This window comes from Schistocerca serialis, chromosome 11 (genome assembly GCF_023864345.2).
Source record: "Schistocerca serialis cubense isolate TAMUIC-IGC-003099 chromosome 11, iqSchSeri2.2, whole genome shotgun sequence".
Taxonomy (NCBI): Eukaryota; Metazoa; Arthropoda; class Insecta; order Orthoptera; family Acrididae; genus Schistocerca; species Schistocerca serialis.
In genome coordinates this window covers 100403275-100547453 of record NC_064648.1, presented here as the reverse complement: position 1 = coordinate 100547453, position 144179 = coordinate 100403275, and the positions used below count along the sequence as shown (strand labels likewise).

The window sequence follows — 144179 nt, the reverse complement described above, 5'->3', positions numbered from 1 at the left end:
TACAGGTCCCTTCTGTGTTTACATAATACATTTCATTAACTATATAATCTTATTAATTGACTGCTATTGGAATGACGTGTCGCAGCATACGAGAGGCCCTCTGGTGCTTCAGTTCCTCTGGCCACTTATCGCCTTAGCATCATTCTGGTGAACACACAATACAGGGCCCTGATTGCTTACTATGGTCTGTCGTTTCATGCAACTGGATTTTTCCCCTATTTATTTAATCATTTCTATATCACTTTGTTCCTAAGTGTTCTTATGCATGCCAGTATATTTTTATATAAAATCACCATAAGAGCATACCAGAATTGCATATTGTCTCTTAACTATATCCTTTTAAACAATCTAAATATAACTTCACTTACATTTTAATTTATCATATTTTTTCAGTGTAATAATTTATATATTTCTTAAGCCAACTAAAGACTTTTACCTACTATATCCTTCTTTTATTGCATATTGTACTGTTATATAAATGACGAATATGGATAGTCCTACAATTTATTTATTTATTTATTTTGCATTCGATATGCCAGATGCCTTACAGTAATATACACATTCAGCATGGGAAACTTAATTAACATGCAAATGTAACAAAACATTATTCATCATAAATTTAGTTATTCGTATTATAGTAGTTATAAACCTATAGTGCATACATGTTGTAATCTGTCAAGAAAATTAACAATCAAACTGAAACACTTAAATTACGAAGCCAGGAAATGGCACAGTCTGTGAGCCTATGCAGATCCTCTAGTGAACCGTCCTGAAAACCACGAATTTCACACTCGATTATGTGCTGCATCATCTGTATTTCGCCATAGTCACAGTGAGGATCGTCGACATAGCTCCACTTGGCCATGAGCTCGTTGCACCGTCCAACACCAGTTCTCATTCTGTTTAGTGCCACCCAGGTTCTTCGAGGGATGTTGAGGCCAGGAACACGATCACCAGGGTTCTTAATGAGGTGTCCATTGTTAACATTTGCTTGTTGCTAAAGGTGTTTCCGCTCTGCTATGGTGTCCCGATTGTTCGAGGAGTGGTTCCAGAAGGGATTTCTTGACTTTAATCGTGTCGGGTCATGCAGATCAGCGTGTATTGGGAGTGTGGTGTCAGCAGCAATTTTTACATTTCTGTTTGAATTGCGTGTTGTCTGTAGAGTGAGGGAGATTCAGTGTTTGCCAGCACAGAGAGCCATGGTGTTGGGGTAGGTCTCACTGTTCCAGTTATTGTTCGCAAGGTGTCATTTAGGCGAACATCTATTTTATTGACGTGTGAAGTGTTGGTCCACACAGGCGCACAGTATTCTGCAACGCTGTAGACAGTCCTACAATAATGACATCTAATGAGCTTGCGACACAAACATTTTGTGCTTACTGTACACAGTTTGTTGTGAATAGTAGCGCTGATGAAAAGTTTACTCTGCCGACACTGTGGCCTTGTATGTACCATATTTTAAACATGTGCAATGATGCTAAGCTGATGTGTTTATCTTTCGATGATGCCACTGTGGGTTCATTACATTATGATGTGTTTTAAAACAGGTGCGCTTTACTTGCAGTTGCGTTTCTCGCACGTTTTGCTGCAGGACTAAAGATGGTCATCACTGACCAAAACTGGTAGTCTAAGGACTTAACAATTTTGTGACCAAAGACGGAAATAGAAGAAATTTAAACACTCATCTTTTCAAACGAGTTCCAGCATTAAGGACAAAAATGTCATGTACCCATACGTTGCGATATTTCGGAGGAGATAAAGTGGGACACGCTTTTAATCCAGCAGTAGCGTTGTTTCTCACCCTCAGAGATTAATAACAAATCTGCATCTGTTGTACGGCCACCAGCGAGTTTCGTGAATTAAAGGGCACCAGCCACATTGTGTGTAACAATGTCGTCAGCTGTCTAGCGTTGCTTCAGGCTATGTACATATTTAGATACATGGCGATTCTGCTTCTCAAATTTATTGATGTGCTGAAGTCTCATGGGAAATTCAGTACCATCATGTTTAAAATATCCACTGATACCCACATGGTATTTCTGCAGTCACTCTGTGTATTTCTGATAATATCTTTCACAGATCTGAGGTGACCACGGAAAGTAGTACTTGTTATTTTTGACGTTAACAACACCCTGTTTTTTTATAAGTAGCCATACCCATCTGTACGACAGATATGCAAGGACCCCCACATATCAGAACAGACACATGTAGATGAATGTCCAAATACAGGACACTACAGTGAGATTTACCTCAATCCATTTGCGGGAATTCAGAGAGCCAGGTCTATATGAGTTTCAGGATGAATTAATTAACCCACTTAAAAACTGAGATACACCGTGATATCTCGTACTGTTACACTGCACTTAATGGCAGAATACCGCAGATCATTTAAAGTCTTGGAAACTTCCTTTCCCATATCGGATAGACACCTGTTAACGAAAAGGATGGGATCATGATATCCGACGCACATTACATGTAAATCACCAGTACACTCAAAATGAATTATATGCCATACTACGTGACCCGGAACAGTGGACTGAACTAAACACACTGACTGGATGCCCATGGGGTGGAAGACACGTTTGACACCACCAGTGCCGAAGAAGAAGTAGACACTGACCCAGGCACTGACACAGATATTGAGGCGGCTAACGTGGATGACCTATAGTGGCAACCAAAGTGACTTCAAAATGTTCCAGAATAGCTGATAAAAGGTGCAAATGTTCACACACACTCCAAAAACCAACTGCACCACAAATGTTAACATGCATATAGTTAATAGTACCTCCATGTCCAATAAGAGACAACATCCTTTGAGCAGGAGCTTATAGCAAGGCACTTCTTCAAGGGACCTACGCCTCCTGGTAAGAGGCAGTACATGGCCCTAACAGAAGGATCTTAATTGTGGTTCCTTGTACCAGAGCCCAACCCGATGGATGGAATTTGTAGATCGGAGAAAACCACTGTTCGGATTGGGTTGTCGATGGGGCCAGGAGGTGCTAACTGCTGAATTGCTTGTCACAAAGAGCTTTGTAGACCAGACATGGAGTGTTAGTTTTAATTTACCTTTAATAGTCATGTTTAGTTAATAGGATGTTAGATATAAAAAGGAATAGTGGGCGACGGCCAGCGACTTGAGGAGTTTGTAAGACCATGGCCACCACCCACAACCAGGTGACGGGAACCTACTATACTAGACTCTTACCTATCTTCTGATTCTTCTTTAATTTTCCTACTTATCAAAATTTTGTATTTAGTCTTCCCACTTCCTTTATATTTATTACAATGTTATTAAAATGCTGCATAAAAAACAAATCAAATAGATATCAAATAAATAGAGCCCGCCTCCAAGTGACAGGACACAGGTAACAGTGTGAGTGAGGATGGGAGTCGGGGTGGTGTCATTGTCAGCCACTCCGGGCCCTGGACCCAGTCACAGCGGCCAAGTGGCTACATAAGACCCACCATAAGAAATTAGTCGGTGGGTCATAAAAAGAAAGCGGCAAGTGAAAACAAAAAGGAGTATCTGACCTTACTGCAGATGTAGGTAAGCAACATCTTGTCTCCAAGTGCGACTTGAATCAATTCTTCTTGTGTGTTCTCAAGCTTAGTGATTAAAGCAGGTGATGGGTCTTTGGTGTTAACACATAGTACTTTGATTGCAAAAGAAAGTGCTGTTGGTTGTGTGTGCTAGTTTTACACCATATGCCCAACCAGATTCCTGCACCATGAAAATCGAAGAGACGATCGCTCTGGTCCACGGTCTCCAACTCAAGATGGAGTAATGTCTGAGCAGTCAGTGGGAGGTAAGTCTCATTGCTTGGTGTCTCCACAATTTTTATATCAGACTGACTGTAGGGAAAGATTTGTGGATTGTATGGATCATTTTTCTGTTAAGAAATGAATTCATATTAATATTGCAGTCGGATAGACTTGTGCCAACCTTGTAGTATATCCACTGAATGAGCTGACTCGTCAAATTCATTCCAGTCGTTCTGCAGAACGTTATCCTTTGAAAAACCTTGTAGCAATCCTATTGGCTTTTTCTTTGTAAAGTCCATTATGTGCTCAGTCATTCTTATTTCCATTTTAAGCATGTTGACATTTGCACGTAAGTCTACCAATTTTAAATGTTCATTTAAATCATCAATATCATATTTGCTGTGAGGTACTTCCACAACTTTCCCACTTCTTAGACGTCGATTTCAGTTTGATGTTTTGATATTAAAAATGGTGCTCTACAGTTCCAAGCCTATCACTGCAATACTCCAGTCCCCTTTGCTTAATTCGAATGGTGGGAAGTAATTCACGTTTAATAGCGATGATTCTATAGTTTAAACTCATGGAGTGTGATATCACTCCTCAAGGTCAACTGAGGAACAGGTGTGCATGATTTACTGTTTTTATATCCTCATTGTAGCTGTCTGGATGACAATGAGGCGTAATTGTCCACAGAGATAAGTACAAAATTTTTGGTAGCATTGAAAATTGCAAAATATACGGTTACCAGCAAAGTGGAAGCGTAATTCTTCTTGAGGCTGTAAATCGCCGAATGAGTCTAAGTAACAGACACTATTGTGTGTTCTTCTAATATACAACAAAAAGTGAGATCCAGGTCCTCTGAGAGAATCGATATTTACAGTTCCAAAATGGTTCAAATGGCTCTGAGCTCTATGGGACTTAACATCTGAGGTCATCAGTCCCCTATAACTTAGAAATACTAAAACCTAACTAACCTAAGGACATCACACTCATCCATGCCCGAGGCAGGATTCGAAGCTGCGACCGTAGTGTTACAGTTCCATATTCACTAGATTTCCACATAGTCTTGAGTAGTGTTTCCCATATCAACACTCGATGAAGTCTTGGGGTAATCGAACTTTTTGACGAATTCAAGCGTGTCGACATTTGTAAGTGATCTATTATGCAGTACAGCTAATAACTTTCTCTTTACGAATAATTCAAGACCTTTTCTGTAAGGTTTTAAACGTAGTTGTTTCCCAATGGTCATAGATTCCATCATTGTGTTATGCCTTTTCGTCCGTTAAGCCGCTCTTGCGCATTGTCCGCATTGTTCTCTGTTCTCATTGCTGCCACCCTGCTGGCGCAAGGCAGCAATATGAACACAAAGATACCAACTATTGTGCTTGGCAGTGGTAATACGCAAGACATTTTAAATAGTTTTCGCTTTTGGCTCTTTCAGCTACCACAAATCATAACTGAATGCAATTCTTGTTCTTCTTAAATTCCTTATTCTACAGCAGATGATGAAACGCATTCATAACTCAACTGAAATTGAACTTCATACCCAATTTAAGTTTAGCTCGCATTGCTTCGTCTATTAATAGTGCAGCGAAATGTTGACCAATACCAATACCCCTTCTTGAACATATTTCCTTGACTTGATTGGCTAACATACCATCTGCAATGCGGCATCCTAAAAGTTCCTTATTTGAAACGTCGTGTTGTCACGATATACGCAGACGTGATCTATGTGATTTATTCTCTTGTTACCATGCACAAATTATTTTTCAAGCTTGTTTCCAAGTCAACAGTAGTTGCTCGGGGGTTGCGAGTTCTTTTATGTAGCAAATCAGTTGCAGCCACCCAACTGCTTAGCGATGAAAGGGCACTAAGCAGTTTTCCAAGAGCCACTTTCCTCTGTCGCCTTATGACATTTTCTATGAGGAAGACATAATGCTTTTGTGGAAAAACTACCAGCAATTTTACTACCAGTGCAATACTTTAGTACGTTCTATGATTTCTTCATTGCATCACAGAAATTGTAAATATCTCCAGTTGACCAGTTTGTGTTTTGAAACATGTACAAAATCATCTATATTAAATTTGTTTGCATGGCTCTAGCATTTTAATACTACTGTAAATGTTATTTAGAAGTCCATAATCATGTACATCAGTTGACCTCATTTTTATCATCTTTTAGAGAGGCTGGTTATACATGTCAGTGATTTGTGTGAGGATATCAAACCATTTATAAGAAACACAGTGCTTAAAATGCATCACCTTCCGCGCTTTTATCACCTGTTTCAAACATTCCACAATATATGATTTCGTCTCAGAGAACGTCAAGTACCAGTAGTGTTGTATTACATTTGATTCCATTGCAGTCTTGAAATACCTACTACGGAACGCTACTGTTAGCTGTTTCAAGATTATGGAGGATGTGGTTGGCTACTATCTGCAGTAATAGGTCAAGCATCTGCATAACCGCCTCCCCCACCTTCGTCTTCACAGGTAGGTCCAAGACAAATTTCGAGTACATATCAATAACCATTAAAATGCATTTGAAACATTTATCCTCCCATGAATACTGCCTCATATCTACAAGATCCACTTACCATAAATCGTTCAAATCTCGAAGTATAATTTGCGAACCCTGTAGTCTCTTGCATGCTGATTTATGGAGCTCCTGAACAATTGTATCTATAACTACTGGATAGTATATCTTTCTCTAAGCTATTAAATTACGAAACGATTTCATTCGAATGTGCAGTATTCCCGGTTACAGGCGATTCTGTGAGCAGCCACTATCATTGAATTATTTCTTTGGGGTCGATGTGATAGAGGTACTGGGGAGAATTGTCGTTAATTTTGTTATTCTGAAAGTTGATAATGCCACTGTCACGTACGTTCACTAAGGAATGTTTAATCATATTTTTATATTTCGAAATGTCTATGCACTATACTCCTAGTTCATTCGTATTCTTCTACATTTCCGTCATACATAATATCTGACCATAATTTTTGATATCTTTGCTTGAATAGCTGTCTAGTTTCGTAGCTCTTAAGAGTATTAGATTCAGTAAACAAGGTGTTCTTTCGAATTCGCTATCACTGTTCTGTGTTGTGTGCATGATTAACCTTATAGGTTGAGTACCCACCATATACGTTTTCCATTTGATTACCCCATAAGTTCCATCTCTCCCGCTGCTGCTGCGATGTTTAATGAAATTACCAATAGCAACTTCTTTTTCCTTTTCTTTAGCATCCTTCAATCGCTCAAGAGATTCTATGACAGGCCTAAACTTGTCTTTAATTGACTGGTCTCTTTCCAGATGTCCTAACCTCAGCATCGCAGTTTCTCTCAGATAACCTTACATGGTTTAACGACCTTTGAAGTTAACTCACTGATTAATCTTAGAATGGTCAGAGAATATGAATTTAATTCCTTGTTACTTTTTTCGAGTGCATAAAATCCAGTAGTATGACGTTTAATACAGTTGTTGACCATCTGGATTTATGTGTCAATGTACGTATGAATGTTCTGCCTTCCCCTCTCAGATTCATTGTGAGTGAATGATTACACAAAGCTGTCCATAGCATAAAGAATATTGATTTAATTACCTAGTTCAAAAAATGGTTCAAATGGCTCTGAGCACTACGGGACTTAACATCTGAGGTCATCAGTCCCCTAGAACTTAGAACTACTTAAACCAAAGAACATCACACACATCCATGCCCGAGGCAGGATTCGAACCTGCTACTGTATCGGTCGCGCGGTTCCAGACTGTAGCGCCTAGAACCGCTCGGCCGGCAATTACCTAGTAGTTTCACTATATATACACATGCCATACTCTTTCAAAAAATTTTAAAATTTCTGGAGGTACTGACTACCATTCAAATGCCTCATTTTACTTATAACTAGAAGGCTGTACTGTGAATGGTTCCAGATATCCCTGTATAAAGTTGTAATTTTATTGAATGTCATTTAACTTCCTACATCTGCCTCATAAATAAGTTTCAAATCCATATTATCCTGTTTGAAGGCAACAGTAAGATTAACATTATATCTTGCCAGTTGCAGTAACTGGTATTTTTGCTGGGAAAGTGTTTCCGAAAATATAGACACATTCTCGAAGTGAACACCAAGTGGACATGAGATAGTCCACAGTGCACAGTCAGAAGGTCCAACAGTAAGTGATCTGATACTGCTGGGCGGTAGTTCCCCCATTCTTGTTATTCTATTTTTTTGAAGAGGTACCAGACAAGTCAGTTACAGTGGAGTCCTTGTGAAGAGGATGTTTCGTCCATCCCCTCACACTGGACGCTATATGTCTGCACTAGCATACAGGGAGTCTTATACCGAAAAGAACACAGGTGCCATACACATGCCTCATTTATTTCTACAGATAGACTGACATATTTAATTAAGAATTCAGGTCTATGACTAAGTCAAGGGCTTAAGGTCGTTCATAGCTTCGCTCGTTGACGTGAAAATCACATCGTAATAAAGAGCTACATCTTCTTCCATGGCCATCAGAGTTTGCCATAAAATTTACTGTGAATTGGTCCACAGTGTGTCGTAGATGCTATACACATAAATCTGTCAGGTCAATCTATGGTAGGATGAATGCTGCGTAAAGAAACTGCTATACACTAAAGTTCTGAAGGTCTGTACATAAATGTGTGTCGATTCCGTTTCGTTACAAACTTTAAGCGTTCATCGGAAGCTGACAGAACTGATCATGTGGTGACCCAGGTGCGCTGTAGGTGTTGTTTGCGTAGTTCATGTAAACATGCCTGCAGCCACTGTTAAGTTGTCATACAGCCTACACAACTCTGCAGGGAGACAAATTACTTCTGTACCACAATAATTTCGGGTTTCAAGAAAATAAAATGAGTCGAACCATATGAGTACATCCATAGCACACTACACACATACATGTACAGGAAGAGATCGAAGATCCTAACATGTTTTGACTGTTTGATGGAGCCTGTCGTTCTATGAAGGCAATGTTATTTCGCTGAACGCGTGTTGCAAACTGAAATCATTAGTTATCAGCAATATATAGGCTATATTACTTTTACAGTGCGTGAAGGAAAAGCGTTTGGTCGATGTATTGCAGCTGTATGTGGGGGAGAATCTAATGTTATAGTCTTTGCTGCATTGACACACAACTTAAATCACTTTTTTGGCGGATGAAAGTCTAACAAGCTGTCTGTTAAGGTAAGAAAATCATGTTCAAGTTTTGAATCAATGTGATTACCACATCTGAATGTCCATTAATTGTAATTATTTGACGAATTGCCTTGCTCTGATGTAGTCAAACTTGATCTGTTATGAAGAGTAACTTGAAAATCTAAATTTCTGATGAGTGAATTTTCGTCGCTCTGCTATAAACAGCCCCTGTAGCCCCTGTTCTTTGTGAACGAATAACGGGGAGACGAAAAACATTTTAAGTGGTTTTTCATGTTCGACAAAAGTAGATTACATATATACATCCAGGTGTCTCCCCTAAGAGTCGTGAGCCACATTTTCTCTCGTGTTTCGGCAGACGTTTGAAATTTTGTTGTTGCACAGTGTAGCTAGAGGCTGCTCATCACGTCTTTTGTGCGACGCCCAGCATCGACGGAAAGCGTCGGTTTCTTTCTCATTACAGAAAACTGATATTTAAAGCGGAATCTCAAATGCCCATCGGATAGAGTAGTCCTAGATTAGTCTGGCGAGATATCCGTTTTATCAGTATGTATTAACAGGGAGAGTAAAAGTCGAAGAACAGCCACTACTCGAGTAGCGACAGCACTGCCCTGGCCGTGCTGGTTGCTACCACGAGGCATACAGGGTTACTGAGTCGCTGCCGGGCTGCTGTTTACACTTTGCTGACATAAGTCACTCGATACCTCCAAATATCGGGTCGTCGTAGCGCAGCGACTCGACATGGCAGGGACTCAAAAGGTCGTTGAAAGTCCCATGCAGAAACATTGAGCCATTCTGTCCCTATAGCCGTCCATAATTGCGAAAGTGTTGCGTGTGTAGGATTTTGTGCAAAACTGACCTCTCGATTATGTCCCATCACTGTTCGATGTGACTGATGTCGGGTGATCTGAGTGTCCAAATCTTTAGCTCGAGTTGTCCACAATGTTCTTCAAACCAATTGGGAACAATTGTGGCCTACAGACATGTCACACTGTTATCCAAAAACATTCCATCGTTGTTTGGGGACATTCAAACAACTGCAAATGGTCTCCAAGCAGCTGAACCTAACCATTTCCAGTCAGTGTAAACACAGCTCACACCATTGGCTTACACACGGTCTTGTTGACAACTTGGGTCCATGGCTTCCTGGGGTCTCTGCCGCACTCGAACCCTACCATCGGCTCTCACCCACTGAAATCGGGACACGTTTGCCCAGGTCACAGTTTTTCAGTTGTCTAGAATCCAGTCGATGTGCTCACAAGTCCAGGAGAGGCACTGTAGGCAATGACATGCCGTTAACAAAGGCACTCCTGTGGGTCATCTGCTACTGTAGACCATTAACGCCAGGTTTCGCTGCACTGTTCTAATGCATACGTTATTAGTGCGTCCCACATTGATTTCTGCGGTTATTTCACTCAGTGTTGCTTGTCTATTAGCACTGACAACGCTGCTGCTATCTGACGCTAAGTGAAAACCGTTGCGCAGTGTGTTCTCCATGCTGAAAGGTAACGCCTGAAATTGGGTATTCTCGGTACACTCTTGACAGTGTGGATCTCGGAATTTTGGATTCCCAAACGATTTCCGAAATGGAATGTCAAATGGGTCTAGCTCCAGTTATCATTCCGCGTTCAAAATCTGCAAAACCCATTGTGCGGCCATAATCACGTCGAAAACCTTTTCACACGAATCACCTGAGTACTAATGACAGCTCCACCAACGAACTACTCTTTTATGCCTTCTGTATGCGGTACTACCGCCATCTGTATATGTACATCTCGCTATTCCATGACATCTGTAATCGCAGTGTGTGCTTAGATTTTTACTGGCCCTGTTAATGTTGTTGTTGTAGTCTTCAGCCCAAAGACTGGTTTGATGCAGCTCTCCATGCTACTCTGTCCTATGCAAGCCTCTTCATCTCCCAGTACCTACTGCAGCCTACATCCTTCTGAATCTGCTTAGTGTATTCATCTCTTGGTCTCCCTCTACGACTTTTACTCCCATGCTTCCCTCCAGTACTAAATTTGTGATCCCTTGAGGCCTCAGAACATGTCCTCCCAACCGATTCCTTCTTCTAGTCAAGTTGTGCCACGAATTTCTCTTCTCCCCAATTCTATTCAGTACCTCATTAGTTATGTGACCTACCTATCTAATCTGCAGCTTGCTTCTCTAGCATCACATTTCAAAAGCTTCTATTCTCTTCTTGTCTAAACTATTTATCGTCCATGTTTCACTTCCATACATGGCCACACTTCATACAAATACTTTCAGAAAAGACTTCCTGATACTTGAATCTGTACTTGATGTTAACAAATTTCTCTTCCTCAGAAATGCTTTTCTTGCCATTGCCAGTCTACAGTTTATCCTCCCTACTTCGGCCATCATCAGTTATTTTGCTCCCCAAATAGCAAAACTCCTTTACTACTTTAAGTGTCTCATTTTCTAATCTAATTTTCTCTGAATGACGTGATTTAATTCAACTACATTCCATTAACTTTGTTTTGCTTTTGTTGATGTTCATATTATATGCTCCTTTCAAGACACTGTCCATTCGGTTCGACTGTTTTGCAAGTCCTTTGCTGTCTCTGACAGAATTACAATGTCATGGACAAACCACAAAGTTTCTATTTTCTTCCTGGACTTTAATTCCTACTCCAAGTTTTGTTTCCTTTACTGCTTGCTCAATGTACAGACTGAATAGCATTGCGGATAGCCTACAACCCTGTCTCTTCTCAACCAGTCCTTCTCTTTCTTGCTCCTCGACTCTTATAACAGTTATCTGCTTTCGATACAAACTGAAAATTGCCATTGGCTCCCTGTATTTCACCCCTACCACCTTTAGAGTTTGAAAGAGGGTATTCCAGTCAACTATGTCAAAAGTTTTCTCTAAGTCTACAAATGCTATAAATGCAGGTTTGCCCTTCTTTAAACCATCTTCTACGAGAAGTCGTAGGGTCAGTATTGCCTCGCATATTCCTGCATATCTTTGGAATCCAAATCGATATTATCCGAGGTTCATTGCTACAAGTTTTTCCATTCTTCTGTAAAGCATTCGTGTTAGTATTCTGTAACCATGACTTATTAAACTGATAATTCGGTAGTTTTCACGCCTGTCAGCATGTGCATTCTTTGGAATTTGTATTATTATGTTCATCTTGAAGTCTGTCTCTGTATGATATCCCTTCCCATCATCATCTGCGTCCTCTTCCATTTCCCTAATATTGCCTTCAAACACATCTTTGTTGTATACATCCTCTGTGTACTCCTTCCACCTTTCTGCTTTCCCTTCTTTGCTTACGACTGGTTTTCCATCTAAGCTCTTGATATTCATAGAGGTTGTTCCTTTTTTTCCAAAGGTCTTTTTAATTTTCCTGTAGGCAGCATCTATCTTAACTCGAGTGATATATGCTTCTACATCATCTCTTTAATTTCCTGTTTTTTGCAGTTTCTTCAGTTTTAGTCTGCAGTTCATAACGAATAAACTGTGATCAGAATCTACGTCTGCCTCTGGAAATGTCTTACAATTTAAAACCTGATTCCAGAACCTCTGTCTCACCATTATATAATCAATATGAAACCTTCCAGAGTCTCCAGGTCTCTTCCACGAAAGCAGCCCCCTTTCATCATTCTTAAACCAAGTGTTAGTCATGATTAAATTATGCTCTGTGCAAATTTCTACCAGGCAGCAACCTCTTTCATTTCTTTCCCCCAGTCCACTTTCACCTACTATTTTTTCTTCTCTTCCTTATCCTGCTATCGAATTCCAGTACCCATGACTATTAAATTTTCGTCTCCCTTAACTATGTGGATACTTTCTTTTATCTCATCATACATTTCCCCAATCTCCTCATCATCTGTGGAACTAGTCGGCATATAAACTTGTACTACTGTGGTGGATGTGAGCTTCTTGTCTATCTTGGCTATGATAATGCGTTCACAATGCTGTCCATAGTAACATATCCGAATTCCTATTTTCTCCTGCATTATCCCTAATTGCTTTTGTGTTTATAACCCTATATTCACCTGATCAGAAATCCTTTTTCTCCTGCCACCAAACTTCATCAATTCCCACCATATCTAACTTCAACCTATCGATATTCCTTTTTAAATATTTTAACCTATTTGCCTGATTAAAGGGTCTGACATTCCACACTATGATCTGTAGAAACCCAGTTTTGTTTCTCCTGATAACGACATCCTCCTGTGTAGTCCTGACCCAATGATCTGAATGGGGAACTATTTTATCTCCGGAACATTTTATCCAAGAGGATGCCTTTATCGTTTAACCATACAGTAGAGCTTCGTGTCCTCGGGAAAAATTATGGTTGTAGTTTATCCTTCCTTTCAGCTGTCCACAGTACAACAAAGCAAGGTCGTGTTTGTTGATGTTACAAGGTCAGATTAGTCAATCATCCAGACTATTGCCCCTGTAACAACTGAAAAGGCTGCTGTCCTCTTCAGGAACCACATATTTGTCTGACCTCTCAACAGACACCACTCCATTATGGTTGTACCTACAGTGCAGCTGTCTGTACTGCCGAGGCATGCAAGCCTCTCCAAGAACAGCAAGGTACATGGTTCATTGGCGGGGTCTCTTAATATAAATCGATGAAACGAATATCGACTAGTGTAATATGGGGCCACTGTACTGATTGAACACACAAAATTATTTTGTTTGTAATGGGAAGCACACCGACGTTTTCCATCGACAATGGGCGTCACATGGAAAGTGTGATGAGCACTATTTGTTTGAATTTACTCCAGCTATACAATACTAAATCGATCTTTCAAATATCTGCTGAAACATGAGAGAAAATGCATATGATAATCTTGGGAGAGATTGAGTGATGATGTCTAGTAGACTCTCGGCTCTGGAGGGCCACAGGAAGAATGGAAACAGGACAGTCGCAAACTGACCAGCGCCGACCACGTGTGACAACAGGATGAAAGGTCCCTTATTTGGTTGTATGGGGCCGACAGTAGCACCTTCTTACTGTATGTGCAACTGGCATCTGACCCTGCAGCACCCACTGGACGTGGTGTATCGAGGCAAGCGGTATACAGAAGGCTTCTGCTAGGGTGGCCTTTATTGTCAGAGACCTGCTGTGTGTGTACATCTGACGCGACTTCAGAGAAGGTAACGTTTAGCGTAGAACCATGAATAAGCCACCTAGATAGTCGATCAGTGGACCGATTTTCTTTTCACAGATGAGTCCTGATTTTGTTTGGAGAGTGATTCTTGACGGGTTCGCATCTGGGAAGGAAAAGTGGTACACGATTTCGGTACACAAACACTGTGGAAAGAGACTGATATCGAGGAGCGTTCATAACAGTGTGAACAGGGATTATTTTGACCTCTTCATGGACTTGTACGGTTGAATCGGCCAGGTTAAACGGACACAAATGTTGTGGAAAGAGACTGATATCGAGGAGCGTTCCTAAGAGTGTGGACAGGGATTATGTTCATCTCCTCATGAACTTGTATGGTTGAGTTGGCCAGATTTAGCTGCTGTCAGGTATGATGACAAGATCTTGGGGTCCCAAGTGGGGTTGTTGCGAGGTGCTGTGGGCCCAGACTTCGTATTCATTAGCGATAATCCCCGACCTCATAGAGCATGGGTGGTTGTTACCTTCTTGGAAACCAAAGTATTTGCATGCATGGCGTGGCATGCTCGCTTGAATCCCATAGAGTAAGTCTGGGAAGCACTAAGGACACAAGTTGCATCATGTCAGCATCCAACAACCACTCTCCCAGACTTGCAAGCAGGTATGCAGAAAGAATGGGCGTTATTGCCTCAACATGATACTGATGACAGAATTTACAGCCTACCCCATCTTTGTCAGGCCTGTACTGCTGTCAGAGGTGGTCACAGCCCATTATCAGAATGTATATTTAAATCTGTTAAGTTGGAGAAAAACGAACAACATTTTTGTCTACCATTATGCATGTTGAAGTCGTTTATGTTCTGTATTCTTTACATTGTTTCTTACTTTACTGTCACCTGTAGATACTGTTTATATATATATATATATATATATATATATATATATATATATATATATATATATCCCCCACACCTGTCTCATGTTCCAACATGTGAACATAAACCACACTTAGAATCCCTACTATCTGTAGTTAACGCAAATAATATGTGTTCCCAGTACCTGCTGTTTATTTACACATATTTTCACCTTCTCAGTCCAATATATATATATATATATATATATATATATATATATATAGAGTTTATTTACACATATTTTAACCTTCCCAGTCCAATATATATATATATATATATATATATATATATATATATATATATATATATATATATATATATATATATACACTCCTGGAAATGGAAAAAAGAACACATTGACACCGGTGTGTCAGACCCACCATACTTGCTCCGGACACTGCGAGAGGGCTGTACAAGCAATGATCACACGCACGGCACAGCGGACACACCAGGAACCGAGTGTTGGCCGTCGAATGGCGCTAGCTGCGCAGCATTTGTGCACCGCCGCCGTCAGTGTCAGCCAGTTTGCCGTGGCATACGGAGCTCCATCGCAGTCTTTAACACTGGTAGCATGCCGCGACAGCGTGGACGTGAACCGTATGTGCAGTTGACGGACTTTGAGCGAGGGCGTATAGTGGGCATGCGGGAGGCCGGGTGGACGTACCGCCGAATTGCTCAACACGTGGGGCGTGAGGTCTCCACAGTACATCGATGTTGTCGCCAGTGGTCGGCGGAAGGTGCACGTGCCCGTCGACCTGGGACCGGACCGCAGCGACGCACGGATGCACGCCAAGACCGTAGGATCCTACGCAGTGCCGTAGGGGACCGCACCGCCACTTCCCAGCAAATTAGGGACACTGTTGCTCCTGGGGTATCGGCGAGGACCATTCGCAACCGTCTCCATGAAGCTGGGCTACGGTCCCGCACACCGTTAGGCCGTCTTCCGCTCACGCCCCAACATCGTGCAGCCCGCCTCCAGTGGTGTCGCGACAGGCGTGAATGGAGGGACGAATGGAGACGTGTCGTCGTCAGCGATGAGAGTCGCTTCTGCCTTGGTGCCAATGATGGTCGTATGCGTGTTTGGCGCCGTGCAGGTGAGCGCCACAATCAGGACTGCATACGACTGAGGCACACAGGGCTAACACCCGGCATCATGGTGTGGGGAGCGATCTCCTACACTGGCCGTACACCACTGGTGATCGTCGAGGGGACACTGAATAGTGCACGGTACATCCAAACCGTCATCGAACCCATCGTTCTACTATTCCTAGACCGGCAAGGGAACTTGCTGTTCCAACAGGACAATGCACGTCCGCATGTATCCCGTGCCACCCAACGTGCTCTAGAAGGTGTAAGTCAACTACCCTGGCCAGCAAGATCTCCGGATCTGTCCCCCATTGAGCATGTTTGGGACTGGATGAAGCGTCGTCTCATGCGGTCTGCACGTCCAGCACGAACGCTGGTCCAACTGAGGCGCCAGGTGGAAATGGCATGGCAAGCCGTTCCACAGGACTACATCCAGCATCTCTACGATCGTCTCCATGGGAGAATAGCAGCCTGCATTGCTGCGAAAGGTGGATATACACTGTACTAGTGCCGACATTGTGCATGCTCTGTTGCCTGTGTCTATGTGCCTGTGGTTCTGTCAGTGTGATCATGTGATGTATCTGACCCCAGGAATGTGTCAATAAAGTTTCCCCTTCCTGGGACAATGAATTCACGGTGTTCTTATTTCAATTTCCAGGAGTGTATATATATGTGTGTGTGTGTGTGTGTGTGTGTGTGTGTGTGTGTGTGTGTGTGTGTGTGTGTGTGTGTGTCATGTGTAAATAAACAGCAGGTACTGGGAACACACATTATTTGCGTTAACTACAGTCTGGAACCGCGCGACCACTATGGTTGCAGGTTCGAATCCTGCCTCGGGCATGGGTGTGTGTGATGTCCTTAGGTTAGTTAGGTTAAAGTAGTTCTAAGTTGTAGGGACTGATGACCTCAGCAGTTAAGTCCGATAGTGCTCAGAGCCATTTCAGCCATTTGCGTTAACTACAAATAGTAGCCATTCTAAGTGTGGTTTACATTTTTTCATGTTGGAACGTGAGACAGGTATGGGGGAAACAAAAATCTCAGGTTCACACTAGAAGACACCTTTACATAACAGGTAGGCTTTGACATGTATGGGAAAAAAGCATCTTTAGTTCTGTCTGTGCAGAATGCGCTGTTTAACTGTGAACAGAATACATCATATCTAGTTCCATTGGTGGTCACACTGAGCCTGTATGCAGTTTTGGGCGCTCTGGATCTGGTGGAACAGTGAGCAGGATGTGGGGAAACGGCAGCTGTCGGCCAGTGGTGGTTGAGGTTACCAGACAATGCTGTACTGTTACACAATGCTCCAGTACTGGGCAGCCAAATCTGAGCAGGGACACATCACTGCTGCTGTCAATGCAGGGGCTGTAGTTTGACTCCACCTGCCCGAGTTTGCTTCAAACTGAGCAGCATAAACAGACCAGCTGCTGCGACTGCCATTTCTGTCCATCACTGACTGGCACACAACAACTGGCATCAGCACTTTTCCTACTGTGCTGACCACACCATTCCTCCAGACGTTGCCATCGCCTGCACTCTCTGTGTGATGGGCAACTGGTGATACCGGAAAACCTATGCAGGCCACAGAAAGCCTATGTTGTGAAGGGCAGTTTCCACTTCTTTGGCACTGTATCTACTGTAATAGCTTGTTATGAAATGTGCAGATTATTCAAACAGTACTATGTCCATGAGGAACTGCCAAGTGATACCCACCACCATCTCACTGCAACCAAGCCCAGGGTGGTGAATTGCAGAGATTGTGATCTGTCACAATAGCTACACAACCACCATAGCAGTCACGCTTCCCAGTTGCTACAGTTTCGCGTTGCGTATATACCTGAGTGCTGTTTGTTCTATTGGACATGCCCAGAAGAATGGACAGCACTCAAATGTATACTTTACTGTAAGAGCACGGTGGCTCCTTGACATCTGCATCAGTGCGAATGCACTAATACCGTCCGAATTTCTATGGGAATCAATAATTTACGAGTAGCTGGTTAATGAAAGCATTGTAGCAAGAAAAAATCGAAAACTTGAGTCAGTCAGGGACCGTGTCCAAATGGCTGAAGAGGTTAAGCAGCCAATCATAAGAAGTGGTAAATCTGGTTTCGAGTCCCAATCCAACACAAATTTTCAACATTTACTACTGCACTACCATAATGCCCTATGTGGATGAAAGTGATAAATTCCCACCAACCCCTTCCCTTTCCTTCACCATTCTTTGTTTCATATAAAAGTTTCCAGTTATTTAATTAACAGCTAAAATATTTGTGCCTATGCCTACAAACCATTTATTTTTTAGCTTACTTTTACAGGACTATTTTATGCATGTAGACTTTGAACTTTATAGTGCAAATACTATTTTGTTTATTTAGTAGCCTTGATATTCCATTTCTCATGTAAAAGAATCCGTTAGTTTATTCTGTTTCAAGATATTTTTAAGAAGTGAACCTATTTTCAGATTCGATTTGTCTAACGTCTGCAATGGTGATGAAAAAAGAGCTCTTGTATTTTGGTCATGCAGGAGAAGTTGATGGTTGTGCATTTTGTAAAGTAGATTTTATTGCAACTAGAGAAGCAGTGGCTTTGTCTACTTTTAGAGCCATTGGAAGTCACGACTGGTTAGTGCCTGTTAGATGTGCACAGTGTAACATTGAGGGTCACTCAGCCCCATGTACTAAATCACTTCCAGTAGAATGTTATATGTGTAATCGTTATACACAAATGGCTAGGCAATGCTGGGAGTCAAAATGGCTCGTGATTAGATGTAAGTACTAAGTTAATGTATTTTGATTTCTTGGCCGAAGCAGAGACGCAAGATGTGACAGAGCTGGAAACAGTATACATATTGTTAGAAAAGGTAGCAAAATTAACAGCAGATGATAGAGAACTTCGTGGGCTGATAGACTTGCAGTAATCACAATGGGATGTAGATTTGTCAGTCGCAAGGTTAATTGGTCCTTTTACTGATAAGGCAACTGAGGTTGTGCAGGCCATTGTGGGACGCCTTGGAAATCTGACTCAGCTGGAAGGTTAGTCTGATAAGGAATTATAGAGAGTTGCACTACTGAGACTAACAGGGAAAGCGAAAACTTATTTAGGGTATACAGAAGCTCTCAACAGAGCCACAACATTCAAAGAATTTAAAGAAAAGTTAATTCAGAGATATACGAAATGAAATAGCGCCAAACAATATAGGGAACAATTAGGGGTGATAACTGAGAAATATACAGAAACTGTGGAATAATTTGCAGATAGTATAAGGAAAATTAGCGGATGTACCTATGAATCAGGACAGGATGCTGCAGTTACTGAAATTATTCTGCAAGAATCTGAGCAGTCAGTTGTATGAGGATAGCATGAGGAAATATCAAAACTTATGCGGACAGGTGGTCCAACGGATTTGTACACAGCAGTGCAGTTGACTATGGAATTTGAAGTGATGATCTGTCCACTGGAATCCAGGATAAACGGACAGTGGTCACAGCTAATATAAAATGTTTCAGGTGTGGACGAATGGAGCATATAAGGAGTCACTGTCACCATCCTCAGGGTGATGTGAATAAGGTAAGAGGAAGTAATAGTTTTAGAAGTAGACGACTCAGAAGGAATAAGATGTTAAACACCAACAGATACCTCGGGTCCACCTATGGTCCTTTCCAGTAATCCTGGATGCTATGAAATCGTATACAGAGATGGATTGTGCGATAAGAGGAATAGTAGGAAGAAAGGATTGCATGATATTATTGGACACTGGGGTGCATGCGGCAGTCGCGAGTAGTGATCTGATGAAACATAAGCAATGGAATCCACCATAGTACAGATTGCGTACATTAAACAATGTATAGAGATTGTGCCACATACGAGTGATAGCTTCGACACATTTCTGCAGTTAGATTTCTTACATCAGCATTGTGCTATAATCGATCTTTGGCAACATAGGGTGGAAATTAACGGAAAAATGTGTCAGTTAAGTCAAGCCATTATTAACATAGCGATGTTGTGAGGGGAATCTGTCACATAAGATGAACCAATTAAACTGCAAACGACCACACTAAGACTTGATTCGCACGATTGTGTACCTGAGGGTATTGGGAAAGGACTTTGGGTCATTGTTGAGTCTAACTTGCCAGTATGAACTTTGTATGTGGTGGAACTGTTAGAAGAGAATGAAGGACTAGATCAGATGGGTTCCTTAAATAAAAGAGGTAATGCATGGGTACAAAAAATGAAGCGTGAAAAGAAGATATCTGTTTCTTTAGATAATCTTGTTGCAGAGGACGTAGGATTTAGAAAGCCAATGTTAATAGCTAATACAGATATCTTGGAGGAAGAAGAATGGGACATGAGGGCTGTCAGCCATGGACAAGCACTGGACGTTGTTGAAACTGCATTATGGGAAAAAAATCAAGTACCTAGAGGGGAGCAATGGACAATGGATAGAAAAATTAGTTTTGGAATTTATGGTTTACTTTTTCCAAAAGGGCCATTACCAGCTACGTATATTACACAGCACCACATACCAACAGAAAATGAATCATCAGTAAACCGCAAACCATTCAGAATACCTAGGTACTTGTAGCCAATTTTCAAGGAATTTATCCATCAGCTCCCCATGATGGAATAAGTGAAGAAAGTAATAGTCCAGGGGAGGGGGGGGGGGGGCAGGGATAGTCGTCGTGACAAAACGTTCAATGAATGGAACATGAAAACAGGTTTTGTTCTGATTACAGACACCTAAATGTGAAAACCAAAATGGATGCCTACACTTTGCCAAACATCACAGAAACCTTGATCATATACGTCAATGCAAATATTTTTCAACAAAATAGAGTTGAAGGGTGGTTTTCACCAGACACAGGATCGAAACAAAACAGTATTTTTTGTACCCTGAGGGTACCACCAATTCAGAAAGATAACACTCGGATTAAAAAGCGCAACTGCAGTGTTTCAGAGGTTGCTGGATGGAAACTCAGAGGTTTTAAACAACGCCAATGCTTAGTGTATCAAGATGACATAACCGTCTATGGGAGTGATATGCAACAACATATGCATCGATTAAGGGTAGTATTCCTAAGGTTAAATGCAACAAAGGTTACAATGAGTACAGAAAAGTGTAATTTTGTGATGAAAGAGGTAGTATACTTAGGTCATAACATAAGTAAAGATAGGATTAAGACAGACCCAAGATTAAAGAGATTGGTATGTGAATCTCCTGGCCCAGAAACTGTAAAGGAATTGCAATCGTTTTTGGGACTCATAATATGTTACTGACACTTCATAAAATAATCTGTGGATATTGCTAGGCCGTTGACACAATATTAAAAAAGGATACTACTTTAGTGTGGCCAGGAGAGTGTCAGCATGCTTTTGAGGAGCTAAAAGAAGCTTTAACATCGAGTCCAGTATTGATATTTGCGGATTTTAATAGAGAACTTATTTTATAGTGTGATACAACGGACCATGCACTTGGATGTGTGTTGTCACAAGATATAGAAGGCATAGAACATCCAGTAGCTTCTGCATCAAGGCAACAAAATTCTCTGAAAGAAATTATTCCACAATGGAGAATGAGATGTTATGCCTTATTTATCACATATTTCAAGTGTTATAAGTACAGTAAAAATTTTAGGGTTATAAGAGGTCATGCAACATTAAAATTGTTATTGTGCTAAAAGGACCCTTCCAGTAGGTTGTCACGGTGGGCAGTAAGACTAAATGAATTTGGTTTTGAAGTTATGCATAAACATGGGAAGAAGCACAGAAATGCAGATGCCTGAAGTGCAAAAGTAGCAATGCTAGATATTTCGGGTAATGGACATAAGGAATGGTAAGCTACACAAAGAGCAGATGACGAATGTAAGCAGTATTTTAAGCAGTCACAGTTCTGTATGCAGAACAGGTTGCTATGCAAAGGAATCAAGCTGGGACCATGGGTATTGGTACCAGCAAAGCTACGGAACAGATTGCTACAAGAAGAACATGATCACATATTAGTGAGTCATGGAGGTGGCAGATCTACCAACAGAAGAGGAACAGAAAAGTATTCGTGGAGGAACAGGCAGACAGACATTAACCACTATGTGTAGAATCACACACAGTGTGCACAGAGAACAGATTGTTTTCGAACAAGAGTACCATTGTAGAGGTTACCTGAAGAATTTGCACCATTCGAATTTCTGAGGACTGATGGTCGCAATGTGGCAAAAGTGGCACAAGCACTTGGGAATATTTCGATACTGAAGTTTGGAGTGTCTGAAACAATAGTAACAAACCATGAACGAACTTCATGAGGGATCTATTCAAGGAATTGTGTAAGTTATTGAATGTGAAGAAGTTAAGGACGAGTCCTCTCCATCCACAAGCCATTGGAAGAAGTGAAAGAGTGCATAGGACGATCGAGAAGATGCTTGGATACTATGATTCATATCACACCAACTGGGACATCTGTTTCAAATACGTTGTCTCTGCCTGCAACTCAAAGCAGCATAGGAACACAGGACCATCGCCATATGAAGTTGTATATGGTCATTAAGCACTATCATTGTTCGACTTAATGCAAACAAAGGAAGGGAAGACAGGAGATTCTATTAAGAAATTTGCCAGAGTGATTAGGTAAATTTGGAACAGAATACAGAGTGCAAACACACGGTCATCAGAGAAAGAGGAAGATACAATGGTCCATACGGCAAGAGTGCCACAATATAAGGTTGGTCAGTGGGTGATGCTATCAACGTTTTATACTCCTAAGGGAAAGGCATATCAGGGGCCATACCATGTGGTAGAGACCACGTCGATAGTAAATGTAAGATTTAGTTGCCCGCGAGAACGATAATCGTGCGTGTAGTGCGGCTGTAACCTTTTCTAGGGGGGGGGGGGGGGCGGGAAGTTATTCCAAGGATAGGAGATGCAGACCAGAAAGGGAGAGTGAGGAGAAAGGTTTCGGAAGGTAAATATAGGTTGTGAATGAAATGATAACGAGGAACTGTGTTGATTGAGGCCTAGGATATAGTCGTTTAACATTTTTTATCTTTAGGAATAAAGTTAGTGTAATTAGTGTAAGCACTGAGGAGCAGGAACGAATTTAAGGGGGAGAAAAGTAATAGGTATTCCTCCCTCTAGGCGGGGTTTAGAGAAGTATGTATTGAATACCTCATGAGAACTATGATAACTGATTGCACAAATAATGCTATATGCCAGAGCTACAGAAGAGGCAGTTAATCGGAAGCAAAAGTCTTAGATAGGCAAGTAGTAATCACACAGTGTTTGCAGTCCGCAGAACATAGTGTCTGGGAAGCACGGGAGAAAGTAAAGGAACTATAGAAGACTATGCAGCAGACTGTAAGAGATCTGAGGTAAACTTTTTGTCGCCAGAGCAGTATTTAGAGGGTATAAGGAAAGTACAGAAGGAGCTACCGCTGAAGTTGAGGTTGGCATTAGAACCAGAGCACAAATCTTTACCTTCTTGCTTCAATGTAGCCACAGTATTGGTCAGACTGATGGAGTGAAAGTTTATTGTTTTCTTTTCTATACCAGTAGCAGGGAGAAAAGCACATTAGCAGTGCTACATAGTTCATGAATATCCCATAAAGTGGGGGATACCGAACAAATTTGTAAGAGTAAAAACACAGCAACTGTTCCTAATGGCAAAAGACAAGGAATGCAGGTAGAAATGGAGAAGGCGAAGTTACAAAAATGACACCAAGGAGATATCACAGTCCGTCCGAACATGGTAATAAGAGAGCGGCAGGATTCCTGCGCAATGAAATTGCTAATGGAACAAAAGGAAGTAAGAAAACGCAATAACGCAATGTTAGCCTGTTGAAAAACACCCCTTGGAATGCTGTTCATGATTGGCAGTACAACAGGCCGACTCAGCAGACTGAGGTACAAATTTGCAATCACACTGCATGGGATAATCAAGAGAATGTCCCTTCTGTCATATGAATGTACACCCTAGAACATAACTCCAGCCGGCTGGTGTGGCCGTGCGGTTCTAGGCGCTTCAGTCTGGAACAGCGTGACCGCTACGGCCACAGGTTCGAATCCTGCCTCTGACATGGATGTGTGTGATGTCCTTAGGTTAGTTAGGTTTAAGTAGTTCTAAGTTCTAGGCGACTGATGACCTCAGAAGTTAAGTCGCATAGTGCTCAGAGCCATTTGAACATAACTCCAGGTGCAAGTCCAGTGTGTCTAACAAGCAGACAGGTTGGTTGTAGGTCCTCAATTGGCCACCTTCTAACCAACACACAGACATCATTGGCGCCAAAATAGACCCAGCCTTCATCAGAAAACACAACAGTCCTTCATCCTGCGCTCCAATAAGCTCTCACTTGACACCACTGAAGTCGCAATTGGCGGTGATTTGGGGTCAGTGGAATGTGCACTGCAGTGAATATGACTCAGAGCTGTTCTTGAAGTAACCGATTTGTAACAGTTCGTTGTGCCACTCTGGTGCTAACTGGTGCTCGAGTTGTAGCTGCTGATGCAGTATGATGCTCCAGAGCCATACGCCATACACAATCGTCTTTTCTCTCATTAGTGCCACAAGGCAGTCTGAAGCCTGTCTACTTGTGACTGTACATTCCCATGTCCAAATATGCCAGCAATGACGCGCAATTGGTACATTCCTGTCAAGTCTTTCAGCAATATCGCATAAGGAACATTCAGCTTCTCGTAACCCTATCACATGGCCTTGTTCAAACTCAGTGAGGTATTGATAATTGCGTCTTTGTCGCTTCAAAGGCATTCTTGACTATCATCAACTCACCACGGCCAATTTCAAAGGTAACTAACACTCACGACCGTTACTGCGTGTATTTAAAAGAAATCTGATTTGCACCCTCATTGTGGCTCTACTATCGCCACTCCTTATGACTGGCCGGAAAGATGAATAGAAACCATCTTTCAGATGTAGAACCTCGTCTACCGACTTCCATTTATTTCTCAGAATCCCTTCTTGGTGTTGCGATTTCTTTCCATCGATGTACTATCAAACTCTAAGAAAACCAATAAAATTTGAAGTAACATACTGAAAAGGACGCCTTCATACATTATGGAATATACATGCTAACTCATCTAAAAGAGGGCAATTATTAATTCTCTAGTACACGTCAAGTAAGCCGAGAATACATCTCATATATTTCGTGGCGGCACAGAAAACCATTCAAAGGACTAGATCTATATATGATAGAGTGTCATTGAAATCATAAAATTAACCAATCACAGCCAAACAACCCATAAAACCAATAAAAACCCACATTGTCATGGGGTAAGCTTGTCACTAACATGTGCTAGCATAAAGTGAGGAAATCAGACTTCCACAAACTGAAATTATAGAAAAAGAGACACCAGTTCATACATGATATGTTGCCTTAATGAAAAGGCGGATGTTTAAGAGATCCTAGATATGCAGAAGAACATCGTATGAAATTTTCTTTTGTGGTGTGCATATGACAAATATTGAATCGAAGTTTTCTTCATTCAGGAAGATGTTTAAACCCAAGTAGGGTGGATTGTCTCCCTGTGATAACTCAATGGTAAATTTAATATAAGGACGTTAGCTATTAAGTGCCTTACCATTTCATCTATGTGATATGTATTACCATGAGAATCACACATGTATCGTCAGTATAACTCTTATAGGCTAAGATCTTGGTCTTAAACTGTGGCTGTGTATTAAAGTATTTTTGTTCAAAATACGCAGTGTAAGTCAGTGGCTGTAGAGGAGGCCAAGGCCAACCCCATGTTTTATTTGTAAATAGTACTGCAGCTTACATCCTTCTGAATCTGCTTACTGTATTCATCTCTTGGTTTTCCTCGACGATTTTTACCCTCCACACTGCCCTCCAATACTAAATTGGTGATCCCTTGATGCCTCAGAACATGTCCTACCAACCGATCCCCACTTCTAGTCAAGTCGTGCCACAAATTTCTCTTCTCTCCAATTCTATTCAATACTTCCTCATTAGTTACATAATATACCCATCTAATCTGCAGCTTTCTTCTGTAGCATCACATTTCAAAAGCTTCTATTATCTTCTTGTCTAAACTATTTATCATCCATGTTTCACTTCGTTACATGGCTACACTCCATACAAATACTTTCAGAAAAGACTTCCTGACACTTAAATCTATACTCGGTGTTAACAAATTTCTCTTCTTCAGAACTGATTTCCTTGCCATTGTCAGTCTACATTTTATATCCTCTCTGCTTTGAGCATCATCTGTTATTTTGCTCCCCAAATAGAAAAACTCATCTATTACTTTAAGTGTCCCACTTCCTAATCTATTCCCACAGCATGACCCGATTTAATTCGACTACATTCCATTATCCTCATTTTGCTTTTGTTGATGTTCATCTTATATCCTCCTTTCAAGACACTGTTCATTCCATTCAACTGCTCTTCTAAGTCCTTTGCTGTCCTTGGCAGAATTACAGTGTCATCAACGAACCTCAAAGTTTTTATTTCTCCTCAATGGATTTTAATTCCTACTACAAATTTTTCTTTTGTTTCCGTTACTGCTTGCTCAATATACAGATTGAACAACATTGGGGATAGGCAACAATAACAAGAAAGCACGACTTTATGTATATTGGGTACCACGTCAGATGATAACCATGCAAATGTAGTCTCCATTCCTTTTTATAGGTAAAGCTTCATACAGAATAGGGCGAATTATAAAGAACCATGGTTATAGAGAACATTTTCTACCAATAAGAGCCTTAAGAAAAATTTAATCCACTCCTTAAAAATAGCTAAGGACAAACTGTCTATCTCTGGTGTGTATAAAATCACATGCGGTGAGTGCCCTAGCTTTTACATCGGCCAAACAGGGAGAGCGTTGTCAGCAAGATATAAAGAGCATATTCCAACAAGAAGTGGCGATGGCACATGGGGTTCGACTTTCGACAAGCACCTCGTCCAAATGGCCCATGCACCCAATCCTTCAACTAATACTGAACTGTTGCACTGTGAGGTAAAAGGAACAAGGCTAGCTATTCTAGAGGAGATGCAAATTTTTAAACACTTGCTATTCGATAAAAAAAACCTGAACGACAGATGCTGCTGAGATTTAAAAACTTTTTCGAAGGTTTCCAATCTTTGTTACGTTTGGTTTAATTTATCCCTATTACATCGACCACCATATTTCTCTCTTGATCGCCGCATACCATATTCAGACATCAAGCCTTGGACTTCCCTTTAAATTTAAGTTTGGCCCACTTCTCGTTCACGAGAGGTTGGACTCCATTATAGTTGAATTTAACAATTATGCAGCACAGTAAAGAAAAACTTAGCTGTTTTAAATACTTCCCCTTTCAACGATAACGATAACGCTACACGCATATCGTGTTACTTACAATGTTACCTGTGGAAGATTATTGCCATCAAAGGTACATTGTAGATTATATGTTAGTACACTTGACCTATGTCGGTCAATAGCATGTAAGCCTGATGACGGAGACATTGTACCCTCCATCACATTTTAATTAATATGCTTGACCTATGTCAGTCAATAGCAGTTAAGTGTGATGACAGAGACATTGTATGCCTAGTTACACCCTAATTAAATTATAGATCATGATTAAGGTTTCAAATAAGTGAGACAAGTAAGGTGCTCGCTATTAGTCATGTTTGGTGGGGATACTTTACACGAGGACCATATGTGCATAAAGTTGTAAAGACAATCTTTAAACTTTATACACGCAACCAAGTAAATTTCCTACCATTTAATACCATTTGCGTATAGTTAATACACATAGGGACTTCATCTACATAATGCTTAGTTTGCTTACAATTAGGTTATCAGCTCCCAACATGTTATGTACAGACAGGCAATGATATACAGCCTTGACTCTCCATATGTGCATGCACACGAGTTTCTATGTGCTCAGTGGACTTCTGTGTGCAACAGTCAGTGCCAACGTAGTTGCCACTGCCATCCGACCACGTGGTGAAGTGATGCCGAGGCTGGACTTCAGTTAAGTAGTTTTAAAGTACCACGGTAGTATAGGTTTTAATTTTTAATGCTGACTGTGCCTTACTCTGGCATGTTATAGTAATTTTATGCTTCTGAAGAACGCTATATTATTCTAGCCGATACATGGGTAAAGACCAGAAAATTCTCGCAACTGAGGCGGATCCTTCACTATAATAGGCTACAGCCCTGTCTCACCCCCTTCCCAACCACTGTTTTTCTTTCTTGTCCCTCGACTCTTATAAGTGCTATCCAGTTACTGTACTAACTGTAAATAGCGTTTCGCTCCCTGTATTTGACCCCTGCCAACTTCATAATTTGAAAGAGAGTATTCCAGTTAACATTGCCAAAAGCTTTCTCTAAGTCTACAAATGCTGGAAACGTAGGTTTGAGTTTCCTTAATCTATCTTCTAAGATAAGTCATAGGGTCAGTATTGCCTCACATGTTCCAACATTTGTATGGAATCCAAACTGATTTTCCCCGAGTTGGCTTCCACCAATTTTCTCCATTCATCCGTAAAGAATTAGTATCAGTATTCTGCAGCTGTGACTTATTAAACTGATAGTTCTGAAATTTTCACATCTGTCAACACCTGCTTTCTTTGGAATTGGAATTATTATATTCTTCTTGAAGTCTGAGGGTATTTCGCCTGTCTAATACATCTTGCTCATCAGATGGTAGAGTTTTGTCAGGTCTGGCTCTCCCATGGCTATCAGTAGTTCTAATGGAATGTTGTCTAATCCCAGGGCCTTGTTACGACTTAGGGCTTTCAGTGCTGTGTCAAACTCTGGACGTAGTATCATATCTCCCATTTCATCTTCGTCTACATTCTCTTCCATTTTCATAATATTGTTCTCAAGTACATCGCCTTTGTATAGATCCTCTATGTACTACTTCCTCCTTTCTGCTTTCCCTTCTTTGCTTAGAACTGGATTTCCATCTGAGCTCTTGATATTCATGCAAGTGGTTCTCTTTTCTCCAAAGGTCTCTTTAAGTTTCCTGTAGCCAGTATCTATCTTACCTCTAGTGATATATGCCTCTACATCTTTACATTTGTCCTCTAGCCATCCCTGCTTAGCCATTTTGCACTTCCTGTTGATTTCATTTTTGAGACCTTTGTATTTCTTTTTGCCTGCTTAATTTATTACATCTTTATATTTTCTCCTTTCATCAATTAAATTCAATATTTCTCCTGTTACCCAAGTATTTCTAATACTCCTTGTCTTTTTACCTACTTGATCCTCTGCTCCCTTCACTATTTCATCTCTCAAAGCTACCAATTCTTCTTCTACTGTATTTCTTTCCCCAATTCTTGTCAATCGTTCCCTAATGCTCTCCCTGAAACTCTCTACAACCTCTGGTTCTGTAAGTTTATCCAGGTCCCATCTCCTTAAATTCCCACCTTTTTGCTGTTTCTTCAGTTTTAATCTATACTTCATAAGCAATAGATTGTGGTCAGAGTCCACATCTGCCCCTGGAAATGTCTTACAATTTAAAACATGGTTCCTAAATCTCTTTCTTACCATTACATAATTTATCTGAAACCTTCCGGTATCTCCAGACCTCTTCCATGCATACAACTTTATTTCATGGTTTTTGAACCATGAATTAAGTTATGCTCTCTGAAAAATTCTACCAGGCAGCTTCTTCTTTCATTCCTTACTCCCATTCCATATTCACCCAATATGTATCCTTCTCTTCCTTTTCCTAATATCGAATTCTAGTCACCCATGACTTAAATTATCGTCTCCCCTCTCTACCTGAATAATTTCTGTTATCTCATCATACATTTCAACAATCTCTTTGTCATCTGTGGAGCTAGTTGGCATATAAACTTGTGCTACAGTGGTAGGTGTGGGCTTTGTGTCTGCCTTGACCACAATAATGCATTCACTATGCTGTTTGCAGTAGCTTACCTGCACTCCTATTTTTATTCATTATCAAACCCTGTATTCACCTGGCCAGACGTCTTGTTCCTCCTGCCACCAAAATTCACTATTTCCCAATATACCTATCTTTAACCTATCCATTTCCCTTTTTAAATTATCTAACTTACCTGCCCGATTAAGGGATCTGACATTACACACTCCGATCTGTAGAACGCCAGTTTTCTTTTTCCTGATGACGACATCCTCCTGAATAGTCCCCAGCCAGAAATCCAAAGGGAGCACTATTTTACCTCTGGGATATTTTACCCAAGACGACCCCATCATCATTTAACCATACAGTAAAGCTGCACGCCCTTGGGAAAATTTATAGCTGTAGTTTCCCCTTGCTTTCAGCCATTTGCAGTACCAGCACAGTAAGGCCATTTTGGTTAACATTACAAGGCCAGATCAGTCAATCATTCAGACTGTTGCCCCTGCAACTACTGAAAATACTGCAGCCCCTCTTCAGGAACCACGCATTTATCTGGCCCCTCAACAGATACCCCTTCATTGTGGTTGCACCTACAGTACAGCTCTCTGTATCGCTGGGGCATGCAAGCCTCCCCACCAATGGCAAGGCCCATTGTTCATGGGGGTTCCCCATATCTCTACTAAATTTCATCCTCAATTTCGTATTTCTGAACTTTTTGTTAATGTCTTTTGATATAAATCATCCTTTGATTCTCGATTTTTGTTGTTAATCGTTTCAGTTTAATAACCTATTTTATAACCATGACAAAAACAGCCATGGTATTGATAAACAGTATTGGTTTCTTTATAAAAACCATCAACTTTATAGCTCCAGCTATACTTATTTCACCACAGTTAAGAGAAGATTGAATATTATTATTGTTTAAACTATTTACCCAAGCTATAGATGCTTTACTATAACATTATTTTGCTCTTTACACATTAAGGAAAGTCTTCTATTAGGTAAATATTTAGATCTGTATGTAGTGATAATGTGTCGAGCAATTATTAAATAACAGACAGGATCTATACTAGATATTTTTAAGACTTATTTTCTTAGTTCTAAGGAACCTCTTCTTAATGTAACTATATCAGAAATACAGTATTCATTAATTTATTATTTCATATTGAACACATGATTTTCTCTAACTTTTTGACCATGCCATTTGAGAAATATTTCCCTATCGTTTTGTTTCATAGTACCAGCACAATAATATTCCATATGAAGAGTTATAACTACGCATGTTTCATTCTCGTTTGTATTGAACAAATGTGGGAAATATCCTTTGTTTAGCTCTTTCAAATCAAATGTTTTTGGAAAACTACTAAGTGATCCTTGTACAAAACTGCTGCTCTCTATAATTTTTAAACCTATTTTATCTCCAACAACATTAATTTAGTTCCTGTGTAGATAACCTTCATAGTATTTTCAGACCAATACTTCAAAAAAAATTGTGAATCTACCCTTTAGGTTAATGAGCTATAAATATGTAATCATTATGTTTACTGATATCATCTACCTACTCATTTCGTCATTTGTTTCAAATTTGTACACAGTGGTAACATTAAAACTATTACAAAATTTGGAATATGAATTACTGTTTCAGTTTAGGTACAAGAAATTCTCTTTCGGGAGCCTTTATTACAATACTTAAACCATTTTCCTGTAACTATATTACTGCATTCCAAACCTTCCAAAATACAATAATTTTTTAATTCTCTGTTAATATCACAACCATTTTACCACATTTTTCAAAACCTTTGACTATGTATTCTTCACAAATTTTTTTACACACGCCACTATTTTGTATTTTGTATTGCATGTAACATTTAGGATTTTTAATTTCTTTTTTCTACATTTTTCAAAGCCATAATTGTGTACATTTGATTTCAAACAAACCATTTAACGAACTTCATGTTCATAAACTATACCACAAACTCATTGGTGATTGTCTAACCAATCTTTATTATAACAATATCTATTACAATTTTTACACTATATCTTATTTTCCAGAGTATGATACCATTTAATTTAAAATCTCGATAAAATCTGCTGCTAGATATTGGCTTAGGATATCCTGGTATTAATTTATTGTATACAGATTTACCATATATAATTATATTATTGTAAACAAATAAAAGAATATCAGTACCTGGTCTCTCATGTATTTCATCCTTTTTTTGGAAATCTAGTAATAAAAATGTTAACCAATTGATTAGTATCTGTCATTATGTATCACTATCTATGTACACTCACTTCTGATTAAAAATATGTAAAATTCCATTGATAAATAATTAATAAGTGATCGAACTTCTTAATTTGACATAAAGAATCAATTGGTTCAGATGAAACAACTGGAATTGTGTTCAGTGTAGTTGATGTTACCATACAAGCCTTGAATACGATTGACATCATCTTGATATAATTCTACATCTGAACCATTATAATGTACATACATTATTGATTCATCAATATCCATGTGTTCTAAATCTAGTGCATGACCAATTTCATGAAACATATCTTAAAGCAGAAGACGTGGCTAAATTTTTGGAATTAAGAAATACAAGAAAGGCAATATCAGGTCATTTTAGAGAAAAATATAGAAAAAAGTATAAGGATCTGAGGGGCAATTATTCCTTCCTCTTGCATCCACACACATATTTACTAATTACCTTGGTCCACATTCATTAATTATGAAAAAATGATATTAAGAAGATGGTCAAAACTGATTTCATGAAGACGTTTGTCAATCAATTCGTAAACATGGAGAATATTCAACTAAAGAGATGTAGTATGGTCAAATAACTCAAATGGAAAGTATAAAAGGATTAAGGATGAACAAAAAAATATTTAAATGGAATATGTGATAATGCTATGGGAATAATACAAGAATGAAACAGAGAAATAGATGCTTTATCACCTTACAGTGTTCCTGAAACATTCGAACAGAAATTAAAATCAACTTTAGTTGTTTTAAAATTATTTGATGATAATATTGAACATGATTCTTATGTCATTAGAACACAAAAAAATATTTCCAAAGGCAATCGTATGGAATCGAAGACAGACTTCCAAATTGTGAAGAAATGTTAAGATTTAACTATAGTGTTAATTCAGTAAATTTATTCTAAAGAATGAATGAAACTTTAAGTACTGTTTGTCAGCGCAGTTACTTCAATATTTTAAATGACTAAACACAAAAGCAATTGATTCATGATATAATTATTCATCAAAATTCATCAGTCCTCCAACGATTTAACAACACTTCTACACACTGAACAAGAAGAATGATCAACTAACCATTGATGGACAAGGAGCATGATCTATTAACCATTGATCAAAACATTCTTTATGAAAGATATGTTTACATTCTGTATTTACAAATTGATGATTTTGATCAATTAAACATATAGAACAATCAGTACCTTCAGACTGATCCATTATCTCTTAAGGTTGTAATTTTTTTTTAATGTAAGATTCAGATAAATTTCGACATCTTAAAATTGCTTCGCAATTAACTTTGCCTTTAAATTCCATTATAAAATCTTCAGACAATGATCACTTGATATACTATCCCAACATACATTATCTTGAAATTCTGTCATAAAATCTTCAGATAAATTCTGAAACAGTGATAAGTCCCCCAATTTATTTTGAAATTCTCCCATAAAATTTTCAGACAGTGTTGTCTGCCTGATACACTAATCCAATCGACTTTATCTTGAGGTTCTGTGACAAAATCTACAGATAATTTATGATTACATTATACATTAATGCAATCTAATTTAGTTTGAAATTATCTCATAAAATCCACAGATAATTTTTTATGCTATATATATATATATATATATATATATATATATATATATATATATATATATATATATATATATATACATAACCAGTCTAATTTATCCTTAAATTCTCTTACGAAGTTTTCAGGTATGTTTTGTGATATGATATACCAAACCAATATACATTATCCTGAAATTCTCTGACAAAATTTTCAGGTAAGTATTGTTGCAATGTAATTTCTTTCTAATAAACTTCATTTTCAAATCCTGGAATAAAATCTCTTGACAACATCAGATAGACTCATATATTATTCCAGTCCTGTTTATCTTTACATTCTTTCATAAAATTTTCAGGTTATTTTTCTTTCTTTGATACATCTACTGAATCAAAGTCAATAAATGGCTTTTCCTTTCAATATAATCAACATGGACAGTTCTGTAGGTTTCACTTTTACTAAATGGTAACTAAACTAATTTTGCTATCAATTCGAAAACTTGGAGTATACAAACTACAATCAACAGGCGAAAATTTTCAGGAATAACTTGAAGATTTAGAAATTGATAAGGAAATACTATGTCTGTGAGAAGAAAAGACGAAAAGAAATTCAAAACTTAAGAAGATGAGAATTAGTTTTTGCTGAAGAAATAAATATATTGCAATCACATGTCGTTGTACAAACTGAAAATACTGATTTCAGAAAAAAGTTTCTTATTCTATGATAATTTCAAAATGAATTTGCATATGATTACTATGTGATTGCAGATACCCATCCAAATCGTGAAGCAATAGCAAGAATAGAATATATTCCAGACTCAATGAACTTTTACAGTAAAATGAAAGAAGAATTGAATCAGAATAGTAATGTTTACAGAAATTACATTTCATTAATTAATCAATACACTGAACAACAACAGTTACAAGATGTAAAAATATTTATTTATCCACTTAATATGTGAATTATTAAATCCTAACTATTTAACAATTACTTTATCTCCTTTCTTTCTTAAAACTTTCTCAACTAGATAAACATCTGGTTATCTTGTCTTCTGTAGTTCATACTCATAAAAATATCCATTGATTTTTTCTACAGCCAAGCATTTAATTTTTATGTGGCTGGATTAGAATTAATAAAATATTCAATTTAAAAAATTTCTGTTCACTAACCAGGTGTATAACATTTTTTCAAAAATTCCTTTAAGTGGGTACACCTGCTTAGCTGGGTGGTAACGTGCTCATCTCCCATGCAAGTGGGCACAGGTTCAATTCCCAACTAGGCTGGAGATTTTCCTCACTCGCGGACTGAGTGTTGCGTTTTCCTCATCATAATTTAATGATATTCACTGGCACTCAATGTGGCGACTCAAATTAGACTTGCACTTGGCAGCCAAACTACCCCAGATGGGGCCTCCTGGCCAACGATGCCATATGCTCAGTTCCATTTTTTTACTATTGAAGTGTACTTATTGAAACTTTATCGCTAACTTTATATGTGGGTTTCTGCATTACACACAGACAGCTGATTTATAATTTTGGTTATTAACTTGTATTGGCTCCATTTTTAATGTTGAATATTTTGAATTATTATTGTTGACAACCAAACTTTCAAGTACTTCAGTTCATTTATTATTAATTTCCTTGTAAGTGAGTTTTTTCCACATCTTTCCTTTAAGCATTCTATTAAATCTTTCTACTACACATATTTTTAATTCACTAAATGTTGACTAATGATTAATATAATATTTTTTCATAAGGTCTAGAAATTCTTTATTATACCATTTCTTACTACAGTCTGTTTGTAAGTTTCTCGGAGTTTTGTCTCGAAATGTTTTATGAAAAGCAACATATTTACTAGTTTTGCCTGTAAGTGGAATAGCCCAAGACTATTTTGGAAACTTCGAAGAATATTTATATCCTTTACTTATTTTTTAAATTCCTTTCAATTTAGCAGACTCAACTTCTACTATATTAGCTTGTAATAAGTCATTTAGACCAAAAGAAACCACATGTCTTCTTTTAAAAAATTATCTCATCAGTTTATGTAATTCATTAATAGTTTCAGATCTGGGTGATCCACCCATACCTTCACCTACAAAAATTTTTAACAGATTTAATCTTTTTAGTTTTTTATACTGTGCAAAGACCTACAGTTCTTTGTCTTGCATTTTTTGTCATTATTGTGTGAGGATTATGTGTTTCAGTAAATTTTCTGCACTTTGAGCACCAGATTTGGTTACCCAGTGACGTAGATTAAAAGTTTATTAGATTTTAAATTATTTCACGAAATATAATTAATTAACTCTACATCTACCGATAGACTTGTAACTGTATCTTTTATCATTGCAGTTACAAAATTTGATTTGTGTAACATTACTGATTGATTACTATTATTTACTTCATAAAGATTATCAGATACATTAACTGTAACATGAAAATCATCAAATTTCAGATCTTTCTTTATATTCTTACCAGCAACAATAATACTTTAAGGCCTGAAATCGTATTCGAAATTGGAGATTTTTTGTTCATCTCCAGCAATCAAAATAAATTCAATTAGTTGTTTATTATCTGAAATATTTTGTAATATATTTACTAATATATTTTTATTGAACCTATCAAAAGCAAATGTAAGAGCTATATGCATGCTTTTCACCATTTTGTTGAGATGTGTTACAGTGGTATGAATCTGCATAACTTTTCATTAAGACAGTCTGTAGTGACATAATTACTGAATTGTGTTAAAATACTTGAGTGTTGAGCCTTGGTAACAAGAATGGCTAGTTTCTTTAACTATTGTTTAGTAACTGCATTATAACCATGTGCAGGATCTTTTATATCTACTAATCTTCTACCCTCAAAATCAATAAAACTTTTTAGTACCTTTAAAAGCGTTCATTAACTCTTTGGGAATTGTTTAATTAAGTTCTCTATTTTTGGATCGAAATTACCTAATTCATAAAGTAATTTTTCTATATTTGATTCAAAACATTCGAGTTACTCAGATTTTATATTAATTTTTTAGTTTATTTTTAGTATTCTTCATGTTTAAATTATTTCCAAACATGTCAAATTACTAGTTTCAAAATTTCATTAAACTTATAATTACATGACATCAATCTTATAACAAATATGCACATATGGCCACAAATTTCTTCATTAAAAGTGTGAATTCGTTGTCTATTATGGTACAGCTCACCATAGCCAAGACCATGTTTAATCATGTCTTTAGCAATATTTCATCCAAATGAATCAAACACAAATTTTTTTAACAGGCCCTTTGTGGGCCAGCATGATATGATATATGTAAATTAACTATTCTAGATTCACATTTTCTAAGATGATCAGGTAACTCATCAATCATAAAATACCACAGAAGTATTTGATTTTTAATTGTTCATTAGGTTTTTGTGTATCAGATTTACTTAATAGATAAGGATGCATACGGATTATTTTTTGCACTCTTTTATTCCAGGACCAGCTTTCTTCCCCATTGCTAAATTCTGTCTTTTTTCTTCTCCTAATTCTGCATCACCTTCCTCCACATCCATTACTGCTTTTGGAATACCAGCTGCCTCACCTGCTAGTGAACCAATAATTGCTAATTATGGTAACACTGCGAAAATAAAGGAAGAAATCCTCCTCATGATTTGTTCCCCCTGAGCCTTCTTCCCTTTTCCTCCTTTTCCTTAGGTATTTAATAATTTTTTCACAGTACCTAATGTTATGAGTAAATTACCACTAGTTTTTATCTCTCTTTCCTTTTCGTGTATCAGTTAAAAAATAATAAATACGAATTAATTTTTCATTATTGAGTTTAATTTTAATTGAGTTTGATTTGGTTTTGCCATTAGGTGGAAAAGTACAATGAATGCTGAAGTTCTTCATTTATACAATTTATTGTGAAGATTAATAATTTTTATAGTCCCCAACCATTATCATTGAGACACAGTCTAAACGCTGCTTCAGCTGGAATCATATCTAAAACCATACCCATTTTTCTCTTCTCATTTATTATTCTTCTAACTGGCACGGCAGCTAATGTTTCTCCAGTTCTTGCATCAGAAGCCTGCTTCTCTAATTCGCAGCTGGTTGAAGTTCTTTATCTGCTTTGTGTTTTTCTTCTAAATCCTTATAATCTCTATATACAGTATCATCTGTTTTGCAAACTTCATCTAGTGGATTTACTTCATCTAGTGGATTTACTTCATCTCGTAGATTTATTCCTTGATCTCCTATAGCTAATCTTTCAACTAATTTGGTCCCTGTGTCACAAAAACAGTAGCCTGGTAACTGCATTTCAAAAGGTAATGAATTAATTAGTTTTAACTAATCCTTCCCCATATTTTTCATTTTTTAAACCATGTGGCAAGTTATTCAAAAATCTAATCAAATATGGATTTCCTTTTGAACTGTTGACAATAAAATCACTAAATTTATTTGTTAACATTTGTGTTATTCCCATTTTTTCATTATGATAATTTCGATTTCCAGTTAATTCTTCTCCCTGAATAACTGCTAGTCTGTCAAATAAATCTCTAATATCATTCATCCAAATATATTCAATTGGTTCCTCTGCATTTTTTTACTAAACCTTCACCTTGTTTCTCATCCTCATTCGAGTTTAAATCTACTTCTGTTCTGGGAAAATCATCTGCTTCTGAATGATCTGTATTTGATTGTAATTGTCATAATGTTTGGAAGGAGACATGTACAATTTGTTTTATCGATCTGTTGTATTTAATACCCCTACTTGATTTTACTTCATTTGGATTCTGTTCAGAATACAATGCATTTGAGTTATACAGGGTGAGTCACCTAACGTTACCACTGGATATATTTCGTAAACCACATCAAATACTGACGAACCGATTCCACTGACCGAATGTGAGGAGAGGGGCTAGTGTAATTGTTTAATACAAACCATACAAAAATTCACGGAAGCATGTTTTTTAACACAAACCTACGTTTTTTTAAATGGAACCCCGTTAGTTTTGTTAGCACATCTGAACATATAAACAAATAAGTAATCAGTGCCGTTTGCTGCATTGTAAAATGTTAATTACATCCGGAGATATTGTAACCTAAAGTTGACACTTGAGTACCACTCCTCCGCTGTTCAATCGTGTATATCGGAGAGCACCGAATTACGTAGGGATCCAAAGGGAACGGTGATGGATCTTAGGTACTGAAGAGACTGGAACAGCACATTACGTCCACATGCTAACACCTTTTTATTGGTCGTTTTCACTGATGCACATGTACATTACCATGAGGGGTGAGGTACACGTACACACGTGGTTTCCGTTTTCAATTACGGAGTGGAATAGAGTGTGTCGCGACATGTCAGGCCAATAGATGTTCAATGTGGTGGCCATGATTTGCTGCACACAATTGCAACCTCTGGCGTAATGAATGTCGTACACGCCGCAATACATCTGGTGTAATGTCGCCGCAGGCTGCCACAATACGTTGTTTCATATCCTCTGGGGTTGTAGGCACATCACAGTACACATTCTCCTTTAACGTACCCCACAGAAAGAAGTCCAGAGGTGTAAGATCAGGAGAACAGGCTGGCCAATTTATGCGTCCTCCACGTCCTATGAAACGCCCGTCCAACATCCTGTCAAGGGTCAGCCTAGTGTTAATTGCGGAATGTGCAGGTGCACCATCAAGCTGATACCACATACGTCGACGCATTTCCAGTGGGACATTTTCGAGCAACGTTGGCAGATCATTTTGTAGAAACGCGATGTATGTTGCAGTGCTCTCCAATTCGAGGTGCATTCAAGTTCTAAGGCCTCTGATTTTTTTTCTCCGGACTGAAAAAAGATAGAAACATGCGCATTGTTTTAAAATGAGGCCGTGTTCATTGTCAATACATCCCAGAGATGGCAGCACCGTATGGCAGATGGAATTTTACCGCCAGCGGCGAGAATGAGAACTGTTTTAAATACTTAAAATGGCGGCGTTTTCCTTACTTGAACAGCGTGCAATCATTCGTTTTCTGAATTTGCGTGGTGTGAAACCAATTGAAATTCATCGACAGTTGAAGGAGACATGTGGTGATGGAGTTATGGATGTGTCGAAAGTGCGTTTGTGGGTGCGGCAGTTTAATGAAGGCAGAACATCATGTGACAACAAACCGAAACAACCTCAGGCTCGCACAAGCCTGTCTGACGACATGATCGAGAAAGTGGAGTGAATTGTTTTGGGGGATCGCCGAATGACTGTTGAACAGATCGCCTCCAGAGTTGGCATTTCTGTGGGTTCTGTGCACACAATCCTGCATGACGACCAGGTGGGTGCCACGAATGCTGACGGACGACCACACGGCTGCCCGTGTGGCATGTTGCCAAGCAATGTTGACGCGCAACGACGGCATGAATGGGACTTTCTTTTCGTCGGTTGTAACAATGGATGAGAAGTGGATGCCATTTTTCAATCCAGAAACAAAGCGCCAGTCAGCTCAATGGAAGCACACAGATTCACCGCCACCAAAAAAATTTCGGGTAACTGCCAGTGCTGAAAAAATGATGGTGTCCATGTTCTGGGACAGCGAGGGCGTAATCCTTACCCATTGCGTTCCAAAGGGCACTACGGTAACAGGTGCATCCTACGAAAATGTTTTGAAGAACAAATTCCTTCCTGCACTGCATCAAAAATGTCCGGGAAGGGCTGCCCGTGTGCTGTTTCACCAAGACAACGCACCCGCACATCGAGCTAACGTTACGCAACAGTTTCTTCGTGATAACAACTTCAAAGCGATTCCTCATACTCCTACTAACCTTACCTGGCTCCCAGTGAGTTTTGGCTTTTTCCAACAATGAAAGACACTCTCCGTGGCCGCACATTCAGCAGCCGTGCTGCTATTGCCTCAGTGATTTTCCAGTGGTCAAAACAGACTCCTAAAGAAGCCTTCGCCGCTGCTATGGAATCATGGCGTCAGCGTTGTGAAAAATGTGTACGTCTGCAGGGCGATTGCGTCGAGAAGTAACTCCAGTTTCATCGATTTCGGGTGAGTAGTTAATTAGAAAAAGTCGGAGGCCTTAGAACTTGAATGCACTTCGTACACACGATCGAACAGCGGAGGAGTGGTACTCAAGTGTCAACTTCAGGTTACAATATCTCCGGATGTAACAAACATTTTACAATGCAGCAAACGGCACTGATTACGTATTTGTTTATATGTTCAGATGTGCTAACAAAACTAATGGGGTTCCATTTTAAAAAAAGTAGGTTTGTATTAAAAAAACATACTTCCGTGCATTTTTGTATGGTTTTTATTAAACAATTACACCAGCGCCTCTCCTCACGTTCGGTCTGTGGAATCGGGTCGTCAGTATTTGATGTGGTTTACGAAATATATCCAGCAGTAACGTTAGGTGACTCACCGTGTGTAATATATCTGTATAATTCTATAAATCATCACCAGCAAATTTTTCACCAAATTCTATTATAATGTGTTTCTTAGTTAACAAATTCATTAATCCAGCTGTATTTTGATATTTCTTTACATTGATGATTAACTTATCTCCCTCAAATTCTGCTGGTTTATTACCAATATATTTAAGCATACCAATAGGTTTTAGTTCAATAACTTCATCTTCACTATGATTAGTATACTTTAATATTCTCTCACTTATAATTTATTTTTATAATTTCACCTTCAGTTTGAGCTATCTTTTATCTATCTTAAATCTCTTCAGCATATGTTGTCAATAAATCTTATACTTCTGATTCATTTAGCATATAGTAATACTTATAAGACTGATCATCTCACCATTCATAGTTTGACCTTACTTTGCAGTTTCATATTCTTCTAAAAGTGTATGACTATTTGGAGCCTTTTGCTTCTTAACATCTCTATTTTCTTCAATAGTTTTCATCACATTATCACCTAATCCTTTAAGACATTCTTTAACTTTTTAGATAGCATCAATATCAGGTTGATCTTCTTCTCTGTTTTTTTCATATTGTTGTTGTTTGTTGTTTTTGCGAAAACTTGAATCCTTCTTTCAGTTCTTCGTTTTTTTCTACTTCATTTATATTTTTAACAAGCTATGGGTCATATTTAGAATATATTTACTAATGACAAAAAGTTTAATGAAATTATTTTCATGTGTAGATTCACAAAAATTGATGAGGCAATTGAGTCTGCTTTTACAGCAACCACATGTACCTGGTCCACATTTATCTTCTTTACTAGTTTATGAACAATTAGTATAATGTTCACCAATTTTTCCTAATTTTTCTTATATAACCAAGAGCTTCATTAAATTTATGTATATGTTAAAGTAAAATACCATCACCAATGTCAAACAGATATGCAATATTATATTAAGGTACTCATTAAATATCGATGAAAAACTAGGTTAGGAAAACTTATATAGAGTATCTGCATTTCCCTTCATTACGTTCCCTAGCACACATCTCTTAGAAAAAAATCCAAAATGATGAAACTGATCATTCCAACATTTGCTACGATTTTGTTAAATTATCAAATTTTAAATCACCACCAACAAACTTATTTATTTAAATGATTTAAATGTGTATCACCTTATCCAAAATATTTTAAAAATTTAGATTATCCCACACTAAATGTTGTGATATTTTTGAATATGTAGGAGCTAAATAGAAACAATTTATTCCTTTATGTCTTTCTCTAACAAAATATTCTCTAACTACATCTTTTCTTAAAGAATGAAATAACCCAATACCACATGTGAATAATCTTTGCATTTATGTAGAGGTACAATTTCATCATTGTTTTCAATAAACATAGTAATCTTCTCATTAGTTTTAGCTGGCCGCTGTGGTCGAGCGGTTCCAGGCGCTTAAGTCTGGAACCGCACTGCTGCTATGGTTGCAGGTTCGAATCCTGCCTTGGGCATCGATGTGTGTGCTGTCCTTAGGTTAGTTAGGTTTAGGTAGTTCTAAGTCTGGGGGACTGATGACCTCAGATGTTAAGTCCCATAGTGCTTTCAACCATTTGAACCATAACTTTTACCTTAAACTTTTTTTACATATTTTTACAGATTCTTTATACCCTGGTTCATCTCAACTTCTTGAATAACATACAAGTGATTTATCTTATTCCAATTTAACCATGCTGGAACTATAATCTAACTTTAATCATTAATGTTATTTTTCCATGACCCCTTGAACCTATAATAGCACATCAAATAGAATTAGGTTAAAGCTTACTATTTTATTTTTTGATTTCTTCCCTGGAATTCTTATTTTTGGTTTCCAATCTGTTTTCATTTAACTAAATAAATATGTATTACTATTAAATAAGTCGCCTATTTCAGTTTAGTGGTGAATCATCTGCTTTTAAAGAAATTCACTCTACCTATAAAAGAAAATTAGAGCAATGTTGCACTAGTAGATTTTTATACAACATTTTAACTCTAAATATTACACAAAAAGTAATAATTTATATTGTGAGGGGGAAACAATAGAAATTCTGGTTGGCCAACATACACTCCTGGAAATGGAAAAAAGAACACATTGACACCGGTGTGTCAGACCCACCATACTTGCTCCGGACACTGCGAGAGGGCTGTACAAGCAATGATCACACGCACGGCACAGCAGACACACCAGGAACCGCGGTGTTGGCCGTCGAATGGCGCTAGCTGCGCAGCATTTGTGCACCGCCGCCGTCAGTGTCAGCCAGTTTGCCGTGGCATACGGAGCTCCATCGCAGTCTTTAACACTGGTAGCATGCCGCGACAGCGTGGACGTGAACCGTATGTGCAGTTGACGGACTTTGAGCGAGGGCGTATAGTGGGCATGCGGGAGGCCGGGTGGACGTACCGCCGAATTGCTCAACACGTGGGGCGTGAGGTCTCCACAGTACATCGATGTTGTCGCCAGTGGTCGGCGGAAGGTGCACGTGCCCGTCGACCTGGGACCGGACTGCAGCGACGCACGGATGCACGCCAAGACCGTAGGATCCTACGCAGTGCCGTAGGGGACCGCACCGCCACTTCCCAGCAAATTAGGGACACTGTTGCTCCTGGGGTATCGTTGAGGACCATTCGCAACCGTCTCCATGAAGCTGGGCTACGGTCCCGCGCACCGTTAGGCCGTCTTCCGCTCATGCCCCAACATCGTGCAGCCCGCCTCCAGTGGTGTCGCGACAGGCGTGAATGGAGGGACGAATGGAGACGTGTCGTCTTCAGCGATGAGAGTCGCTTCTGCCTTGGTGCCAATGATGGTCGTATGCGTGTTTGGCGCCGTGCAGGTGAGCGCCACAATCAGGACTGCATACGATCGAGGCACACAGGGCCAACACCCGGCATCATGGTGTGGGGAGCGATCTCCTACACTGGCCGTACACCACTGGTGATCGTCGAGGGGACACTGAATAGTGCACGGTACATCCAAACCATCATCGAACCCATCGTTCTACCATTCCTAGACCGGCAAGGGAACTTGCTGTTCCAACAGGACAATGCACGTCCGCATGTATCCCGTGCCACCCAACGTGCTCTAGAAGGTGTAAGTCAACTACCCTGGCCAGCAAGATCTCCGGATCTGTCCCCCATTGAGCATGTTTGGGACTGGATGAAGCGTCGTCTCACGCGGTCTGCACGTTCAGCACGAACGCTGGTCCAACCGAGGCGCCAGGTGGAAATGGCATGGCAAGCCGTTCCACAGGACTACATCCAGCATCTCCACGATCGTCTCCATGGGAGAATAGCAGCCTGCATTGCTGCGAAAGGTGGATATACACTGTACTAGTGCCGACATTGTGCATGCTCTGTTGCCTGTGTCTATGTGCCTGTGGTTCTGTCAGTGTGATCATGTGATGTATCTGACCCCAGGAATGTGTCAATAAAGTTTCCCCTTCCTGGGACAATGAATTCACGGTGTTCTTATTTCAATTTCCAGGAGTGTAGTTTGAAAAGCTTGGAAAATTTATTCATTCCACCCCAAAAGCCAAGTATTCACATTAAAGGAGATGAAATTTTAAATACAATTATTATTGGTGGTGGTGGTGGTGGTTAGTTTTTAACGTCCCGTCGACAACGGGGTCATTAGAGACGGAGTCAAGCTCGGGTTAGGGAAGGATTGCGAAGGAAATCGGCCGTGCCCTTTCAAAGGAACCATCCTGGCATTTGCCTGAAACGATTTAGGGAAATCACGGAAAACCTAAATCAGGATGGCTGGAGATGGGATTGAACCGTTGTCCTCCTGAATGCGAGCTCAGTGTGCTAACCACTGCGCCACCTCGCTCGGTAATTATTATTGAGTGTGATGTTAAATTATATATGAATATAAAAGATAGTATTGGAAATGTGCCAGGATTTAGCAACTGATTATTGAAGCTAATGAAAAAGCTGTTGCTAATGATGTTCCTAAATTTATTCCATTTTAGTTACTCAACATAGATTTTAATCTAGCTGATGGATTGTTTGTGAAACATACTGCTCATTTTAACCAAGAAACTTACGTTATTGTTTCATACGAGCTTAATGCCGAATTTAGTGGAGCTACAATTCATGAACACATTATCCTACATATATTCCAATTTTTGAGTGAACACAGGAATTAGAAATAATTCTAACTAATAGAAATGCTAAACTGATTGAGTTCAATGGTGCTTCTGTGATAGCTATTTCAGAAATGGGATAGTAAACTCTTTAATCTAAATATTCCTAACAAGGCTATAGAAATTAATATAAACATAAGAGATGGATGGTTTTAGCCTAATCATACATAGTTGTACTTAGATTCAGTATTATTGAAGCTGCTGGTACAGATTACCCAAGTTATGATGGAAAATGTAATAAAAAATAATTGATAATTATGTGGCAAAGCTATTCGATTTTATAGCCATGAAGTAAGGAAATAATGTTATGTCTCAAACAGAGTATCCTTTTATTCCATCATCAGTTTTATTGAATTGGCTTCATTTCTTAATGATAAAATAAGTATGGAAGGACATATACTTAATAATGGTAAAGTAAAGAGTAAGAATAATGAAGTGCTTTATCCACTGAACATGCTTGGTGGTTTCTTAAGGGACCATACAGAATTTTTTGGGGATGTGATCTCACTGTAATTTTTACTTGGAGTTCCATTGCTGAAGTTTCTCTTGTCAGATGGGCTCATTACAATGATGCTGAACTAGAAATAAAAGAGACACTTCCAAAAGAAGGTAACAAATTAGTAGAATCTCTAAAAATTCGTGTACCTGTCAACGAAGTATAACATTCTGCCCTGATGACATCAACATATTGGTCTCTTTTGAGAGATATGTGTTCATCACCAGGGTGACTAGGTCCGAAAATAAATATGCAGACACGAATGATAAAGATGTAGAATGTTAACAAAGGTTGTTATACTTAAAAAAGCTTTGAGAGTTTTCACATAAATAATTCTGAGGCTATATATATCAGCACACCCTTTTAGTTATACTCGAGATTACTCTAAGTCTGGAGACTATTATCCATGATGTCAAGAACTTCATGAGTTGGGATGTTGAAATACGTACTTCCCGTATCAAAGTACGTCAGTACTGCTTATTTGGTACGTTCAGTACCTGTAGATGCTCAATAATTTGCTTCTGATCTGAAACTATATTCGATTCCGAATAAAAATCCTCATTTAAGGATATCTTTCAGATCCCTAGCCAACGAACATCTATCAGTGGTGTTAATAATAGGTCTTAAAAGGATTACTGTTTACGCAACTTGAATACACCCCTTACAGTGGTGGCACTGATCAAATGCCAATTTGATACGTATAAGTACTTTTTTGATTTGCTCTGTGCATTTGCCAATAAGACCACATTTAACCAGGCATACACCATTACCCACAATAATTGCCTTGACTTTCTGTTTATACTCAGCTTCAGACAGCACAATAGTGTAGTGGTTATATCCCTATCTGCCCAAATGCAGGGGGCCCCATTCCCATCTAATTTCTTATTTATAATTTTAACTACCTGTTGGTTATCGTTAAGAGTGATGATAAGAAAAAATATTGTAGACTAACGTATTATGGACCAATCTTGTGTAAGGTATATAGGTGACTGAAAGCCTTAAATGTCACACCTACATGTTTTATCCCCAAGAACAATGGACAACAGTTTTTACATGAAGAGAGACCAGTTCAACCTATGGTAATATAAGTGTTTGTCAGATTGAGTGCCTACAGTGTGATTGCAAATCTATTAGGCCAAATGAGAAGAAGCTTCCATATAATACATACAGGGTGGTCCATTGATCGTGACTGGGCGAAATATCTTCCGAAATAAGGGTCAAACGAAAAAACTACAAAGAACGAAACTTGTCTAGCTTGAAGGGGGGAACCAGTTGGCGCTATGGTTGGCCTGCTAGATGGCGCTGCCATAGGTCAAACGGATATCAACTGCTTTTTTAAAAAATAGGAACCCCCATTGTTTATTACATATTGGTGTAGTTCATAAAGGAATACGAATGTTTTAGTTCAACCACTTTTTCCGCTTTGTGATAGATAGCGCTGTAATAGTCACAAACATATGGCTCACAATTTTAGACGAACAGTTGGTAATAAGTAGGTTTCTTAAATTAAAATACAGAATGTAGGTACGTTTCAACGTTTTATTTTGGTTGTTCCAATGTGATACATGTGCCTTTGTGAACTTATCATTTCTGAGAATGTATGCTGTTACAGCGTGATTACCTGTAAATACCACATTAATGCAATAAATGCTCAAAATGATGTCTGTCAACCTCAATGCATTTGGCAATACGTGTAACGACATTCCTCTCAAGAGCGAGTAGTTCACCTTCCGTAATGTTCGCACATGCATTGACGCATGCTGGAAGTACATCGCCATTCTGTCATGCAGTGAAACATCTTGTAGTGGCATCGGTAGAACATTACGAGGGAAGTCAGCATACATTGCACCATTTAGATTGCCATCGATAAAATGTGGACCAGTTATCCTTCCTCCCATAATGCCACATCATACATTAACCCGCCAAGGTCGCTGATGTTCCACTTGTCGCAGCCATCGAGGATTTACCATTGCCCAATAGTGCATATTATGCCGGTTTACGTTACCGCTGTTGGTGAATGACGCTTCGTCGCTAAATAGAACGTGTGCAAAAAATCTGTCAACGTCCTGTAATTTTTCTTGTGCGCAGTGGCAGAACTGTACACGACGTTCAGAGTCGTCGCCATGCAATACATGGTGCATAGAAATATGGTACGGGTGCAATTGATGTTGATGTAGCATTCTCAACACCGACGTTTTTGAGATTCCCGATTCTCGCACAATTTGTCTGCTACTGATGTGCGGATTAGCCGCGACAGCAGCTGAAACACCTACTTGGGTATCATCATTTGTTGCAGGTCGTGGTTGACGTTCCACATGTGGGTGAACACTTCCTGTTTCCTTAAATAACGTAACTATCCGGGGAACGGTTCGGACACTTGGACCATGTCGTCCAGGATACCAAGCAGCATACATAGCACACGCCCATTGGGAATTTTGATCACAATAGTCATACATCAATACGATATCGACCTTTTCCGCAATTGGTAAACGGTCCATTTTAACACGTGTAATGTATCAGGAAGCACATACCGTCCACACTGTCGGAATGTTACGTGATACCACGTACTTATACGTTTTTGACTATTACAGCGCCATCTATCACAAAGCGAAAAAAGTGGTCCAACTAAAACATTCATATTTCTTTACGTACTACACGAATATGTAATAAAAATGGGGGTTCCTATTTTAAAAAACGCAGTTGATATCCGTTTGACCTATGGCAGCGCCATATAGTGGGCCAACCATAGCGCCATTTGGTTTCCCCCTTCCAGCTAGACGAGTTTTGTTCTTTGTAGCTTATTGGTTTGATGCTTATTTCGTGAGATATTTGGCTCAGTCACTATCAATGGACCACCCTTTATAGAGCACACTGCAGTGAATAATCTTTTCAGACCTTTCTCTGTATTTGGCATTTAATAACCACAGCTTACAGGAGATTACGAAAGAAAACCTGCATATACAGCCTACAGGTCTAACGCTTACCGTCTGAAAATAAACTGAAGATAGCCCTTAACAAACAAACTAAATTAAGGCATGTTTAATATTTGCATATTCTGTTTTCAGAGTATTGCATCCTAGTGGATGAGCCCACACTTTCAATAAAGGATAAGAAGTGGTATTATTCTGCATTCAGATTTATATTATAGTATTTTTTACACTTGGTTCTGCCATCTGTTGCGCCCCTGGGGTTCTGTTCTGTATTGGTGTCGGATAATACATGTGATGGGAAAGCACTGGTGTTTTATACTGTGTATATGACACAGTCAGAATGCTTTTCCCATAGTGTTGAATTTACCAACGTCATGGTGCCAACAGTTGACTCACTTGCATGGCATTCATATTGCATTTTAACATTTATGTGTGGCTGGTTTGTGGATGGGTGTCTATCTGCCATTCATAAGTCAGAATCCTTACATAAAGGGGACACATCATGGATGGTCTGATGCCTGTAGGTGCAGGAGACTTTGTACCATCTCTTTTTCTAATGTCAGCGTGTCAAAGTTTGGTTACTTCACATTATGTGGGCACATGTTCATGTCAACCTTAAGCTGTGACCACTGGAAGTTTGTATTGATTTTATGGTATGCTCAGTGGACAGATGAACTGAATGGGTAAGAATTTATTTTAATAAAAATTTTTATTTTTCGAAGTTTCCTCCTTCATGCAGCCGAAATGTGTTTCACTGCAGAGACATGCTTAGGCAGGGGCTGCTGCTTTGGTACCAGTTACCACTGGATGTCGTCCCCAGCCCATGCTTGGTTCACATGCATATCATTCTGACAGTGAGGGTGCTGACGAGGTGGTGCTTAGTTGAAACATTACTGACATGGGAACTATACTAGAAAACCCTCCAGCGACCAAACAGATAACTGTGAATGATCACGTGGGGGCTGAGCTGACTCACTCTTGGCAGCTAACCTTTGACTACATCACTCATCCTTGTCTTTGGCCATATGCCTGTCAGTTTGTTAATGGCCTCCCAAGTGCCACCTGTATCCATTAGAGGTAAATCTCAGAAATAAACACCAAACAGTTGTTTTGAACCAAACTGCATTGGTCTCTCTTGAACAGTTCCCTCAATTTTCGTGCACTCCCAGACACCCGCATCCTAAAACTGCCTTGCCATCACCAATTCCCGTATATGGGTGTGAGCTGTGGGATTCGGACTCACTATCCTTTTCGGCATATGAATGTTATCTTTTGCAGATGGATGCCACTTCATTATGTCTATGTTATGGAGCCTCCTGCATGCTGCACTTTGTTAGCACACAACTATGCTACACTGTCATAGACACGTGGTGAGCTCAGCCAGACTACATTGTAAGTCGTTTTCCCAACCTTTCTTGTCGTTCAGATGCATCCACATATGCTGCTCCGCGTGAGAACTTGTGTGGGCTGCTACTCCCCAATGTTGTGGCCACAGACAGCACCTTTCCCACATGGGCACATTCTCTAAGACGCAGTGCCACCACATCGCTGTGGGTGCCAGTCCCGCCTGACCCACCGCTGCCAACGTTACCCCTTCTTCCAACAAGAGTTCTGTGTATACCATGGATCTATTGCCCATTTCCAAGAGTTTTTTGGTCATCGTCCCTGCCGTCGACGTGCTGTTATTGACGTCGATGCTGCTGTAGTCATCGTCGCCACCGGTGCACATTTGCCTGTCGAAAACATAAATTAAGTCCCACTAGCCATGCATACTTACACACTGTGGCCGCTTCTCTGCGAGAATATTTTGTCACCTTTTTTATCAAAGTTACGTGGTTTTTAAGTAACTATTCTCCCGTATTTTATAACCAACCCTTATACACTTTCTGGAGCGATTCGAGTGCAAGACTGACGGAAGTAGATGCTGCTGGGAATGACAGAGGAACAAGTTAATACACTTACCCTGAAATTAGAGCTGCAGGAATAGTGTGAATAATAGGTGCGAAGGCAAGAAACTGAGCACAAAGCCTGTAGGACTGTTGCAAGTTTTTTAGGAAACCCTACAGCTAGTTCTGCAGCATCTGTAGCAAACACTGCGAACAGCTCCCCTGCAGCCTCTTTTATACCTACTTTTTCGGGAACGCCAAATGGAAATGTTACCACTTTCTTACAGTATGTTAGCAATATGCGGCATGCTTGCAGTTGGCCACATGGAATTCTGCTAAGTAGGGAGGTTAAAGTTGTCAGGTAACAGACGTAAGTATGTCGAATATGTCGATGCATTACAAGATGCAGTAATATTTGAAGCAATGCAATTAAATTAAATTTATTGCAACGAATTTTTGACCTGTTAATCCAGAAAATTTAAACAGGTTGTACATATTCGTTAACCATACCGACATACAATGTTTCATATTATGCATGTAGTAGTAAATCATGTTAACAGCAACCATTCGTAAAACTAATGCAGAAATAAAAAGAACATTTGAAAACTAAGAAGGAATTTATAAAATAACGTAAAATATGTGAAATTACTTCAAGTTCCAAGTGTGTAACTTTCATCTTACATTACTAGATATGTTACTGGCAGCTTTGGAATAACTCAACGTTTGCCATCTACCGCCAACTACACCTACTTCTAACCTATTGTTGCTAATTATTCTACATCACCTGCACTGATATATATATGCCTTGGCAATTCTCAAGTCAACACATGTTGTGTAGCTGATCATAGCAATCTTTCTTCTGATTTTTTTTTCTTATATATATTTGAGGTTTCTCTTAATTAAATGTATATTTGCCTATCAATATCTATTACTGAGGAAATGATTCTTGTGACCTGTTGATATTACGAGTATTTTGATACTCAGAGCGTCTACTTGATATTACAGACCGAAAGTTAAGCACTTGCCTATTAGATATCTAATGTGCTATCACATTGACTTTCGTCCACAAGTTTTGGTCACTTACAGTTGTTTGTAGATTGCAGTGTAATTGACTGCAGTCTCTCTCTACCTGAAAAAGGTGGCATCTGACACGTAAATCTTCTCTCCAATTTGCCAGAAACCCATGTATTTTCTGAAAGCTTATGTCACAAGTACAAAAACTGTGTAACATTAGGAACAGAACAACAAGCAGTTAGGAGCTATAGGACCCACAAAGTATCAGTAAAGTGTTGGAAACATGACACCAAAATCGCTAGAATGCCCTTTTCAAGTATTTACATGAGTCAGTGCATGGTAAGAACTTGGATATCTCAATATAAAGGAAGGAACAATTCAGTGAAAAGAAACAATATACATTGGGATGTAAAACGTGTGTGACTTGGTATTGACTTCAAATAAAATCTATTACAAAAGACAATCAATGTCCAATTCATCAAATAAACAGTGAGATGGGCAGAAAGGCTGCTCACAACGGGCACATTTTACAAAAGCGATAGCCTCATACATTGCACACTCATCATTTGCCAATGAATGAAAGTAACAATCCATTGATGCCACCCACATTCCAGGTTTGTCATCCAGGTATTCACCCTTATAAAAAGCATACTTAATCAAGTTCTTTAAACGAGGAGTGCCGAACTGACATACGGAAAATGCCTACAGCGCCAGAAAACTATCATGATGCCAAATGTGTTCTTGTGTCTCGATAATGATCGTGTTGTTACATAACAAACATAAGATTTTTAGTGTCTGAAAAATGAATATGCTGAGGCTGGATATTTTCTGGAGATCTTTCAGGCACCAGTTCTTTCTGTACAACTTCCCCATCAGGTACTTTGCAAGAAGACAGTGCAAGATCTTTGTTAGAACACTATGAATCCACTAAAAGATGAATTTTCTTCCCATCAGTAGACATACCTAGCCGAAGTACATCACAATAGAACCGCTTCAGATCTGCTTTCGACATGTTGGCTATTTTTCTAGCATACAGATTTATATTCTGAGGATCTGTTGGCATTGACTGTGGTGGGAATGTTCTGGATGGCTCGGATACAAGCACATACTTTGACAACAATATTTTGACTTCCACTAAAATCACAGGCATAATTTCTGAGCCAACAACAGTGCAAACAAATGTTGTTCCTCAAGTTCACATGACCAATCTGGTCAAAGCACTTACTTCTGAATCGTCTTTGTACTACGGTCTTTCTGCCATCTTTGATCTTGCTGTCATACAAAAACATACATGACTCACTTGCGCAGTGAGAACTACCGTGTCTCAATTACGGTTGTAGTGCCTCTTCTCACACACAAGACAAACACCATGGAACACAATGTTCGCTATTGGACACTTAAACAGTGTGTGGCCTGAGTGGGTTATTCTCTCTCCAGCACCACTGTGTTATTTTGATTCATTATGTTTCACCTACCACTGACACTGCCTTGGACACTGTCTACACGGGCAGTAATGTTCCACATTGTTTCAACTGTGAAAACCGGGCTACCAGTGGGTATCTACACTCCTGGAAATGGAAAAAAGAACACATTGACACCGGTGTGTCAGACCCACCATACTTGCTCCGGACACTGCGAGAGGGCTGTACAAGCAATGATCACACGCACGGCACAGCGGACACACCAGGAACCGCGGTGTTGGCCGTCGAATGGCGCTAGCTGCGCAGCATTTGTGCACCGCCGCCGTCAGTGTCAGCTAGTTTGCCGTGGTATACGGAGCTCCATCGCAGTCTTTAACACTGGTAGCATGCCGCGACAGCGTGGACGTGAACCGTATGTGGAGTTGACGGACTTTGAGCGAGGGCGTATAGTGGGCATGCGGGAGGCCGGGTGGACGTACCGCCGAATTGCTCAACACGTGGGGCGTGAGGTCTCCACAGTACATCGATGTTGTCGCCAGTGGTCGGCGGAAGGTGCACGTGCCCGTCGACCTGGGACCGGACCGCAGCGACGCACGGATGCACGCCAAGACCGTAGGATCCTACGCAGTGCCGTAGGGGACCGCACCGCCACTTCCCAGCAAATTAGGGACACTGTTGCTCCTGGGGCATCGGCGAGGACCATTCGCAACCGTCTCCATGAAGCTGGGCTACGGTCCCGCACACCGTTAGGCCGTCTTCCGCTCACGCCCCAACATCGTGCAGCCCGCCTCCAGTGGTGTCGCGATAGGCGTGAATGGAGGGACGAATGGAGACGTGTCGTCTTCAGCGATGAGAGTCGCTTCTGCCTTGGTGCCAATGATGGTCGTATGCGTGTTTGGCGCCGTGGAGGTGAGCGCCACAATCAGGACTGCATACGACCGAGGCACACAGGGCCAACACCCGGCATCATGGTGTGGGGAGCGATCTCCTACACTGGCCGTACACCACTGGTGATCGTCGAGGGGACACTGAATAGTGCACGGTACATCCAAACCGTCATCGAACCCATCGTTCTACCATTCCTAGACCGGCAAGGGAACTTGCTGTTCCAACAGGACAATGCACGTCCGAATGTATCCCGTGCCACCCAACGTGCTCTAGAAGGTGTAAGTCAACTACCCTGGCCAGCAAGATCTCCGGATCTGTCCCCCATTGAGCATGTTTGGGACTGGATGAAGCGTCGTCTCACGCGGTCTGCACGTCCAGCACGAACGCTGGTCCAACTGAGGCGCCAGGTGGAAATGGCATGGCAAGCCGTTCCACAGGACTACTTCCAGCATCTCTATGATCGTCGCCATGGGAGAATAGCAGCCTGCATTGCTGCGAAAGGTGGATATACACTGTACTAGTGCCGACATTGTGCATGCTCTGTTGCCTGTGTCTGTGCGCCTGTGGTTCTGTCAGTGTGATCATGTGATGTATCTGACCCCAGGAATGTGTCAATAAAGTTTCCCCTTCCTGGGACAATGAATTCACGGTGTTCTTATTTCAATTTCCAGGAGTGTATAATCAATTTCGCTCCCCAAAATGCCAGGACATGTTTAGATTTGCTTGGATATATGCAGGATTTGACGGTCTACACAGGGAAAAATTTGAAAACGTTAAAAACACTTTTTGACAGAGCACAGGGAAAACTGTGCGACTGTGAAACTGTTGCATTCATTTGTTGCAGTTTATGTGACAAACTCTTATGTTTTCATCACTTTTTTGGGAGTGATCATTACATCCACAAGAAAACCTAAATCAGGCAATGGTCGAAGAATCTTTTTACCCATTCGCCAAGTGTAAAAGTAGGTGGGTCGACAACATATTCCTGTCATGTGACGTACATGCCGTCGCCATTGTCGTATAGAATATATCACACGTGTTTTCCTGTGGAGGAATCGGTTGCCCTGTGACCTTGCGATCAAATGTTTTCGATTCCCATTGGAGAGGCACGTCCTTTCGTCTACTAATCGCACAGTTTTGCGACGCGGTTGCAAAACACAAACACTAAACTTGTTACAGTGAACAGAGACGTCAATGAACGAACGGACAGATCATAACTTTGCGAAAATAAAGAAAGTAAACTTTTCACTCGAGGGAAGACTTGAACCGAGGACCTCTCGTTCTGCAGCTGTTCACGCTAACCATGGGACCACGACGCTCCTGAGCTCACACTATCCTTGAAGTTGCCTATCTTGCGCATGGACTGCTCAGTTTGTATCTTTTCTTATTTTTTTCATAGTTCCACACAACTACTTCCTGTTTTCTCGATTGATCTGTGTACAGTTTTTCAAGGCCTATCCATTGTGCCAACTTATAACTAAACCTGAGGGGGGTGCGATGGGGAGGTTCCCTTGTTAGAATTACTCACTTTCTTAAGAATAACGAACTTGTAAACTTATGCAAAGGTTCAAAACAACTAGCATCTGTCAACACACTATATATACTTCTGATTCTGTCAACACACTATATATACTTCTGATTAATCATCTTGATTGCGAAGCAATCGAACCTAGCTAACCTGTTGCAATTGCCTCCACCTGACTGCTGACACTTGCATCCTGAAAGCAACAACTAGACCGTGTTTCCTAGTTCCTCTACCTTTTAATGTTGACTTAGTTCTCCTTCACTGCATTGGAGAAATGGTTCATCCTGTTCCAACAATGCTCTGCTGTACTGTGGTTTAATATGGGAGCGGCTGTGTTGAAGACAAATTTGGTAATCCTGATCAGGCTGATGCAGATCGCTTCGATAAAGATCTCCCCAAGACTCTATTCTTTGTTTCACAGAATCACGAAATCTTAGTATACCAGCACATGTAGTTGACTCACATTGATGACAATCTTTTGGCTACCAATTGACAAATACATAGTATAGCCACTGAGCTAGAACTGCAACATTAGGAAATTCAAAACTCGATCCAGTACGACTTAACAACTACACAGGGAATTGTGAAAACTGACTACTACTTCGAAAGTAACCAAAACTTTACAGCTGTTTTTGTATAGCACACACGCAACACAGATGCATGTTAACACCTTGCACGCTATCATTCAGATAGGATTACAATAGAAGCTGAGCCCTAACTTACTGCACAAGCGAAATCTTCATTAAAACCTTAACTAATAACCAATTTCATGTATCAGCACGCAAGTGCAGCAGGTGTGAGTCAACCTCGCTGTTTTATTACACTACTGCTAAGGTGCAGCTGTCATGATCTGTAGGTGTATTAAATGCACAGATACCACCACCCATAACTTGCACCAGTTGCAGGGTTGAGTATTGTCACCTTCCCTTTGACAGTCGCCTCAGCGGCTGCTTATAATGTGTTTGGCAAACGAAGAACATCCCGCTTGTTAGCAACAATACTGAAATAGAATCTGTCATATAGCTCGAGTTTCAATTGTGCATTCCACTAATTATTACATTGTCCTACCTGCACTAGTGTCATGAATTGTGAAACTGCATTTCTTTTTTTACAGGAAACTACAGCATTCCCTTGCTCTCATACAGCGAACTGTAGTAGCTGTCCTCTATTATGACCATGCATTTATGCCTCAAACTTATTGGGTTTCTCTAACTGAGGACTTTTATTCAGCATTTCTTATTATAATGTATCATACCCTCTATTATTTTATCTGCTCCTCAACTTACACATGCAATAGCTTCTAACTTTTTCTGCTATATTTGCCTGAGACACCTTTCGTGCTGGCACCAACTGACAGCTTCTCTACACTACCACATAAATCAAAGGCTCACCTTCTGCAAACCATTGATGAATTATTAGCGTGGGAACATGGCAAGTGACCCTTGAGCAGTCCCCTACACACATCAGTGAATGGAATAAGCTGGAATACCTGCACACCCCCTGCATCATATCTCTTCCAGTAACTCTAGTTGTCCTCAGAATTGCTATATGAATCATTTGATTGAGGAAACTGAACTATTCAGATCACCAAACAAATTATGCTTGAGCAGCAGTTGTTGAGATTATCATACTTACAGGCAATTTGGAACCTGGTGCAATTCAGTCATGGCCCTACCTTGTGACTAAGCATTATGGGATGAGAAGCTAATATATGTTTGTTTTTGCTGTGTAATTTTCCCTTTCTATGTATTCTGTAATATTAAAGAGCATTATATTCTACTTGGTTAAGGACCAAACCAATGACTTACGATTTATCAATATTAGTCTCACTGAGAAGTATTATGAATCACGATTTAATAAAACAGTTATAGTGTTACTGTCGTTTTAATGAGATCAGTTTATCAGGGATATATAATCAGTTTGTAATCTATCTTTCAATAATTTCGACATATTAACTTTCATTCAATAAACTACAGACAAACGTATGGTTCCTGAATTGGGGCAACAGTCTGGATGATTGATTGATCTGGCCTTGCAACATTAACCAAAACGGCCTTGCTGTGCTGGTACTGCAAATGGCTGAAAGCAAGGGGAAACTACGGCCATAATTTTCCCCGAGGGCATGCAGCTTTACTGTATGGTTAAATGATGATGGCGTCCTCTTGGGTAAAATATTCCAGAGGTAAAATAGTGCCCCATTCGGATCTCCGGGTGGGGACTACTCAACAGGATGTCGTTATCAGGAGAAAGAAAACTGGTGTTCTACGGATTGGAGCGTGGAATGTCAGATCCCTTAATCAGGCAGGTAGGATCGAAAATTTAAAAAGGGAAATGGATAGGTTAAAGTTAGATATAGTGAGAATTAGTGAAGTTCAGTGGCAGGAGGAACAAGACTTCTGGTCAGGTGACTACAGGGTTATGAACACAAAATCAAAGAGGGGTAATGCAGGAGTAGGTTTAATAATGTATAAGAAAATAGGAATGCGGGTAAGCTACTACAAACAGCATAGTGAACGCATTATTGTGGCCAAGATAGATACGAAGCCCATGCCTACTACAGTAGTACAAGTTTATATGCCAACTAGCTCTGCAGATGACGAAGAAATTGAAGAAATGTATGATGAAGTAAAAGAAATTATTCAGATAGTGAAGGGTGACGAAAATTTAATAGTCATGGGTGACTGGAATTCGGTAGTAGGAAAAGGGAGAGAAGGAAATATACTAGGTGTATATGGATTGGGGCTAAGAAATGAAAGAGGAAGCTGCCTGGCAGAATTTTGCACAGAGCACAACTTAATCATAGCTAACACTTGGTTCAAGAATCATAAAAGAAGGCTGTATACATGGAAGAAGCCTAGAGATACTGACAGGTTTCAGATAGATTATATAATGGTAAGAAAGAGATTTAGGAACCAGGTTTTAAATTGTAAGACATTTCCAGAGGCAGATGTGGACTCTGACCACAATCTATTGGTTATGACCTGTAGATTAAAACAGAAGAAACTGCAAAAAGGTGGGAATTTAAGGAGATGGGACCTGGATAAATTGAAAGAACCAGAGGTTGTACAGAGTTTCAGGGAGAGCATAAGGGAACAATTGACAGGAATGGGGGAAAGAAATACAGTAGAAGAAGAATGGGTAGCTTTGAGGGATGAAGTAGTGAAGGCAGCAGAGTATCACGTAGGTAAAAAGATGAGGGCTAGTAGAAATCCTTGGGTAACAGAAGAAATATTGAATTTAATTGATGAAAGGAGAAAATATAAAAATGCATTAAATGAAGCAGGCAAGAAGGAATACAAACATCTCAAAAATGAGTTCGACAAGAAGTGCAAAATGGCTAAGCAGGGATGGCTACAGGACAAATGTAAGGATGTAGAGGCTTATCTCACTAGGGGTAAGATAGACACTGCCTACAGGAAAATTAAAAAGGACTTCAGAGATAAGAGAACCCCTTGCGTGAACATCAAGAGCTCAAATGGAAACCCAGTTCTAAGCAAAGAAGGGAAAGCAGAAAGGTGGAAGGAGTATATAGAGGGTCTATACAGGGCGATGTTCTTGAGGACAATATTATAGAAATGGAAGAGAATGTAGATGAAGATGAAATGGGAGATATGATACTGCGTGAGGAGTTTGACACGAGCACTGAAAGACCTGAGTCGAAACAAAGCCCCCGGAGTAGACAACATTGCATTGGAACTAATGACAGCCTTGGGAGAGCCAGTCCTGACAAAACTCTACCATCTGATGAGCAAGAGGTATGAAACAGGCGAAATACCCACAGACTTCAAGAAGAATATAATAATTCAAATCCCACAGAAAGCAGGTGTTGACAGATGTGAAAATTACCGAACTATCAGTTTAATAAGTCACAGCTGCAAAATACTACAGCGAATTCTTTACAGACGAATGGAAAAACTGGTAGAAGCCGACCTCAGGGAAGATCAGTTTGGATTCTGTAGAAATGTTGGAACACGTGAGGCAATACTGACCCTACGACTTATCTTAGAAGCTAGATTAAGGAAGGGCAAACCTACATATCTAGCATTTGTAGACTTAGAAAAAGCTTTTGACAATGTTGACTGGAATACACTCTTTGAAATTATGAAGCTGGCAAGGGTAAAATACAGGGAGCGAAAGGCTATTTACAATTTGTACAGAAACCAGATGGCAGTTATAAGAGTCGAGGGGCATGAAAGGGAAGCAGTGGTTCGGAAGGGAGTGAGACAGGGTTGTAGTCTCTCCACGATGTTATTCAATCTGTATATTGAGCAAGCAGTGAAGGAAACAAAAGAAAAATTCGGAGTAGGTATTAAAATTCATGGAGAAGAAATAAAAACTAAGTTTCGCCGATGACATTGTAATTCTGTTGGAGACAGCAAAGGACTTGGAAGAGCAGTTGAATGGCATGGACAGTGTCTTGAAAGGAGGATATAACATGAACATCAACAAAAGAAAAAGGAGGATAATGGAATGTAGTCGAATTAAGTCGGGTGATGCTGAGGGAATTAAATTAGGAAATGAGACAAAGTAGTAAAGGAGTTTGCTATTTGGGGACCAAAATAACTGATGATGGTCGAAGTAGAGAGGATATAAAATGTAGACTGGCAATGGCAAGGAAAGTGTTTCTGAAGAAGAGAAATTTGTTAACATTGAGGATAGATTTAAGTGTCAGGAAGTCGTTTCTGAAAGTATTTGTATGGAGTGTAGCCATGTATGGAAGTGAAACATGGCTGATAAATAGTTTGGACAAGAAGAGAATAGAAGCTTTCGAAATGTGGTGCTACAGAAGAATGCTGAAGATTAGATGGGTAGATCACATAACTAATGAGGAGGTATTGAATAGAATTGGGGAGAAGAGGAGTTTGTGGCACAACTTGACTAGAAGAAGGGATCGGTTGGTAGGACATGTTCTGAGGCATCAAGGGATCACCAATTTAGTATTGGAGGGCAGCGTGGAGGTTAAAAATCGTAGAGGGAGACCAAGAGATGAATACACTAAGCAGATTCAGAAGGATGTAGGTTGCAGTAGGTACTGGGAGATGAAGAAGCTTGCATAGGATAGAGTAGCATGGAAGAGCTGCATCAAACCAGTCTCAGGACTGAAGACCACCACCACAACAACAACAACAACAACAATAAACTACATAGTTTATAGGAAAAAAGATGTTGGCAATATTATTACGCTAAATCTCCTTTGTATCGAAATACTCCACCATGATTTGCTGACGCACCCCACTGATGGAGTGTTAGATCTTCAAAATTTGTAACCATCTTTGGTGCCCCAATGCTGTCGTTTCTGACCGCAATACTCCATCACTGTGCTCAGCCATCACCATTGCATCAGCATCGCCACTGCCCAAATGATGCATCTTGCTGTCCCTGCTGGCTCAGTGCACTGTTGGTACATATTTCGTCACTGCACCACCACACCACTGCATCATTTCAGTTGGTCACATTTTTTCTACAATAACCAAAATTGATCAATTCCAACTCTAAATTATTGTAGTATTTTTTATAACATTCTTACAAGCTTTACATCACTGTCCGCTGTTTTACTACATTCAGCAATTTTTCTGTTACTCCGATTAGATCAAAGCATCCCTTAGCAAGTGCTACTCATCCAAAGTAATATTTTCAATCATTCACCAAGTATGTCTGTAATTTTCAGATCAGTAACCTGCGGCTATGGAGGGGGAAATAAGTGTGCATGGTGGACCAACTGACAAGGTGAAAAGCTTTATTTTAACCAGAATTCTAATTTTTCAAAGGTATCTCTTTATATAACTGAACTGTGTTTCGCTGTAGAGCTATGGCTAGGCAGAGGCCGGTTCTGTATTATTTACTTCTGTATATTGTCAGCAGTGCATACCTTGTTCACACACATACCATGCACGCAAAGAGAATGTTAAGATGCAACGTTTCACAGAAAAATTGCTGGTTAGAAGCTAGAAAATGCTGCTCCAACTAATCAGATATCTGCGAAGAGTCACAAGGGGCCATAGAGCATACCTGGGACCAATCTGACTTGCTCTTGGCTATCAGGTTTTGATCTGATTCAGCATGCCTTCCATCCCTCTCTTGGGAAGTATGTCTCTAAGCGTGTTAGTGGCCGCAGATCGTTAGATTATGGAAGTAAAGACAAGTCAGTTGTCTTGAAGCACAATACTTCATTCTCTATTCAACAATACGCTCGATTCTTGTGCACTTCTGGATCCCATGTCCCCCAACACTCTTGCCATTGACATTTCTTATACAATGGGTTGTTCATCAGTTGTGATTTATTTAATTTATGTATTTATTAGGAGCAGTTACATTCATGTATTTATGGGTATGTATTGTTTCCATGCATCAATTTCTTCAAAATGGCTCTGAGCACTAAGGGACTTAACATCTGAGGTCATCAGTCCACCACAACTTAGAACTACTTAAACCTAACTAATCTAAGGACATCACACACATCCATGCCCAAGTCAGGATTCGAACATGCGACCGTAGATGTCTCAGGGTTCCGGACTGAAGTGCCTAGAACCACACGGCCACCGCAGTCGGCAGATCAATTTCTTTTACTGGTTATCCACACAACCACAGATTATGATGTTCATTTCCTGTTTACACCTGACATACAGATGAACACTATATTACCCTTCCTTAGCTGACACACATGGATATTCAGTGCATATTATGGTGCTTTTCTTAATATGTTACTACAATTTTCATTGTTTTTTCTTGCGGATTCATAATGTATAGTCGCCACATTAATAGTGTATTTTCAGTAACAAATGCAGAGAGGACTGTTGTCCTTAATGGGAGTTATAATGGAAAAAGAGGTCCAGAAAGAAAAAAAACTTGGAAAAAGGTCAAGAGGATGATATACAATATGGTGCAGGATGCCTTTGACTAAAAATTAAAAATGAAGCGTATATTAAGTGAGTTACAGTCTTTTGAAATTTAAGAAGCTATTCCTGAAAATTTATATTTTCTGTTGCATTTTTCCCTAAATCTCTGAAACCACTTTGAGTAGAGTACTCGAATTTTTAGGAAGTACTAACATACATAATGAGAGTCAACTAAAAGAAGAACATAATGTTATGTACAATTAAAATTATTTCCAATAATGCACAAAATGTCAACCACGTAATTAAACAATTGCCTTTCCGAAAGCAGTGGCTGAGGTGCAATTATTGCAGTTCAGTAGACTCAGAACATACGGTTTAATGTCTTTCAAGGGTTTCATATCAATGGTTCATGAAATACAGGGAAGCCAAGTCACTAAATTTAACATTGTCGGTATGGGACGATCCAACTCCCCTTAAACCTGGTTGTGCTTTCCTTTTACTGAAAAATAAAATTGAATACAAGTGTATGTTGATGTACCCAGTTATGAATAATTTATACAGCAGTTGAAGTTTTCCTATCATGAGAAAGATGGAATGAAATGTAATCACATAACTAAAAAGTGTTATTGTTAAAGTCTAGCAAAGCTGAACAGTGTCAATTAAAAAAAAGGTTCAAATGGCTCTGAGCACTATGGGACTCAACATCTGAGGTCATCAGTCCCCTAGAACTTAGAACTACTTAAACCTAACTAACCTAAGGACATCACACACATCCATGCCCGAGGCAGGATTCGAACCTGCGACCATAGCAGTCACGCGGTTCCGGACTGAAATGCCTAGAACCGCACGGCCGGCACAATGTCAATCACTTAATGATAATTATCTTAAGTTGTTACAGGTATGATGAGACATACTAAACCACTTTCACTAATAACAAATACTTAGAATATCAAAAATAAAAATCATTCTGAACTTAAAGACAAAGCTTATTTACAGAACTCCAAAAAACATCATGTTTATTTACAGAAAGTAAGAAAAATATCAAAAATGAAAAATCTTAAAATAACATAAGAAACAATAAATAAGAATGCTCATTTGATGTATTTATTAAGTACAATAAATATTATTCAACTGGATTAAATTCAATAACCAATCATCACATTCTGAGCTCTCCCAAGTGGTGTTCTTGTGTATACCAACACCTGGAATCAAACTATATCATTAATTGTTTACCTATTACATTTTCTGTGGTGCTAAATGCTAAATAAATAATTAAGAGCTTTGGTGCATTAACACTTATCTACCTTATATCTGATTCGTGATCAGAGCTTAGGAATTTCACAAAAATATAGCTATTGTGCATTGGTGTAATGGGCAACCAACCATGATGAACTTGTAGACTACATACTTTACCAACTGACTCATTTGTGTGACTATGCATTGACAAGTACTAGGTTTATTAACACTGTCGCGACCAGGACACTGAATGCCACATGTTGCAGGCACATGATGCAGTAAGGAGAGTACGAGTCTATAAGCAGAACAAAGATCAACAAGGAATTATTCTAGCAATGATGTGAGTTGCAAACATGTAAATTTATTGACATAAGTGACTGTGAGGAAGAACAGATTGTTCTGGTCTGACAGCTGGGAACTAGCATCTCGAAAGTGAAGCTGGTTGGGTGGTTGTATGCTACCACTGTGAACATCTGCAGAAAGTTGCTGGGGTTCAAAACATCACAAAACATGGAGGTCAGGGGCTTGCCTGCTTAGAGGTACTTACAATTACTGACATAGTTTAAAGATTTATCCAATAGAAAAATAGCAGCGTAAATGACAAAATCACGTTTGATTCACTTTAGTGTACAGTTTAGTACTATTCATGACATTTCATGTTACGGATATTTGTATTGTCACACTATCTGTGACCCCTCTATAGTACACATTATTGCATATTTTTTCACAGTCCTAGAACATTTTGTTATTTCACAGGCATTACATAATTAATGTCTATCTGTCATCTCCTTTATTCTATAAGACTTAAGGGCACCAACAAGAGAAACCTATTAGCCTGAAGCAACACTTTTTGTGACTTCTTTCTGATGTGAAGTAATGCATGACTCCAGAGAGTACACAACACAGCAAAAGATTTGCCTCAAATATCTCACCCATGAGATTTCTTTCCAGTGTGAGTTAATACATGTCTCTGGAGATAACCTGGCCTTGAAAAAGATTTGCCACAAATATCACATGTATGCGATTTCTTTCCAGTGTGTAATAATGAATGTGCTTTTAGATCAACTGACCTAGCAAATGATTTGCCACAAACATCACATTCATACGGTCTCTCCCCAGTGTGTAAGAATGCATGTTTCTTGAGGTCACATGACATAGCAAAAGATTTGCCACAAATACCACATTCGTGAGGTCTCAGCCCAGTGTGTAAGAACGCGTGTCTCTTGAGATCACCAGTCAGCGCAAAACATTTGCCACAAATGTCACATTCGTGAGGTCTATCACCAGTGTGTTTGAATGAATGTTGCTTAAGAGAACATGATCTAGCAAAAGATTTGCCACAAATATCACATTTGTAAGGTTTCAGTCCAGTGTGAATTAATTCATGTCTCTTGAGAGTACCCAACTCAGTAAACGATTTGCCACAAATATCACAATTGTAAGGTTTCAGTCCAGTGTGAATTAATGAATGTCTCTTGAGATTACTTCGCACAGCAAACAACTTGCCACAAATATTACATTTGTGGGGTCTCTTTGTGGTAAGTCTAACACCATGGGCACCAGCTGTAGATAAAGTTCCATGACCACTCAGCTTCTGTGTCCTACGTGGTTTACGTGTGTCTTTAAAGGACTTTTTTGAAGCTTTTGAAGATTCCTTATCTGAAGATTGCTCAGTGTGTTCTGTGAGAGAACCTACTGGCTCACTGTCTGAGAGGCTACTGTTCTCGTGTTCTTCACTACAGCCATATTTCTCATGATTGCCAGCTGTTAGGACTCGACAATTCTCACCCATTCTCAAATGTTTTTTCAAGCTAACATTACTGTGAAATACCTCACCACAGGATTTACAAACATACGTAGGAGGTTGCATGCCATCAATGTGCATGACCACATGCTTTCTGAGTCTATATTTTGAAGTAAAGCACAGTAGGCAGACATCACAAATAAACACATTGAATTCCTGTTCCCTCATACTACATTCAAATCTGGTGCTAAGCGAGCAATCCTCATCCATGGTTAATTCCTGTGTATGAGTACCACACTCGTGTGTTGACTTCTCTCTGTCTCTCTCCAGTTCATTCTTGACCAGTCCATGGTGAACAGTTTCTTCAAACGAAATGCCACAGCTCCCACCAGTAATTTGAATCAATCTGAGGAATGAAGAGGAGAATCTTAAATATTGATATATACAAGGCATAGAAACTATATTTCAGTGTCCAGACCTCCAGGACTATAGGCCACAAGTCATAGACATACGAGCATACAAAATTACAAACTGAGTAAATGTTAGCGATTTAAAATTATAATGTTCTACCAGAAAGAAAGAACTGATGAAGTAAAGGTGGGTAAAAAGAAAATAACCAGAGAAAATTCAATAATAATCACTGATAATTTTATTTGGAATTTTTGCATACTTAAAATAATTAAGTTTCAATTGTTACAATTCTTTTAGTGTTCCTCTTCCATCATAACAGCTCTGCAAGTACCTTTGTTTTGGAAACACCTTTGGAAAGAAATTGGTACAACCACCAACAGGTAATTTATTTCTCCAAATAAGACAGAATTTTTGCCATTTGATTCCTAATGAGTCAAGAAGTAGTGCAAGCACCAATATCTTTACTGGATATCTAGTATAGTTGTCAATCAGGTGGGTAATGATTGTTCATAACAATAAACAATGTCATCATTAAAAAATTTAAAACAGAAATTGCATAGAGATGAATGAATTTGAATGACACACATTTACAGATACTTTCAGTCTATGACTGTGGTTTTGGCACTGCAGCTTATGTGAAGCCTTGAGCAAATGGAAATACTGTCTGGAAGGATGGAAACTGTTATAAATTAGCCAGTATACTTACAGATAGTCATTTTGAAACATATGTGCATCTTATAATTACATTTTCCCCGAGACATTCAAGTCCCTCCTTTATCTACCTGGCAATAGTGATAATGTAAGGGAAAGTGAGGAAAAGATATGATTTGAAGTTTGTGTTGGGGAGGGCACTCAACTTTGGTAGTTCAGGCAGAAATGTTAACCATACTGCTGTGGTGGTGTAACAGTTAGCATTTCTACCTAGCAAGCAAGAAAACCCGGGTTTGAGTCCCAGCTGCAGCAGGAATTTTAATTCATTTCTATTGCTTCATTAATAGTCGTATATGTACATCTTCCCAACATCTGGTCATGTGGTATTCGAGAACAACCCTTACTGAATCAGACATGCATATCAATGGCCACATCATCACCCATCAGACACAGTGCAGGCTAACATACTCTACTGACTGTCAATGATGGCCCTGTAGTATTCAGGTCCCATCAATCTGCACGCAATTTTTCCCACAGAATGGAAATGTGACACCATTCAGCATCACATTATGTGCATCATGTTGGGAACTGAAGATTGCTAACTTGTGAGGGCATGCATGCTCCAGTGTTTTTCCTTCTATTCTGGAAGTAGTTTCTGACTACGTTGCATTGTCTTGGATATAGATATAGCTTTCCTTGGCATGGTATATAGCAAATTTCGAGTGTTTTTAAAATCTTAACTGGTATAATTCGATTTTGTAACTGAATTGACATTGTGTTTGTCAGATTTCATATGTTAACAAATGAATCACTAAATATCGTCTTAAATTTTTTTCATTCAACTAGTTACAACATGTATTTTCATACAGATGGAAACGAAGCAGCTGAATATTGATAAGGAACAAGGGGAAAAATGCAAATAACGTTCCAAATAAGTACTCCCCTATGCTTCTTAAGGTTCCAGAGATAAAACTTAATTATCATTCTTGTGCTGTGCCAGTCTTTCATAAACAACCAAGAATAAGAAACAGAAAGTCCAGAAAACTTGAAGGATAAATAAATTTGGATGTTAATTACCAATTTTTTTACAAGTCAGCAAATAGACATGTAAGTACTGGGTCCTGGTGTCTGTCATACACCTAATATTTACCCTCCACTTCAGCAGTTTTCTTGGCAAGTACACCCATAAACTTATCATACAGTGGTCACAGAAATGCACAACCATTTTATCAACACATGTAGTACAGCCTGGACAGTAACATTGTTGACGGTTTGCAGTAGATCTGTGAAAAAGTTCGACACTTTGGCAGTTGCCTTTATTTCATTCGAACCTATCTTTTTTCCTTTCTTTCCTTCTCTCAAGTCCCACATTAAGGCGCTGCAGTTTTGAACAGAAACCGTTTCTTACAGTACTGTGAAAAATATTACATCTAATTCCACCTACTACGAAAGGATTGTCAATGTATTTAATGCTACATTTGCAGACTGCTGTGAATACAACACCTATAAAAGCTTTTATATCAGAAACATCAATATCATGCACAAAAGATCTACTCTTTTAAATGTTTTTATATTATCAAAATTTTGATTTATCATTGTTAAATCTCATCTAAAATATCTTTAGTGGAAAGTACACCCGTTTACTTGATGAACGTCTGGAGTCCTATCCAATGCTTTACCACTAATTCACAGGCCAGGAATCCACAAGAGCAACGTTATACTGTCTTATACCAACATTGTTTGGTGGTTGTACATTTCTCCATTTTGAAGAGTTTCCCTGACCATAAAAGCTGTAATCATGGTGATATGACTATGATCTCTGTCGTCGTCGTCGTCGTCGTCGTCGTCATCATCATCCAGTTTGCGTTCTGAATTTGTACCACCAGTTTCTATCAGGTAATCTTGATGAATATGACTGTCATCTAGAATTTTATCTATCATTTGTGCAAAATGTATGTTTAAGTATGGTTCACTTACTCTCACAACTCATGGAGAATAATAAGTCTTTTCTGGTAGTTTTGAATGGTGAGATGGACATCACACACACACTCCAATATTGTGCAATTTGATTACAAGACACTAACAGAAGTCACAATTATTACATAGCAATAATCAGAACAAACATGAACTGCTGATAAAAGACACCTGCTGAATGATAATCACAGAACTTGTATAGTATGTCTGCGAGATGTCAGTGCCTTTATTCTAAATTTACTGAACGTCAAACTGTGCGAAAGCCGCACATCTTAAAAAATGTGACCAATCCTGAAGGTTTTGCAAAATGTGTCTATCACTTGGTAACTGGCATGTGGTGTCACCCCACTCTTGAATGAAAATGATGGTGCAGACACTGCTGTGTTCTTGAAATGCTGGAATAATGTGTTGCATAACAAGGTACCTATGAAGTGCAGATGTCACTGTGCATTTAACAGGCCTGTGAGGTGCATCTCGAACAAACACGTACTGAGAATGAAGGCACTTGTGAAACCATACTACACGGATGCATAATGTGAGTGTGGTATTCCTACACAACTTATGGTAGAAGAGAAACCCATGTACGCAGTAAAATGTGCCTTGTCCCTCCAACTAATATTCCTGAGCCACATGTCAACCATTTCTATTCATGGCAAAAAACGAAGAGCAAAGTCAGTGCACTGTAGCTATCTTGGGGCTTCTTTTGGAGCACATTCCAATTCTTATAGAGAAACCAGTCTAAAATTTGCCAAAAAACTTCTGAACTCTGAACCAGGGGAGAGAGGGATTTCTGTGACAAATCTAGCAATTTCTGCGCAATTTGAGGCATCTGCTGCATGGTTGGCCATAGCTAAAAGCAACTTCAACAACTGCAATGGAAATGGGACACCTTCCCCTTCCTGATGCATCACCTACTTCATCTGTTCCTCCAAAATTCTTTAGCATATATATTGACATCGGGCCTCTTCGCAGGTTTCTTTCAGCAAAATTCCTGCAATGCAGAGCTATTGTCCTGATAAAACAAAGTTTCAGGCGATGCATAGCCCTTCTTCTCAACAGCCACTACATTCCATGTGCAAGACTTAAACTTTCTTAACCAGGGTGTGTATTTGGTCAAGGAAAACGAATTCCGATAATTCTTCATGACGATGTGAGAGGGGAGGAGGTGACGGGGCAAGAGGGGGTGACGGGTCAAGAGCAGGGAGTTCTAAGAAAGGGGGGGGGGGGTGACAGTCTCAGGGGGGGTGGTGACAGTCTCAGGGGGGGGTGGTGACAGTCTCAGGGTGGGGGGTGACAGTCTCAGGGGGGGGGGGTGACAGTCTCAGGGGGGGGGGGTGACAGTCTCAGGGGGGGGGGGTGACAGTCTCAGGGGGGGGGGGTGACAGTCTCAGGGGGGGGGGGGGTGACAGTCTCAGGGGGGGGGGGGGGTGACAGTCTCAGGGGGGGGGGGGGTGACAGTCTCAGGGGGGGGGGGTGACAGTCTCAGGGGGGGGGGGTGACAGTCTCGGGGGGGGTGACAGTCTCAGGGGGGGGTGACAGTCTCAGGGGGGGGTGACAGTCTCAGGGGGGGTGACAGTCTCAGGGGGGGGTGACAGTCTCAGGGGGGGGTGACAGTCTCAGGGGGGGGTGACAGTCTCAGGGGGGGGTGACAGTCTCAGGGGGGGGTGACAGTCTCAGGGGGGGGTGACAGTCTCAGGGGGGGGTGACAGTCTCAGGGGGGGGTGACAGTCTCAGGGGGGGGTGACAGTCTCAGGGGGGGGTGACAGTCTCAGGGGGGGGTGACAGTCTCAGGGGGGGGTGACAGTCTCAGGGGGGGGTGACAGTCTCAGGGGGGGGTGACAGTCTCAGGGGGGGGTGACAGTCTCAGGGGGGGGTGACAGTCTCAGGGGGGGGGTGACAGTCTCAGGGGGGGGGGTGACAGTCTCAGGGGGGGGGGTGACAGTCTCAGGGGGGGGGTGACAGTCTCAGGGGGGGGGTGACAGTCTCAGGGGGGGGTGACAGTCTCAGGGGGGGGTGACAGTCTCAGGGGGGGGTGACAGTCTCAGGGGGGGGTGACAGTCTCAGGGGGGGGTGACAGTCTCAGGGGGGGGTGACAGTCTCAGGGGGGGGTGACAGTCTCAGGGGGGGGTGACAGTCTCAGGGGGGGGTGACAGTCTCAGGGGGGGGTGACAGTCTCAGGGGGGGGTGACAGTCTCAGGGGGGGGTGACAGTCTCAGGGGGGGTGACAGTCTCAGGGGGGGGTGACAGTCTCAGGGGGGGGTGACAGTCTCAGGGGGGGGTGACAGTCTCAGGGGGGGGTGACAGTCTCAGGGGGGGGTGACAGTCTCAGGGGGGGGTGACAGTCTCAGGGGGGGGTGACAGTCTCAGGGGGGGGTGACAGTCTCAGGGGGGGGTGACAGTCTCAGGGGGGGGTGACAGTCTCAGGGGGGGGTGACAGTCTCAGGGGGGGGTGACAGTCTCAGGGGGGGGTGACAGTCTCAGGGGGGGGTGACAGTCTCAGGGGGGGGTGACAGTCTCAGGGGGGGGTGACAGTCTCAGGGGGGGGTGACAGTCTCAGGGGGGGGTGACAGTCTCAGGGGGGGGTGACAGTCTCAGGGGGGGGTGACAGTCTCAGGGGGGGGTGACAGTCTCAGGGGGGGGTGACAGTCTCAGGGGGGGGTGACAGTCTCAGGGGGGGGTGACAGTCTCAGGGGGGGGTGACAGTCTCAGGGGGGGGTGACAGTCTCAGGGGGGGGTGACAGTCTCAGGGGGGGGTGACAGTCTCAGGGGGGGGTGACAGTCTCAGGGGGGGGTGACAGTCTCAGGGGGGGTGACAGTCTCAGGGGGGGGTGACAGTCTCAGGGGGGGGGTGACAGTCTCAGGGGGGGGTGACAGTCTCAGGGGGGGGTGACAGTCTCAGGGGGGGGGGTGACAGTCTCAGGGGGGGGGGGGGGTGACAGTCTCAGGGGGGGGGGGGGTGACAGTCTCAGGGGGGGGGGTGACAGTCTCAGGGGGGGGGGTGACAGTCTCAGGGGGGGGGGGGGGGTGACAGTCTCAGGGGGGGGGGGTGACAGTCTCAGGGGGGGGGGGGGGGTGACAGTCTCAGGGGGGGGGGTGACAGTCTCAGGGGGGGGGGTGACAGTCTCAGGGGGGGGGGGTGACAGTCTCAGGGGGGGGGGGTGACAGTCTCAGGGGGGGGGGTGACAGTCTCAGGGGGGGGTGACAGTCTCAGGGGGGGGTGACAGTCTCAGGGGGGGGGTGACAGTCTCAGGGGGGGGTGACAGTCTCAGGGGGGGGTGACAGTCTCAGGGGGGGTGACAGTCTCAGGGGGGGGTGACAGTCTCAGGGGGGGGTGACAGTCTCAGGGGGGGGTGACAGTCTCAGGGGGGGGTGACAGTCTCAGGGGGGGGGGTGACAGTCTCAGGGGGGGGGGTGACAGTCTCAGGGGGGGGGGTGACAGTCTCAGGGGGGGGGTGACAGTCTCAGGGGGGGGGTGACAGTCTCAGGGGGGGGTGACAGTCTCAGGGGGGGGTGACAGTCTCAGGGGGGGGTGACAGTCTCAGGGGGGGGTGACAGTCTCAGGGGGGGGTGACAGTCTCAGGGGGGGGTGACAGTCTCAGGGGGGGGTGACAGTCTCAGGGGGGGGGGTGACAGTCTCAGGGGGGGGGGTGACAGTCTCAGGGGGGGGGTGACAGTCTCAGGGGGGGGGTGACAGTCTCAGGGGGGGGTGACAGTCTCAGGGGGGGGTGACAGTCTCAGGGGGGGGTGACAGTCTCAGGGGGGGGGTGACAGTCTCAGGGGGGGGTGACAGTCTCAGGGGGGGGTGACAGTCTCAGGGGGGGGTGACAGTCTCAGGGGGGGGTGACAGTCTCAGGGGGGGGTGACAGTCTCAGGGGGGGGTGACAGTCTCAGGGGGGGGTGACAGTCTCAGGGGGGTGACAGTCTCAGGGGGGTGACAGTCTCAGGGGGGTGACAGTCTCAGGGGGGTGACAGTCTCAGGGGGGTAATAGGGTGGGTATCAGTTGGGGGAGGTCACGGGCACGGGGAGAGGCGGTGACGGGCCCGGGGGGGTTTACGGGCCCAGGGGGGTTTACAGGCTCGGGGGGGGGGGCATTACGAACTCGGGGGAGGGGGCCGTTCCGGGCTCGGGGGGGTGTTGGTGGTAACGGGTGGTGGGGGGTGGTAACGGGTGGGGGGGGGGGTGGTTGTGGGCTCGGGGGGGTGGTGGTATCGGGCTCGGGGGGGGGTGTTGGTTGTTACGGGTGGTGGGGTGGTGGTTACGGGCTCGGGGAAGGGTTAGTTACGGGCTGGGGTGGGTTAAGGGCTCGCACAGGCTCTGGGTGGGGGTAACAGGCTGTGAGGGAGGGGTACCAGGCTGTGAGGGAGGGGTAACAGGCTTTGAGGGAGGGGTAACAGGCTTTGAGGGAGGGGTAACAGGCTTTGAGGGAGGGGTAACAGGCTTTGAGGGAGGGGTAACAGGCTTTGAGGGAGGGGTAACAGGCTTTGAGGGAGGGGTAACAGGCTTTGAGGGAGGGGTAACAGGCTTTGAGGGAGGGGTAACAGGCTTTGAGGGAGGGGTAACAGGCTTTGAGGGAGGGGTAACAGGCTTTGAGGGAGGGGTAACAGGCTTTGAGGGAGGGGTAACAGGCTTTGAGGGAGGGGTAACAGGCTTTGAGGGAGGGGTAACAGGCTTTGAGGGAGGGGTAACAGGCTTTGAGGGAGGGGTAACAGGCTTTGAGGGAGGGGTAACAGGCTTAGGGGGTAACAGGCTTAGGGGGTAACAGGCTTAGGGGGTAACAGGCTAAGGGGGTAACAGGCTAAGGGGGTAACAGGCTAAGGGGGTAACAGGCTAAGGGGGTAACAGGCTAAGGGGGTAACAGGCTAAGGGGGTAACAGGCTAAGGGGGTAATAGGCTAAGGGGGTAATAGGCTAAGGGGGTAATAGGCTAAGGGGGTAATAGGCTAAGGGGGTAATAGGCTAAGGGGGTAATAGGCTAAGGGGGTAATAGGCTAAGGGGGTAATAGGCTAAGGGGGTAATAGGCTAAGGGGGTAATAGGCTAAGGGGGTAATAGGCTAAGGGGGTAATAGGCTAAGGGGGTAATAGGCTAAGGGGGTAATAGGCTAAGGGGGTAATAGGCTAAGGGGTAATAGGCTAAGGGGGTAATAGGCTAAGGGGGGTAATAGGCTAAGGGGGTAATAGGCTAAGGGGGTAATAGGCTAAGGGGGTAATAGGCTAAGGGGGTAATAGGCTAAGGGGGTAATAGGCTAAGGGGGTAATAGGCTAAGGGGGTAATAGGCTAAGGGGGTAATAGGCTAAGGGGGTAATAGGCTAAGGGGGTAATAGGCTAAGGGGGTGATAGGCTAAGGGGGTGATAGGCTAAGGGGGTAATAGGCTAAGGAGGTGATAGGCTAAGGGGGTAATAGGCTAAGGGGGTAATAGGCTAAGGGGGTAATAGGCTAAGGGGGTAATAGGCTAAGGGGGTAATAGGCTAAGGGGGTAATAGGCTAAGGGGGTAATAGGCTAAGGGGGTAATAGGCTAAGGGGGTAATAGGCTAAGGGGGTAATAGGCTAAGGGGGGGGACATCTTTAAGAGGGGGATTTTGGGTAAATGGGTAATATGCATTGAAGAGTAGGTAGATCCACCTGCCCCCTCGTTGCAATACTACTAATTATGCATGTAGCACCTCCCATTCTGTGCAGCCTTCCCCTCTGCATTGAGCCACATTTTGATGCACGTTATATTTCACTCATGAGCATCTGTAATCAGTCATGACCACCCCATCCCGGCTTCTGTGCTCCAGCAATTTGTATGAAACAACACTTGCCCCATGCAACTTACGCCTCTGCACCCACGACTTCACAATGCTACAACTAACATCTATGAAGTGTTGCATATATACAGAATTGTTAAAATGGCTGCCCATGCAAGGAATGTTCAAACATTGGTCTACCTATACCTATCATTATGGTTTGTTGTTATTACATCAGTAAGAGGTTGTAAGTTTTTTTTTATAGATCTGTGCAGAATTTAGGTATTGTCAACAGTATGATGTAATGGGTGTGCTGAGTATAAGGTATTGGGGAAACCTGCTGTTGCATTCTAGAAAATTTATTGAGAATGTTGTCAGAAATTATGTAAACAGCAATTGCATGCCACCTCTGGCTCTGAGGCAATAATCAGCCACACCACATGAAAGTCCTAATTGCATGAGTTTTGAAAATATACAATGATAACAATGATGAATAATAGTCACCAACATCTTCACAATTCCTCTGCATTTCTTAATTATGAGCCTGGCACAGGCTCATCGAAAAACTTCCAGTCTGCTTCTCTACTATTCCACTTTCCAACTGCGTGCGGGTAAAACCAACACTTAACACCTTCCCATGCAAGTTATGTTTTATTTTATTATTATGATCATTTCTCGCTAGGCACACGGGTGCCAACAAAATATTTTCACATTCTGACGTGTTGTGAATGAAATATCACGAGAAAAGCTTGCCACTGCAAAAACCTTTTTAAGACAACCACTGCTGTGTGTGTATTTTAATGGTGATACAATCTCTCTTATTTCATGATGATACAAAAGGAGCTCCCGTTCCTTGAACTTTTCCATGTCCCACACTGCATTGTAATACTCCAGAAGAGTGTTGACAATTGTAGTGCAAGCAGTATCTTCAAGAGATATATAATCTAAGCATTCAACCAATAAATCATTGTCTTTGCTTTGATATCCCCAGAGCATTTTGTATGTTACTGTTACAATGTCAGTTATCCATAACTGTCATCCCTACATATTTGTGTTTATGGTTTTTAGATTAATGGACTTGTTTTAGTACTCCTGGATGAAATCACAATTTTCACTGTTGAGAGTCAATTGCCATTTAATGCACCATAAAGGTGTCTTATCTATCACTTTGCAATTTTTTTGATCATCATTTACAAGAAGGTAAATAACAGTTTCATCTACAAACACTGCTCACAGTCTTCTAAATCGTTTACGTAAATCAGGAACAACATAGGGCCTACAAAACATCCTTGGGAATGCCAGGTATGAATTCAGTTTTGCTCGATGACTTTCTGTCAGTTATTACCAACTGTGACATTTCTGACATGAAATCATGAATCAATTCACACAACCAGGAGGATACTCCATGGGCACGCAATTTAATTAGAAGTCACTTGTGAAGAACAGTGTCAAAAGTGTTTTGAAAATCTAAAGATGTGGAACCAATATGGTATCATCTGTCCGTATCACTACTTATACCATGAGAATAAAGAGCTAGTCGTGTTTCACAAGCATCGTGTTTTCTGAATCCATGTTGGCTATTTATCAATAAATCGTGTTCCTAGAGGTCTTCACCCACAGTGTGTGTTCCAAAATCCTGCTACAAATCGACGTTAGTGATAGGGGCTACATTTCAGCGGATTACTTGTTTTTCCTTTCTTGGGTGCTGGTGTGATCTGTGCAAGATTCCTGTCTTTGGGAACGGATCTTTCTACAGTTGAGCAATTGTATATGACTGATAAGTATGGCACTATTGTATCAGCATACTCTGAAAGGAAACTGACTGGTATACAATCTGGACCAGAGGCCTTGCCTTTCTGAAGTGTCTTAAGCTGCTTCGCTACACTGGGGGTTTCCATATCTAAGCTTCGCATATAAGCAGTTCTCAATTCGAGTTCTGGAATATTTACTTTGTCTTTTGTGAAGGGATTTAGGAAAGCCATCTTTAATAACCCTGCTTCAGTAGCACTGTCATTAATAACAGCCACCATTGTTATCATCCAGTGAAGGTATTGACTGCATCTTGTCACTAGTATACTTTACATACAATCAATCTCTTTGGGTTGTGTGCCAGATTTCGAGACAGTTTCGTTTTGGAAGCTAATAAAACCCTCTCTTTCACTCGAGTTTGCTTTTGTAAAACATTGCCAATCTTGAGGATTTTGCATTCTTTTAAATTTGGCATGCATTTTCTGCAATAGTCTTGGGACCTTGTCTGTGTACCTTGGGGGATCAGTACTACCTCTTATTAATTTATTTCGTTCATGTCTCTTACTTACAATCGATATTATTTCTTTGAATTTAAACCACATCTGGTCTAAGCTTACAAAGTCAGATCTGAAGGAGTGGAGACTGTCTGTTACAAAGGTGTCAGGTGAATTTTTATCTGCTTTTTTTAAATACATACATCTTGCATTTATTTTTGATGAATTGGATGTTTCAGTATTTGCTCTTGCTACAACAACCTTATAGTCACTAATCCCTGTATCTGCCACCATGTTCCCTGTTTGGTCAGGAATATTAAGAGGACAGGCTCTGTTGGGTTGGGTTGTTTGAGGAGGAGACCAAACAGCGAGGTCTATTGGTCTCATTGGATTAGGGAAGAAAGTTGGCTGTGCCCTTTCAAAGGAACCATCCCAGCAATTGTCAGGAACAATTTAGGGAAATCACAGAAGACCTAAAGCTTGCAATGTTTTTGCCACCATTATCACACTGAGTGGGCTCCTGAACTAACTGTTCAGAATAAGTTGGAGATGGCAGTCAGTATGTTTTGGGATGTCATTTTATGCCTACCACCAATATTCACGCATTTTCACTAACATATCAAAGGTAGATTGAAGTCACCACCAACAATAATTGTATGGATGGTGTACCTATTTGAAAGGACACTCAGGTTTTCTTTGAATTGTTCAGCAACTGTATCATACGAGTCAGAATATCGGTAAAAGGAACCAATTGTTAATTTATTTTGGTGTCAAGTATAAACTTTACACATACTAACTCACAGTAACTATCTACAACAATTTCACACCAAGGTAAACTACTACTAACAGCAATGAACACTGGATTCCTTCCTCTCCTTTGAAGTCATATCCCTAAGAGGTGCCATTAAGAACCTAACATTGGAGCTCCCAGATATGAGTAATACCACCCTCTGAATACCCAGGTCTTGCAGGTCAAGAGGCTTCCTCCGAAACAGGGCAAGCGACTTCATCTGGCTCATGGACTTAATCAGCCACAGACATCACTTGAAATCTGTCCATCAGATGAACTGGGGAAGTTCTCTGATTGGCCCATCGGAAAGTCTTTTGCTGCCAGCCACACACTGGAATGACTTCCCACACAACCACAAGTGAGAGGTCAACCTTACTGTGGGCAGTGCCTGAGGTGGCCACAGCAGTAGACCGGTCAGGCACCATATGGGTCGTGGTCGACGTCCTGTGGCTGAATACAACACTGCCTGGAGCTATGAGCTAAGAGTCACCAACTCAGCTCATGTCTGAACACAGGATTACTGTTTCTATCCATAAAGCTAGCATGGCAAATACACAGAAACACATGATATAGGAGTTGAAACTAAGAAACGTGTGGGCACTGAACTAGAATCTTGTTTAAGTTTGTTAACATACCCAGCTATAAGTAACAGTTTATAAAAACCCCTACATTCCAATGCAAACAAACAGGTAACACCATAACCAAGTGGACAAAAAAGCCTCGTTACAAGGGTCTTGTTGTAAGTGACTGATCCTGCAATGATTGTTGAAACCAGAATAACAATACGAATGGATCATACTTCCTGATATTACACGTTTTTGTAACTGGGCCTGCATGCTGGGAGAAAATAATCTGGTTCTTATGCTGTTGACATATCCTGAGATATGTATATATTCTTATGAGAAACTGTTTCAGTAAAAATATCAGCTATTGCAGGAGATTTTGCATGGATTTAAGGGAGTAACACACCAGACATTCAGCAGAAGCAGTGATATTCCAACACCAGAAAAAAGCCAAAAAGCAAATTTATATTTGGTGACGTCTTTGTGTAAAATCAGGTATTTCTGCAGATATTTCTGCTTTGGTCGCCACATGCAATTTTACCTATTTTATTTCAGAGAGACATACTTCCTTACGGATCTCAAAGCAGATGGCCCAGGATAACACAAACCTTATTATTGCTTTCAAACAGGGCAATCTGAATTTAAAGCACATTTACCAAGCACATGTAGGAACTGACATGTCACTCAATGAATTCATTACATATGGGGATTGCTGGAATAACTCACAGTATGGCTTTCTGGTTATAGATAAAATTAGGCAATTGAAAAAGAGTCAACAGAGACGAAACTTCAGTGACATTCTTCATGAAACCCAGTCCATCAAAAAGTAACTATCAACATACTGTAGGCTAGAAGTAAAGCTGCACACATGTTGCACATTCATTCAGAGAGCGCAAAGCACATTCATTTATTTGACAGAAAAATTGAGATAATCAACACTAAATTAATGGAATAGGAAAGGTCGAAAGTGCTGTGACACACTATTGACAGAAGCAGAAAAGGAGGAGGAGGAGGAGGAGGAGGAGGAGGAGGAAAAGAAGAAGTCACAGTAAAGACTGTTACTGGGTACAGTAATCCTGAGTTACAGCAAACATGTGGGGTCACTAGGACAAAACCACAAATGTTTGGTATGCACTCATTATGTTTACTGAGAATGCAGAGTTGGGGATAAGGAATTTGAAAGAATGCATTTTCTATTACAGTCAACCTTGTTGAAAACATCAAAAAGGATACCCTGAAAGTATACAAACATATATTCAAATATTACACTCAACCAATGCACATAAGACCCCAAAAGGATTAATGAAAATCTCAAAAAATGACAAATACCAGAATGCAATTAAATCAACACTAGCAGCTGCACATAGTGCAGGTAAATTGGTTGAGATTCAGCATTAAAGACTGAACAATCTACCCCCAGAGTACATACATTATGATGTTCCGAATGCAATGATAGCTAAATTATGACTGTTTACAGTTTCAGCTGCTTCAAGGGATGCAGGTCAAAAGAACATAATATTATTGATCACATCCAAGCTTTTAGAAAGACACATCATCAAGTAGTCTGTTGCAGATTGGAACAAGTTAGTTCCCCCACACTATTCAAACCTATTATAGAGGTGAATTTTACAATAGGCATTTCAAAGCACAAATGGAACAATATGGGATTAATGACTATTCAGCCATCTCCCGTTTGAAGGCCAAGACTGTTGAACACGATGATAAAAACTGAATGTGGGTGCAATTTAGTTTTCAATGTATGTACAAATGGCTGAACATATTACCACAAATTATTGAGAAGTATAACCGCATTACTCAGCACACAATTAAGAAGAAATCTATTGATGTCACAGAGGAATATAGAGGAATTACAGAAAAGTTCTGAACTGAAGGTGTTCCTCACAGAGCAAGTCCTAAGACATTGAGGGAACAGGGCATTGTTGAATTGGCTCAGTTTCTCAACAAAGCCCAATTATTGGGCGAACATACACACACTTTTCTATGCAATCAGGAAAGTAAACCTCAAACCATGCAGTAGTGTGACATGAATGCAAGGAAACATATCTAGATAGGTGAAGGTGTTATTCTTGAGAATCTTCCATTCAAACTTTGTATCTCTGGATACAATTTCTGTGGCCCTTGAACAAAACTGCAAGAGTTCCTAGCTTATGGTGAGAAAGGATTTGAAGTATTGGACAATACATGCAAAGAACGTTTACACTATAAATAAAGATTATCATATTGCAGACCAAATATTCACTTTTATTTATTTATTGTGTCAAAAGTGTATATAAGTGATATACTTCACTATCCCCCACAGAGATCTGCTGGAGTGAAGTACTTTTCTTTTAATTTAGACCAATGTTCTTTCAGTGTGAATGACATTACATCACAACTTTAAATGAGGCAGAGATTTGTTTACTGCGAAGTTTAGCTATTGAGCCATAGCTGAAGGTGAATTTCGGGAGGTAAAATAAGAAGGGCATGCCCCTTGACATAGTAAATATTCACTGATGAAGCTAGACAGATAAGTCAAGGGAAGGATATTGGTATAGGACAACGTATCACTGCATTAGTGGTTGATAAGGCAATGTGTGTCAAACTGAAGTTGGGTACTGGAATAACTTTCAAACTAAAGTAGAAGAAAAGACCTATGAGACGTTTAAGAAATTGTATCTAATTAGTGGTGACTGGCAAAATGTGCTTTGAACCAGAAAGGAAGAAGGAAACGACTTGTTAAAATGCCCAGGGTCCTACCAATACCAAAGACATCTGGCTGAAGAGTTCTGCTTCTAATCCCTCCATTTGCTGGGCTTACAGCCACTGGTTGACGACTTGCAGGGGGAGGGGGGAGCCACTGCCATATCTCAAGCAGTAAAGAATTCCGAAAATGCTGAAAAGCAATTACAAGAAGCTGAAATGCATGATATGACCATGGAAGCTATCGGCAAAGGCCTATATTTAAAACCATTCAAGAAAAGGGTCTCAGTGACTTAAGGCTGTCTGAAGAACTGTGTCATTACCTCACTGACAGAAACCAAGTGTACAATTTAAGGCACTACCAAAACTTAATTCATACCTCCAGAACTACTTCTGCCTCATATTTATCCTAAAAACTGCATAAAAACAAGCAGTACACAAATCTCTGCATCATTTAAAGTTGTGATTAATGTCATTAACACTGAAAGAACATCGGTCTAAATTAAAAAGAAAAGTACTTTCCTCCAAAAGATCTCAGCAGAGGGTAGTGCATTATATCACTGATTGGTCTAGGAATATAAAAAGCATAGCTTATGTCACTGAATTAATAATAAATACGGAGCAGGGGAGTTGCAACAATACCTCCTGGGTACTGTGAGATTGATGATTTATATGTATACAAAAAACAATTTGTTTAAGGATTTGAGCTACATGCAAATGTTAATATGTTCTCATCAGTTAAAAGCAGAAATATTGTGGACTTTAGTAATAAATGTTCAATAGCACAGCTAGTAGGTGCACAATACTGATAAAATTTATGAGTCAAATCAACCAGTCGACATACTGCCAGTCAGTACAATTTATGTAGAGAGTAATATCGCAACGACTTTTGTACCTTGACGACATATTAGTACATATTATATATGCATTTTTTCCTACAGTAGGTCCTGCTTATAAAACTGAAGCCAATGAAGTCCAAGATGAACACAGACTGCCACACAAAGCCAAGGTGATGAAGGGTTCGAACCCATTGGGACATTGGCAGGTACCACAAAGTTTATCTCTTGAGTCATAGCCGAAAGTGAACTTCGGGAGGTAACATAAGAAGGGCATGCCACATATGGTGGGCAAGGCAGTCATTGAAAAAGTGGGGCCGTGTGCAGTGGCCACGCCATTTGAGGCGCCATGTCATGGATTGTGCTGGAGGTTCGTGTCCTCCCTCGGGCATCGGTGTGTGTGTGTGTGTGTGTGTGTGTGTGTGTGTGTGTGTGTGTGTGTGTGTGTGTGTGTGTGTGTCATTCTTAGCGTACGTTTGTTTAGGTAGTGTATAAGTCCAGGAACTGATGACCTCAGCAATTTGGTCCCTTACGATTTCTCGCACATTTGAACTTTTTTTGGAAAAGTGGGCATATGATGGGTGGCTAGGCATGACAGAAGAACAGGACATATATCCACTGAGAAAGATATCAAGCTGGTATGACAGTGGTGCCCCAGTAGCTTCAGAGTAGACTCTCAACCGGGCTAGTGTAAAAGGCGTCAGTGGCCAAGCATATTCCACAATGGTGGACTATGTTAAGACACCATAAGGTGGGGAGACATGCAGAGAAACACGCAAAACACCCATAGTTTGGTTCTGAACAGATGAGGTATCAGTACAAATGGAGGAAGGTACTCTGATCCACTATCTGTGAATAACAGGGTTTATGGCTATAGCAAAGAGGGTGAAGCTCAGGCAGATTCCTGGACACCGCTTTCCTCTGGATACGGGTGTCTGACAGGGCTGAACCCACATGTACTGTGAAATTTCAGTCCTTTAAAAATTCATTAAAGAATTGGAGCAGGTGGCCTCAGAAGCCCACCAGTCCTCCAGCTGATGTCAGCTGATGTAGGCTTTCTCCAAATCAAAGAACATAGCCACAGGCTCGTTTTTCTGCAGGGAACCATTCATGGTATTCGTTGAAAAACTGACGAGATGGATGACTGCCAAACAGTGCATTCCAAATCCTCACTGTGCAGCGGTCAGGAGATAGCGAGACTTGGCCTGCCAAACCAGCCGTCCATGAATCATATGTTCCACCACCTTGCAAACACAGCTGGTGAGAGAAACAGATGGTAGCTAGAAGGGAGGTGTTTGTCCTTACTGGGCTTAGGTATGGGTATAAGAGTGGCTTCATGCCAGCAACCGGGAAATGTGCCCTTTGCCCAAATGTGACTGTATATACAAAGGAGAAAATGCTTTCCCATGAGAGAAAGGTGTTGCAGCATCTGAATGTTCATCGTCTAGTACTGGGGCAGAAGACTGGGATGAATTAAGAGCACGGTCTTGCTGCCTCATAGTAAAGGTGGGATTGTAGCATTCACTATTCTGAGAGGACAAAGTATCAGTTAACCCCCCTCCACTCATTGCTGAGGGAGGAAGGTGGGGTGATAGTGCGTAGAGCTATAAATCTCCGCAAAGTAGTGGCCCTAGGTGATGGAGATAGCAATAGGGACCAATGACATCAAAAGTCATGGTCATACCAGAAATCAAGGAATGGAGCTTGGTTGCAGAGAGTGAACAGATGTTGCCCCATACCATGAAAGAGGGAGTGAAACTGTTAAAAGAAAGAGTAAATGAAATCCAGCTAGCTCTTTTGGTACTATGATGAATGCGATGACACTGTGCATGCAACTGTTTGTAATGAATAGAGTTCACCATCACAGGATGATTGTTAAAACTGTGGAGAGCATGTCTCCGCATGCGAATCACATCATCGTACATATGAGTCCACCTAAGGAGTGGGACACATTGAGGTAACATGAAGTGGAAGGTATGGAACATTCTGTGGCAATAATAATGATAACATTTGTAAGATACTTTACCTGCTCATCACAGCTGGGGAAATGTTGGTCGAAGGTTGCCAGAAAGAGGTAATGCCTCCACTCATCCTTAGAAAGCTACCAACTGTGTCTATAATCAGTTGTAGCAGTCAGTCTGAAATGTGTGGGCTCCATTTTAACTGAGAAGGTCTGCCAAGAGGGAACCTCTTGGAGACGTTCTCAAAAGGCCTGAAGGGTGACAGTAGGCATTACAGTCCCTAAGCAGCAAAATGGGGTGAGGGAGCAGCTGATCAATGTGCTGAATTAAGTCTCCCCTGGTGACAGTGAATGATGGAGGGCAGTAGACATTAAAAAGAGAAATGTGAAACGATGAAGGAAAATGCAGACTGCAACAGCTTTCAGCTAGGTGTTCCATGAGATGCTTTGGTTACAAACATCATCCTGCAAGATCAGTATGTCTCCGCCATGAGATTGACTGCTGTCCTTGGGATGGGGAATATCAAAGTGGACTGAAAGGAAATGTGGGAGGCCGCCAGGACACAATTTTGTTTCTTGGAAGCAGAAAAGAAGTGGACTTTGCGTTCCTCATTATTCGATCTAATGCTTGCTATGTTCCATTGGGGAAGAGTCATAACAGGGATTGGGGAGGAGGCAACAAACGAATGGTAGTCACCTCCGTGGCTGCCGAGTGCCAGCCTTCAAAGACACACTGCTACACTGTGCACAGGCTGGAAGCATCAGCATTCTCCGTGGGTCAGCCTGCCGATTCCAAGGGAGAAAAATTGTGGGTGGTGTGCACCACCCAAAGGGAGGCCAACTGTATGAGGGTATCATGCGGTGGGCCGTTGAAAAGGATCTCTAAGTCTGGGAAGGACAAAACAATTTGCCTTTCTTTGATTTCTTAGAGCCTTGTTGGCAGTCGATGACTGATGTGTGTTGGCTGGAGGAATGTAGAATGTCTTCGCAGGAGTATTCCTCTTCTCCTCTCTGGCCTGCCAGTGGTGTAGCAGGTGATTTTGTAGTCGGGGTGAAAATCTGGCAGCTTGCTGCACACCTGCAGGAGAAGAAGATCATGATACTAATGCAATACTCGGTAATTTCATAACTGCAGTTCTGAACTGGAGGTCAGAAGTCTGCATGGCTACATTCTTTGTGAAACAACAATGCACAGCAAGAATGATACTAAAATAAAGGGCTCTTGACTAGCTAACAATGTGCAAGAGACACGATATGGTAGTTTTTCCTTGACCTTTATCTTCCAGATGGCCCACTCATCATGGTACACGAGCCATTCATGGGATGAGGTGGCATGGTCGCCATTAGAATTGATACAGTGGAGAGGACGAGGTGAGAAACCACCCTCGTGAACACCTCTACCACAAGTAGCACATTTGGCCATGTTTTGACAGGGCATGCGAGTGTGGTTATAATGTTGACACTGGCAGCAACACATCTATTTTTGACGCATGATCAGACTGTGATGACTGCATGATGTTGTTTGTTCAGTCCAGAGACTGGTTTGATGCAGCTCTCCATGCTACACTATCTTGTGCAAGCTTCTTCATCTCCGAGTAACTACTGCAACCTACATCCTTCTGAATCCGTTTAGTATATCCATGCCTTGATCTCCCTCTACGATTTTTACCCTACATGCTTCCCTCCATAACAAAACTGATGATCCCTTGATGCCTCAGAACATGTCCTAGCAACTGATCCCATCTTCATACCCTGCCTTAATCTTTGAGGGAAGCATTACTCAATCAAATGACAGAAAAAAGTGCATGTGTGCACTAGGTTTGCATCAACCTATTTCATTACCCAATGGACTGCAGTAATAAACTGATCAGATAAGTGCGGATTTTTCCCTCGATCAGACCCTCAAAGAGCTGAGTGCAAGTAACAGCACATGATGAATTCTGCATACAATGGTGCTCAACACCAACAGGATATCCACGGAGGAGCGAAGCTGTTAGCAGAGTTTGGGCTTAAACTCACAACTGGTATCCAGAAGAAAAGTCGCAATACATAATCGAGAATGAGGTTTCACAGAGCTGTGGTGCAGTGGTTGGCACACTAGACTCGCATTGATGGTTTAAACCCATGTTTGGCAATCCTGATTTAGGTTTTCTGTGATCTTCTCTGCATTGCTTCAGGCAAATGCCGGAATGGTTCCTTTGAAAGGGGACAGCTGAGTTCCATCCCCATCTTGTCTTAACCCGATGGGACCGATGACCTCGCTGTTTTGTCCCCTTCTCCCAGATCAACGAACCTACCTCTTGACCTGGGGCTGGCAATTATGCACTACCCTGTTGCCTATTATGTATCAAATGGCTGGGCTGGCCTTTAGGAATGCACAGGGAGGAAGAAGAAACAAAGAAACCCAAACACCAAAGCGGAGGAAGGAGGGGAGAGGTGAGAGGGAGAACGAAGAGAGAAAGGAAAAACAAATCATGGACTGTTCCGATGTCAGGCTATTGAAACACATTCCTGAAACTAACCAAAACATGTACCCCAAGGACAGGGGAAAAGAACAGCAGGACAGATATTCAGCACAGAAAAGGAAGAGGTGCTGCAAAGACTGATTCCTGTGGCACCTAAGCACACTCTAAGTGTGGTGAGCCCCCAGGGAGTGGGAGCGGGGGATTTTTATTTCAATTCTATGAAAACATACTTTCCTCCTATGACCTACACCTAACGACCAGTATAAATTTGATCAGCATGGTCGAGTGAAACATTGGCCTTTCGTTCTGTTTCTGAAACACTAATGGTCATTGGGCTTCAAAACAAATAGGCAATGGCTCTTGAAATAGGTCTTTTAGGCTTTTTAGGGAATTTCTCTCTGGCAGATTTTCGAAAGTGACATTATACAGGTGCCCTCAAGACTATGCGACAGATACACAATATTACTGTCTCTAGAATCAATGAGGATTCATCACTTACATCTTCACAACCTTACTGAAACTGTCTCCACATATTTAAGGTACTTCTTGATGATGGGCTGTAAACCGTAAATACTACAAGCTTGTGTGTTTCCTGAGCGTGACTGCAGCACATTGAAAGAGCTGTTCAACACTATATTCTTTAATATACCATGGCAGTGAATTAACTCCAGTCTTGTTCTACAGAAGTACAACATTAGATTGTGTCCATCAAGGTAAATCTATTGAATTTCAGTAATTTTCATGTGATGTTCTGCATTAAGCACACCACAGCTGCTGACTTCCACATGAACTTTCATTTTCCTGTATGCATATTGTAAGTTGGTTCAAATGGCTCTGAGCACTATGGGACTCAACATCTGAGGTCATCAGTCCCCTAGAACTTAGAACTACTTAAACCTAACTAACCTAAAGACATCACACACATCCATGCCTGAGGCAGGATTCGAACCTGCGACCTTAGCAGTCACGCGGTTCCGGACTGAAGCGCCTAGAACTGCACGGCCACCGCAGCTGGTTATTGTAAGTTGGTTCTATTTATTTAGAAATGAACACACAATTGCTCTAGTAGAGAATAGCATTACTGACCATACTGCCTTGTTATATTGTAGCTTGTCTACAACACTAAATAATTACAGAAGTGCATTTCATTTCATATCTGAATTACTTCCACATACAGTAAGTAAAAATTTATGTTACTCAAAAAGTTCCACTGTATATAATGAAAACTTACCTCTCACTATTTGATGCATACTTTGTTGAGGTTGCCACCTGAAATATTTCAAAAAATGTCCAGTGATTCACAACTGATGAGAGTAAATAAATAAAATTCTATTAACACCTACCAACATCTGATTGGTCAATCAGTTGCTGTATGTGATGTTTAAAAATTGCATTAAAGATAACATGATAAACTGTTGCAGTTATTGAAACAGTGTGTCAGTAAGAATTCCCACTTCATTTCCACCCTATGTTTTTGATCCTGTAAATAATTATGCAAGGCAGTGGTTCAGTTTTACCATACCTCCCACTAGATGATTCAAAAGAAAAGTGGCTGAAGACATTTTTCATCTGTCATGCACTTACACCTTACAGAAAATTTTCATTTCCTCATTTCATTACAAAAATTGTTATTGACAGAGAGGTGAATCCATCATAACAAGTGATCCACTTGGACCTTCGTGTTCTTGGCAGCTGACAAACAACTTGCAAAGGTGAGGAGTGTCTTCTAAACCCAGCTATAAAACTGAAACCCAAAATAAAGTACGGGCTTGGAACATTAAATATACAAATACTAATAAATGTTGGCAAACTGAAAATACTGTTGGATATTGTAAATTTACTACAAATTAAAATATTAGCATTAAAAATATCAGATACACAGAAGAAATCCCACTTTCTGGTAACTGTAGATTTTTCACAGGGAAAACAGAGACGAAATTCATAGAGCTATGCCAACACTATGCTCTGAATTCATAAATGGAAAATCTGTATTACAATCAGTTACAAATTTTTCAGTGTCTTCAGAAACACTCTTCCTGTAACAATTCAATATGTAAATGACAGACAATAATTAATGGACACACACACACCAATAAATCAGGATAACAAGAACAATGGAGACAAAGTAAAACATTTTTGAGAACAATGTTGAGAAGAATCTGATGAAGTACCACAGAAAGAGTATAAAAATTTCATTACATTTTAATCCTCGAACTGGTTGACAATGGAGATTAAAACATTTTCTGTCCCCATTGCCATTAAATGTATTTATTCACTAATGGAATTTTGACTATTATGCCATTCTCGAGTGACACCCCACTAAGAAGTAAGTCAAGTTACTAAATGTCACACCTGGTGCATGGGGAGTACAAATTAAAAAGGGCAGTAGGACATGACTTTGACAGACATTATTACATGAAATGCTATGTCTTTTGTAGGCATATAGACGGCAAACACTCCCGTCTTTTTATGAATATGGAATTTGTAAACATGGTTAACACAAGGAAAGTGGTGTCTGAAAAGGAATTATGATGCACTCCGACAACACAATGAGCTGTCACTTGAGAATGGTACAACTCCAAAATAACAATTTTGAATAAATATATTGACTAACAGTCCAGGAAGAAAATGTATTCATTTATAAATTTCTGCCTAACTATGGATGTAAGAAAAATGGAAAACTGGTAGGAAAAAGACTTTAGAAAATGTAGAAAAGTTGTTGGCAGCGCGCGCGCGCGCTCGCGCGCCCACGCCCACGCACACACGCCCACGCACACGCACACACACACACACACACACACACACACACACACACACACACACACACACAAAAGTTTTTGCGTTCAATGCCTATTAGCTGTACAACTTCTAACAGTTTTCGGACGACAGGAGACAATGTGGTACTGGGGTGCAAGACTCTCACATTTCTCACAGTTGACTCACATATTACGTGCAGCCAGTCTTCTCGGGTCAGACGGCTGCATCTATATTCACAAACCCTTCTTCTCTGAAGACTATATCTGGTTAAAGGAATTTCAAAATAGATTCCTTTTCTACTCTTGAAATAATTCTGCACTTTCAGGTTACTTTTTGTTCAACTCTGTTATATTTTCATCTCCACAGTAAAACAACACAAGTTTCACACAAGCATTCAACTCTCGCAAGTCAAACCTGTCTTGGACCTTAAGATATTAACAGATAAAAGTACAATATGTTTGGTTTAAAAACCACTATAGAACCAGTTCTTGCTTCTCTTTAGTTCAACACACAATTCATTTGTTCACAACAATACAGTCGTTACACCATCAAGGAATAGAGCATGCTTGCTCCTTATACTGGACATACAGCTTACACGGCACACAATGCAAACACTTGTCCGAGTTGATCGACTGTCACTATTGCAGTATTCTTCAGATACATGTCCATTCTGTACGCACAGAAACCGGTGGCGAGGTGGACACATCTCCACACTCTCATTCTCGTACTTAAAATATCGGGTGTTTGAGATGGTGGGAAGCCGAGTGTCTCTAAATCATACACTGAAATTCTCGAGGCACTGCTAACTATGATCGAAGCCTATGGCTATGTAACAAAACACTGATTTGCTGAATTGCTCTTGAGGTTCCAAAATAGTTTTATGTGTGTATAAGACCCACAAATTACTCTTGGGTCATCAGAATTGTTGTTTCTGTTTTAATGTAATGTAACTTCGTTTAAACTGTACGTAGATTTGTAGTAAATGGATTACAATTACATAATTTTTAATAATCCACTGGCAGTTATTTCTATATTACACACTTATCATAACTAATGCCTTTTACAAAATACTTTTGAGTGCTACTGTAGTGGGACTGTACCTACCCACAGCGAGATGAACGAAGCAGATAATGAACAACAGTATCAGCATACAACCACTGTTTTGTTATGCAGATTGCTATAGGCTATCTGATGCCCATATGGACAGCAGCAGGAATCCTTAACTACAGTGTGTGATGTGAGCTCTGCCAATCAAATCATAACTCATTCAAAGAAGAGAACTACCGTATCCTATGGACTATAAAATGCTATGGACTAAGACACACAATTTTCAAGCAACATTAAAATTTTTTTTTTACCATTTCTATTGTTAGACTGCAAAGCATTACTAAAAAAAAATTCTTAGTTTATGAAACTCAATAGTTCTTTATAATTCCTGAAAATTGTCATCTCAATTTTCTCTATTTTCTCTTCCTCTACATTATTGTTGTTCTCTTCTTATTTAAGATGATCTTCACTGAAATCGAGAGCATTACTTATGCTGCATTTCTTGAAAGATTTGACAATTATCTCTTCCCTCACTCTAGGCCATGATTGTTTATCCACTGACACTTGCTTGATTGCAGGCCATTTTAAAGCTCTGTTCAGCATAAATTCATGTTGTGTTTCATCCATTTGTTCCAGTCTGTTAGCAAATACACTTTAAATAGTTTATTTATTGAGACACCAAGAAGTTGCAACTGTCAAGTAAGTCCTCCTGGAATAACTGAAAGCTCGGTACTTGTCTCAATTTCTCTTTTCATGTAGAATTTTTCAAATGCCTGCTAAACTGATCTAGCACAAGAGTACTCTTCTTCAATAAAGCACCTTTCCTTCTCTCCCACACTGTTAATCCTAAATTTCATACCAGCCTTGTCTATCCAACCCCTTTCATGTACACGAACAACTGCTGGCAGTATTTCAGAAGGTTTTGTACTAAAAAATGATCAATGGGTTAAGTTTAGTACCATTAGCACAACATGAAAAGACAACAGTGTAGTGCAATTTTTCATGTCCACTTGTTTTTATAGTTACATTTTTAGCACCTTTCATGGCAACAGTTCTGTTACTCAGCACATCAAATGTCAGAGAAGTTTTGTCCGTATTTGCTATTTCACATAGTTCTGCACAGGTTATCTTTTGACGCTGAATAATAAAGCAATGTAACAACAGTATTCTCTCTTCATACTCTTGTGGCATTCTCTGAGGTGTTTGGGTATTTGTTTGCATCCAAAGTTCACGAAGTTTCATAAACCTGTAACACCAACAAACTCCACCCTTTAAGTCTGTTGAATACCACTTTAGCACTACCTTATGACCATGTATTTCAATTATTTTTGTATTAATTCCAATGTCATGATGGTGCCCTTGAATCCATTTCAATATATCATTTACTAGTTGTGTTCATTTTGCATTAGTCATCTATGGAGTGAGTACTATACGTAAGGTTCCCAATGAGCTACATCCTTGAGGGTACGTGCTGGGCAAAATCCAACAACAGTGCCATGTGCAGTGGTTCCCTCACTCTTGAGCTCCCCGTCCACGATTCGCTATGTCCCTCAGTGTTGGCTTGGCAGCCATCAGAGATGGAAGTGGTGATCGCTGCACCTGTCAAGTGCAAGGTTCAAGCAGTAATCCAATTTCTCCATGCAAGATAGTTACTGTCCATCAAAATTCATCAGCCACTGACTGAGGTTTATGGTGAAGAGTGCATGTTCATTCATCATGTCCACAAATGGTGCAGGGCTTCTGCTGAGGGTCACACGGAAGTTCACGATGAAGAACGCAGTAGAAGACCTCAGGTTTCGGACGCGATTGTCCATAAGATCAACAGTGAGCTGCTCAAAGATCGGAGCATCACTGTTCGTGAACTTGTTGAACATATTCCTGAAGCTTCCCACAGCACAAATTAAAGAACTTTCATAGAAACGTTGGGTTATCACAAGGGGTGTGCTCGCAGGGTCCCCTGGATAATGACATGGATACAGGAGCAACGCCTTGACTGTGCTCACAAGTTTCTTCAACAATGAGAAGGCTGTCCAGTCTTCTCCTATCTTTTGGATGCATTCCTCCACTCATTTCTGCCATCTGTCTCTCGGTCTTCCTCTTGGTCTCTTTCCTTACAGTTTCATCTCGTGTATCCTCCTGGGTATCCTCTTCTCCTCCATTTGCTTAACATGCCCATACCATATAAGTCTTGATTTCTCTACCTCCTCCCGTAATGGTTCCACCTTCATTAACTCTCTGATCATCTCATTTCTCAACCTGTCCATCTTTGTCACTCCAATACTGTTCCTCACAAATTTCATCTCACTACCTTGTACTTTGCTTTTCTCTCTGCCTTTCATAAGCCAGGTACCAGATGCGTATGTCAGGATTGGGGCATAGTATGAATGGTATATAACTTTTTACTGATTTGGGATACACCCTTGCTCCATTTCAGGGTTCTGCCACTCTTCCAAAATGCTTCTGCTTTTCTCCCCACTCTATTTCTTTGTCGTTTTGTCCACATTCCTGTTTCCTAGGTACTTGAAACTGTTCACTCTCTTCAATCGTTCCCCATCAATTGTTATTCCAGTTGTTCCTCTCTCCTCTGTTCTTGTTGTGATAATTATCTCACTCTTACTCATACTAAATTTCATCCCATATTTTTGTACTGTTCATTCCCATATGTCCAACTGGTCTTGTACTTCCTCCTCCTTATCCCAAATCATCATATCATCTGTAAATACTACAGCTTTCGTCTTTCCTTCACCAATTACTTGTGCTACTGTGCTCATTACAATAAAGAGTAATGGTGAAGATGCACCTCTCTGCCTCAAGCCATTCTTCTGTTCAATCCAAGCTGATCTCTCTCCTCTTGCTTTCACACAGCTCATACTTCCATGGTACATTTCTCTTATCCTCCAAATAATCTCTTTTGCTACTCCTCTGTTCTCCAGAACTTTCCACACACTGCTTCTATGTATAATACCACACGCTTTTTCAATGTTCAGGATGGTCAGTAGTAGATCTATTCCATATTCATAATGCTGTTCCTGCAGTTCTATTACAGCATAAATTAGACCCACAGTGGACATTCCTGTTCTGAAACCATGTTGTTGTTCTCTCATCCTTCTAATTTTGTCCGAATTCGTGCTTCAAAAATTTCCTCAAAAATTTTGCACAATGACTCATCGATGCTATCCCCCAATACTGCTTGCACTATTTTCTATTTTCCTTCTTAAAGAGTGGGACAATTATTCCCTTCTTCCAGTCTTCTGGGATCATCATCTGTCTCCAAACAATTTTCATTACTCGAGATAGCCATTGTATCCCCACCTCCCCTGCTGCTCTCACCATCTCTACAGTTAGCTTATCCAGACTTGGTGACTTCCATCCCTCCATCTTGCCCTATGCCTCTTCCACTTCTCCCCATGTAAGGTCTCATATTACACCTTTTTCGAACCTTCACTATTCTCATCCATCATTCTGGTCCACTGTTCCATCCACTTTCTTCTCTCCTCTGCCACCACTCTTTTTGCTTCTTTCTTTCTTGCTTGATACTCTTCTCTTGTCTCTACTGTTCTCTTCTGGAACCAGGTATTTAGTTGAATTTACAGCCTTTAGATCTGAGTGATTTACCATGTAACCAAAATTTAATGGATTCCTTTAAGCACTCATGTGGATAAGCTCACACTTTTCACTATTTAGAGTCAACTGCTCATTTTTGCACCATGGAGGTAACTTTTCCATACTATTTTGCAATTTTTTATCATCTTCTGATGACTTTAATAGATGATAAGTGACCGCATAATTTGCAAAGAACCTAAGACTGCTGCTCAGATTGTCTCCTAAATTGTTGACATAGATAAGGAACAGCAAAGGACATATAACACTACCCTGGGAAATGCCAGCAATTGCACCCGCTTTACTCGATGACTTTCTGTCAATTACTATGAACTGTGAACACCCTGACAGGAAATCACAAATCCAGTTTCATAACATACGATATTCCACAAGCATGCAATTTGACTAGGAGCTGGTTGTTAGGTACTATGTCAAAAGATTTCTGGATCTAAAAATACAATATCAATTTTAAATACTTTGTCTATAGCGCTCAACACTGTGTGAGTAAAGAGCTAGTTGTGTTTCACAAGAACCATGTTATCTAAATCCATGTTGACTATATGCCAATTGACCATTCTCTTATGTTTGAAAACAATAACACAATATATGTTCCAAAAACCTGCTGTATATTAATTTTAATCATATGGGCCTGTAATTTAGTGGACCATTCTTACTGCCTTTCTTGAGCATTGGTGTGACCTGTGCAACTTTACAGTCGTTGGGTCCAGATCTTTCATCGAGTGAGCAGTTGTATATGATTGTTAAGTATGGAGATATTGCATCAGCATGCTGTGAAAGGAACCTAACTGGTATACAGCCAGGATCTGAAGATGTGCTTTTAATAAGTGATTTAAGTTACTTCACTACTTCGGGAATATCTACCTCTAAGTTTCCAGAATGAGATTTTCACTCTGCAGCGGAGCGTGCACTGATATGAAACTTCCTGGCAGATTAAAACTGTGTGCCCGACCGAGACTCGAACTCGGGACCTTTGCCTTTTGCGGGCAATTGCTCTACATCTGAGCTACCGAAGCACGACTCACGCCCAGTACTCACAGCTTTACTTCTGCCAGTCCTTTTTTACCTCTAAGTTATTCATGTTGACAGCTGTTCTTGATTAAAATTCTTGGAATATTTACTTCACCTCTTTGGTGAAAGAATTTCTGAAGGCTGTGTTCAGCAACTCTGCTTTAGTAGCACTAACATTGATAGTATTTCCATTACTATCATGCAGAGAAGGCATTGACTGTGTTTTGTTGCTAGTATACTTTACATATGACCAATGTCTCTCTGGATTTTCTGTCACATTTGAAAACAAAGTGTTGTTGTGGAAACTATTATAAGCACCACACACTGAAGTCTGTGCTCAATTTCACACTTCTGTAAAAGATAGCCAGTCTTGTACATTTTACATTTGTTTACTTTTGGCATGCTTTTTTCATTGTTTCTGCAACAGTGTTTCACCCATTGCATCACACTGACCTGTCTCGTCACACAAAATAAGGTGATACTGGGCTTACATGTATTCCACTTCTCTGCCATTTAAATCACTTATTATGGTTCACAGTTTTGCCGTCATCATCTTGGGGCATGCTGCACACAATTGCTTCTGAATGGTTTAGTTTACAGAACGAATAGTGTACTATTTTAACAACATTATTGTATATATACTCTGAAGCTACACACACACACACACACACACACACACACACACACACACACACACACACACACACACACACAACCTAAATGAATAACCTAATCAAATTCAGAATTATTATGAAATGAAGTTACCTAATTTTTATCTTTATTTTAATCGTGCCAATCACGTTAAGAACAGCGCATCTCCTGCAGAATGTACTTCACTGTAACAGTGCCAGCAGTAAATTCTAAGGAAATTAACACCCAATGGCAATGTTAATAGCTAAATAGTGCTATACTAGTACTTTAACATCACATTCATTCATTCAATTACACTGCATTTGTGAATTGCAACATAAGAATGTTTCAAACAAAGAAATCTCTGTCACCCGTTACAGGTTAGAGACACCCTTTTACACAATGAATAAAACATAAAAGCAATGACAAAACAGTATTTCACAAACCTTTTACTCCCTCAACAGTATAGTAATTGATGCTCTAACATCATGCAGATCCACTGGGGCAGAGTGAGAGAATTTGTCCATGTGCATGTTTAAAAGCTGTACTTTCAGTTGGTTGTAAATGCAAAATATTAGAATTATGGGCAAAATTTCCAAGCTGAATCAATTTCAGGGCCGATAACTTGCAAGTACCATATTTTATGGATTGTAAGACAGTATGGACTGTAATATGCATGTTAATTTTTAAGAACTTTTTTTAAATTATCATTTTCACTACTTTTAATAATAGATTGCAAATCCAGACTGAAAAAGTCCTTAATTTATGAAACCAAACTGACCTTTAAAACCCCCGATAATCATACTTCCCGTTGTTCTTCATGATCGTCCTCTTAATACCCAAGATATTCACCACCACCATTGAGAGCATTACTTATGCCAAACTTCTTGAAAGATTTAACAATGTCGCCTCTCACTCTACACCACAACTGTTTTATACACAGACACACTTCTTTGATTGTAGGTCATTTAACAGCTGCCTTTAGTGTGAATTCATGTTGGGTTTCATCTGTAACATAATGATTGTATTCAGTCACAAAATTTGCCAGAGTGGAAGTGAGTTGCAACAGAGCCAGCCACAGGCAGGGGAGGGTGTTATTCGTTGCAAAGCAAAACATGGCCAACTGCCTGTTCGACCACAAGACAGGACAGCCCACCCTGAGTCAAATTGGAGAAAATTGATGGCCACCATCAGCTGCATCGCCGTGCTACCATCACAGTCACAGCCAGAGATGTCACTGACAGCAATATTCAAGTGACACCACACTCAGCCCCCTCCTTGTACTATCAGCAATGCTGCACATCTATTGTTTCGAATGAGGGGCAACCAGATGCCTCCACCAATCTGTTCCTTATGTACTATAGCTGAGGGCTGGAAAAATGGAATCAACTGACCAAATCTAATGTCACCCTCGCATGTATCATTTTGCTAAAGGGAACAATTTGGGGTAATAACTTAATAAAATACAGAAAGTGTGAAACAATTTTCGGATAGGATAAGGAAAATTAATGGATGTATCTACAAAATAGGGCAGGATGCTGCAGTGAATTACATTATTTTGCTAGAAGCTGAGCAGATGGTCCTCTATGGCTTTTAAAGATGGTTGCATCCGAAAATGTAAAAATTTGTGTAGAAAGGTGTCCAAAAGATTTGCCAACAGCAGTGCAGTTAGCTATTGAGTGAGAAGATATCTATTTGTTGATTGGAATGCAGGAAAAATGGACAGCATTTGCAGAATATATATAAAGTTTCAGGTGTGGACGAACAGGGCACATAAGGAGACACTGTCAGCCGCCTCAGGGTAATATGAATAAAGTAAGAGAAAGTACTAGTTCTAGAAATACAGAACCAGGCAGCAATAAGGTGATAAATACCAATGCGAACTCCAGGTCCATGTACGGTTGTTTCCAGTAAGACTGGATGCTATGAAACTGTATGCAGAGGCGGCTTGTGCAAAAAAGGAATAGTAGGAACAAAGGGTTGCACGATATTACAGGACGCAGGGGTGCTTGTGTCAGTCACCAGTAGTGATCTGGTGAAATATAAGCAATGGGACCCACCACGGTACAAATTGTGTAGAGTTGGGGATAAAGATGTCACACTATTAGGATCGGTGGATGTAGACTTTTGCCTTGATATGGCTCAATTTGAACAATGAGTAGAAGTTGTGACTCACATGAGTGATGGCTATTGCATGATTCTGGGATTAGACTTCTTACATCAGCACTGTGCAATAATCAATCTTTAGCAGCATAAGGTGGAACTGGATGGAAATTGTTTCAGTACAGTGAAGCCATTGCCAGTGTAGCGATATCATGAGGGGAGTCTGTAGCAAAAGATGAACCAATTAAACCATGTACAACCACACTAAGGCCTGACTTGCACAATAATGTACATAAGGCTACTGGGAAATTTCTTTAGGTCAGTGTTGAATCTAGCTTGCCAGTACGAATTTTGTGGGTGGTGGAACCATTAGAAAAGAATGAAGTATATAAAGAGTGAAAAAAGGTACCTGCTTCTATCAATAGTGCAGACAACATAGGATTAACAAAGCGGTTGTTAATTGTTAAGATGACATCTCGGAGGAAGAATGGGGCATGTGGGGTATCAGCCATGGATAATTGTCGGACACTGTTGAAATAGCATTATGAGAAAAACTGAAGCACCTGGAAGGAAGCTACAAGCAACAGATGAAAAAATTACTTTGGAATTTAAGGATTTATTTTTCCAAAAGGGCCACTACCAGCTACTTATTACATAGCACCACATATCAATGGGAAATGAATCACCATACAGAATACCCAAGCACTTCCTGCCAATTTTAGAGCAATTTAATGGTCAACAACTGAAAGATGGAATAACTGAAGAAAGTAATAGTCCATGGGGAGGGGGGAGGGAGGAATAGTCACCGTACAAAAAAAAAAAAAAAATATATATATATAAATTTACACAGGATGACACTCAGAAAGAATGGTTTTGCTTTGATTATAGACACCCATGTGAGAAAACCATAATGGGTACCCACCCCTTCCCAAACATCACAGAAACCTTGGATAGTTTAGAGCAATGCAAATAAATTTCAATGATGGATTTGAAGAGTGGTTATCACCAGATAGAGGTTGCACCACAGGATCAACCCACAACAATAGTTTTGGCACCCTATGGACAATACCATTTTATAAGGGTGAGATTCAGATTAAAAACTGCACCTGAAATGGTTTCAGAGATTGCTGAATGCAGTACTAAGAGGTCTGAAATCACTGCAATGCTTAGTGTATTTCGATGATGTAATCAACTATGGGAGTGACATGGAACAGTATACGCAGCAATTAAGGGAAGTACTCCAAAGGCTAAAATCAATGAAATTGAGTATGGAAAAGTGTAATTTTGTGATGGAAGAGTTTGCATACCTAGGTCATACCACAAGTAAAAGACGGTGTTAAGACAGATGCAGGATTAGTTAAAGCTGTACATGAATTTCCTGTACCAGAATCTGTAAGGGAGTTGCAATTATTCCTGGGACTTGAGAACTATTACCGCCGGTTCATAAAAGACTTACAAATACTGCACTTGTTTGAAAGAATTGTTAAAAAATGGTACTGCGTTTGAGTGGTCAGAAGAATGCCAGCATGCTTCTGCGGAGCTAAAAGAAGCTTTAACATCTAGTCTGATACTGATATTCTGAATTTCAATAGAGAATTTGTTTTATCATGCGATGCATCAAACATGCACTTGGCTGTATGTTGTCACAAGAGGTAGAAGGCGTAGAACATCCAGTAGCTTACGAAAATTCTGCAGAAAGAAATTATTGTGCAACAGAGAAAGATTTACCATATGTTACCATGCCTTATTTATGGAATCACATATATCAAATGTTAACTGTACACTAAAAAGATTAGAGTAATAAGAGATAATGTGGCATCAAAATGGTTGTTGGGGTTATAGGATCCTTCCGGTAGGTTGGCACAATGGGCAGTAAGATGGAGTGAATTTGAATTAGAAGTTATACATAAACCTGGGAAAAAGTACAGAAATGCAGATAGCTTATGCAAAAAAGTAGCAATATCACATATTAATCAAAATAGCAGAGAACTACAAAACTAAGCAAAAGTCTTTGATATGGAAGTAGTACTGACAAAAGGTTGCAGTCCATGGAAGACAGTGTTTGGTAAGCATGAGGGAAAGTAGCAGAGCTACAGGAGGCTATGTGGTAGCCTGTACGAGGTTAGCTAGCAGTAAGATTGTTGCTGCCAGAGCTGTATTCAGAGGGTCTAAGTACAATACCAGAGCAAATACCACTGGAGATGAGGTTGGCTTTAAAACCCGAGCACAAATCTCGCTCTTTTGTTTCAGAGTAGTATCAGTGAGAATTGATCGAGAAAAAGTTTCTAGTTTAATTTCTACACCAGTAGCAGGTAAACAAGCACATCAAGATTGTTACATAGTTCATGCATAGCCCGTCAGGTGGCAAATGCTGAAGAAATCTGTAAGAGTAAAAATGCAGTGACTGTCATTAACTGCAAAACACAGGTAAAGGTATGTACAAATGAAGGAAGCAAAGTTACTAGACTGCCACCATGTAGATGACACAGTCTGCCCAAATATGGTAATAAGAGAGGGGCAGGATTTCTGCACAGTAAAATTGTTAATGGAACAAAAGATGTAAGAGAATGCAATAAAGAAGTGATTGAGCCACAGTTGTACTTTCAGCTGGACGAGGTGCATTGGTTGTACTCTAGCTCTGACAATATGGTGGTAGTGGCCACTTGTTTTGAGCAGGGGAAGCTTATGCCAGCAAGGTGGCTAGAATTAAAAGGGAGTGGTTTGTTATTAAATGGAATGGGGCTGACTTCTGTCTGCCCACCATGATTCCAGGGACAGCTCACCAGTATATTTTGCAGCTGCATTTGTACTGGCCACAGGAGCCCTTGAAAGTGTTACCGGCTACAAATCTAACCAGCTTAAATCAAGTGCCAGAATTAATGCAGTCTATACAGATGCTTCTGAACCAGCAGGGAGGATGAGTCTCTCAGAAAACCTTACTGCAGCATTTAAATTCATATAGGGAAAACCCTTACTGGGAGACAATACAGACTATTGTCATACCAGCCACTGCATTGGCAAATGTTCTGCTGAGTGTAGTCCTTGTTTTAGTACATAGAAGATGAAGCACAGGACTGAACTTGGACCCGGCCATAGTTGAGGTTCCAATGGACTGGATGTCCTGAGCATTAAAAGCAGCAGAAGGAAGCCGAATGAACAAATGGGTACCAATAAGAATAACTGGTTCATTTTCACTTATAAGATGGGTATAGAGAGATGTGATTGTGCAACAAGCCTAGTAATGAAATAAGTTCCATGGTGTCTGCGTAAAGAAGCACGGTAAGGGACCCTGTGGAAACGTGCAAGATTACGTGCTAAATGATTCCTGTCTCAGCATCACTGCCTATGCCATTGGCCTGTGACACCTGGAGCAACATTCCAGAATGCAGTACAGGGTCCGCTGTTCGACGATAAGATATGTAATGAGGGAGCTGCCTGGTTGCTGGAGCAAGTTCACGGCCATCATCAGCTATGCCACTGCACTGTCATCATGACTCCAGCTGGAGACGTCACTGACAGCAGCATTTGTGTGATGCCATTCATCTTGTGCTGTCAGCAATGCTGGATATCTATTGTTTCACACGAGAGGCAACTGGACACCTCCACCAAGTTGTCCCTGATGTACTACAGATGTGGGCCAGAATAAAGAAATTAATTGAACAAATCTACTGTTGTCCTAATGTTTCATTTCATCTCCACAGGTGACAACCAAGGGGACATTCAACACATCCATCATCCATTTGTTCCATTCCCCTCTCACATACACTTTAAATCATTTATTTCTTTAACCAACAGGTTGCAACTGTGAAGTGAGTCCTCCCAGAATAACTGCAACCTCTGAAATTCCCTGTTGCAATTTCTCTTTCACAGAATTTATCAAATGACTACAAGACTGATCTAGCACAAAAAGAGAATTCTTCTTCAATAAAGCAGCTTTCCTTCTCTCTCACACACTATTACTCCATAATTTCTGTTGTAACTGCGACCGGAACGGTCGCGGGGTTGAAGTGACGGAAAGTGCGGCAGGATCCGCAGAGCGGGCCACGAACAACAACACACCGGGAGAGGACGGATATGACCAACGAAGGACAGAATGAACAACAAGATCGAAACAACGAGAGTCACAAGGAAACCTAACAACCACATCCACTCATGCACAGAACAAGAAAGTAAGTAAGCTGTCTAACGCAAGGCGATGTGTCCAGAGACATACAAAAGATTAGATTCACTGGCTGAGTAAGAGGCAGGTGCTTAAATACTCTATTGGGGGCGTCGATATTGGCCACTGGAACCACGTGTTCCACTGTGGCGCCCCACACTAAATGCAATCCAGGAGGCGCACGCCGCCACAGCGCAGAGATCTCTAGGGGTCTTCGATGTCTATGACGTCTGGCGGGGATTCAAAATCCGCGGCGCGCGGTACCAGAATTTCATAATGGCCTTTCCCATCCAACCCTTGTCATATACGTGAACAACAGCTGGTGGTATTTGTGCTTGAAAATGACCACTTGATTGAGCTTTGTTCAATCCGCACAACATGAAAGCGCAACAATGTACTGTATTTTTTCATGTCCACTTGTTTTATAGTTACACTTTTAGCACCTATAATGGCAACAGTTCTGTTACTCAGCACATCAAATGTCAGAGGAGCTTTGTCCATATTTTCTCTTCACTTTCTTGTGACTTTTTCCAAGTTTTTTTGGTTTTGGTTCACATGCTATGTCCATGATGCTTCATAAACCTGTATCCCCAACCAACTTCACCATTAAAATATGTTAAGTTCCACTTTAGTACTAGCTTACAAGCATGTATTTGAATTATTTCTATATTAACACCAATGGCATTTTGACGGTGTCCTTGAATCCATTTCAATAGGACAGCATCTCGTTTTTGTCATTTTAAATTCAGTCCTCTGTTAGCATATTTAGCCTTCTCAATTTTTTTCCAATTCTTTTTTACTAGCCCGCCAATTGCAAATGGCTTTCCTTTGTTGGTGGAGGCCCAAAATGCTACATACCTGCTCCGTTTCCATGTTGTTCTGCATGTGCTATTACTTTCAATTTATAGCCTGCATCATATGAGTACCTTTCGTTTTTTTCCTTTACAGACCTACATTAAAGAGCCAAAGAAACTGGAACACCTGCCTAATATCATGTATGCAGAAGTGCTGCAATATGACATGGCATGTACTCTACTAATGTCTGAAGTAGTGCTGGAAGACATTGACACCATAAGAACTTACATTCAGGTCAAGCTTATTACTGTTATTTCAAACTATCTTTATTTTCTACATTAAGTAATCATAATAATCTGTCACAACCACCCTGAAGTTTGAAATTACCAAGCATCTTGTTGTAACTGAGGATCCATCCCATCAAAGATGTGCTGGCTATTCAGAAGTGTAAACCGATTTTTTTTTCTTTTTTTGTGAAGAATCAGATGCTGCAGATGAAGACACACTGGCACAAGTGTTGGCATAGATGTGTATGTTGATCTAATAATCCTGGAGTGCTTGTCACTGCAGACATTTTAAATGAGAAAGGTGTAAAATGATTTCTATGGCATCTCTGAAAATGGAGAAGTTAAGGTAATGTTTTAGAAATCCATTTCAAAAGACTAGAACTTATTCACGTAACTCAAAAGTGGTAACACCCCTTTTGTTAGACCTGAATACATTTTAGCAATAATAAATTATACAATTATTATTAAAAAGAGCAATTTATGTCATTACTTACATCTTTGAAGTTGGGACCTATGACCATATAGAAAGATAAATCTGTATTTAAATTGTATAATTTATGTATACCTTCAGTTTTGTGGAGTACCAAAAGTTACAACAAGAATTGTGAGTCCTGTATGGAACCAAGGGTGTTCCAAATGAGACCAGTTTGTAATATTTATTTTCAAGATTTTGAGGTTTAGGCACAATTATTGCATGGAAGATTGTACTTCAAATAATTTCTAGAATCTCTATATTCTTGTGTGGCGCTAGGTACTTTTCATGTCCTGTATGAAACATTTCATTTTATGCTTAAAACATAATTTTTAAGAATTCTTTCATAAGTTATCTTTAATTCCACACAATCAATTGTCTGAACGTGTTATCAATTATTTAGAAAAGGAACTATTACTATAACAAATAATGAACCTTATTTTCCAAAAGCCTGGTTGCCCAATAGGAAACATTGAATTGCTCTTTACTCAGTCGAATTTTACTTTTGATGCAACTGACCTTTAACGAGTAAGCCTACAGTTTTATTTCATTATGAACTCCTTTTATATCTGTCCACTAAACTACCAGGTGAATTGATCATGCCACAAATCCAAATTATTTCTATCATTAATTTGTGAATATTGAGTGCTTCAGTCATTTCTACAATGAGGCAAACACATTTATTAACCAATTTAGAGGTTCTGTCAATTCTTACAAAACTACTTTTTTTAGAAACTTTGCTCATTTTTGATAACCTACAAAATATTTTACTGCATCCTCTGGGCTTTCCATTTCAGAATAGGAGTATTACCCTTTATGTTGTGCAACAGTAAAACACAACTCACTTACACACTCCTCAAATTTTGTAAGAATCAATGATGCCCGAATCCATTAACCTCTCAATGACTAACTTAGGGATCAAAATTATTTTAAGGAAATATTAAATTTTTTGTGAACTTGACAACTAAAGACTGATCATCAAACACTTAGCACAGATACACCGAGTTAAATTAATTGGGAAAGGTATGCACAATTTCTGTGTTCACAATACCTATACCAGACATTGGGCTTAACAGACCAAGTGTTATTTTCAACGTTAGACATACCTGTTACAAAGAGATGAAAGGAAACAGTTTACTAGTACAAAGAAAAAAGGTTATGTAGAGGTGTCGATTTGCAGCAAGTATTCTTCAGTTGGTGTATAAGTTCTTGGCATTTTTCCAGAAGTTTAATACACACAACAGATACCCATAACAGTGACTTTAGTCATCAATGATACATTCTCCTCTACTATTTACAGCTGTCTTCCCATGCAGGGTCACTTTTTGATTCTGTGGCTGTTGACGTCACATGGTTTTGAGGTGAAACACTCGTCAACCCATGTTCAGAGTGCATTTTCATCTAGAAAAGAAGTCCCTTGAAAGTTATTTGATACCGAGCAGAAAAGGCGAAAATCTGAGGGTGCAAGATCAGATGAACAAGGTGGGTGTGGGTTTGCTTCAAAACCCAAGTCCTGTGTATAGTTTTTTGTCAGTCAAGCACAATGTGGGTGTGGGTTATCATGAAGTGGCATCACTTAAGACAATCTTCTTTGTCATCTTTCTTGGATGTGTCTGCAAGATGTGTCTGTTGTTGACAGTAAATGTCAGCAACAACAAGTGGTTACACTTCAGGGAAGCAATTCACAGTACACCACACTATTGCTATTCCACCAGACGTATAACATTACCTTTTGTGCATACTTCTTGTTACTGCTTTCTTTGGGCCCAACTATTCCTTTCTTTTCCTTATTTCAGCATAAAGACACCATTTCTTGTCACCATAATGGCACAGGACTGGAATGTTTGGTGTTGTTCACAAGCAAATTGATGACAAGCAATCTGAGATGTGCATATGGCCAACCACTGGTTTTTGTGGTTTTGGTTTAGAGCATGTGGTATCCATATTCCTGATTTTTGAACCCCCTCCACTACATGACAATGTCACACAGCGCTGGAATGGTCGCAGTTCATCACATTTGCCAGCTCTTGAGCACACTGATGTGAATCATTGTGGATTAATATGTTTAGGTGATCTTCTTCTAACCCACAAGGTCTTCCTGAACATGGAGGGTCACTAATGTCAAAACAATTCTTCTTAAAATGACAAAATCATTTTCTTGCTGAGCTCTGTCCAATGGCATTGTGTATGTACATGGCATAAATGTTTCTCGCTGCCTCCAGTACTGTTACCCCTGTACACAACTAAAATTGAAGAATATGTCGGCAATTTTCTGATTTCTCCATTTGGTACTCCACATTCTAGTGACCAAAGTTCCCTTTCTCTTGCCAAATGACCAAATGACAACATTTATACTCAAATAGCAACAGTGAACTACAAATAAAAAAGACAATTGATAAATAAACTCACAGAAACTGGAATACCAACATGCAAAACCAATGTACTACAAACTTATGTACCAACATAATATTTATAAAAAAATCGAAAAAATTTGTTGCATGAAAACAATTTCGTAACAGCAGCTGAAATTACTGGTGAGAAAAAGTGACAGTTGAAATTACATCCATTACACTCAGTCAAGAAGTGTATACTCGACTGGCAGACATCAATTCCATCAGGTGATCTGTCAAATCGATCACAGGAATCATCTGGTGACAGAAGCAGGAACTCTTCTTGTTATGATCGTAACAACCTAATTACTAAAATGTTGTGCTGACTTTAAAGTAAGGCTTAAAATATGCAGTAGAAACACTTATTACAGAAGTGGGGAAAACTTACTGACAAATTACAATCCTGATTTCCCCTTTCCTTGGGAAGCCATAATGTTACGGTGTTAAAAGAATTACAGTTACAAGAACTGAATCATAGTTTAGCAACCAAAAATTGGCTCATAGTAACAAATGTTACCTTCAGAGGAAAACTGAATTCAGAATGGGGAAACATATTGGTTGATGTTCCATAGGGTTCAGCATTTGACTCATCTTGACTACATAAATGTTATGGTAAAGCCACTGGAGGATCCTTCAAAAACTGTAATGTTTGCTCTTGGCACAGTATACTGTTAACCGAGTGAAACACATTCATACCAGGATCATCCAGGAGAATACTGGCCCTGATTGCAATTGGTTTACAGGCAATTACAGAAAAATTCAACCTCTATACTTACAAAACCACACATCATGCCATTCCAAACAAATCAAAATGAGTTAAAGATACAAGGAGGAGGACTGGATCAGGATTCATGTGTAATGTTCCTGGGCATGCAGATGGATAATAGATTAAAGAGGCACCAGCATGAGAATGAGTAAACAGAAAGCACTCTCTGCCTTGAAATTATCAACACTCCTCTAGTACGTCAACCTGCTGAAATGCTTCATAGTATACTTTGCATGGTTTTGCGTAGTACTGTCTTACAGGATAATCTTATAGTGCATGGCATGGAATAAATATGTATCATAAAGCAGCATGCAGTAGAAATGCAATGTGATGTTGACAACTGAACATTGCATAAACCTCTCCGAAGACCTACAGAATCTTGCAAATACATGCCAGTACATAACTCCCATTGGTTTTTATGTTAAAAAACCATATAGATATTTTATTTGTAGTGGGCTGCCCCACAAGGTAATTCCAGGAACAAATGAAAAATCCAAAAGAAGTCGTCATTATTGTCTGTAGGTGAGTGGCACTGAGTGGATCAACTTGGTAAGTTTATCGATTTGTTGACCATTTAAATTTGAAATCCAAGCACACACAAAGAATTTGTAAGCAATACATTTCATTTAGTGTGTGACCAGTAGCAGGTCATATTTCATTGCTTGAAATCATATAAAATGAATCCTTGTGGGGTTAAGATAAACTGGTACCTGTAAAACAGTTGCACACATGATCAGCTGTCATCTGAGCTGTGTCTTTTTAGGTTGAGGATGGGCATTTGATTGATATGCATTATTGTTATAAAAAAATTATAATATGTAAAAGAACTTTATGGGAAATTAGTAATATTTCTCAAATATCCCAGTGACAAATTATATGAACAGCAACTACACGAAGAACATAATTGGAGAAGAAGCCAGGAAGAGGACTACTGCAATAGCAGTAAAATGAGTCTTTAACTGCCACCTTGCAGAGAACCATTAGGATGAAGCAGAATTGAGAAATTCAGTCAGTATGGCAGGAGGTGATCAACCAATGAGAAACCTGTCTGATGCAAACAAACCACCAGGCATTAACAGCATGGAACTATGAGAGTAGCTGGGTTTAAGGTACAAATAAACGTTCTTTTCGTTAATTTTCAACTACTGTTCTCAAAACGAGTAACAACAGTAAGGCTAACGTGCTGTGCAGTAGGTAACAGGAAATTTGTTGGTGATTATCATGATTTTTTATTCAACTTCGTAATTTTATGAAGGAACAGTTTAGTGAGTTAATTGAATCTGAAGAATTATGCAACAAATTAAAGAATATGGATAAAATTGGAAAACACATAAACGGACTGGAAATGGATGGAATAGAAAATGATCAGAAATATAATTTTTCAACTGGATGTAGTACCACTGCTTCTGAACCTGCATAAAAGAGCACTTCTTAATTATGAAGTGCCAGGAAGGTCAATTGTCTGTAAGGGGCTGCAAATCTGAGCTTGACATTTGCTTGCTCTCACAGTATAGTATCTTTTTCTTATTTGTGGGAGTTCATGAAAGGCTCCATCTACCAGAGAACTGTTCAAAAAATTCTGGAACATTCGTAATTTTCAGTCAATGGTGTGTTTGACAGGAAAGCAGTTGGCACCCATGCAGACACCTAAGTTTAATGTGTAACTGCTGTAAGCTCCATTATTGTATGTCTTTAGTTATTGTTCAGTGTTGTATTGAGTAGAACATTGTGTCACGCATTTTGTGAATTTCGAGATTTCAGAGTTACAGGAGCAATGAGCTTGCACTAAATTTTGCGTGAAACTGAAGAAAACCTTTACAGAGACACACTAAATGATGCAGGAATGCTATAGTGGTGAGTGCTTAAGCTGTACTCAGTGTTAGAAATGGTTTATGCAGTTTAAAAATGGCTGGACAGATGTAAAGATGACCCTTATTCAGGGCGCCTTCAACATCTACCCATGGCGCTCATGTCAGAAATGTCAAAGAAACTGTGCACGCAAATCAAAGATTGAGTGTCTGACAGGCTGCAGAAGAATGTACCGTTTCAGTTGGATCATGTCATGAAATTCTGACAGCATCTTGGAATACATCGTGTTGTGGCTAAGTTCATCCCACGGCTCATGACCAGACAGACCTACGATTTGCAATCTGTGAAGAGCTTTTGGATCACGCAAATGAGGATGAGATGTTTCTTAAGAGAATCATAGCTGATGATGATACGTGGGTCTACAGTTGTGATGTTGAGACCACGGTTCATAATTCACAATGGATCAGGAAAGATTCTTTAAGGCCAAAAAAAGCTCATCTGGTCAGATCAAATGTCAAAGCCATGCTGACACTTTTCTTTGACTATGAAGGATTACTTCTTCATGAATTTGTGCCATAGGGGCAAACTGTTAATCAATGATACTATCGGGACATGTTGTGACACCTGCGGGAAAATGTGAGGACAGCCTGAAATGTGGTGAGATAATTCATTGCTCTTGTATCATGATAATACACCAGCACAATCATCCCTGTTGGTGTATAACAACTGCACAAACAACTGAATCACTGTGCTGCCTCATCCTCTGTACTCTCCACATCTAGCCCATGTGGATTTCTTTTTATTTCAAAAGTTGAAAACCCCACTGAAATAACAAAGATTTATGAAACTAAATGAAATAAAAAAAAAAAAATTAAAAAAAACATGTGACGCTTCAAGCAATCTAGCGAGAAACATACCAAGACAACTTCTGGGAGTGTAAAAGGCATTGGGATTGGTGTACCAATTGTGGAGGAGAGCACTTCAGAGCAGACAACGAGCAACAAGTAAAAGGTAAGCATAGAAAGATTTTGTGGACAAAGTTACCGAATTTTTTAACAGACCTCATATGCGCTTCCCTTCAAACAACTTTGGGTGAACTATGATGGTACATGGTAATAGCAGTGACTATAGGAATTCCTGAAATGCTTGCAAAAGCTTGGGACAAGGCTATCATCTTGATGATTAAGTATATTTAAAAAAAAGATATTTGTGATCAGTAAATGGAGAATTTGATCATAAACATAGTTATGAGAAGAACCTTAATGTTGTATGCATGTAAATCATATACAACTGGAAAATCATATCATTCTTTCGTAAATAAAGGCTTTGCAGGCATGCGGAAAAGTAAAAATCTGCACCAACCTCTATGTTCATTTATGCCACAGTTATAACCTTGTGAAATTTTATGATTTTAATCATCCTGAGGAATTGCTTATATAAGTATAATGTATTTTAGTAAAATACAAAAACCTAAATTTGTATTCATGTGTTGCATTTATTATTATACATTTTAGTATTTTTTAATAAAATTAAATTTTCTTTCAACACTGTAACCTATACCTTGCTAAATATGGTGTGTGAAGGTTATTCATTTGTCCATTCGTTGATTTACACATTGGATTCCTTAAATGGTGATGTGGTTGGATGTAAAATGAGCCACAATGCAAATTTAAAGGAGAAGCTGCCACAGCTTCTGTGAAGTATACTGACAACCAGCAACTGTGACTAGTGCTAATCTACTCACAATGCTCATTATGGGAGCTGTTAATAGATTATTTATTATGTACATGTGTGTGTGTGTGTGTGTGTGTGTGTGTGTGTGTGTGTACATTATCTACTGTGAAAAATATCATTGTTGCTCCTGCAGCATCACTCAGCTACTTATTTTACCTATTATCTGCACCTGCAGCGACACTTCACAATTTCCCTTATGGCATGTGGTGGAGGATACCTCATACCACTAATATCCATTTCCTTTCGCATTCCACTCACAAACAGAATGAGGGAAAAATGACTATGTGCCTGCATATGAGCCCTAATCTCAATTTATCCTAGTGCTCCTTATGAGGAATGTATGTTGGCAGCAACAGAATGTTTGGCAGCCACCTTCAGATGCTACTTATCTAAATTTTCTCAATTGCATTCCTCGAAAAGAACATCACCTTCCCTCCAGGGATCCCCATTTGAGTTCTCAAGGCATCAATATGACACTAAGTGTTTTGTTCAAAACCTACCAGTAACAAACCTAGGAGCCTGCCTCTTAACTGCTTCTCCAACAAAGGATTAATACACCTTTACACAGAAATTGTATCAGCTGTCTGCTTATTGCCAAAGTTGAAACCCATTCAACATATACACTAATGTTAAGTGGAACTTGCACCCCTTAGTCAAAATATGGCTATTATCTTAGTACTGAACTATGGTTTTAGATACACTATATCTACTGGAAACTAAATTTTTCTATTCATCCACTCTACAACAATAACGGTAAAACAATGCCCTAATGCTCTACACATACTAGGTGTACCGGTATGAAATGAGCGTTAAGATACAAATGTGTCAATAGGGAACATTTGTTATGAACGAGCCTTAATTTTTTTTGTTTGGTTGGTGTGGTGTCACCGCCAGACACCACACTTGCTAGGTGGTAGCTTTAAATCGGCCGCGGTCCATTAGTACATGTCGGACCCCCAGTTGTACGGACGACGTAGCTAGCGATGCACACTGACGAAACTTCGCTCATTTGCAGAGCAGATAGTTAGAATAGCCTTCAGCTAAGTCAATGGCTATGACCTAGCAAGGCGCCATTAGTATCTATAGAGTCTCACTTGTATCGTCAATAGGGATGTACAACAAGGATAGATTAAAGTTAAGTATTCCAGCAGCTACGTACTTTTCTTTATAGCATTCATTACGTATCCTGTTTCAGACCTATCTCTAGCCTGCGTGAGCTTAACGCGTGCCTTTCGGCTACTTCCGAGTGGCGTGGCTGTCTTACTACGCCACAACAGTTGGTATGGCATCTGTCAAAGATATTTAGCATATATCAAGTCATGGAACAAACAACATCATATGTTTTCATCATGTTAACAATGTCGAATCTTGTACCAGAAAGTGATTATTTGTGGAAAGCATTAATTTTTTGTTTTCATTTGAAAAAAAGTGCTGCAGAGTCACATTGAATGCTTGTCGAGGTATATGGTGATCATGCTCTATCAGAAGCAACATGCAAAAGATGGTTTCAACAGTTCAGAAATAATGATTTTGATGTAAGAAATCAAGAACGTGGAAGACCACCAAAAAAGTTGAAAGACACCGAATTGCAAGCAATATTGGATGAAGCTGATACTTTTGAGTCAGAAGCAAATGGCAGCAATGCTAAATGTTGCACAACAAGCAATCTATGACCGTTTGAAAGCTATGGGAAAAAAGTGTGGAAAATGGGTGCCACATGAATTGAATAAAGACAGATGGAAAACCGAAAAACCATTTGTCAAATTTTGCTTCAAAGACATGAAAGAAAATCAATTTTGCATAAAATTGTTACTGGCAATGAAAAATGGATTTATTTTAAGAATCCTAAATGGGAAAAATCATGGATTAATCCAGGACAACCATCAACATCGACTGCAAAACCAGAACTATTCGGCAAAAAGATAATGCTCTGTGTTTGGTGAGATCAGAAAGGTGTGGTGTATCATGAGCTTCTAAAACCCAGTGAAACTGTGAATACTAATCGCTACAGACAATAAATGATCAATTTGAACTATGCATTGATTGAGAAAAGACCAGAGTGGGCCAGAAGACATGGCAAAGCAATTTTTTTGCATGACAATGCACCTGCACACAAAGCAAAACTGGTTCAGGATACAAAACACTTGGCTGGGAGCTGCTACCCCACCCGCCGTATTCACCTGACTTGGCCCCTTCCGACTACCATTTGTTTTCATCAATGGGACACGCATTGGCTGAGGAACACTTCGATTCCTACGAAGAAGTTGAAAATTGGGTGACTGATTGGTTTGCTTCAAAAGACAAACATTTCTATTGGCATGGTGTCCACAAATTGCCAGAAATGTGGTCAAAATGTATAGAAAGCAATGGTCAATGGTCAGCACTTTGAATGAAATGTTTTTACTTTTCAATTCAAAATTAGTGTTTCATTTTCACAAAAAAATGCTCATTTCATACCGGTACACCTGGTATACATGAAGAGGCCCACGTCACTGAATGAAAGATACACCCATGCTTAACTACATGTCTATTCAATATGAAACCATCCTGATGACTCTGCAGAACATTGGGATCTCTTTTACCTCACCCCTAGCCCACTATTTCTTTCCAATATCCCTCCACTGTGTTACACTTCATTCTGAAATTAGTTGTGTTCTACTGGAAGTGGCTGAAGGTCTTAACTCTCCCATTTATCTTAACATACAACAGTCTGATACTCAACCTGTTGTCCAATTAGACACTGCAGAGTCCTTGCACTACTTTTCTCTAATGTAATCATAATCCACTTGCTGATTTCTTTCGCAGAAATAGCTGCTTCCAACCCAAATTTCTGCCACTCATTTTCCCTTATGATACATGATGGTTCCAAAAGACGATTTTCTCCATCTCACTAAACCCATTTGGGAACCTCTATTTTCCATATCGTCACTATAGCAAAATAAATTCTCAACATGGAAAAAATCAACCATCAGCAGTCTAGTGCCTTAAACCTACCATGCAACTAGTGGATGGCACAGACTTGGGCAGCTATAACCAGCGTTGCAAAATATGAAATACTTCTGAGGTCTTACATTTCTTAAACTATGCCAAACATTCATCAAGCCAAGCTAAAGTTTTCCGGGCACAAAAACGTGCAGTAAGAATTATATGTGGTGTGAACTCAAGAACATCCTGCAGAAGCCTGTTTAGGGAACTAGGGATCCTAACTACAGCTTCCCAATATATTTATTCCTTAATGAAATTTGTCATTAAAAATATATCACTTTTTCAAACCAACAGCTCAATTCATGGAATCAATACTAGAAATAAGAATAATCTTCACAAGGATTTAAAGTCACTTAGTCTTGTACAAAAAGGTGTGCATTATTCAGGAACACACATTTTCAATAACTTGCCAGCAGCCATAAAAAGCTTAACAACCAATGAAATTCAGTTTAAGAGAAGCCTAAAGGATTTATTGGTGGCCAACTCCTTCTACTCCATTGATGAATTTCTAAGGAAAACCAACTGATTTGTATATAAGTACAACATAACTTCTGCACAATTTCAGTGCAGTAATGTGTTCACTGAAAATTTGTGTGTGTGTGTGTGTGTGTGTGTGTGTGTGTGTGTGTGTGTGTAAGTATAATCTAACTTCTGCACCATTTCAGTGCAGTAATGTGTTCATTGTAAATAAGTATTACAGTAGTTGTATTACATGTTTCTTACCTTATAAATAAATATAAAACTTTTTTATTTTAAATTCAGTGCAATAGTATTTGTAAAATGACTCTTAGTGTTCATTAAAAAATGACGATCATTCCACTTGGGACCTGTGGAATGGTACATTAGCTTATTTGTTTTAGTTTAAATATTTGTCATGTATTGTTGTTTTTCTGACATGTTCCACATCCTGGAGGACCTCCTCACTACGGATCAATTGGAATGAAAGTAAATCTAATCTAATCTAATTACAAACTGACCTCCATGTTCAGTCTTTCAAGCAATGCCACATCAGCCTATAATCACATCTAGCTGCTGGAATCTTATTGGAGAACATCGTCTTTCAGCTAGTAGTACATGTGTATTGGTCTGCAAGATCACCAAAACCTCAGAAAAACTAAAACAACTGAGAATTACTGTTCAATAGCATGCAAGTGACAAAAATTAATACAACTTCTTGATCCCAAAATCTAATCTCTTGACTTCATTTCCTAGATGATGTGTCTCTTTTGTTATTATCTTCTTCACTAATGCCACCTTCACATACAACAGCAATTACAATCTAGAAAAACCATAACACACAGGCAAATGAGACTATGCCATAAATGCACATCAAAATTAAGCATGGTAAACAAATGTCTAATGAAGAAGGAGGAAATCTGAGGTAGGAACCAATTCTGTTGGTTTTTAGAAAATGTAAATCACACACTCCAGGAGTCCAATTAACAACGACTTTAAATTTATTGATCTAGCTTCTTGTGCAATTAGCTAGTAAAATTACTAATTCCACAAATATTACAGAATCTTGCTGGCCATCAGCCAGTATCAAAATGGCCAGCCCCAATTTTCTGCATCATTAAGCCCCAGCATTTGACATTAAAAAGACTGAATAAATTCTTACTAAAACAAGAGGTACCACAGAAGTAGCCACAGTATGTATAGGTTGTGGCCAAGGTATCAAGGGTGATTTAACACATACAAATTTTCGCTCTTTTTTCAAAAAGCAAAAAATTTTTCGTACTAACTGACAAATAGTTATGACTCACACATAATATAAGAAAGACTGATATTCTTTTGATTTGTTTACACAGAAGTTCTTGGAAAGAGGAATATTTCTCAAATGACTTACACTATTAGAATTTACACTTTGTCCAAATGTGAAGCTAATGTATCCATCACATATAGCCATTAAACAACACATTTGGTATCAACAAGGGCTACAGAAAATAGGACTACACCATTCACCAGTCCTCTTCCGCTTCTGTTCACAACAGTCAGCAAATAATAGGTGATATGCAAGTCAATTGGAAGAGTACATGAATGCTCTACAATTATATATAGCAATATAACAGGGGGAAACATTCCACGTGGGAAAAATTATATATTTATATATAGCAATACGGTCCAGACAATTCGCAATCTGGGCCAATTCCACTGCAATGCATCCTGTACTTTACACAATTAACAGAAGACTTTTTTCTGACTCTGCATGGAGTGCCAGAGATGTGAATACCTATAATATTCTCACTCACACTGACTTCCACATTTAGTTCAGGATCCTCCTTGATAAAATCAGTGAACCAAGAGATTCCCAATGGACCTTCAACAAACTAAAAGAAGAAAACAATCTCCGAATTATAACTGCTTGCTAACTTCTGTATGTATGAAACAACTATCAATAATCTTTATCAGTATCATCCAGCTTTACAGAGATTCATATGGAGAAGGAGTGTCACAATGCTTCAAAATCAGTTCTAATACCTCTCATTTTGCTATCCACCATTGTGTAAGAGTTATATTGGCATACTTTGTCTGTCTTATCCTGTCATATACTCTACTCTGATTTCAGTAGCACTACGGCCTGCTCTCTTGGGTGGTCACACTCCCATATATAAGAGATGCAAATAATCTGCCAGCTATATACTCATAAAAGGAATGCTTTTTGCTCATTAATCAAATTAATATGCATTCCATAGATTACAATCAACATTTTCCAAATTTAATGATATCTACATAGCTTCCTCCTCTGACACCACGTATTTGCAGTGCATGTTTATTAGGAAACAATGCAAATTTATGTCATGTACTGGGGAAAAATCATAAGGAATTACATACAGTGAATGCAGGATTTCAGTGATGATTTAAATACTTTAGTGAATTGTGACTGCAAAGTCTAAAACATACACCCACCACTTATCTTACTTGCAAGTTTCCATTATAGCACTGTGACACAGAGGCAGATAACTAAATTAACAATCACTTCGAAGAGGAAGTCTTCCTTGCTATATTGGTACCAAATACGTATTTAAGGCATTCATAACATACTGGCATAATACAACATTAATAAAAGAGTAATAGTTAGTAAAAGCATGAATACTGTGGGAACAGGATACATGTAACACATCTAACTTGAGTCAATTGAAATTCCTCCAAAATTCTTGAAAATAGCTGGTACCATAGGTTACAACTGCTCACAATCCATGATAATTTAATTTGAATGTCCCACATTCCTTTCATGACATTTTTAATACACCTTATGGACAATACAGTGCTTCTGTGAAAACTTACATGAAAATCAGAGCCATCCACATGTTTCAATTCTGAATCTTGTTTTACTCCAACACTAGGCTCTTCAATTATTACTGGGTCTTCAGGAAACTGAAAAAAAGGAAAAAAATTTATTTGAGGCTTTCAAGTCCTTTCCTTACATGGCCCTCTCCTAGAGAGAGAGAGAGAGAGAGAGAGAGAGAGAGAGAGAGAGAGAGAGAGAGAGAGAGAGAGAGAGAATACTTTCAAACAGATCTCATGTAGAAGCTGACAAGGCCAAAATCATGCATATTCATCAGTTACGACCAGGCAGCCAGAAAATGTGGATGCCACAATTCAAATATTTGAAACCAAAGCTTTGTTTACTCTGAAAGCCAGGCACATCAGTAAGAGATTGTCCACCAAATAACAACCAAAATTATTTTTCGCACACCAAGCAGCAACCAATACACACAGTATTCATAAATATTATGGGCGTGGATATATGGTTCCACATTTCCTCCCAAACCACTGGATCGACTTCAACCAACCTAGATATACATATAACTTACTATCTAGACAAAAATACTAAAAAGGTAAGTACTACCAACCTCCTATGGAGGTGGGTGTGTGAATATGAAAAAGAGGAGGGGGAGGTACAAGGACAGTGAGAGGGGGAACTGGCAAAGATGGACAGAGAGAGCATAGCAGATGAACAGGGGTAGGGGGAAAGAGAAGCGGATGGACAGTGAGAGCACAGCAGATGCACAGCAGATGCACAGTGAGAGCACAGCAGATGCACAGTGAGAGCACAGCAGATGCACAGTGAGAGCACAGCAGATGCACAGTGAGAGCACAGCAGATGCACAGTGAGAGCACAGCAGATGGACAGTGAGAGCACAGCAGATGGACAGTGAGAGCACAGCAGATGGACAGTGAGAGCACAGCAGATGGACAGTGAGAGCACAGCAGATGGACAGTGAGAGCACAGCAGATGGACAGTGAGAGCACAGCAGATGGACAGAGGTCATTGGTTGGTTCATTGAACAGACCGAACTGCTAGATGATCAGTCCTTTTTTCTTTGAACAGACAGGTCCAAATGACTGAAGAGAAGAGAAAGCCTACTGCACAAAACCCAGAGAAAGAAAACCCCCAAGGTCTACTAAAGTCGATGAAACTGACTTAAGGGACAAAAAGCAGGAAGAGAGACAAAGGAAGAAAGGCAACCAAGGTTCCCCATCAAGGGAGCAGCCGGAAGCCCCCTGAGAGCATATACATTGGGGGTGCATACATCCCCCAGCCCCTGCCACTCGCCAGAGGTACTCCACACAATAAGTGCTTAGGAAAGACTATGAACAAGTCTAACACACCATGTGAGAGGGGGAAAAACAAGAAAAGAGCAGGTAGGGTGAGGACCAGACTGGACCACTAAGACAGGGTGTATACACTCTGAGACAACAGGGAAATCTGGGAAAAACCAAGGAATTTTTTCATCTGCAAGAAAACTGTGAAGAACACTGGAATTTTTTAGAATTCCGAGAATTTCTCATTGGTTTCCTTTTCAATTAAATTTTTGTAGTTTTGGCTGGTAAGAAGTGATACTCTAACAAAGAATTTTACTTTAGCCCACTACTACAATGTAATGTTGCAGCAATAAAATTAAAACAAGAAAAAAAAAATTAAGTTGCAAAGGAAAAGCGCCATTTAAAAACAACAAAACACAATGCACACACAAGCGCTTGAAAGCAGCAAAATGTGTCAAATGCTTTAGGGTGAATGCTATGTAATAATTCATAACAACAAACTGCTTCCGATGGGCGTGACATCACAAGTTTCATTAGATTCATTTGAGTAGTTGCCAGTGGGCTTATGGGCATGCGCAGTTGAGTCATGTATGAGCAGTACTTTCTCCAACTTCTGGCTACGTGAAGTGTGACTATTAGCTGTATCCAAGGTAACAAGACATGAGCTGTACCAGCAGTAGCAACAAGCAGGCAGATGCTACCCATTTTTTGCAAATGAGCAGAGCAGTCCGAGTTGTAATGGGACGAGGGTTAGTCTCCATGTGAACCATGTTTACTTTTAGTGTTTTTCTTATACTCTTGGTTTGCAGCTCTCAAGTCAAATGAAAACAAAACAGATTTATGTGGCCGGAAGCTATGAAGTGAATTAAAATACATTCACATAATAATGGAAGGTTAAAATATGGTATTAGTTTGTTTTCTGATTTTATTTTATTTCCATGTTTTTGGCAGCCGGGCATTAATTGCCTTGCAGAACACTGAGGTTATTTTTGTACATTTGATAAAAAAATTGGCTTTGATTAATCTTTTCCTCAGAGGCAGTCAATTTATTGGAAACACTACTGGCTAGTGCCAACTGTCTGTGGAATTTCAAGTGCACGTTCTTACCTTTTGGGACATATGGCATTATGCCATAATAAAGAACTAAACATGAGGTAATACCGTACTGGTACTCCAAGAAAATTTGCATCCCAAAAACCACACTGAAAAGTTTAATATCAGCTTAGGGCGTATGTCTTTGTTAATCTGGAGATACGAATGTGATATGTAAGTCAAATTATGTATTTTATTATCATTTATGAAATTCTGATGCTCTTGAGGTATCCTCTGATGTCCTGTTTCGTTTATGGCATAATGTAAGATCATTTAATGCTATATAAGTACGAACATATGAACTAACTACATCGTAGTAGCAGCACAGGCACAGTAACACCATTTTCTGGCATTTTCTGACATCTGCTGAAACGAATTCTAATAGGTCACGGGAAAATAATTCGATTGGTAGTTTGAAAAGTGTTACTTTCAAAGTACATTTCATTTTACACAACATGAGTTATGTTATGTGTGCAAAGGTGCATCGAATTTTTAAAATCGCAAAGCGTTTGATTCTCATTTAATGCTTAATACTTTGAGGGCCAAGAATTTCGAGCCCAGAAGACCAGACATTTACGTCATTACTTAAAATTTTACTGGGACATTTGTGTGATGTATCACAGTGTAACAATGTACAAACTACAAATATTATGTGTGAAAGCTTGGCTTTTCTTGTAGCTACACTATGTACATTATTTTTACCATTAACTTTTTCTATTTGTGTGTTCCCACTACTTAACAGTGATGTTGCTATAGGCTGACTACATCACGTGTCCTATGCTCCGATCACTACATTTACATGCGACACATCTTTTGAAAGATGAAAACTGAATTTTGGAAACCGCTTTTCGCTGTCTGAAGCATATTTGCTAGTCCAGTTAACCACGGTGCCTGGAAATCAGCAGATGTAGTTTGCCTTAGTCGGCACAATTGCTATTTCTCTTCAATTAGACGAGGTATTAACAGCTTCAGTCTACTATTTCTACTTATCCTTCACTGCACAAAAAGCCATTCCATCAATATTAGCCAAATTTTTTAAAAACAAGACGAAAACTTGCAGCCCGCGCACATTTACATGGGAGCTGCGTTTACATGGGAGCGAAAATCAATTGCAAAATTGGAAAACTGGCAAACAGAAGAAGATATCCAGAATCGTTTTTGAAGTGTTTACATGATCACCCAGAAGCAGTATTGGGAGACCAGTTTACAAAATCAGGTTCTGGGTGCCCCATGTAAATGCGATGAATATTTGCTACCATCAGCAGGCGAGATCATGTGACATGAGCTATGACTGGCTTACAAAAGCGCATCGCGATCTCTATTTCAATGCTTCAGAAATTAACTGGTGGAATTCGATTATATACATTTGTAATACGAAAATACGCACCGTACATGTTGCTGCAAATCAAAAATATTTCGAAAACGCATTTTTTTCTGGGGTTTGTTTCCTAAAGGGGTGGGAGATCCTACACCATTCAAAGGATTGATACATTTTCCAATTCCACAGGAAAGGATACTGTCACTTAACATGGAAAAAGTGTATTTTCACCCAGGAGAAAGTGTATTTCTTAATCGGGAAGAACCCGGGAATTTTTTATCCTTTTCCACATATACACCCTGCAAGACAAGATAGCCACAGCTCATTCTGGGTGTAGCAGGCAATATTGTGTTCTGTCAACACCTCAGTGGGTCGTAAAGTTACACGGCGCTCCTTTAAGGAGATTGACAAAAGTCCCCTTCTTGAATGAAGCATAAAATTAAGTCAGCCACTGATGCATCATCTAATAACAGGGACAGCAAGTCAGGGAGATTAAGAGTTGTGACAGTCCAGCAGCAAAACTTGGACCACTGTCAAATACAAACCATGACAGTGGGGTGAGTCCTCACATTGGAGAAGATGGCCATAAGTCAGCCAGGTATGGCTGATGCAGAGCTGGCAAATTGCAGCAGAATCCTTGCAGGAGGCCTGCATAGAGGATCTCCACAGATTCATAATCTCCTTCATCAACCGTAGTTTGTTTTATAAGTCACAATAATCCGTTCCATTTTCCAAATTCCTAAAACTTCATGGTCTCATACTGATTGGAGGTCTGCTCTCAGAACACTAATCTCAAGTCAGTTTATTGGTAGCCAGCTTGCCCAGGCTATCAGCGAGTTTATTCCCTGAGGTCCCAATGTGACCCAGAGTCCAAACAAAAGTCACTGAGTCCATATTGTTCGAGGGCATACAGGGAACGTTGGATAGCAATGACCAAGAGATGGTGAGGGTAATATTGGTTGGAGGCTTGCAAACTTCTGAAGCAATCACTGCAGATGGGTTAAGGACCTATCGGTTAAGGTATGGATATGCTCAAGAGCAAAAGTGATGGCTACCAACATCGCAGTCACAACACTACAGCTATCAGGCAAGAAACGGAGTTCAGTACGTCCTATGCAAGTATAAGCAAGGCCCATGTGACCAGCAGTCATCGAGCAACCAGTATAGACTACTTCTGATCACCAGGGTGCACAAAGGACAGAGAAAAGTTTGTGGTGGAAGGCCTTGAGAGACCAAGTTTTTCAGACCTTGTGATAGATCAAGACATAGCTGTGACCAAGGGATGCACCACAGAGGTGTACATAAGAGGGCCTGGATGTGGATTTTCAGACCTTGTGATAGATCAAGACATAGCTGTGACCAAGGGATGCACCACAGAGGTGTACATAAGAGGGCCTGGATGTGGATTGTGATCATAATCCCTGATCCAGGTCACCATTGTGGGATGTGGATTTCCGTTTTTGGGAAGAGAGGACAGTAGTTTGGACAATTCGGGGAGTTGTAAACATGGGTAGCATAGTTGACAAGCTGTTGTTGGCACCTGATCTGCAATGGAGGGACCCTATCCACCATGAGTAAGCTGGTCACAGGACTAGTTCAAAAGGCTTCTCTTGCAAGTCAAACCCTGCAATGATCCAGTATCTGCAATGCTGAGGGTGATGCCAAACAGTATGCCAGATGTCCATAATCAAGACAGGATTGTATCAGGGCTTTGTAAGGGTGCAGAACAGTTGTGCAATCTGCACCCCTGCCTGTGTTACGGAAGCTGCGAAGATTATTGAGGTGAAACCAGCACTTTCACTTACACTGGCGAAGATGGGGAAACTATGCCAACCACAAACCAATAACTAGTCCTAAAAAGCCGTAAGTCTCCACCAAAATGAGTAGTAGGTCATCAAAGTAAAATTCTGGTTGTGGATGAATGGCACAGCATAGAGAGAAGTGCATGATGTGAGTATTGGTGGCTGAGAACTGAGCACCATGAGTGAGGACCCATGAGTGCACCTTTTGTATGGTGCCTTGCTGGCATGTTCAGCAACATCCACACTAGAGGAATAAACACTAGAGGCAAAAGCCATCAGCGTACAAGGAGGGTGATACTGAGGACCCCACAGCTGCTGCTAGACATTGATGGCTGCTAGAAAGAGAGTGACACACAATATACCGCCCTGAGATATCCCCTTCTGTTGTATATGCAGGAGGGGAGGGGGGGGGAGGGGGTTGAGTTAGAAGCACCAACTCGAACCCAGAACATCTGGGGCAACAGGAAATTCTTGATAAATAACAGGAGCATACCCTGGAGACCCCACTAGTGTAAGGTATCAAATATGTGACATCACCATGTGGTGTCCCAAGCATTTTGCAGGTCAAAGAATATGACTTCAAGGCACTGATGTAAGGCAAAAGCTGTTCAGATGGCAGACTCCAGGTAAACCACATTATCAGTGGTGGAAAGGACATGGCAAAAACCAACATGAGACTAAACCAGAAGACCCCGAGACTCAAGGAGTCAACACAGCCGCCGGCTCAGCATGCATTCAAGCAACTTACAGATAACATTGGTGTGACTGTCCCTCTCTAGATGGTGCTTACCCCGTTTGAGCACTGGAACAGTGATTCTTTCTCGTCACTGTGAGGGGAGCTCGCCCTCACTCCAGATACAGTTAAAGATGGCAAGTATAAGACGTTGACAGTCCACTGATAGGTGGTTTATTATTTGGTTGTGAATGCGGTTTGCCACTGGGCTGTATCAGGACAGTGGGCTAGGGCACTGATGAATCCCCCCTCATTGCATGGAGCGTTATATGGCTCCAGGTGGCATATAGAATGAAATTATTGCTTTCTCTCCAACCACTATTTTAGAACATTAAAGGCTAATTCTCAGATGAAAGGTATGGGCATAATGCACAGCAAAACGTTCTGCGACACCTCATCAATGGAGGCAGCACCATTCAAGGCAATAAGTACAACTACAGGTGTCTGGTATCAATAGAGACCTCTGATCTTAGCCCAAACCTGAGGGGGAGGGGTACATTGTCCAGTGGTTGAAACTTAATGTTCCAGCATTCTTGTTTCCATCATTTTATCAGGTGGCTGACAAGGGTACACAGCAATTTAATGGCAATGATATACTCCATCGATGGGTGCTGCTTGTGACACTGTAGAGATTGCCTACAATCTCTAATGGCTTCTGCAATTTCTGATGACCACCAAGGTATTGTCTTGTGTCAGGACATGCCTGAGGAACAGGAGATCGCAAAATCAGCTGCCAAAACAATGGAAGTAATTGTATTCTGGACTGCCTCAATGGTATCTCCACACAGAGCGGAGTCAAGGGGGACACCAGAAGCAAAAGCACCCCAGTGCTCGTCTGGGCAGGCATCCAGGGTAGTGTTGCTGAGGAGCGACAGGAAAAATCAGGAAGTGCTGACTCCACACAGGTCATTGTGGACTTTCCTGTGGATGGATGGGAGAAGGAAAGGACTTCAAATGGAAATGTCAATGGCCAAGAAAGTTCCGCGCCCGACACTAAAGTGTGTGGGGTACCAGCATTCAAAGGGCAAAAATCAAGTAAGGCCAGTAAGTTTGCAAGGTCTTAACCATGAACAGTGATCATGATTCCACCCCACAATGGGTAATTGGGGTTGAAATCTAGTTCACTACACAGTGTCTAGAACATATGGGCTAACTCCCCCAGACCCCCTGTTGTAGGTAGCTTGATAATCATAATATCCCCAGTATCCACAAAGGGCTAAGGTCCATGCTATTAGAAACAAAATCTCCTGAAGGGCAGTGCAGAAGCCAGGGGAAGTGCTTAAAAGATGTAGCTATGGCAGGTAGTGGAAAAACCGAAACAATTCCCCTGGAGAATAATGTTGTTGACATGCTGTGAGACCATGAAGGGACCAAGGAGGCTATTTACACCCATATATAGGTTCCAGGTTCCATTGTGTGGTGTGAACTATGGCATCAGAGGCTGCTGGAAACTCCACCTTGGCCAAAGGCAATGAACAGACATGTTGTAGCATGGGGGCCACAGGACGGTCCTTCTCCTTGGAGGAATTTTCCTTGTCTTTCCTCCCCTTAGAGGATTTTGATGATAAGGGCTTCTCTGAATCAGTTTCACATAAAAATGATGACTGAAGCCCTGTTACCAGCAGCCTGTGGCTCCTTTAGCAACTAACTGGTGTCAGGTTCTAGACTGGCAAAAATCTTGGAAGGAAATTTCTGAGAGACCCCTTCCTAGCAATGTAAGCTGGAGGACGGTGATTCGTTTCCAGCTGGGAGGTGGAGTCCAATGTACCAAGTGGACAGGAGGCCATCAATCCCAAAGTACATGTGAAGAAAGCAGGAAGAGGAGAGCACTAGTCCACAATCTCTACAAACAGGGCACATGCTGCAATGCGAAAATATGTAGATACATTTCAGACACTTGAAACAGCACATTGGGGGGGCGGGGGGGGGGGGGGTGAGGAGAACATATGGTTTCCTACCACATCGGTATACCATCACTTTGACCTTTTCAGGCAATGAATTACCCTCAGAGGCCAAGATGAAGGCTCTGGCAGCAACCCTATTGTCCTTTGGCCCCCTATGTACACGATGGACAAAGTGTACGTCCCATCACTGCAGGATCACGCGTAGCTCATTGTCAGATTGTAAGAACATGGGCTCTCCCTATGGGTGCCACCCAGCCTAGGCAATGGCTACCTGGCCAGAAATCTGTTGCTCGGAGTCCCTGTGCTCCTGACATCATGAGCACATACTCCTTGGCATACAGGAGGAGTTTTCAGTTCAAGCACCAACAGTGTGATACCTGTCTGGTCAGGTGGCTACCACTGTGCAGGTACTTCATGCCCCTACCACCACCACAGAATGGCTACCATGCTTGGTTTTGGCTATATTACCTTATTAAAGGCATAGGTGCAAAGCTGGAGCATAAACAGCATTGGGTGATCTCCTTTTCATGATCCACACTTCTGGAGAATTTTAGAAATTTTAGCAGGTCAAATTCAACAATGGGCACCATGTATTTATTTAATGAAAAGTTGTAGAAAATACCAGAAGTGGAAACTCACGTCCCAATCATAAACCAGGTGCAAGCAGGGTCTGCACCAAGAAACCCATGTGATGGAGAAGCAGAGGGGAAAATGGATTGTGGAAGTGTACACTTGCTGTAAAAGAAAAGTAATGCTACAAAGGCTGCTAGCCAGTCACGTACTAACAAAAGAGTTGTGAGCCCCCTGGGGGCAGATGGACAGAGAGAGTAGCAGATGGACAGAGAATATGGGTGCAGGAGGTTGGAATTGGAGTAACTAAATACCCAGGAAATGTCCAATACTCAACTAGTTTTCCTTAAATAAAAGTTTCATCATTTTGCAAAACAATAAAACAATGGCATATATTTATTGTACAAAAATAAAATGTGAAATATCATGACAACTTTCTCCTCCTCCCCAATACTACAGCCATGGTACTGATGTAGTGGATTATGGAGGCTTTATCAATTATAAAATTACTTATTTTACACCTGAATTTAACTGTGAAATTGTCCTAAATTTGTACAAATAAAAATAATGATATGGGTTTGCTTGCACCTCTAGCAATCCTCCAAAAGTCACAGGAAAGGCTCACTGTATGGCATCTGCATTTACTTCTACCTAGATACTCTGCAAGCAACCATATGGTGTGTGGTGGAAGGTACCCTGTACCACTACTAGTTATTTCCTTTACTCCCAAACAGAATAAGTGAAAAACAATAATCTGCACTATAAGCCTCCATATGAGCCCAAATTACTCATACTGTATCTTCGTGGTCCTTCTGTACAATGTATGTTGGCAGCAGTAGAATCGTTTGGCAATCAGATTCAAATGTTCGTTCATTATATTTTCTCGATTATGTTTCTCAAAAAGAACATCACCTTCACTCCAGAGATCCCCATTTGAGTTCCCAAAGCATCTCTTTAATGCTTACATATTGTTTGAACCTACTGGTAACAAATCTAGCAGCCTGCCTCTGAATTGCTTCCATGTATTACCTCAATCTGACCCATTACAAGTCCCAAACACACAAGCTACACTCAAGAATAGGTCCTACCAGCATCCTATATGTGGTCTGCTTTACAGGTGAACCACTCTTTCCTAAAATTCTTCCAACAGACCAAAATCAACGATTCATCTTCCCTACCACAGTTCTCACATACTTGTTCCATTTCATATTGCTTTGCAACTTTATGCCCAGATATATAAATCGCACTCGATGGAAATGACAGTCGAATCACTGAAAAGGAGGCGGTTTTGAAGTTCATCAGAGACTTTTATAGCAATTTGTATAGCAATCCAGGGGAAAATTTGAGTGTATCTAATTTAAATGATATATCTAGTGTTCCAGATATACTCCCATCGGAAGTCAAGTGTGCTCTAGATAGCATGAAGAAGGGAACAGTACCAGGTGATGATGAGCTCAGCGTTGACATCCTCAAACTGGCAGGAGAGGTAACAATAAATCACTTGGCAAAAGTATTTACTTCCTGCCTGCACTATGCTTCCATCCCACTATCGTGGAACAAGGCTAAGATTATTTTGATACACAAGAAAGGAAGTATTCACAATATTAAAAACTACCGTCCTATCAGCTTGCTCTCAATTTTGTACAAAATTTTTACAAAGATCTTGTTAAACCGAATTAGTTCCACCCTAGACTCAGCCCAACCTATAGAACAAGCTGGATTCCGAAGCAATTTTAGCACTATTGACCACATTCTGACCGTTAGTGAAGTGATAAGCAGAGCGAATGAATACCAACTGCCTCTCTGCATTGCCTTTGTTGACTTTGAAAAGGCATTTGACTCCGTTAGCCATGTAGCTGTCCTCCAAGCTTTGAGTGAGCAAGGAGTGGGAGCAGCATACATTGAAGTGCTCAGGAAAATCTACGAGAATTCTTCAGCTTATGTTAACATCGGCGAATCAACTCAAGAATTCCGCATCATGAGGGGTGTCAAGCAAGGCGATCCCATCTCCCCAAAACTGTTCTCTGCTGTATTGGAAATGGCTATGTCAAGGCTGAGCTGGGAAGGTAAGGGAATTAGAATTAATGGAAGAAGGCTTACCAACTTGAGATTTGCTGATGATATTGCCTTACTGGCCAAAGACTTCGCAGAACTCCAAAACTTAGTTACAGATCTTGCATCGGAATGTCAACTGGTTGGCTTGAACATGAACCTTTCCAAAACAAAAGTAATATCCAACAAATGGGTCCCAGCTGGAGATGTGAAAGTCAAGGACAGTCTACTAGAAGAGGTCAGTGAATATGTCTACCTTGGCCAGATTATAAATATGAAGGGAGACATAAGACCAGAAATCTATCGACGCATCAAGCTTGGCTGGCAAGCATTTGGGAAGAATTCAAAAGTATTCAGATCAAAAATGCCAGTAAATCTGAAGAAAGCAGTATTTGATCAATGCATTCTTCCTGTGATGACGTACGGATGCGAGACATGGACACTGAACTCATTCACAAAAGGGAAACTTAGGACAGCACAGAGAGCCATGGAGAGATCAATGCTGGGCTATACAAGAAAGGACAGGAAAAGGGCAGATGACATCCGGTCTGTGACGAAGGTTAATGACATCTTAGAGAGAGTAGGTTCCTTGAAATGGCAGTGGGCTGGCCACGTCGCAAGAAGAAAAGACAACAGATGGACGAAGTTAGTACTGGAGTGGAGTCCGAGAGAGCACCGGAGGCCTAGAGGAAGACCACCAGACAGATGGGACAAAGACATCAAGAAGATCGCTGGTAACACCTGGCAGAGAACTGCCCAAGACCGTCCCACTTGGAGAAGACTTCTGAAAGCCTACCTGAATCCACGACTCGAAGAGGCCACATCATCTAATGATTGAATTGGCTGATGATGATGATGATGATATAAATGACAACTGCCTTAAGCAGAACACTACCAATACTGAATGGCTAATAAAGATTCTTATTCTGTATTCGAACATTGCAGGTTTTTTCTTCCTACTCATCCATATTAACTTACAACTTTCCACATTTAGAACTATCTGCCATCCATCACATCAACTATAAATTTTGTCTTAGTTGTCTTGTATCTTCTAGCCGTTCAACTTTGACATCTTACCATACACAACTGCATCATCAGCAAGTACCCACAGTTTGCTGCCCACCCTGTCCACCAAATCACTTTCACATATAGAGATCAGCAGCAGTCCTATCATATAATATTTTTTCATAATGTGGGGCCACAGTCATAATATATTTCTTTAAAGTCAGTACCGCCATTAGACATTATTTGCAGTGTCACATTTACACGTCATGATTTTTGCTTTAAAGTGCCATTATCAAGTGTTTTAATGTTATACAGTGCCTAAGATGGCATACTGTCATATTAAAAATAAACTATTAGAAACATATTTCTGGTAAAAGCCTACTGCCTACTACCACAAATACTGACCATTAGACAATGTGTCTAATAGTGTATTTTAAATATGACAGTATGTCATCTTAGGCACTGTATAACATTGAAACACTTGATAATGGCACTTTAAAGCCAAAATCATGATAGTGAAAATGTACCATTGCAAATAATAATAAAAAAAAAAAAAAACAGTCTAATGGTGATACCACTTGCTTTATACGCAGTAGAGTACAAATTCACAGCCATTTACTTTCCACTCTTCCTAATCATGTGGTTTAAAGTTGGAGTCACACTCTTGGTACAGTTTTAGCTTTCAGTGGCCCCTCATTACATCCATGTATGTACCACGATTTTTCTGAAATTCTTGTCCCAAATTCAGCATGTCTAGTATCACTAGTTTATCCTTACAAAAACAGTGCCACCCAAATTTATTTTTCTGGCCACTTAACTGAAGAATTTTCATTGCATTTGCTGTAAATGAAAGCTATTGGGTGCTATAATGTGTGCGTAACTAGTACAGCACTTCTGCAGCAGCATTATTAGCAGGTGCATAAATATCTTTGTGTGAAGAATTTTCTTTTACTGTGTGTTTCTGTGTGGAAAGCAATATTGTAATCAAACAATGGAAAATCCAGGATGGATTTTGTCAACTAGAGTATAAGGCAAGAAAGAAGAGTACCTGATGAACTTGCTGCAATAATGCAAATATTGGAAGCTTTTGTGGTGAAATGCAAGAACGCATATAGTGTAGGACAATTTGTGACAGTTGACGAAATGCTGCAAACTTTCCGGGGTCACTGTTCTTTTGTTCAGTATTTCCCAAACAAAGCAGCACAGTACGGGTAAAAATTTTTGGTTTAGCAGATGCTAAAACATTATTCGCTTGTAATATTGAACTATATTGTGGAAAACAACCTAAAGGACCATATGATGTTTCTAATTCTCCCTGTGATATTGTAATAATACTAGTTACTCACAATGAAGGCAAAGTATGGGATAAAAATTTTTGGTTTAGCAGGTACTGTGTTCTGCAATCCTGAAAATGACTCCACAGTGTTCTTGTGACTCCTGTAATTATTGAACATTTAAATATATTTCAGGTTATCCCCTCACAGTTCCTTGAATGCTTCCGTCTGTTCATGTGGTTTGCTACACTGGCTGCTCCTGGTCCAACAATGTGTACTCTGCCCACCTACTGTCAGTATATAATGTTTAAAACTTCACTGTCACGTAATTTTAGCAAAGCAACTTCAGTTTACCCTCTCCATTTTTTTCTCATTCATGATAATCCTGTCACTTTTGCCATTTGTAAGGCATCTGTGCAGGGGATCAGGTACTGAAATGTCTTGCATTTGTCACTCATTATCACTTGTAATATCTGAATCAGACAACAGCAACATCAAAACCTTTTATTTCCCTGAACACTTACTTCTGGCAAAACTATTTAAAAAATGCACATACACCCTACCTTGGCAAACTATTTACAACTATTCCATTGCCATTAATTCGTTTTGGTGGGACAAGAACATTCCTAATAGAATGATTAAACCAGTCCTATGTTATCGACCAGAACTATGGGTTTTACATGTTGGTCTCAACAGAAGACAAAGTCCTGGAAATGTATTATTTATGAAGGAGCACCAGCGTATCAAGACTGAAAAAATCAGTAATGCTGAAGTAAGAGCTGAAATGAGGACAAATGAAACAGCGACAACATAGAAAGAAAATCATCAAACTGGTATGGACATTTGTTGAAAATGTTAGATAATTGTTGGCCAAAGAATAGTTTATTGGAAACTACCTTGCTGACAGAAACACAGTAGACCACTTAAGTTTTGGAAAGACAGTATCAATGAAATAATAAGGCGGCATGACGTAGGCAAAGAGGATGCATTGGAGAGAGATGGTTGGCAGGAGATAGCAAGAATACAACAAAAATGGTGTTATTAATTTATCTTTCTATTAATTAGCTGCACATAATAATATGAATATAATAATACAAATAATGATAACAATGATCATCACCACCACAACCAAAAAAGCATCGTCTTTCAATAATGGGAACTGCCACACTCTGATCTGCTAGAACATCATGACTGCCTTCCTGAAAGCCAGAGTGCCCAACTTTTGCACATAATGATAGGAACACATTGTGGAGTGGAAGCAATGAAGCCTTTGTAGGTCACTGTAGGATTGTTGCTACCACATCTGTACTGACAGATCACCTAATTCTCATAAATTCTGAGGAAGGGGTGGGGGCAATGAGCTCTGATACCATGTTCTATGACATCCCCAAAGTGTTCGATACGGCCCAGATCTGGTGAGTTAGGGAACCAGTACATTGACTGGAAATCACCAGTGTTCCTCAAACCATTATTACACTCTTGACTTTGTGACACAGTGCATTATGTTGCCTCATTTTGCCACCTGTTCTATTTCACCATCTGTCATGGGGAGCAGCTACCCAACCCCACAATGTCTGGATGTGGTTTCACCTTAGTTTCACCACGTGTTGAAGACACTCAGCACAGCACTCCTCAAACACTAAATACACTGTACAATTTCTGAAACATTTGTGCTGAGCCTCCAGGCAATCACAATCTGCCCTAGGTCAAACTCAAATTCATTGCGAACCTTCCCCATCATAAACACAGACAGCAAGCTGGCTGATACTACATGCACAGTGTGTGTGTGTGTGTGTGTGTGTGTGTGACTAGCAATCATTCCTCACCAGAGGACACTCTAACGCAGTGGTCATTATGTTCTGGCTGATCACTGAATATGCGTTCAGTATTACGGCTTCCAAATGTATGCTGCCAAAGCCAAGGGAACCATGCCACAACTCTGGAGGGAATGGTCAAAGGTATCTATTTATTAGAAGTGTGTACTGGGAAGTAATGCCTCCAAAATTTTTATTCTGTTCTCAATATCAATTGTGGTATTACTTGTCATGCATATTACTCTGTCAACTCTTCCACGTTGCTGACACAAAATGCAACCCTCTGCACTAGCAGGCTCCAAATTGAAGTGTGTTGTGTTGTGTGTACAGTTCTGCCACTGGGCACAAGAGAAATTATGGGACGACAGCAGATTTCTTGCACACAGTCTATTTAGCGATGAAGTGTCATTTACCAACAGTGGTAATGTAAACTGGCATAACATGCACTATTTGGCAACGGAAACGCCACGATGGCTGCGACAAGTGGAACATCAGCGAACTTGGCGGGTTAATGTATGGTGCAGCATTGTGGGAGGAAGGATAATTGGCCCCCATTATATTGATGGCAATCTAAATGGTGCAATGTATGCCAATTTCCTACATAATGTTTTACCGATGTTAATACAAGACGTTCCACTCCATGACACAGAACGGCGATGTACTTCCAACATGATGGATGTACGGCACATAGCTCGCATGTGGTTGAAGCTGTATTGAATAGCATATTTCATGACGGGTGGATTGGTCATCAAAGCGCCATACCATGGCCTGCACGTTCACCGGATCTGACGTCCCTGGATTTCTTTCTGTGGGGAGAGTTGAAGGATATTTGCTATCGTGATCCAACGACAATGCCTGACAACATGCGTCAGTGCATTGTCAATGCATGTGCGAACATTACGGAAGGTGAACTACTCACTGTTGAGAGGAATGTCGTTATACATTTTGCCAAATGCACTGAGGTTGACAGACATAATTTTGAGCATTTATTGCATTAATGTGGTATTTACAGGTAATCACGCTGTAACAGCATGCATTCTCAGAAATGATAAGCTCACAAAGGTACATGTATCACATTGGAACAACCAAAATAGAATGTTCAAACATACCTACATTCTGTATTATAATTTAAAAAACCTACCTGTTACCAACTGTTCGTCTAAATTTGTGAGCCATATGTTTGTGACTATTACAGCGCCATTTATGACAAAGTGAAAAAAGTGGTCCAACTAAAACATTTATATTTCTTTACGTACTACACAAATATGGAATAAAAAATGGGGGCTCATATTTAAAAAAACACAGTTGATATCCGTTTGACCTATGGCAGCCCATCTAGTGGGCTAACCGTAGTGCCATCTGGCTTCCCCCTTCAAGCTAGACAAGTTTGTTTCTTTGTAGTTTTTTCATTTGACGCTTATTTTGTGAGATATTTGGCCCGGTCACGATCAATGGACCACACTGTATAGGTCAGCATCAGCTCACGATAGCGAAACACCCTTAACGGCGACAACACATTGGAATCAGACTCTTCCCTTTACCTATATGGGTCTGGTGAACAAAGGAGTGAATGGAACCAATGGTTATTGTAATACTAACCCAAAGAATTGAGACAAATTTTCCACTACACTGAACAGGCACAGGAAATGGCCACCGAAGTAAAAAGCAGTGACCATTTGCTTTATACCCAGTAGAGTGCCCTATATGGGTCAAGAGCAGCTCACTATACCAAAACAATACTACCAAGCAAACAACACAGAAATATCCCACCAACCATCATAACACGCGAAAAATATACCCAAAAGAATGACTACTTAACACAAAAAAAGTTCTGGCGCTGCACACTAGGCCAGCCACCACAATCTCTCTCTCTCTCTCTCTCTCTCTCTCTCTCTCTCTCTCTCTCTCTCTCTCTCTCTCTCTCACACACACACACACACACACACACACACACACACACACACACACACACAAAACAAAACAAAACAAAAAAACCAAAAGAAACTCCCAACCCACCCACAACCAACCAACCTCCCCCCCCCCCCCCCACCAACCTCCACCCTGCCCCAAGAATCAAATATCCATCAACAAGTAAAAACCAAAAAATAAACAAATCTCAATCACACACTATAACTCAAAAACTGCGACAAAATAGATCCTTCACAAGATAATCACAAAACAACGACCAGCCCCCCCACCTACCTCTGCAAACATTACGAACAACTACACCCCCCCCCCCCCAGCCGCCCACCATCACAACACCACCTTAACCAACCATATATACCCAATAAATTACATTTACAGTACATATTCATTTAACTAGTTGTTGTTGTTGTTGTGGTCTTTAGTCCTGAGACTGGTTTGATGCAGCTCTCCATGCTACTCTATCCTGTGCAAGCTTCATCATCTCCCAGTACCTATTGCAACCTACATCCTTCTGAATCTGCTTAGTGTATTCATCTCTTGGTCTCCCTCTATGATTTTTACCCTCCACGCTGCCCTCCAATACTATATTGGTGATTCCTTGATGTCTCAGAACGTGTCCTACTAACCGATCCCTTCTTTTACTAATTGCCCTTTTTTAAAAAAAAAAAAAAAAACCAACAACACACGAAACATGCAATAGTCCCCAGGGATGCTGTTCCGCAACAATACTCATCTAAATGAGACCGAAGGTTAGAGGAGCACCTCTTCCCCCTCCCAATAACTGACTTAATCGCCCCCCCCCCCCAACCCCTCTATCGTATTTCTACATGCTCCAGTCTCATAATTCTTGAATTGTATTGGAAACTATTGTGCTACCCTCCTCTATACACTTCTCAATTAATCCCACCAATTCCCTTTTCATGCACCCTTCCAAACCCCTACAAACACACACTGAAAAACCATCCCCGGATACAACAGTCCCCCACACCCATAAACCAACCAGATACTTACCCCTCCCATACTTCCTCTTCCCAAACTGCAACCCGTCAACCACCACCACCACCACCACCACCACCACCACCACCACCACCACCACCTCTCGCCCATCCAACTTACCCCAGTACTTAATATATTCAGAACAAACTTCCCTACAAAACAAAAACCAGTCAAAAATCATTCTCTCTCTCACACCAGTGTCATGTGCACAAAAACTGTGGGAGGATCTATAACAAAAATAATACATCCATCATCAACACAATCTCTCTCATGTCCAACCTAGACCTTCAAAACAGGTACCATGGCTTATGGAGCACCATAGTTTCTCTCTACGGCACCGCCACATGTAGCAACCCCTGGTCTGAGACGCTGTAACTTTTGCCAACTGTATGTCCTGCCGACACTTGCAGTATTTCACCACTTTAGCCAGCAGCCTGAATAATTGTAAAATTTTTATGAGGGACAACATATTTTCCCTGTTTATTGAACACTAAATTGTAACCCTTGCCTCAATTCCATGTGACATTCAACACAAAGCTCATTTCAACCGTTAAAAATGTCATGTTTAACACTGAAAAACATCGGTTTTTTAGTAGACTATATTACTCGTGGTTCCAGTAGTATGACAAAAATTGCATGTATTCACACACCATACTGCACAAATAGATTAATGAAACATTCATGAGAAGTACAAGTAAGCCACTTACCATGGAGACTGGCTCAGCTGGTACTTCATCTGTTTCCTCTTTTTTCATCCAAACAGGTGGCTTCTGGTCCATAGCTGCACTTATACAAATCTGAAAAACAAGCAATCAGATAAAAACAGTTTTACTTAATTTCCATTCTTACCATGAGGTACAACTCAAAGGCAGTATTTTCACTCCCCTACTGGGTGCAGAAAATGGTTGATTACACAGGACACACACAACAGTGGATGAGGAAAAGACTGTTCAGTGATATCAATTCATTCACACTTCTCAGGTTATGAGGAGACAACATTCAATCTTAAAATCACATTCAATGGAAACCAAATAGTATCAATTGTTGCTGCCATTCCTTTGTAATACAAGCTTGTGGTATACTGTGCCACTGAGAGAATTATGGAAGACATGTAATTTTTGTGTGTACACTAACTTCAACATTATGATTAATTACAGCAATCAACACACTGTAGTGAAATTACTGAATAAAACCAAACATTTTATTCAACACTTTGTTTGCCGTGTTACTTAATTTCAGGCTGATGCGCAAATGATGTTCGCCAACCAGTGAATATGCAATTTTAACATAGGTCTTACTTTGAAACTTTCTTCATCTACATTCATTCACAGTTGTATCCTCAATTTAGAGTAAGCACAGTAAGCACTGATACTCTGGAATCTTTACCTACTCACTGAAGAAAAACATACACTTGTACTGCAATCTATACAATGCACTGTGGAACTTCTGATTCTTGATTACCATCAAGTTTTAACATCTGGGTCATTCCACGTTAAAGAGACTTTGTGACAGAAAAGTTAAAATGACAATATTACAAATACAACCTTAAAAATGTCAAGTTAAAAGTACATTTTTTCATTGCAAAATAATCATGAATATGAAAAAACTAAATTTCTACCTTCACTAAGTGTTTAAAGTGCACTACTCTATGGCACCACAGAGAGGTATGTTTTATGCTATTTCCAGATGAGTATTAGTTGTGTTATCTATGGCTGATTGTTCTATTGTTGCAAAGAATATTGAAGTCAACATTGTTGTAGCTCATAATAATTCGTTTTGTTGTGATGAGCTAATTTCTTTATTTTGTTAGTTTTATAATATATATGCACCCTGTAACACCCGTAACAAAAAAGATACAAAACTTTAATTTGTAATCTAGTAAATTTGTTCTGTACAATGCCTTTCTGTAAAAGTGGGGTTATGCACATGTTTTACAATATCATACCATTACATGGCATTTTGGAATCTTATTTAACACTCTTAGAGCTGTTACGGGTGTTACTTAACACATACGTAACACCTGTAACTTGATTTGGAAGGTTTAATGCCACCATCTCTAGTAGGCCTAGGCCCTGCATTTAAATTATAACCAAAGGGTACTTCCAATAAGCCCCAGTAAAAAAATCTGCTGTTATTGAAAAGATAGTTTCCGATATAATTGGCCCTGAAACTTTCATGTTATACAAAACATTCCAGAACTCCAGTCTTAAGTGAAGAGAAAAAACTAAAAATTCTAGAGTTCTTCACTAGGGATGACATAAGCCGCCAAGCTCCTGGGCATAAAGATCTTTTAACTGTATGGAAAAAGGGAGAATGTAAACAGAAATTCCAAAAGTGTCGCTTACTTCTGACTGTAGGAGAGGTTTACGAGGAATTCAAAAAACTCCATCCAGATATTTCTGTAGGAAAGACCACGTTTTATTCACTGCGACCACCTTTTGTTCTCCTATCATCATATACACCACATAATGTGTGTGTGTGTGTGTGTGTGTGTGTGTGTGTGTGTGTGTGTGTGTGTGTGTGTGTAAGTACCACTACAATTTCATAAGCATACTTGAGCCCTTGAGCAAAGCTGTTCCATCTGTTCCAAGCAATCACAAGGAATTAGTGAACGAATGAAGTTGTAATTCACAGAACGAAGACTGTGTTTTAGGGTCATGCCAGGAATGTCAAATTAAATTGAGCAAATTTATCCCAGAAGGCTTTGACTTAACTAAAAAAATTGTCTGGAAGCAATGGGAAAACGATGCGAAACATCGTCCTTGTCTTAGTGAAAATTCAGGGAGCTGCGATTATGCCTTAGCATCACTGGTAGACAAATTGCCTCAGTTTAAAAAACATTGCTACGTGAAGATAAAGCAGAGTGATTTCTTCCAAGGAAAGAAAAACAGCCTTGACGTTGAAGAATGTGTTCTTCAACTGGACTTTGCAGAGAATTATGCGCTAATTTCACAAGATGAGGTACAGAGTGCACAATGGGCGCATTCACAAGTAACTATTTGCACTTTCTGCATTTGGTTTGCAAACCATGAAGTCAGGTCCTATGCAGTCACCAGTAACGACCTTTCACACACAAAATATTGTGTGTGACCTTTTCTTAAAACTGTTATAACGGAGATTAGAAAAGCTTTTCCCAAAGTTAAAAGAATTTATATATTTTCTGCCAACTGTGCTGGGCAGTTCAAAAATAAATATACTTTGTCCAATCTATGTTATTTTGAGAGAGACTTTGGATTGCCAGTTAAGTGGAACTTTTTTGCCAGTTCAAATGGTAAAGGAGCCATGGATGGCATTGGAGGTGCACTGAAGAGGAGCGTGTGGACAGCTGTTAGATCTAGGAAAGTTATTATTAATAACGCAATTGACTTTTGTGACTACACCCTGAAGAATTTTTCTAAAATTAAAGTACTATGGGTTGATAAGATAACAGTGGAGCATAACATTCCTATTTTGGATGAAAGGTGGAAAAATTTACAAGCGATTCCTCAAATCCAGGGCTGCCATCACTTTCGGCCTTACAACACAACTGATTTGCTGGTTTCAAAAACAGCAGAGTCATTAATGACAAGTGTGTCAGTATTACTGAGGAGGCCAAAACTAAAACATTAGGCCTACATGCAAAAAGATGCATAAACTTCTATGAAGTGTGCAGTTCTGATGATTCTGATCAGGAGACTGTTCCACTATCTGAATCACAAGACAATATTGGAAGTGCTTGAGAGTTAAGCCTAAATAATAAAATTGAAAAGTCTGATTTAAAATTTGGGTTATTTGTCTTGATTGACATTCCAAGTGACTAAAAGTAGCCAACCCTATCCAAAATTCAATACCATTACTTGGCAATCTGCCAGAGTGAGGTTGCTGAAGAGGAGGATGTGAAAATAATGCTTCTGAAGTCAGTAGGAAAAAGTAAAACACTTTTTAAACTAGATGAAACTGATATTTGTTTTGTGCAATTCGGCCAAGTACTATCTAAGGTAACAGCACCAGAAATAAAACAACAAGGTAATCGTTTGTACTATGAGTTCAATTTTGAGTTGGATGTTGCTGAAAAAGATTATTAAATGAAGTTTTTAAACCTATCAATAATAAGAAAACACTTTTGTCATAAATTTATTAGGCCTACAAAATGAGGTAAATGTTAAGTAAGTAACGATATCTTGGCCTAGTTGTACTATAAAATTGTAATAAATTTTTTTGTGTAATAAATAGCTTTATCCTTCAAATATGTTTTCTTAAGTACATAATTTTATTCCAAATAAACTACAATAGGCCTACTTCTTTACTTTTTATGCAATTGTAAGAGGTAGATTTATTTCTTCAAGAATCAAATCTGATGCATCTATGTAACACCCGTAACATTTAATGTAACACCTGTAACAGCAAAAAATATATAGGATACTGAGTTATGATGTCCAAAAAAATAAAAATTTATATTTCAGAATAAATTTTGGGGCAATACCTCTTAACAGTTGTTTTACGAGAATAAAAGCTTCATCAAGTTTGGAGAAATTAGAGAATTCCCTAACTCATAACAGGCGTCAGGTCTACTTTTGGTAACACCCGTAACACTACTTTTTTGATTAATAACCAGGAGAACAATAAAACAATTCCAGTATCAACATTTCTAACCTGAATTATAATGTAAGCCTTAAAAGTTTTCAATATTAAATTCAATAAATATTTTTCCTTACATTATTTTTCCTGATTTTAAGGTGTGTACATGTAACACCCGTAACTATGGAATTGCCCATCTGTTAGTTTTTCCTTACAAAACTGATTTAATGAAACTACTTCCTACTAACCATAATGATGACGAATGTTCTGTTGAGTTCTGATGATGTGTAATGCTTTTTGTTAGAGAAATTACACCTCGGTTAATTAATACCTCATCCTGGCCAAATTTTCTGACACTTTCTAAATAATGTTATGATAATCTTATACAAAAACACATTGAAACCCACACACTACAACGAACTGGTATTTACACGCGATGTACCAAGCTATAGAAGAAAACAAGAAAGATAAATAACCAAAGCACACTGAAAATAAACAGAAAATGCAACACAATTAATACCTTCTAAAACATTACTTTTCACGCGAACATATCCAAACTATGAAATGTTGTAGGTGTGGGCATTTGTAAAATTGCTTAACGGTAGCTCTACAATCTGCAGCAGCTATATCCCTGCATCAGATCACAGCAAACTATCTTCGCAAACATTATTACGCAAGTCAACATAACCATGCTAAATTGGTGAATGTGCGAACTTCACTGTCCACCTTTTCTCGTCAGTCTCGGAGTACACAAAATTGACATTCACTTTCGCTGGAGATCATTGCGTGGAGAAACTGCTCCAGTAACTTCTGACAACATGTCACAATCGCAACGTCTCTTTTACGAAGGCACATACAGCGATTTTACCAGACACGCCAAACACAGTAAGCAATGGACTGTACGCCATACAATATCGACCTAGTAATTTTCTTAATGGATGAACCATGTAGACACGAATTACACTAAACTGCTTGTTTAAGAACTATTACCTGCCTTTTGCAATTCGAAAACTTATAAGACCACAGAAAACAACACAGGTGTTCGGTTGTGATAAACATAACCTGAAAAAATTACAACATTCACACAGCGTCCCAGACTGTCACCAGGCACGGCATAAGTAATGTTCACCATTAAATACTGAAAAGTTTCATTCACGTATGCCTAATAACATTAGAAAAAAATCGTGTCAGGAATAGTTACCACAGTGTTATCACAAAATATTCGCGACTACACTCATCAAAATCAGCTGTAATCATAATATAAAAGAAATACCGAGTTAATTTGGTCACCAAACAAATTTTAGTGTTTCTTTTGCTGATTTTTGTAATTTCTAAAGGCTTATTTATTACCTGGAAGATGTAACACGCAAATTTCTTCAAAACCACGAGATGGCAACAGGTTAAGATCATACAACACCAAAACCAAAGATATTGCAGTAAGACAGAACATAGTGCTGTATGCTGAAATATAAACATTATGGAAGAATCTCCATACGGCTAATTTGCAAGACCGGAAATAAAAAATGCGAAAAGCAAAACACTATAGGTTATTCTATCTCTTTGGTAAATGCTTTCCGCCATATTAGTACAACACCTACATAAATTACAATAACTGTTATTGAAGGAAACGATTTTGAAAATTTATTGGAATTTGAAAGCTGTACACAAAGTGATTGAAATAATTGTGGTTTCATGGCTCATTTAGTTAGAAAAGGCCAATACTGTACTTTTAGATTTGTTCTGTTTTTCCTTTCAAATCTGATTTCTTTTAAACAAAAAAATGAAATGTATATTTGCTGACCTACTGCACATGATGTGATTTCCAAATTACATGAGGTCGCTAACTATCATAAACATACTTATTTCAAAGAAATGCATAGTAGTATTAAAGTATGCAAGAACTGCTTTAGCCCTATTGTTCTGTTCACTTTTACTACACAAATGTACTCTTCAGGTCAATACGACACAAAATAATGAAATGCTGAACAATCTACTCACATGTATTTTTCGTACAATTGTATGCAATCGACATTGTTCTCATATTTCAGTATATTGTTAACGATCATAGCGATAATAATAAAAGTAATAATAATAATAACAATAATAACAATAGCACAGAACGTCGCTTAAGATAATTTATTATTTTAGTATTCATGCAGAGTATATTAGGAGCAACGGACATTTCCACCAGAAAGTCATTCTCAATAACCACCTGTCCGTCTGCTCATATCACTTTCTTTCCTTCTTCCTCACTGCAGTTTGGACACAAGTAAGTGACGTGTGTTTTGCATGCATGTTTATTACACTTTCTGCACAACATGTTTGTTTTACTCTTATTGGATGAAGACAGAGCTTGCACTGTGAACATTTAGTAGAGTTTTTGCTGCTACTGATTTCGCCACACCTGCCACTCCTTCAGGGTCTTGAATTCTCCTAACCATTCTCAAAGAATTTTCTGTTCTTGGAAAATGCTTACTTGATGCAATGTGGTCTGCAAACAGTGATTTTCTAAGTTCCTTCAAAAATATTCTCCTTCTATTCAATTTTCTTGCATTCCAGTTAGGGTCAATCGAAGTCCACAAGACACGTGCATTATAAGCAGCAACATCAAGAATACTCTAGAAAACTAACATGGGCCTTCTACTGGTATTTCGTTTGCATCTATATGTACCTGTTAGAGGGTGTCTACAGCCCCTTTGGTTGAATTATAACCTAAAATCATTTTTGGCTTCTTATTAGCCTTTTCAATTATTTTCTCACTGTGGTGGAGAGTGGTCATTAGAACAACATTCTTATTCCTCTTAGGAATGTAATTGATCACTGTAGTGTCATTTGTGAAGTAAAATGAAGAGCTATGAATCTCGCTATTGGTCATATTTTGTGGAAGCTCTGGCTTATTTTTACCTGTGGTTCCTAACATTATCAGTTTCCTTTTCAGGAACACCTGTCCCTTATTGTCACATGTATATCCTGATCTAGCAAAGCAGAGGTAAGATCAGCAATACTCTCATTCCCTGATTTTTTTCTGTCGCCGCTCCATTCTCCTTTCCTGTATAAATTTGAGCTTTCAGTGCCTATGAAGATTGACTGTGTCACAGAGTCCATATCTTGACTCCACATTTTGCTGGGTTGCTTGGGATGTACTGCTTGAATGGATAGTGGCCCCTAAATGCCATCAGGTGCTCGTCAACGGTCACATTTCCTCCTAGACTTTACAGTTTAGGAAGAGCCTCTAACCACTTTTCCCAGATACTGCGAATTGCAGCGGTTTATTAGTACATCATATTTCCTCTCTTGTGGATTTCTTATCAAACCGCAAGACGCGCGACATTTTACAGGATGTTTCTAGAGACATGGTTGCTCGAAATATGTTCCGACCAGTATCCTTATCCCACAAACTTTTTGTAGATTCCCCGTGTGAATGTTATACACACACAAGGAATAGGAGTCCTAAACATGCACGAAAAAGAGAATCATCAAAGTTTGTCCATTGTTTACCATAAACTCGTTGCCCCTCAATATTTGACACCTCTGTTATTTGAAACTTCTGTAGAAAATAATACTTCAAACGAGCTTTTTACATCATTTATTCTCCTGCTTGCATACCTGGTAACTCCCAGGGTACTCCTGATGACGTTCAAAGCAGGCAGGCTGCCATTTGCCCTGGTGGTTGCAACTAGCATTCTATGTCCCCATTTTTAGAAATAGAAGTCTGCATACTACTCTGAACAGGCTTTGGACTATTGTCAATGTCATGAGAATACTCGCTTTCAGATGCGTTACTGACATGATCTTCGAACATGGAAAGTGATACTTTGTCTCTTGAGCTGTTTACTAATTCTTCCAATTCAGCATCAGTCAGTGATGTAATCGACATGATGTCACAATTCAGACTGATAACAATCGATAGAGAACACAAACTGAGCACAAACAATGGATAATTCGAACAGTTGACAACTTGTAATACAAGTCCATTTAGCAAATGCAGCGCCTTTGTTGACTTCTTGAATGTTGAGAGTAATTATGACCAATGAAAGTGATTACTACTGTAAAATATGAGACAAGCAGTCAGTATTTGACTTTAGAGCAATCATATTAATGTTGAGTCACATTGACTTGAACACTACGTATGTAATTCTTAAGGATTGTGACCAGAGAATTAAAATGTTTCAAAAATATTTGAACCATATACTGCGCTTACATTTTCAGACAAACTCAGCAAATTTCATAAAATTATTTTCATGTTTAAATAATAAGAAATGAAGTTTATAACCATTTTGGACAATATAGACCTGAAAGAACAGCAGGGTTAGCCATACGATACAGTGTCGAATCTTCTGAAATACAGTGTTATTCAATCACTTTTTCACAACACATTACAAAATTTCAAAAACATCCGTCAATATCAGAAGACATTCACTGAATCATCTGATGAGATGAAGGACATCCTTCTGGTTTTCTTTGATCTGTAGGTTTTTGCAAGATGACCAACAATCCACTTGTAGTGTGGAAAGCACTGACTTGAATAGCGACATCATATTGTTGTGGTTTTCCTTTGTTACTGGACGGATAGACATGTACAAAGATTCAATGCTTGACTTTAAATTTTGTTGACTTTTCTTGTTTTCTTGATACATGTCAGAGCCCTACACTCTTCACTAAAGTTTTCTTCAAATCACATAACAAATGGATGCTGTTGTATGATGTTTACCCAAAACATCCTTAACCATCAAAAGAAGGAAGGGATATTGGATTTAATTCCCTGTCGACATCAAGGCCATTACAGACTGTGCACAAGCTCAGAGTTTGTTAAGTATGAAGAAGGAAATCAGCCTTGCCCTGTCAAAGAAACCATCCCCGCATTTGCTTGGCGCAATTTAAGCAAATGACAGAAAACCTAAATCTGGATGTCCAGACACAGGTTTGAACCATCATTCTTCAGATGCGAGTCCAGTGTGCTAACCACTGTGCCACCTCACTCGGTCTCAGCCACCTGACTCCCTTGCTGCACACATCCTTTCTCTTAATAGGCATGTGGCGATTCAAACGATAATTCCAATTGATGATCTTGTCATGGGTTATTTTGTCAACAACTTAAGGTTAGTCATCCCTTGTTCTTGCATGTTCAGCAATAGTCTTCCAGCCAGAATTCCAGTCCAGTCTTACCAACTTTGTTTTTTTATTCTATAGTGACTGCCTGATGCAATGAGTTACGTTCCATTTCAGCATGACAAATAAACATGAATTTTAAATCAGTGTATTCTGGGCTAGTTTTTCCATTCTTTGATTAATGCTAGCTTAAGTGTTTCATAAACAGCTGACAATCACATCACAGCAACAAACTTCATCAGATTCTAATCTCCCTGCTAAAATGTGCTTTACCATTGCAGGTAGAGATTTCAGTGTCCATACAAGCAGCTTGTTATTGAACAGGTACTTCATTTTCCTTCTGTTCCTGAACACATGAAACGATCTCCTTCTTTCGACTTTATTCCATGGTCTGTAAAATTAAAAGAGTTCAATCGATGCTTATAAAGCAAAGCATTGTTGTTGGGATCAGTTGGTGCCAACAAAACTTTTTGAAAAAGAGGTTACAACTTACAAAGGTCCTATATAAGTTTTGGGCTTGCTCTTGTTCCTTTTTGTTCTCCTCTCAAGCCCTGTCTTTTTCTAAAAGATGGGCATTATAATTAGATGTAAGTTCATCTTTATTGACTCTAGCGATACTGTAGGCCATACATAGACATCACTGATCTTTTTTGGGATGATGAAAACAGAGGCCGTAATCCTCTGAAAATATCTTTCTGTAAATATGGTCTTTAGCTGTTTTAAGACCATTTTCTGTATGCACAGCTTTGTACAGGGACCAATGACAGATTTACCAATTTTATTTTTGTTCTTGGGTGAAAGTAGTGAGAGTGATCCACTGGAAAGTTTCATTGTGATTCCTCACATTATCCCAAAGTTCTAGTGCACTAACTTTCTTTACATGATGGCCCTGCTGACTTCTTCAATTGCGTTTTCCAATGTTCTTTTCTTCACTGCTATAAGATCTATTTGTTGTGGAATACAAGAACATATTCTGAGCTCAAACATAATGAAGTAACTTGAAAAGGATACCCTACTCAGTGCCAACCAGCGTCGATTACGAGAACATCGAACATGTGAAACCCAACTTGAACTTTTCTCAAATGACATACTGAAAACTTTGGGTCAAGGCAATGAGGTAGATACAGTATTTCTTAATTTCCAAAATCATTTGACTCAGTACCAATCTATGCTTATTGTCAGAAGTTCTTTCATATGGGGTACAATGTGAAAAAGTAATTTCAGGTGAACCCCAGGGAAATGTGTTGGAACACTTACTTTTCATGTTGCATATTAATGACATTACAGACGATATTAACAGTAACATAGAGTTTTTTTGCAGATGATGCAGTTATCTATAATGAAG

The 144179-nt window shown here is 40.1% G+C and overlaps 1 protein-coding gene across 4 annotated transcripts; it reads right to left on the bottom strand.

Annotated features, from left to right (window-relative positions):
• Window positions 1-63300: 63300 nt before the first annotated feature.
• On the bottom strand, window positions 63301-139147 carry LOC126427336 (zinc finger protein ZFP2-like). Of its 4 annotated transcripts, none has more exons than XM_050089660.1 (5): window positions 139076-139147; window positions 133876-133965; window positions 115420-115509; window positions 86803-86840; window positions 63302-65654 (listed from the first exon to the last, which is right to left on the bottom strand). In XM_050089660.1, the coding sequence occupies exons 1-5, from the start codon at window positions 139133-139135 to the stop codon at window positions 64433-64435; spliced, it is 1500 nt and encodes a 499-aa protein (XP_049945617.1). In that variant the 5' UTR covers window positions 139136-139147; the 3' UTR covers window positions 63302-64432. The 4 variants fall into 4 exon arrangements, with proteins under 4 accessions (XP_049945619.1, XP_049945618.1, XP_049945617.1 ...); XM_050089663.1 differs by lacking the exon at window positions 63302-65654 and adding an exon at window positions 78906-84184; XM_050089662.1 differs by lacking the exons at window positions 86803-86840; window positions 139076-139147 and having other exon boundaries at window positions 63301-65654.
• Between the last annotated feature and the right edge of the window lie 5032 nt (window positions 139148-144179).

Excerpts from the sequence above, each read along its gene's own strand:
- LOC126427336 (XM_050089660.1), bottom strand. The coding sequence starts at position 139,135 with ATGATCTTAACCTGTTGCCATCTCGTGGTTTTGAAGAAATTTGCGTGT. Across the intron at positions 115,510-133,875 it reads CAGCTGAGCCAGTCTCCATG|TTTCCTGAAGACCCAGTAAT; the intron begins GTAAGTGGCTTA and ends CCTTTTTTTCAG. Across the intron at positions 65,655-86,802 it reads TATGCATCAAATAGTGAGAG|ATTGATTCAAATTACTGGTG; the intron begins GTAAGTTTTCAT and ends TTCATTCCTCAG.